Source organism: Salmo salar, chromosome ssa09, assembly GCF_905237065.1.
Source record: "Salmo salar chromosome ssa09, Ssal_v3.1, whole genome shotgun sequence".
Classification (NCBI taxonomy): Eukaryota; Metazoa; Chordata; class Actinopteri; order Salmoniformes; family Salmonidae; genus Salmo; species Salmo salar.
In genome coordinates, this window is record NC_059450.1 from 82,766,628 (window position 1) to 82,909,290 (window position 142,663).

The following is a 142,663-nucleotide window of genomic DNA, read 5'->3' on the forward strand; positions in this document are numbered from 1 at the left end:
TGTAGTAACCAAAATTGATTGTGTATGTGTACCATTCAGAGGGTGAATGGGCCAGAAAATAATATTTAAGAAACTTTGAACGGGGTATGGTAGTAGGCACCAGGCGCACTGGTTTGTGTCACAAACTGCAATTCTGCTGGGTTTTTCACGTTCAACAGTTTCCTGTGTGTATCAAAAAGGGTCCAGCACCCAAAGGACATCCAGCCAACTCACACAACTGTTGGAAGCATTGGAGTCAACATGGGCCAGCATCCCTGTGGAATGCTTGTAGAGTTCATGCCCCAACAAATTTAGGCTGTTCAAATGAAAATCAAATTTTATTGGTCACATACACATATTTAGCAGATGTTATGAGTGAAAGATAACATATATTGAGATGAATGAAAGATAACATATATTGAGATGAATAAAATATAACATATTCAGATGACTGAAAGATAACATATATTCAGATGACTGAAAGATAACATATATTCAGATGACTGAAAGATAACATATATTCAGATGACTGAAAGATAACATATATTCAGATGACTGAAAGATAACATATATTCAGATGACTGAAAGATAACATATATTCAGATGACTGAAAGATAACATATATTCAGATGACTGAAAGATAACATATATTCAGATGACTGAAAGATAACATATATTCAGATGACTGAAAGATACTATTACATATATTCAGATGACTGAAAGATAACATATATTCAGATGACTGAAAGATAACATATATTCAGATGACTGAAAGATAACATATATTCAGATGACTGAAAGATTACATATATTCAGATGACTGAAAGATAACATATTGAGATGAATAAAATATAACATATATTCAGATGACTGAAAGATAACATATATTCAGATGACTGAAAGATAACATATATTCAGATGACTGAAAGATAACATATTTTCAGATAAATTAAATATAACATATATATTTAAATGACTGTCAAGACAACTTGTTTTGTCGATTAAATTGTTGAAATTACTCATACAATGCAAGAGCCCTTGTCAGTATCCACACAATTTAAGAGCCATCATGGATATCCTGGAGTGAAATGTTTAGGCCTAATTTATTTAGAAAATATGTATATTTTTGGCAACTGAGATCCAATGTATTTTAATAATTTTAATATTCTTACAAATAAAATACAAATGTAAAATCATCTCAGTCTTGTTTATTTGCATCTGTGTTTTGATTCATAATTTGTTTTACTTTCCTGATTTGAAAACATGTTTTAACTGCAAAAAAGGACGGTAGCACACAGAAACGTTTTTAACCTGCATAATAAAGTTAAGCAATATGTGTCTTGCTGGAGAAGTGGAAGTGTTCATAAACATTAACTGGACTAAGATTGAGAACTTTGATTCACCATGGAGTCACTTCCCACCGGGTAAACACTGGTTGAATCAACGTCGCTTCCACGTCATTTCAAGCAAAAATAAATATAAATGTGCTGACGTTGAAACAACGTGGAAAACTGATTGGATTTGAAAAAGGAAATCAATGTAAGGGAATTTAGTCTTTTTTTTCACCCATTTTTCTTCCTAAATCCAATGACAAAACGAGACGTTGAACTGACATTTTTGCCCAGTGGGTTCATTCACATTTGAACCTCTTGAAATGAGTAGCCTAAACTATGTGTAATTCGATGCTTGGTGTGGTATAGTTTCACCTTGATTTTCCTTTCCCATGGGAATCTCTAAAGAGGGAGTTACATTTGCACTTGTAAAAGGGACATCGTTCTTATTTTCTCGACTGGCAGTTTGACAGTCTCTTTGCTGCAAGTAAGTGCGAATGTTAACCAAGGCGCGTATCGTGCAGGTTTGCCTGATTTACCGCCATAGGAAAATAAGGACCACAATGGAAATAAGCTGTTAAACTTTATTGTGTTATAGTTGATGATTTTCTTAAATTGTATGTGGAGGTGTCACCAGCTGGAGCGCCCTTATCTATGGATTTTACAAATTGTCAAATAAATTCAATCAATTCAATCAATCAAAGTGAACCAAACCGAGGGATCTTGCACGATAATGATTTTCTATGCTGCTGCGGTGCCACGGATGCAGAGATATGATTAGTCAGTGAGGATTGGTAGACCTATAGGTTTATCTCGTCCGCAGGCTGGATTGAGAGAAAGTGTCTGGTGAACGAGATCCTTATAGGCTGTCATGTGGGCTGTCATATGATAATGATTCACCATTTTCTACAATAATGACTTAAACTGGTGTGTAAAGTGTACATTAATTGAAATGATTTACATTCATGTTTTAGCCTAACGTTTAATGTAGCGTACGCCTTCACTTTATTCCATGCTATGAATAGCTACTTTATTCATTTACTGTGCCAGTCTTAAATTGAGGCATTTCAGAGGGTGAGGTTTGGTGGAGGAATATTGGTTTGCAGACCAACGCGCCGTTTTCAGGCCCATTATTCATGCTGGTTAAATCCTCTTCAGGAGGGCAATGAAGGGGGAATGGTCTTTCTCCGCTGGATATTAATTGCTGGGGACTGTGCACAATGCGGTCTCCGCTGTGCTCTATCCACTTTTCATTGAAATAGAAATGGAGACCGGAGCTGCGGGGGGTGCACGCTTTATGTGGGCGGGGACACACCCCTTTGCTCAAGCGCAATGCTACCAGTGCGGTTTGAATGAGATTCTTCCGGTTAACATCTGGTCGCATGGTCCGCTTGCCTGCCTCTGTAATTAGAGCAAATGTCTCGCTCCAGCAAACGACTCCCCACCCTGTTAATTCAAGTCGTGGCAAGAGCACCACGGGGTTCCTAAACACCTTTCAACGGGAGCAAGGCTAAATGTGTATCTTTAAACCAATGTGGGGTAAAAACTTGGAAAAGTATGTTATGGGAGAAATGACTTCAAAAATGATGTTTGGGATGATATTATCAGAATGTAACTTGCCTAGCCCGGAATCCTCGGAAAGTAAGCTGGCGTGTGTTGTGCATAGCCCATATTTGAATGACGCGTTACCTGGCTTAAAGTTCATTTATCATTTACTTTATGATCTGATTAAATAACATTTACCTATAATTTGCAACACAAACAACTGTCAGGGACCTGGCTCAATAGCTGTTAAGCCAACATTGGGTTTATCATTGTAGCAACTTTGAAGCTGAGGATGTTAGGGAGTCAATGGGATCAGTAGCGCTATCGTGTGGTACAAAGTAGTGGTGTAGAACGCCAAAAAAGACAGACTTCCATTACATGGGCCTACATTATTTAGTGTCTCAACAGGCTGGGAAAACAATCTGTAAATATATGTTGTATAAGACTTATTCAGTGAATTTGCATCATTCACCATTAGTTTGACTTCTTTAGTCCCGAACTTCTAGACTAGCCATATTAAATAATTCATGGAATTTTAATAAGAGTTGCTGTGGCCTGTGGTAAGATTTTAGCCTGGTTGACACCAGACCACGTGGCAGAACTCGAGTTGTGTAATCACTGTTGTCTGGAATCATCCAGAGTCTGTCACTTTAGCCAGGAAAGTAACATTCTAGGCTTATGAATAAAATTCAACGAAAACATAACACATCCCCCATGGCCCTGATAGCAATACATATTTCACTCACTCATCCCAGTCACACTGGCTGGCTCATGGGGCACCAACAAAGTCATCACTTCTGTCGTTCTGTGGCCATCATATATGTTTCAAATATTGTCTAGAACATGCACTGTATTTCACTAGTGACCAGGAAAAAGATGGACAACAAAGCATTTAATCACAAAAAGAAAAACTATGTATTTATTATAATAACAGCTACAGAAGTCACACTAACAAGCAGCTGCATACAATAAGTACAAAGGACAATAGGTCATTGGATTTATGGCGTCATTGTTGGGTGAGTAGCAAAGCTCTGCGGCTGGATTCAGTGCTTTTCTTTCTCCCTGTGTGTGCGTGTGCGTCCATGCCATCTGCTGGTCAGACCTTGCCCACAGCCAGGCCCTGAGCCCTCTGGTACTCTTGCTGCAGACTAGACAGGACCTCACGGTGCTGATCAGACTTCTTCTCCATGTCCTTTAGGAGAGTCTCGTATCTTTGACTACAGCCCAAAACAGACAGAAAAATGAGTTACGCTTCTGGATGAAATACTTTATACTTTAGGCAATAAGCGGTTGTTATTTCGGACACCTTGTGTAGTTATTAAAATGAATAAACATTATCTTTCAGGCTCACATCTCCCCATTTATGTATTCTAGCCTCTTTGCCACTGTGGCTTTGGCTTCCTCCAAGTCTTGCTTCACCAGAACTGGACCTATAAGCTTGTAAACTGTGTTCTGGGTGTCCAACAAGTCCAACTCCTGAAAGACGGAAAGGAAGTTTATTAGCAGCGGAATATATACTGGGATTCATTCATACTTACTCAACATCCATTGTGAAATCTCAACGCCACTGTAGAAGGATAGAGACGTGTACTTACCTCTTTGACTATATTATTCTCTGTCACCTGAGCCTCCAGTTTCTGCCTGGCTGACATGCTCTTACTAACATCTAAAGGGAATAAAAGCAACGTTAGCAAATCAGTGTGGGTCTTGACATGTAAACAATGACAACTTTGGGTACACGAGGACCAGTGATACTGAGTGATGTAAATGGAACATAGCTAATATCCATGTCTATGGTAATATTATGCAATATAGGGTGTGCTGTATAGGGTGTAACCAACTGTACAAACTATTGATCTTACGACGACCTATTATTGGGATGGAAGATCAGAGGGGTATACTACATAGCAGGTTCAAGGTGTTTACCAGCTAACTTGCCTGAATATTCTGAAGCAACCTTTTTTTTGTATAAAGATACGCTTTAAATGGGTATGGAAGATCAGGTAGCAAAGGGCAGTTGTCTAACGTTAGATTTCATGAATAATGCACATTTTCTAAGTTACTTGTTACTTGACCTAATAGCTAGCTGTTACAGTATAACCAGACAGATGTCAATTTCTAGCTAGCTGCTGAGGTAACAATAAATGACCATGCCAGCAGAGATGTACCATGCATGTAACATAGCTATAGCTAACATTAGCTAGTTAGCGAGCTAACGTTAGCTACATACCTTTTTGCATCTGCTGGTATTTTTCTAGCTCCGATTGTAATTTCTTCTGAATCGCCTCTGCCATATCTACGGTGTTTCTGATCAAGCCTTTGTTTATTATAAACTGAAACGAAATCAGTTCCTATACCTAGCAGCAACAGAATATCGTGCGTGGCTAGCTCGGGAACAACCCTTCTTCTTCGATGAGATTTAGCGGCGATTGGCATCCAATAAATGTTGCATTACCGCCACCTACTAGACAGGAGTATAACTCCTTTATACTTGCTTGAAAATAAAAATAAATAAAGAAATACCTTACCATCTAACAGTACACTCACTAAAAACTCACCACCCTACTCCACTATTTACATCTATCTAGTCCTGCCTCAGGCCAAAAGCCGGAAAGGACGGGACACCACCACTCTTCTGAAGTCAAGTCTCATACACCCAAATACCTCTCTGCAGCTGCCACCACAACCTCAATTTTCTGCGACTTACGTACCATCCCTGCAGTACAGTAACCATTGCTATAAATGCTAAAAATCCAATATTTCTGAAGCATATATCACTATCCTTCTGTACTGGTACAGGTCTACTACTCACACCAGTCCTCTCCGGATCCCTCCCCTTGACCCATCTTCCTCTACTTTCTTCACTGCCTCAGCATAAGACAACTTCTGCACTACTCTAACCCTGGAAACCTCAACCTGCCGCTCTCACAGGTTGATCCCCAGCTCCATGGGCACCCCTACAACTAACATATACCACTACGTTCCCCATGCTACACATTCCTTTGTCTTCTGCACACTTCTCACACCTAGGAACCTCCCTCCTACACACTGCTGCCACATGCACATATGCTTGACACCTGTAACAATGTAATGTATTCGGCAAAAAAGCTTGTACAGGATAATTTATATATCCATCCTAACATCACTTTTTGGGCAAGCATCCCTTCTTCTTATTCTTCTTCTTCTTCTTTGTGATTGGGTTAGCGGTGGAACAACCCATTTTTGGAGAATTAAAGATTAAAGTAACTACTTCCAGGTAAAAATGCTTAAAGAAACTTTAGAATAGAAGTCCTTGTTTGAAAACTGTAAAGGAAGCAAAGCTGATATGAAGTGAGGGTAGCATAATTCGATCCTAAATCAAACTTATATTCAATGTGTGCTCTGTAATGGACTAAAATGGCTTTTAGTTTCATAATCCATGAGATCAGAGAGGAAGAGGCGAAGCATAAAGGTTTTACTCAGCCCAAAATCTTTCCACAAAAATAAACCCACGAAGTGAAGGATTTTTGAATGGAGGTCAATGAGAAAGTGTCGAATTTGGTCAACAAAAACCGGAATTGCTTATTTTCTATGTTGTTACGAATGCACTGATATAAGTAAACGCACGTGGCATTTCGGGTAAATAAAAAAACCGACTTTATATCTGAGTTGTGCCTGTTGTTAGAGAAAGATAGAGGACTCATTTTAGCATGGACATTGCCATTGAAGGCTTCCACCATTTTAAAGTAGTCAACTGGGTGGGGATTCCTATGAGTTGGGAGAAATCAGCCAATGAAGAAGAAGGCATTTGACTACTTTGGGGAAATTATCAGGGGATGTAGTATTTAATTATGGATTTCATTTCCTTAGTGAGATTAGAATATTGAGAACATTGGGTAGGTTTAGACCTTCCGTCTCTGGTCTACACTCCAGTCCAGTTGGTTGCGGTAAAGCACCTTAAAGTTGGTTGCCATCCGACATAAAAGAAAATCCCCAGAAGAAAAAGAAGAGATCAATATCCCACTTCCGGGTTCATCTTCATAGCTTACGACATTTTGTAGCGACACTGTTCATTTCCTTTCTTCCCTCATGAAGATGGCTTCGTCTTTTTGGAAAGGTGTTGTATGTGTTGGTCTATTTGCCTTGGCACATGCAGCTTTCTCAGCGGCGCAACGTAAGTGCGATATCAAAAAAGAAGATAAACATATCTGGGTTTTTATTTTTCTGTTTAGATCAAAATCCATATAGATATCAGCCATGCAGTGAACTGCGGCCTGTCAACTAGCGCGAGCTAGCTAGCTAATTTTCATTCCACATCAGCCAAAACAGTTTAGCAAGCAATGAAAATTAGTTAATAGGCCAGACATGTCTAACTACTAGCTAGCTATTTAGTTAGCTACTTAGCATATCATATTATTGTCACTGCAAGCAGCTACAGTAGCTAACAATGGGCTTTTTCGACATTGCAGCCGACAGTGCAGGCGACTGCTGACTGATCTACAAATCACCTTGTATCATAAATAAATAGTCATTGTTTATAGATCAGTCAATGTCTGCTTGCCAACGCGATATGTTAGTACAATGTTAGCATAAAATGTGTATATATATTTTTCTTTACTAACTAAGCCTTCGTTAAAATGAAAACAAGGAAGCTATGCTCCCAAAGCCCAAGTACTATCTAACAGTTATGCAAATTAGATTGCAACATCTGGGGTGTAATCATTAGTCCAAACAGTTCCGTTTTGCAAATAAAACTATTTGACAAATTCAGATAGGGGTCTCCCCGTTTCGTTTGCATCCGTTTAAGAAACGTTTAGCCACAAACGGCGGAGTGAATATACCCCTGTTATGGATGGAACTAGGCTACCAACTTGTTTTGGTCTCAACTGTAGCCACATTGCTTCCAGTGTGATAAATGTTATTCTCTTCTACCACCAGATCGATCCTACATGCGTCTGACAGAAAAAGAAAACGAAACCCTACCAGTAGATGTAAGTTATTTAATACTGTTGTAGCTAGTTACATTATATTCTTTGATGTTTATCTATTGTATTCATTGTTCCGTTTGATATATTGTTTTCATTTTTGTTTTGCAGATTGTCTTACAGACTTTGTTAGCGTTTGTTCTGACCATTTATGGCATAGTCCACATCGCAGGAGAGTTCAAAGAAATGGATGCCTCCTCAGAGCTGAAAAACAAGTAAGCCACCATTTCATATTAGTCATGGACTTCCTATATGGATAGCCCTATGTTGTTATTGACCCATCTCACTGAAAACATAATGAGTATAGTTTAAACTTGACTCAATGACCTCTTCCTGTTTTTCAGGACATTTGACACGTTGAGGAACCACCCATCTTTCTACATGTTCAATCATCGGGGTAGGGTGCTCTTCCGCTCCCCTGACCAAGAGGCTTCTGCTGTCCCGAACCCACAGGCCCTGCCCAACCCCCTGCGGCTTCGCAAGCTGGAGCATTTGCACTGAGACTGGCCTTCTCTGCCCACATGTCTTTATTTCTGTGCAGATGAGCTTATTGGTTAGATGGAGGGAAAAGTAATTTCTCCCACTTTTAATTTGTCTTTGTACATATATTAATATGCTGTACAAATTTGCATCTTTCCATAAATGTGGTTACCATATTTAACTCCTGACTGTGCCAACCAACCCCTCAGTTTTTCAGGCATATTTGTTTGTATATAATTGTTATTGCTTAGGAGTTGTAAGGATTTGACACCTCATCCCCTACCCCTTCCTAACAGCATGGGGGAAATGTTCCCCTTTGTTGGACAAGGGGCATAATAGAATGTTTCGTTTGCCACACATATGTCTATCATGAGCAGCTGTCTGGAACTATTTATTTCATATTTTATCTGCAGATATGAGATTTGTGTTATGGAGTAAAAAGCCTTCACTTCAGTTAAAGAATTCATGACCATTCATTATGCCGATCTGTTGCAAAACGTTTCTTAAATGGAAGCAAATGAAGCGAGGAGGGACTAATCTGAATTTGTCCAATTGAAACACTCTTGTTTAAATGATTACACCCCTGATCTCCTGGAGTTTGAAATTAGGCTTTTAAGCTTATTCTGTATGCAATAAAGAGTTATTACAGTGGGAGTCACAAACGTCAAGCCTGAAGGGTGCAGCATGGAAAGCAGAGTAAGGCAGTGTTCCAGAAATGCTAATGATACTATGAACACTAAGTAGAGTTTTCATCATTTTACATTTTGGTTAAGATTAACTCCCTGTTTTTAACTTAATAAAATCATACTGAGATTTTATCAATGTCAGGTTGCATGTTCTTTTGATGCATTTTATTTCTGCATTTATTGGTCAAAGGTAACTAAATGTATGTAATGTCTTGCACATACACTACAGTTTATATATACAAAGTATTATTTAATCTTTATTTAACTAGGCAAGTCAGTTTAGAACAAATTCTTATTTACAATGACGGCCTACCGAGGAACAGTGGGTTAATTGCCTTGTTCAGGAGCACAACAGATTATTTACCTTGTCAGCTCAGGGATTCGATCCAGCAACCTTCCTGTTACTGGTCCAATGCTGTAACCACTAGGATACCTGCCGTCCGACCATACAGTGAAATGCTTACTTTACAAGCCCTTCACCAACAATGCAGTTTTAATAAAAAATCATAATTAAAGAGCAGCAGTAAATAACAAGCGGGGCTATATACAGGTGGTACTGGTACAGAGTCAATGTGCGGTGGCACCGGTGTCGAGGTAATTGAGGTAATATGTACATGTAGGTAGAGTTATTAAAGTGACTATGCATAGATAATAACAGAGAGTAGCCGCAGCGGGTGGAGCCGGTGTAGTACGGTTCGATCTTAGTCCTGTATTGACACTTTGCCTGTTTTATGGTTCGTCGGAGGGCATAGTGGGATTTCTTATAAGCTTCCTGGTTAGAGTCCCACTCCTTGAAAGTGGCAGCTCTACGCTTTGTGAAGTGGAAATGTCTAGGAGCAACAACGGCTCAGCCACAAAGTGGTAGGCCACACGAGCTGACAGAACGGGACTGTCGAACAGGACCGAATGTAGCGCGTCAAAATCTTCTGTTGCGCTACCAAGTTCCAAACTGCCTCTGGAAGCAGTATCAGCACAATAACTGTTTATCGGGAGCTTCACAAAATCGGATTACATGGCTGAGCAGCCGCACACAAGCCTAAGCCATGCTCAAAGCCAAGCGTCGGCTGGAGCTGTGTAAAGCTCACTGCCATTGGACTCTGGAGCAGTGGAAGCACGATCACTGGAGTGTTGAATCACACTTCACCATCTGGAAGTCCAACGGACAAATCTAGGTTTGGCGGATGCTAGAAGAACGCTACCTGACCAAATGCATAGTGCCAACCAACTGTAAAGCTTGGTGGAGGAGGAATAATGGTCTGGGGCTGTTTTTCATGGTTCGGGCAAGGCCCCTTAGTTACAGTGAAGAGAAATCCTAACGCTACAGCATACAATGACACTCTAGACGATTCTGTGCTTCCAACTTTGTGGCAACAGTTTGGGGAAGGCCCTTTCCTGTTTCAGCATGACAATGCCACCGTGCACAAAGCGAGGTCCATACAGAAATGGTTTGTCGAGATCGGTGTGTGGAAGAACTTGACTGGCCTGCACAGTGCCCTGACCTCAACTCCACCAAACACTTTTGGGATGAATTGGAACGCCGACAGCGAGCCAGGCTTAATCGGCCAACATCAGTGCCTGACCTCACTAATGCTCTTGTGGCTGAATGGAAGCAAGTTCCCACAGTAATGTTCCAACATCTAGTGGAAAACCTTCCCAGAACAATGGAGGCTGTTCTAGCAGGAAAGGGGGACCAACTCCATATGATTATGGAATGAGATGTTTGACGAGCAGGTGTCCACATACATTTGGTCAAGTAGTGTATATCTGTGGGTCAGGATGCTGTAGTTAGGTTACAGATTGATACTTCAGGGCTCTCAGTCAAGGCTGTAATACAGTGGGGGAAAAAAGTTTTTGATCCCCTGCTGATTTTGTACGTTTGCCCACTGATAAAGAAAGGATCAGTCTATAATTTTAATGGTAGGCTTATTTGAACAGTGAGAGACAGAATAACAAAAAAAGTATCCATAAAAACGCATTTCAAAAATGTTATAAATTGATTTGCATTTGAATGAAGAAAATAAGTATTTGACCCCCTCTCAATCAGAAAGATTTCTGGCTCCCAGGTGTCTTTTATACAGGTAACGAGCTGAGGTTAGGAGCACACTCTTAAAGGGAGTGCTCCTAATCTCAGCTTGTTACCTGTATAAAAGACACCTGTCCACAGAAGCAATCAATCAATCAGATTCCAAACTGTCCACCATGGCCAAGACCAAAGAGCTCTCCAAGGATGTCAGGGACAAGATTGTAGACCTACACAAGGCTGGAATGGGCTACAAGACCATCGCCAAGCAGCTTGGTGAGAAGGTGACAACATTTGGTGCGATTATTCGCAAATGGAAGAAACACAAAAGAACTGCCAATGTCCCTCGGCCTGGGGCTCCATGCAAGATCTCACCTCGTGGGGTTACAATGATCATGAGAACGGTGAGGAATCAGCCCAGAACTACACGGGAGGATCTTGTCAATGATCTCAAGGCAGCTGGGACCATAGTTACCAAGAAAACAATTGGTAACACACTACGCCGTGAAGGACTGAAATCCTGCAGTGCCCGCAAGGTCCCCCTGCTCAAGAATACATATACATGCCCGTCTGAAGTTTGCCAATGAACATCTGAATGATTCAGAGGACAACTGGTGAAAGTGTTGTGGTCAGATGAGACCAAAATGGAGCTCTTTGGCATCAACTCAACTCGCTGTGTTTGGAGGAGGAGGAATGCTGCCTATGACCCCAAGAACACCATCTCCCCCGTCAAACATGGAGGTGGAAACATTATGCTTTGGGGGTGTTTTTCTGCTAAGGGGACAGGACAACTTCACTGCATCAAAGGGATGATGGATGGGGCCATGTACCATCCAATCTTGGGTGAGAACATCCTTCCCTCAGCCAGGGCATTGAAAATGGGTCGTGGATGGGTATTCCAGCATGACAATGACCCAAAACACATGGCCAAGGCAACAAAGGAGTGGCTCAAGAAGAAGCACATTAAGGTCCTGGAGTGGCCTAGCCAGTCTCCAGACCGTAATCCCATAGAAAATCTATGGAGGGAGTTGAAGGTTCGAGTTGCCAAACGTCAGCCTCGAAACCTTAATGACTTGGAGAAGATCTGCAAAGAGGAGTGGGACAAAATCCCTCCTGAGATGTGTGCAAACCTAGTGGCCAACTACAAGAAACATCTGACCTCTGTGATTGCCAACAAGGGTTTTGCCACCAAGTACTAAGTCATGTTTTGCAGAGGGTTCAAATACTTATTTCCCTCATTAAAATGCAAATCATTTTATAACATTTTTGACATGCGTTTTTCAGGATTTTTTTGTTGTTATTCTGTATCTCACTGTTCAAATAAACCTACCATTAAAATTATAGACTGATAATTTCTTTGTAAGTGGTCAAACGTACAAAATCAGCAGGGGATCAAATACTTTTTTCCCCCACTGTACATGTACGTCCCAAATGGCACCATTTTCCCTATATAGTGCAATACTTTAGACCAGAGCCGTATGGTCCCTTGACAAAAAGGGTGCCATTTTGGACGTAGACATGATTAGATGTATAAGTTTAAAATCAGAAACTTTCCCGACTGAAAGCTCAACGATAACCCAGATGACCAAGCTTGTATATACTTCTAGTATATTCCACTAAAAGCTAAAAGTGGGCTACAGTTAAGACCGTTATCTCATTTTACATTTTCAACAAGCAATTGGACATGACACAATTCCACTTACTAAGTGCACAACATATTTAATAATACACTTTATAGTACATTTTGTAATTTGTTTCTTTTATTTTTTGTTTATTTAAAAAAGAATTGTACATTTTCAATTTTATATATAACAGTTAACAAAATGGCCTTTATACAACTTTTACTCTCAAAATATTCTCTTTTTTTATGTTCTGGTATGAACACCATCCAAAAATAGTTTAGATTTATGAACAATAAAATACAATCTTTCATTTTAAAAAGAAACTTTGGGGGGGAAGACAAAAGAGAAATGGGTAGCTTGTGTTAGTTCTCTGAAATACAGAAGGTTGGTTGTTCCCCAGCTGTGCTAGTCCAGAAAAAGGTGACCGACGAACGGGGAGCAGAGATTTTGGTTGACCACACAGTTCTTCCAGGGGAGAATCAATGGGGAGACTGTGACACTCGGTGCGCTTCCAAAATGGCACCCTATTCCGTATATAGTGCACTAGAGTGCCGAGAAGAAGGCAGGGAGAGAGAGAGCGGAGACAGCAGGCCAGGCTCCAGTCCAGACCCTCAAGATGGACCCCAACAGCTGGCGTCCTCTCAGTGACTGCACCAATGTTTTACTGAACCAAGTCCACACGTTACTGAACATAACCTACATGAAGTGTGCTATTGCTTTGAGGACAGCTCCCATGCTGGGACAGTTGATCCATGGAGGGCATCTTAGGTCAGTATGTGATTTGACATGGTATTATTGTCCTGCAGGCCCATGCAACACAAAATACCCACAGCACTCCAACACCTAGAAGACTTGAGGTAGATCAGATTTCTCATGTGAGCCACAACGCCTATGTAGTCAGTACACAGTGTGTTTCTTACATCAAATGTATATTTTTAGGCCAAACATAAATAGGCTAATGTTAAACCTTCTGATCAGTTGGCAGATATTCTTATTGCTCTAAACTGTAATGTGAGTACAGTTGTCCTACAGCTGTATTGTCAATAGTCATTACCAGTATTACTAGTAATTACACTACATGTAAAATTGCTGTAATAAGAGTTCCATTATTACATGCCTCACATGAAAAATCCTTCCTGTCCTATAATGACTAATCAGAACTGTACTACAGTATGTGCAAGACCTGATTCAAAAGTGTGTGTGTGTGTGTGTGTGTGTGTGTGTGTGTGTGTGTGTGTGTGTGTGTGTGTCATAGAGATAGATAGAGAACTAGTTCCCAAAAGCCAGTTTGAGCATGGGCAGCGCCATTAAGGACTTTCACCATTTTGAAGTAGTCAACTGGGTGGGACTTCCTATGGGTTAAGGAAGGATCACCTGAAGGGACAAGCCAAATAATTACACTTGTGAGCAAAACCTTGGCTTTATACCTGTTCAAACAACACACTCTAGAGGACAGTATGCGCCCTTTCAGTTTATTTACCAACTCATAGAAGTAGTAGAATAAGAAAATGGGCTACTTCAAAATGGAGATGGCCTCAATGGCACTGCCCATGCTCTCACAGACGGCATAAAGAGACAGATACAATGATGCGATGTCTATCTAAGTCTATGGTGTGTGTGTGTGTGTGTGTGTGTGTGTGTGTGTGTGTGTGTGTGTGTGTGTGTGTGTGTGTGTGTGTGTGTGTGTGTGAATGAATCAATGTCTGTGGAGAAACTGAATTAGCCATATGGTCAGCAATGGCATCAGTCACTAATGGAGTGGATTACATCCAGAGTCTCTTAACTTATCCCCACATTGGTCTGGCTCTGGCCCTACCCTCCTCCTCCCTCCTGAATTATAACCCCTGACCCTTCCATCTCCATGTGTGAGTGCTGTTGAGGCACAATGTCACAACACATAGATAGGGAGGGACCTCAGCCCTCTGTCGTCTCCTCTATTGCCTCCTTCTTTCTCTCCATTCAACACCCAACTTTACATCCTATGGGGTGTTGTTGGACCATGTGTAAGTCATGTCTTGTGAAGGAGAGTACCCTGTTCCTGTACATATCTTTGTGTTTCTGAGCAGGGGCCCCTGCAGGCCACTTCTTCACTATCTACCATGGTCGTTGTTGAGGCGGACAGCAGGGAGCTGCAGCTCCTTCTCCTCAATCAACTCCAGAGCTGTCTCCAGCTGCTGGATCAGCACCCGCTTCTTAAACCTGGGAGGAGAGGAAAGAGAGAGAGAGAAAGAGAGAAAGAGATGGGGGGAAAAAGGGATGGAAAGAAATAAGAACAGACGAAAAATGGAAGGAAACAGAGGCCATGAGGTTTGCAACTGCATTGCAGTGGAGGTGTTGTACGGCCGGATGCAACGACTGCTTTGAGGAAGCAGAATAATGACTGCAATGTACTTATGGCCCACAATTTATGTCTGCAGTGTGCAGTGTACTGACAGCACTAAACCTGGGGAGGAATCACAGTTAGAGCTCTAAATGGGTAACAGCAGTGAAGTAAGTAGGTTACTATACTTTCAAATAATTTTGAGCATACTTTCAAATTAAGAATTACTATGCTTTTAAATTAAGAATTACTATATTGTAAATTAAGAATTACTATGCTTTTAAATTAAGAATTACTAGGCTTTCAAATTAAGAATTACTACGCTTTTAAATTAAGAACAGTGTCCTTATCTTAAGTTGGACACTAGCATTTTTTATTTCCAAATGTCACACAGACCGATGTAACCACACTTGCTGAAAATGTATATAATGAATGAATGATGAAAGCAAGATTGCAGCAATATTCTCCTACACAGTGGAGCTTAGTTACACTGTGTTGTTTTCATTGTTCTCAGTCTGTACTGTGGGTAGTCTGGTGTAGACAGACAGACGGTGGGTCAGTCTGTACTGTGGGTAGTCTGGTGTAGACAGACAGACGGTGGGTCAGTCTGTACTGTGGGTAGTCTGGTGTAGACAGACAGACGGTGGGTCAGTCTGTACTGTGGGTAGTCTGGTGTAGAGACAGACGGTGGGTCAGTCTGTACTGTGGGTAGTCTGGTGTGAAAGAGACAGACGGAGGGACAGACAGTACAGACAGGGTAGACAGAGAGTGAACAGACAGACAGACAGACAGACAGACAGACAGACAGTGGGTCTCACCTGGCAGCCTCCTTGATCGCGTGATGGATGAAGTACCTCTGGACCGTCACAGACCCCTTCACCTCCTCCAGCAGCCTGAATATGGTCTCATAGTCTGGGAACAAGGACAGGCGCAGTCAGGGGTCAGTGGAGGTGGTCCAGCAGATGGAAGATAAGGGACTTCTCTAGTTTTGTCCAGAGCCCTACACTATAAAGGGAATCGGGTGCCGTTTGGGACACGGCTCAGCACTCTTCTAAGTAGTAGGTGTATCACTACTCAGTACTCTTCTAAGTAGTATGTGTATCACTACTCAGTACAATTCTAAGTAGTATGTGTACCACTACTCAGTACTCTTCTAAGTAGTATGTGTATCACTACTCAGTACAATTCTAAGTAGTATGTGTACCACTACTCAGTACTCTTCTAAGTAGTATGTGTATCACTACTCAGTACTCTTCTAAGTAGTATGTGTATCACTACTCAGTACAATTCTAAGTAGTATGTGTATCACTACTCAGTACAATTCTAAGTAGTATGTGTATCACTACTCAGTACTCTTCTAAGTAGTATGTGTATCACTACTCAGTACTCTTCTAAGTAGTATGTGTATCACTACTCAGTACTCTTCTAAGTAGTATGTGTATCACTACTCAGTACTCTTCTAAGTAGTATGTGTATCACTACTCAGTACTCTTCTAAGTAGTATGTGTATCTCGACTCAGTACTCTTCTAAGTAGTATGTGTATCACTACTCAGTACTCTTCTAAGTAGTATGTGTATCACTACTCAGTACTCTTCTAAGTAGTATGTGTATCACTACTCAGTACTCTTCTAAGTAGTATGTGTATCACTACTCAGTACTCTTCTAAGTAGTATGTGTATCACTACTCAGTACTCTTCTAAGTAGTATGTGTATCACTACTCAGTACTCTTCTAAGTGTGATCTGGACAGAAATGCACTGCACACGACAGCGTTGGGACAGTAGTATGTGTATTACTACTCACTGCGGCCAGGTTTGCGGACCTCCTTGATGACCCGTGTGCGCAGCTCAGCATTGCTGCCATCTAGTGGGGCTATGGTGACCGCCTCAGGCTCAGCTTGGTCTGCTCCATTTTCATCTCCCTCCAGCTCTCCCTCCTGGTCCCCCTCACAGCTTTGCTGCTGTCTCTCTGAGGGGGGCCGCTCATCCAGGCCACCCTCCCCTAACCTGTCCTCCTCCACGCCACAGTCCTCCCCACTGTCCCCCGCACACATCCCAGGCCTCTCACTCTCTCTCTCCTCCAGGATGAGTGCATTTGTGCCCCCTCCTACACCGTCCACCACCACTCCAGGCCAGCCGTCCCCTGATTCAGGCTCCACACCCCCCTCCCCGTTACTCTCTGTGCCGAGCACGCTGTTCCCCTCTGCTCCTGTGGGGGGCAGAAGAGCACATTTCATGACATTATCAAGATGATGATGTTGTTTTAGATGAAGATCAATTTTATATTGAGGCTAAAGTTTGATGTCTGCATGTCATTTACTGACCACTAACTAACACTTTCAGTAGACTGAGATCTGCCATTTCCATACTGTATGTCCAGTTCTATTACACTCATATAGCAATCAATACAAACTGAAATCCATGAGCATACAACATATCATTAAAAACATTATTTAGACAAAAACAAATGTTTAAGTGTCAGTCAGGATGGAAGGGAATTTCTCTGGGAGTTGACGCAGTTCAGATGGTATCGAGAGAAGAGTAAGGGTTGATGGGCTCGGAGGGATCCAGTCAGTCGGCGTCAGAGAGACAGTCAGGTCCGAAGCCTCTGCAACTCACACCTACCTTTGTGCAGTGGGATGGGCTTGATGATGCCAGGCTGGGCCCCGTTCCCATTGGATCCCTTCCCCACTACATGGTTGGTGATGATTGGTGGAGTCTGGGGCCGACGCAATAAAGGGGACATACTCCGCCTTCTCTTCAGAGCAGCCCCCGAGTTGGGGTCCCCCGTAACACCTCTCTTCTTGCTTTGGGGACCCGTTACAAACTCATCTGCCTCATCAATCATCATCCCCTGGGATCAAGAATAAAGAAACCAAGAGGTTGTAGCTTAAAGACTTGCAAACAATAATGATGATGTCATACTATTATCACTGTTGTTTTTGCTGATCTCTGCCGTGTGTGTGGGTATGTTTGTACCTTCTTGTCCTGTTTGAATGGGTTGCCGAAGGTGTGCAGGCGTTTGGGTTGGTCAGGGTCGATCTCTCTCAGAGGAGACGGCATCATCTTTAGATACTCCTGATAGTTGCCCATCTGAACCATGGGTATACTGTGAAGGTAGTCTAACAACCAGCACATAGTCAATGTCAAAACAAATTCATTTCATTTCAATCAGCATAAAAGCCCACTGTTGTATTCATTAATTTACCATATACATTTACTCATTCATTTACCAAATACATTCTTAGTATGGCTAGTGTCAACAGTTCATGTGACATTTTTCCACTTTTTACATAATCTTTTCATACTGTAGTCAATAGACTGACCAGAATAATCTAACTGATGATTCATTCTTTAGATTCTAAGCTGTTGGGGGAGGGGGCACTAAGCTGACATATGGAATTTTACTATGGATCATTTAGCTGTTTGATTTTGAATTATAGGACCTCTTTAGATATAAATAATAATATAAAACAATGTTTTGATAAAATATAGATGTTGGCCTTTACTACTATAGCCCATAGAAACACATTGAATAACACATTCATTCATTTCAAAAAGACAGTCACAAAATAAATCATAAGAAACAAGGTTTTGAAGTGTCTGTCCTAAATCTAGGAGATATATATTTTTTATCAGGAGATATATATATTTTTTACACATATTTAACCCCTAATTTTGGGTAGGAACAAAACTACCTTCATACTTCCATTTCTTTTTTTTAAACGGTACCGGTTAATTTCAGACAAGTCCCATGACACTTGTGGGGGTCGTAGAGCAAAAACGAAGAACACCATCATGTTCATGAGAATCTCCCCTTTCCACAATGGGGTTTGTAGCCCAAATGATTCGGACGCTACAAAACAGAAGGTGGCACATCGTCGGTACCGACAAGTCTCGTGACACTTGGTGGGGGCCGTAGAGTAAAAGTTTGTAGGTCAAACCATTCGGACGCTACAGACGTTTACATGAGAAGACTGATTTTCGGGATGTCTCATGGTCTGACAAACACCGCTCTAGCTCTGTCACCTTTCACCACAGATGCAGAAGTGCGACACTGGCGGGCAGATGCGGTGGATTGAGAAGCATCCAATACAAAAAAACGGATATCTCTAGCTTAAACTGACGGATTTTGATGGGGATTTTTTTGTTATGTAACTTAGATTGACGCACCAGTGCATCAACCGACTCTAGGGGGTTAAGCAGCTTTCAAGCCTGCCTACCTTCATCTTGTCCTCTGATAAGTTTCTGAGTAGTCCTCAGAAGGTTGGAGCGCATCCGTGTCAGCTGATCCAGAAGGTTCCGCCTTGGGATGTCATAGGCGTTCCGATACGCCTGAGGCTTTAGATCCTGAGGAGATCGGAAGTAATGAGATACAGAAACCCTGTCTGCCACTTCAATCTAGGAACATCGTCTACGTCCCAAATGGAACCCTATTCACTGGGCTCTGGTCAAAAGTTGTGCACTATATATGGCATAGGGTGCCATTTGGGATACAGTTATCCTCTCAGGCATCTCAGAGTTTCACCCTGCCGGTTCTGTACCTTGTTGAGAAGTGCAATCTGAAAGCCGGCAAACTCCTTGAAGTTGATGTCTGCAAGGCGGAGGGACATCTCTCCGGTGATACCCTGCAGCAGCTGCTTGAAGTCTTTGCGGTGGGCTAGGGACAGGGTGTTGGAGTGGTTCTTCACCTTTATCCCAGTCTCTTGGGGAGCCTTCTTCCCTACAGACACGATCAGGCGATCCGACTCCATCTTTGCCTGCAGACAGAGAAAGAGACAAAGACAGGTTCTTTATCCACTAATTCACACCAGCTGGGTGTACTCCTAAAGTGTATTCAGACCTACATAAGTGACCCTTGTTAGTTAAACACGTATCACGTTTTACAAACTTTGAAAGCTATAGATATATACTAAGTATAGTAGTGCGTCCCAAATAGCACCCTATTCCCTATATAGTGTACTACTTTGAGCCCTGGTCAAAGTAGTGCACTACATAGAGAATAGGGTGCCATTTGGGATGCTGCCCAGGTGACGAGAAGCCCCACCTGCTGGCTAAGCTTCTTTAGGTAGGAGATGACACTGTAGCTGAGGCCACAGTCCATGTTGTCGGAGATGAGGTTGGGCGCTCCCATCATTCTCAGTGCCTTCTTCAATGGCTGTATGGAAACACAGAGAGAGCCCATAGAGAAAGTGCATCACCATCAAACAAACATGAAATACATATAGCACATATGGATACAAATATATATTTACATATATGACACTGATCAAGAACAGTACATTACCAAGAGAAAGTAAGGAGGCATGGTCTTCAGGTAGATCTCAAAGGCCTGCCGCCACTTTAGGTTTGGCTTCAGTTTGTGCACTTTAAACAGGTCATCTGTGAAGACAGCAGGGTTGGGGGTTGGGAAGAGGAAAAAGACCTGAGACAAGCATAATCATCCAAGAACACCCAGAGATGGGCAATCAGAAAGTATCTTGTTACAAAATACCCTAAAGACCAATGTATCAAAAATAATCTACACAAAACTCAATATTTTTTATTTATTTAATTGAAATACATACATTTGCACGTATCAGCCTTAAATAAGTCATAAAACAACCTGTGACCTTCGGCTTACACGCTATGAACAATACCAATAGCCCAGTTCATATATTGTTAGTCTTCAGAGCTTTGTGGCCCCTATTACTCAACATACACTGCATTGGTGTCAGAAATTAGATTCCATGCCTTACCATGAGTATCACGTAATCAGAGGTGCAGATGGAGGCATAAAGGGGTTTGACATAAAGTTGAGGTACAGGACTCACTTCCCAAATGACAGAGAGTGTAGTGATAGTATGGCAATAACAAAAAACAAGAGTTCACTTCCACTTTTGGGACCATACTCACGGCATTATCCTCACTCCTCCACCAACACCTCTCAGGGCAACACGATAGTGACCTAACATTTCTTAAACCAATGCAGCAAATTTGGGGTGATATGGGGCATCAAAATTTTGAAGCATTATAATATATTTTGAAAATACAAAATATCATTCTCCGAAGTATGTTCTTACAAATACATTGTGATTTTAGTCAGGTTCTCAGGCCTTCCAAATACATTGTGATTTTGGTCAGGTACTCAGGCCTTCCAAATACATGGTGATTTTGGTCAGGTACTCAGACCTTCCAAATACATGGGGATTTTATTTAGGTTCTCAGGCCTTCCAAATACATGGGGATTTTATTCAGGTACTGAGGCCTTCCAAATACATGGGGATTTTAGTCAGGTACTCAGGCCTTCCAAATACATGGTGATTTTAGTCAGGTTCTCAGGCCTTCCAAATACATGGGGATTTTAGTCAGGTACTCAGGCCTTCCAAATACATGGGGATTTTATTTAGGTACTGAGGCCTTCCAAATACATGGTGATTTTAGTCAGGTTCTCAGGCCTTCCAAATACATGGGGATTTTAGTCAGGTACTCAGGCCTTCCAAATATATGGTGATTTTAGTCAGGTACTCAGGCCTTCCAAATACATGGTGATTTTAGTCAGGTTCTCAGGCCTTCCAAATACATGGGGATTTTAGTCAGGTACTCAGGCCTTCCAAATACATGGTGATTTTAGTCAGGTACTCAGGCCTTCCAAACACAAATGACAAAATACTCAAAAGTAATTTAAATACTTATTTCAAATACATGTAACAGAAACACCCCACAAATGTCACTAATGTATGGCTGTATACTGTTAAAGCCTCAGCATAGACGACATCCACAATCTCACTTACCAAGGAGTGGCAAAACAACTGGGTAGTTGTAAGGCATGACGAAGAGGTTGACACAGGAGAGAGTGGTGCTGGCCTTCAGGTAGCCAAAGGGCTGGGCTAGGTCACTGTGCTTTCCACTACTGTTCACAAAGACCTGCAGGGAAAGAGACAGAGAGCGAGAGAATGGGGGGAGACAGCAAGAGAGTGAGAGAGAGACAGAGAGAGAGGGGGGAGACAGCGAGAGGGGAGAAACAGAGGAAGAAAGAGAGCGTGAGAGACAGAGAGAGAGAGGGGGGACAGTGAGGAGGGTATAGAAAGAGAGAGAGAAAGACAGAGAGAGAGACAGAGAGAGAGAGAGGGGAGCGAGAGACAGAGAGAAACAGAGAGAGACAGAGAGAGAAAGAGAGCATGAGAGAGAGAGGGGGGAGCGAGAGACAGAGAAACAGAGAGAGACAGAGAGAGAAAGAGAGAGCATGAGAGAGAGAGGGGGGAGCGAGAGACAGAGAAACAGAGAGAGACAGAGAGAGAAAGAGAGAGCATGAGAGAGAGAGGGGGAGCGAGAGACAGAGAGAAACAGAAGGAGAGAGAGAGAGAGAGAGAGAGAGAGAGAGAGAGAGAGAGAGAGAGAGAGAGACAGAGAGAGACAGAGAGACAGAGAGAGAGAGGGAGCGAGAGACAGAGAGAAACAGAGAGAGACAGAGAGAGAAAGAGAGAGCATGAGAGAGAGAGGGGGGAGCGAGAGACAGAGAAACAGAGAGAGACAGAGAGAGAAAGAGAGAGCATGAGAGAGAGAGGGGGGAGCAAGAGACAGAGAAACAGAGGGACGAGAGAGAGCGTGGAGAGAGAGAGAGAGAGAGAGAGAGAGACACAGAGAGAGAGGGGAGCGAGAGACAGAGAGAAACAGAGAGAGACAGAGAGAGAAAGAGAGAGCATGAGAGAGAGAGGGGGGAGCGAGAGACAGAGAAACAGAGGGACAGAGAGAAAGAGAGCGTGAGAGAGAGAGAGAGAGAGAGAGAGAGAGAGAGAGAGAGAGAGAGAGAGAGAGAGAGAGACACAGAGAGAGAGGGGAGCGAGAGACAGAGAGAAACAGAGAGAGACAGAGAGAGAAAGAGAGAGCATGAGAGAGAGAGGGGGGAGCGAGAGACAGAGAAACAGAGGGACAGAGAGAAAGAGAGCGTGAGAGAGAGAGAGAGAGAGAGAGAGAGAGAGAGAGAGAGAGAGAGAGAGAGAGAGAGAGAGAGAGAAAGGGGGAGCGAGAGACAGAGAGAAACAGAGAAAGAAAGAGAGAGGCAGAGAGAGAGAAAGCGAGAGAGAGAAAGAGAGAGAGGGCTCAGCAGAAACAACATCCCACAGCATAACTAGAAATACAAACACCATAACTCCTTGAGGTTGTGTGTGGGAGCATTTCTCCTACCTGCCAGCACATGTGTGGAGACTTCCTCTCCAGGATGTACTGGGTAAGTGGCGAGGGCTCCAGTTCGTACTTGTCAAAGGGCAGCTTGTCAATCACCATGGGCTCACAGTCCACACAGGTGAAACGCACCATGGGGTGGGCAGAGCGAGGAGGCTAGTGGTGGGCAATGGGAGAGAATGACAGAGAACATTTAGAGCATTTCATACAATGTTGTCCTTGTTGAGGAGAAATAAACATCCTGAAACTATACCAATGCCATGCCGACACCACAGGAACTACTGTGTGTGTGTGTGTGTGTGGGGGGGGGGGTGAAAAAGAGAGTAGAGACAGAACATTAAACAGTAGGATGGAGCTGGCAGACTCTAGTCAGTCACCATCCACCCTGACCCTCTGTCCTTGGCACTGCCCCAGTAACACTACAGATAGTCAATATACAGAGAGAAAGAAAAACAGAGAGAGAGTCCTAAGCAAACTTCACCCCCAGTTCTTGGCAATAAAGACACAGTGAGGAGCAATCAGTCACAGGATGGGCCAGGACAACTACAGGTCTCAGAGGCCAGGACTACAGATCTCAAAGGCCAGGACTACAGGTCCCAGAGGGCCAGGACAACTACAGGTCCCAGAGGGCCAGGACAACTACAGGTCTCAGAGGCCAGGACTACAGATCTCAAAGGCCAGGACTACAGCTCTCAGAGGCCTGGACTACAGGTCCCAGAGGGCCAGGACAACTACAGGTCCCAGAGGGCCAGGACAACTACAGGTCCCAGAGGGCCAGGACAACTACAGGTCCCAGAGGGCCAGGACAACTACAGGTCCCAGAGGGCCAGGACAACTACAGGTCCCAGAGGGCCAGGACAACTACAGGTCCCAGAGGGACAGGACAACTACAGGTCCCAGAGGGCCAGGACAACTACAGGTCCCAGAGGGCCAGGACAACTATAGGTCCCATCGGGCCAGGACAACTACAGGTCCCAGAGGGCCAGGACAACTACGGGTCCCAGAGGGCCAGGACAACTATAGGTCCCAGAGGGCCAGGACAACTACAGGTCCCAGAGGGCCAGGACAACTACAGGTCCCAGAGGGCCAGGACAACTACAGGTCCCAGAGGCCAGGACAACTACAGGTCCCAGGGGGCAACAGTGCAGAGCCACATTTAACACCAAGTACTGGATTTAAGAGGAGCATAATGCTTAACTCTCATCCTCTTTCACTTGACCCATTAACTGACTGCTTAATAATCACACAAACAATATCTTAGTATTTCAAAATGGAGGGACTAATGAGCTTGCGTTAGTGTTACTGCATCAGTAACTGTGGGGTTAATGGCATCCTCTCACCAGAGCGGGGGAGTTCTGGTCCGGCCAGAAGGACTCGGGGATAGGCCAGTGGCCTACAGGCACCCCTGTCTTGGGGTTGGGTCGCACGTAGATGAGCTTGTGGCAGCTGTGCCAGGGCTGTGGGCTGAAGGACAACACGGGGCGGCTCGGGTCAACCATACCATCTGTAGAACCAAACAACAACAACATGAGGTGTCCATTTCTCAACCGAACACAAACAGAAGAACAGCCACAGGTCCGAAGCAGCTGTTCGGAACACATCAGTCAAGCGCTGTCAGAGAGAGTCACCTTGAGACCATCAGAGGACACTTCATCAGTGACACGCATAGTCATACACAACAAGTTAGAGCGCATTCCTGTTAGGACATACCTTCGCCTACCAGAGGCGGATCTGGCCCTGTCTTTTCAAAGTTAATGACGACACCACTTAGAACCTTCTGGACCAGAGAGTCCAGACACTGGTTCAGCATCCTCTGAGTCCGTACACAGTATGACCGTCCTGGAGGAAGAAGGAGTGGGAGGGATGAAGAACAAAGACAGAGTGATGGAGAAGACCTGTTATTAAGGGCTATAATGATACCAGTATTGCAATATCTTTTCCATGACAAAAATTTAAACAAGAAGCAGTTATTTTGTCCTTTAAAAACCAGCTGTATGTAAATTATTGTGTGACTCTAGATGACAACATAATGATGTTTGTTTCCAACATTAGGGCTGTTTTCCTAAAGAGGTTAAATCCGCTTTGTGTTTTGTTTCCTTGCTATGATACTAAGGATTATGGGGATACTGGTATCGTCCCGGCATTAGTGTTATTCTGCATGTACACTCTCAGTCAAAAGTTTGGACACCTAGTCATTCAAGGGAGTTTCTTTATTTTTACTATTTTCTACATTGTAGAATAATATTGAAGACATCAAAACTATGAAATAACACATATGGAATCATGTAGTAACCAAAAAAGTGCTTAACAAATCAAAGTATATTTTAGATTTTAGATTCTTCAAAGTAGACACCCTTTGCCTTGATGACAGCTTTGCACAGTCTTGGCATTCTCTCAACCAGCTTCACCTGGAATACTTTTCCAACAGTCTTGAAGGAGTTCCCATATATGCTGAGCACTTGTTGGCTGCTTTTTCTTCACTCTGCGGTCCAACTCATCCCAAACCATCTCAATTGGGTTGAGGTCGTGTGATTGTGGAGGCCAGGTCATCTGATGCAGCACTCCATCATTCTCCTTCTTGGTCAAATAGCCCTTACACAGCCTGGAGGTGTGTTGGGTCATTGTCCTGTTGAAAAACAAATGATAGTCCCACTAAGCCCAAACCAGCTGGGATGGTGTATCGCTGCAGAATGCTGTGGTAGCCATGCTGGTTAAGTGTGCCTTGAATTCTAAATAAATCACAGACAGTGTTATCAGCAAAGCACCCCCATGCCATCACACCTCCTCCATGCTTCACGGTGGGAACCACACATGCAGAGATCATCCGTTCACCGACTCTTGAGTCTCACAAAGACATGGCGGTCGGAACCAAAAATCTAAAATTTGGACGCATCAGACCAAATGACAGATTTCCACCGGTCTAATGTCCATTGCTCGTGTTTCTTGGCCCAAGCAAATCTCTTCTTCTTATTGGTGTCCTTTAGTAGTGGTTTCTTTGCAGCAATTTGACCATGAAGGCCTGATTCACGCAGTCTCCTCTGAATAGTTGATGTTGAGATGTGTCTCTTACTTGAACTCTGTGAAGCATTTATTTGGGCTGTAATTTCTGAGGCTGGCAACTCTAATGAACTTATCCTCTGCAGCAGAGGTAACTCTGGGTCTTCCTTTCCTGTAGCGGTCATCATGAGAGCCAGGTTCATCATAGTGCTTGATGGTTTTTGCGACTGCACTTAAAGAAACTTTCAAAGTTCTTTACATTTTCCGGATTGACTAACCTTCATGTCTTAAAGTAATGATGGACTGTTGTTTCTCTTTGCTTATTTGAGCTGTTCTTGCCATAATATGGACATGGTCTTTTACATGGTCTTTTATTCTGTATACCAACCCTACCTTGTCACAACACAACTGATTGGCGCAAATGCATTAAGAATGAAAGAAATTCCACAAATTAACTTTTAACAAGGCACACCTGTTAATTGAAATACATTCCAGGTGACTACCTCATGAAGCTGGTTGAGAGAATTCCAAGGGTGTGCAAAGCTATCATCAAAGCAAAGGGTGGCTACTTTGAAGAATCTCAAATATAAAATATATTTTGATTTGTTTAACACTTTTTGGTTACTACATGATTCCATGTGTGTTATTTCATAGTTCTGATGTCTTCACTATTATTCTACAAAGTACAACATAGTTAAAATAAAGAAAAACCCTGGAATGAGTAGGTGTGTCCAAACTTTTGACTGGTACTCTATATCTTCCAGAAAGTATTGACAATACCTAGATAGTTGCAGATTTAATTTCCAGTCTCTGGAAACATTGCAAATGTTAAATGATACATAGCCTGGACCCTGAAGAAGGTACTGTGTGCCCAAATGTTGGTTGACCCATTAAATTGTTGAGAGCATATATAGACTGTGACCTTGTGTCTGTGTTTTTATACATTCTACATTTTGACATCACAACAGACATCACCCCAGAGCCAGTTAGAATGAGTAGAAAGGGCGTCTCCATTGAAGTCAATGATGCCATAATGGGTGAACTGGCAGACATTTCTAGGTGTACCCATAGGACTAGGGCAGGAAGTAAAAGCAGGACGTTAACTATTTCTATGGGGGGCATCCTACCTCCAGTGACCTCACACATCTGGGTGATGGCAGACTCGTCGTTGGGGACGCTGCCCAGCTGCTCGCTGTCGGGCGTGGCTGCCCCAGGGAGACGCAGCACCAGGGCGAAGAGACGCTGGTCCCACCGGAATGGCTCCTTGGTCAGCTCACTGCCTGGCAGTGGAGAGGTCAGGGGCAGGTGGAGCTGGAGACATGGAGAGAGGGGCACAAAGGAGGGAGAAGAGTGTGGTAGAGGTGGCAGCAATTAGCCTAGCAGTTATGAGCATTGGGCCAGTAACAGTAACAGAAAGGACTACAGTAGGCAACAACAAAAAATCTGACAATGTGCCCTTGAGCAAGGCACTTAACCCTAATTGCTCCTGTAAGTCGCTCTGGATAAGAGCGTCTGCTAAATGACTAACATGTAAAATGTAGAGGTGGGGAAGATGTAAAATTTGGATCAGTATTTAATTTGTCTTGTTACTGGACTCTGGTTGGACATCTTAATTGGGCCCAGGTGAGATGTATTCTTCTTATATAGTGTAATAACGATTTAGACAATGTGAGTCATCTGAATAACATGCAGCTCATGAAGAATCATATGTCCTGGTATTCTCTGCCTGCTTCAAATGTGGGCTCTCTTTAACAGCCTCACTTACTAGCCAGGACCATAGTAGAACTCTACTGGCTGGAGAGTGAAACTGTTCCTTCTTCATTAGACCTAGCCAGGACCATAGTAGAACTCTACTGGCTGGAGAGTGAAACTGTTCCTTCTTCATTAGACCTAGCCAGGACCATAGTAGAACTCTACTGGCTGGAGAGTGAAACTGTTCCTTCTTCATTAGACCTAGCCAGGACCATAGTAGAACTCTACTGGCTGGAGAGTGAAACTGTTCCTTCTTCATTAGACCTAGCCAGGACCATAGTAGAACTCTACTGGCTGTTGAGTGAAACTGTTCCTTCTTCATTAGACCTAGCCAGGACCATAGTAGAACTCTACTGGCTGGAGAGTGAAACTGTTCCTTCTTCATTAGACCTAGCCAGGACCAATGTCCACTGCTTTTAAACCTGGGGCCATATATATCAAGCTTCTCAGAGTAGAAGTGCTAACTTAGGATCAGTTTTTCCCTTAATAAGATTACATGGACAGGGGGACCTGATCCTAGATCAGCAGTTTTACTTTGAGACGCTATGAACACGGCCTCTGACTTCTAGTTAACCAGTCAGAGGAACGGCCAGTGTCCTCGCTCACCTCATCCGGCACCCCAGAGGTGTGAGTCAGCTTGTTCCCATCCGTGATGGTGATGATCACCGACGGCTCCAGAAAGAACGGGTTACGGCCCTGAGGGTAGACAGGGAAGTTCATGGGTTAAAAAACTGTTTGCTGTTGGTCAGGCTGAGAGATGATTGTCGTTGTGGTACTCTGTGAGGACAGAGGCTCCTTCCCTGGACTATATACACAACAGTGGAGGCTGCTGAGGGGAGGACAGCTCATACTAATGGCTGGAATGGAGCCAATGGAATGGCATCAAACACATGAAAACTATGCGTTTGATGTATTTGATACCATTCCATGAATTCCGCTCCAGCCATTACCACAAACCCGTCCTCCCCAATTAAGGTGCCATCAACCTCCTGTGATATACAATACAACTTTATTGACCAGATGTTCCAGAGAACCACTAAATATTGTCTTGTGTTGTGTTCTCAGCCCCCCACCATCAGACACCAAACAGACAGTTGAGACGAGTACAGGGTTGTTAAGGGCCTTGCTCAAAGGCCCAACAGTAGGGGAATGTCTTGAGGGTGTGAACCCAGAGTAGCCCTCAAGTTCCCAGATTAATTCCGCCCTTTTTCTAGCGCTCGGCCCGGGAATCGAACCGGACACCTTTCGGCAACAGGTCCAACTCCTTAGCTGCTGGGCTTCCTACCGCCAGCGTTCTCTTATTTACACACAAACACACACACTAACGGAGATTTATTTTTTATATATATTTTTTTTATTTATTTAACCTTTATTTAACTAGGCAAGTCAGTTAAGAACAAATTCTTATTTACAATGACGGACTACCGGGGAACAGTGGGTTAACTGCCTTGTTCAGGGGCAGAATGACAGATTTTTACCTTGTCAGCTCAAGGATTCGATCCAGCAAACTTTCGGTTACTGGCCCAACGCTCTAACCACTATGCTACCTGCCGAGAAAGACTAAGAAGATTTACATACTCCCGATGTTCACCGCTAGCCTAGCCTAGGCTAGCCTAGCCTAGCCCTAATGGTCTAATACTGCTCATATTGGCTGATTGGCTGATATACACAAATACATACACAAACTGAATATTCCTGAAATCTATATGCACTGTATTGCATGCTATTGTACAAAATGCTTGTGCATAATAATACGTTTAAAAAAGTTAACTATTGCCTGATATTCCATAGGATTTTTTGGGGGCAAAACATGCTATTTCTATGACCTGGGTGACGTACTTTATACTAAAGTATGTTATATTTAAAGGTGTAGAGGGGTGAGTGTCAGGAATACCTGTCCATAGTTGTCGATGCCAGAGACAAGGCGGTTTAGGTTGAGTAGGTCAAAGGCCGCGCGGAGAGCGTGACCCAGAGTGGTCAATCCAGACGCCTGCAGGTTCTTCAGTTCACTCATAAACGTGGCATGGTTCTCCTTCCAGCCCGCCTGAAATACACACAGGGATAGTGTGTCACACACACACCACATGAAGGGAATGCAATACATTGCATACTCAGGCAGACAGAGGGAGTCTTGCGTCATCACAATACACTGCATGATCAACCCACATAAACACCAGTCATGAAAGTGGACACAACACACACACGCTCACTCTTACTCACACATACACAGACAGTATTACATTACATTGACCCCAGAGCACAGAGGCATGTTTGCACGCACAAACAAACACACTGACTCATATTAAACATATTAGTGCTGGGTTAAAGACAACCACACACTGACTTATATTAAACATATTACTGCTGGGTTAAAGACAACCACACACTGACTCATATTAAACATATTACTGCTGGGTTAAAGACAACCACACACTGACTCATATTAAACATATTACTGCTGGGTTAAAGACAACCACACACTGACTCATATTAAACATATTACTGCTGGGTTAAAGACAACCACACACTGACTCATATCAAACATATTACTGCTGGGTTAAAGACAACCACACACTGACTCATATTAAACATATTAGTGCTGGGTTAAAGACAACCACACACTGACTCATATTAAACATATTACTGCTGGGTTAAAGACAACCACACACTGACTCATATTAAACATATTACTGCTGGGTTAAAGACAACCACACACTGACTCATATTAAACATATTACTGCTGGGTTAAAGACAACCACACACTGACTCATATTAACATATTACTGCTGGGTTAAAGACAACCACACACTGACTCATATTAAACATATTAGTGCTGGGTTAAAGACAACCACACACTGACTCATATTAAACATATTAGTGCTGGGTTAAAGACAACCACACACTGACTCATATTAAACATATTACTGCTGGGTTAAAGACAACCACACACTGACTCATATTAAACATATTACTCCTGGGTTAAAGACAACCACACACTGACTCATATTAAACATATTACTGCTGGGTTAAAGACATACAGTAAAAGCTCCATACTGATATAGGCTAAAGAAAATATGTATTATCACAACAGATGAAAGATATTTATCATACATTAAGCTCTATATTAAAGGTTTAGTTCACCCAAATGACAAAATACTAATTGGTTTCCTTACCCTGGAAGCATGCTTTGGTTTAGTTTCGCTGGCACAGTTTCCACATGCTCACGTTTAAGCATTTGTGGCACAAATCCCATTCAAGTCATGGGACCAAAATTAGCATTTTTCACGGATCATGTAAAAATCATCTATAAGTGACTTTGCTGAGCCTCACAATCAATTTTAGATACTTTAAGCAAATTTGGATATGATGCGCAAAAAATGCTAATATCAGTCCCTTGACGTGAATGGGATTTGCTAAAACGTTAGCATGTGGAAACAGTGCCAGGGAAACTAAACCAAAGCATGGATTGCTGTCATACCTTGTCCATAGAATGCTTACACGGTAAAGAAACCAATGTGTAATTTTGTAATTTAAGTAAACTATCCCTTTAAATAATATGTTTATGATACTATGAAGCTACGAGATGACATCTTCCTTAGGTTATGCCTTTAGAGTGCTTGGTTTGAAAATGGTAGGTCTATTTGTAATGTAGAAAATATCTCAGAAAACACAAAGTAATGACCGACTACTATTGGCTCTTGCTGAAGCACTTCCTGAAGCTGCTCATCCCATGAGACCAGGGCTTTCCTATGAGACCAGGGCTTTCCTATGAGACCAGGGCTTTCCCACGAGACCGGGGGTTTCCCACGAGACCAGGGCTTTCCCACAAGACCAGGGCTTTCCCACGAGACCGGGGCTTTCCCGTAGGAGAGCAGCATAGTAGGGGAGTGTGAGTGAGTGGCTGCTTTCACTCTTTCCTCTACTGAGGTCAAGTACCTTACTGTTACAGCATTATGCTTAATCTACAGATGACCTGCAGGCTTACCAGCCCCAACGTAAGCGGTACCATGCTTCCTAAAGAGAGAGAGGAGGAGAAGGAGGAAGAGAGAAATAGAGGGTGGGAGTTTGGAGGTGACATGGACACTGAGCAGGAAATACAACAGGACAGAGTTGGCTTAACTTTTAAGTGTTTGTAGTCCTTGGATACAAGGCATGGGTTATTATATCTAACCTCTAGAATGTGTTTACTCCAATGTATTTATGAAGTACTGAAAAATAGCATAAAACAATGCTAAAGCAATTGTATATGTGAAGTAGCATGTTGCATTCCTTCACTGTAGAAGAAATGCAATTGGCCCAGCATCCTCCAGGTTTGGCCACTGTAGGCCGTCATTGTAAATAAGAATTTGTTCTTAACAGACTTGCCTAGTTAAATAAAGGTTAACCTGTTAGGGCTAGGGGGCAGTATTGACACGGCCGGATAAAAAACGTACCCGATTTAATCTGGTTACTACTCCTGCCCAGTAACTAGAATATGCATATAATTATTGGCTTTGGATAGAAAACACCCTAAAGTTTCTAAAACTGTTTGAATGGTGTCTGTGAGTATAACAGAACTCAAATGGCAGGCCAAAACCTGAGAAGATTCCATGCAGGAAGTGGCCTGTCTCGCAAGTTGTGTTTCATCTTGGCTCTTTGTATTGAAGACTGAGGATCTTTGCTCTAACGTGACACTTCCTACGGCTCCCATAGGCTCTCAGAGCCCGGGAAAAAGCTGAACGATATCGAGGCAGCCTCTGGCTGAAACACATTATCGCTTTTGGCAAGTGGCCGATCAGAGTACTATGGGCTTAGGCGCGTGCCCGAGTCGACCGAATGCTTTATTTTCTTTCGTCTGTTTACCTAAACGCAGATTCCCGGTCGGAATATTATCGCTTTTTTATGAGAAAAATGGCATAAAAATTGATTTTAAATAGCGGTTGACATGCTTCGAAGTACGGTAATGGAATATTTAGATTTTTTTTGGTCACGAATTGCGCCATGCTCGTCACCCTTATTTACCCTTTCGGATAGTGTCTTGAACGCACAAACAAAACGCCGCTGTTTGGATATAACTATGGATTATTTTGAACCAAACCAACATTTGTTATTGAAGTAGAAGTCCTGGGAGTGCATTCTGACGAAGACAGCAAAGGTAATAACATTTTTCTTATAGTAAATCTGACTTTGGTGAGTGCTAAACTTGCTGGGTGTCTAAATAGCTAGCCCTGTGATGCCGGGCTATCTACTGAGAATATTGCAAAATGTGCTTTCACCGGGATTACACTGGCTGTTACGTAGGTGGGACGATTTGGTGCCACCTACCCTAGAGAGGTTAAACAAAAATAAATAACTAAAGAAGGGTGTAGAAGTTAAGACAAAATCATACTGGCAGGCTGTAGAACTGAAGAAAAGAAAACTACTGGCAGGCTGTAGAACTGAAGACAAAGCCCTACTGGCAGGCTGTAGAACTGAAGAAAAGAAAACTACTGGCAGGCTGTAGAACTGAAGTCAAAGCCCTACTGGCAGGCTGTAGAACTGAAGACAAAGCCCTACTGGCAGGCTGAAGAACTGAAAACAAAGCCCTACTGGCAGGCTGTAGAACTGAAGACAAAGCCCTACTGGCAGACTGTAGAACTGAAGACAAAGCCCTACTGGCAGGCTGAAGAACTGAAGACAAAGCCCTACTGGCAGACTGTAGAACTGAAGACAAAGCCCTACTGGCAGGCTGAAGAACTGAAAACAAAGCCCTACTGGCAGGCTGTAGAACTGAAGACAAAGCCCTACTGGCAGACTGTAGAACTGAAGACAAAGCCCTACTGGCAGGCTGTAGAACTGAAGTCAAAGCCCTACTGGCAGGCTGTAGAACTGAAGACAAAGCCCTACTGGCAGGCTGTAGAACTCTTAACTCACACTCAATAATTCAAACGAAAGAGTAATTCAATTTTACCCGCCCAACCTTCTTTTCCTCCCTCCAAATCAACAATTAATTATAGGCTGTATAAGTGTGCAACCAGAGTCCCTTGTTTTACCACAACCTTGTCTGGTGGGTGGGGTGGGAAAGGGAGGGGAAACAGGTGGAGGGAGACATGAAAAAGAGTGAAAGAGGGTCAAGGATGTATGCATTAGAAAACAATGTGCTCCACTATGCTGATGTTGTGACATTTGGGGAAGGGTTAGGATATTGAGACTGGATTGTCAACATTATATTGTGGTAGGCTATTTATTTGTGGGCTGTGCTTCATGCCATGTGGTGAAACAGGAATACAACATGACACAAGCCATAGAGCTAGCCTACATCCTGAATGTAGCACTGACATCATCGTCTTCAAATGCCTCTCGGCAACCCAGACACCGAGTTAGAGTGCCAAGAAAAAGACAACATCAAATTCACAATGAAAAAAGTGATTACGTCATCATGAATGATTTATTATTTAAAAAAAAGTATATGTACTTGTGTCTGTATATAGCTAAGCCCCCCCACCCCCAATTTAACAGTGGTAGTCTATGAGCCAGGGTATAGCAGCTGAATATAGCTAGGTCCCCCCACCCCCGATAGAACAGTGGCAGTCTATGAGCCAGGATACAGCAGCTGGGGTCTAGGCTAAGTCATGCTGGGTTCCTGCACACACTGACTGCAGGACAGGAGACCACTTTCCATAAACAGACAGATAACAACTTGTTCCACGCAAAAGCCTCAGTTATGAGAAAGCAGACTCCTATAAATAAAAAACATTAAGTTCCCATGATCCTTTAGTTAAGGAGCAGAACCAAAATGTGCCAGGTTGAAGGCATGTGATGAGGTCTTGGCTCATGGAACTTGAGCAGACAAGACAGCACCACCAGAAAGCACCAACACCCATTCAGTAGAATGGAAAAAGAAAGCATCATGTCATTGTGCATTTCTGACTCAGAAGGGTGGTGATGAACTAACTGGTCATGAGACCAGGAGATGAGAGCAGCGTGAGCATGGTAGAAATCAGAGCTATCACTGCAGTGAAAGCCAGGCTGCTTAACAAGCCCAAAGAGCTGTGATCATATGGAAGGCAAAGGGAAGGGGTCACAGACTCACAGCCAGTGAAGCGGAGTAGGTTTCAGACCCAGCTACAGACCCAGCTACAGACCTCGCTACAGGCCCCGCTACAGGCCACGCTACAGACCCAGCTACAGGCCCCGCTACAGACCCCGCTACAGGCCCAGCTACAGACCTCGCTACAGGCCCCGCTACAGACCCAGCTACAGGCCCCGCTACAGACCCAGCTACAGGCCCCGCTACAGGCCCCGCTACAGGCCCAGCTACAGACCCCGCTACAGACCCCGCTACAGACCTCGCTACAGACCTCGCTACAGGCCCCGCTACAGACCCCGCAACAGGCCCCGCTACAGGCCCCGCTACAGACCACGCTACAGACCCCGCTACAGACCTCGCTACAGACCTCGCTACAGGCCCCGCTACAGACCTCGCTACAGACCCCGCTACAGACCCCGCTACAGGCCCCGCTACAGACCCCGCTACAGACCCGCCACAGACCCCAGTGGGAGTCAAGTCCTTAGTAGACAGGGTCAAGGAATGACTATTAGGATGTGTGGCCCTAAACCAGAATCCCATAAGAAGAGGGCAGAAGTCTTCCTTACATGCACATTGCATACATTGTATTACTGAATGACTGCCCTGGATGTACTGGTCAGGCAAGTGAATGACAGCCATGGATGTACTGGTCAGGCATGTGAATGACAGCCCTGGATGTACCGGTCAGGCATGTGAATGACAGCCCTGGATGTACCGGTCAGGGATGTGAATGACAGCCCTGGATGTACCGGTCAGACATGTGAATGACAGCCCTGGATGTACCGGTCAGGGATGTGAATGACAGCCCTGGATGTACCGGTCAGGGATGTGAATGACAGCCCTGGATGTACCGGTCAGGGATGTGAATGACAGCCCTGGATGTACCGGTCAGGCATGTGAATGACAGCCCTGGATGTACCGGTCAGACATGTGAATGACAGCCCTGGATGTACCGGTCAGGCATGTGAATGACAGCCCTGGATGTACCGGTCAGACATGTGAATGACAGCCCTGGATGTACCGGTCAGGCAAGTGAATGACAGCCATGGATGTACTGGTCAGGCATGTGAATGACAGCCCTGGATGTACCGGTCAGGCATGTGAATGACAGCCCTGGATGTACCGGTCAGGGATGTGAATGACAGCCCTGGATGTACCGGTCAGACATGTGAATGACAGCCCTGGATGTACCGGTCAGGCATGTGAATGACAGCCCTGGATGTACCGGTCAGACATGTGTAAACACAAGCCTGAATGATTATAACACAATGTCCAATTTGTAAGTCGCTCTGGATAAGAGCGTCTGCTAAATGACTTAAATGTAAATGTTAAACATTTGGAGTCATTCCACGAAAAGACTGCCTTTTGCATCCCTTTTAAGTAGAAATTGTGCAACAATATTTAATTTTAAAAGCCTGTTATATTAAATGAAGTGCCCTGTAATATAGACCACATGGATAATTCAATTAATCAGATTTTTTTATATGAATAACGACTTGCTAAAATGCCAAAATTCAGCATGTTGACATGTCCCCCATAGCACCATCTGTGACTTCCAGGAAAATTGTAACCCACTTAACCCCAACATTTCCAAAAGTTTTCACTATCATTATAAAGCCCTAGTTATCTTGTTGCTTTGACAAAGTCTTTCCTGAACATTATTATCTATTTCATGTGATTAGTGATTAATTTGCGTCTGTCCTATTACATTAAGTGAACTCTCGTTTTAATGTGGTAAAATGATTCCTTTTACAAAATGTATTTTCAAAAGAAACATTGAACATCTAATAGTCAAATCATAGTGTAAAAGCAGGTACTCTTTTTGGCCATTTTGTGGTGGAAAACTGAATGAGTTGAGCATAACACGTCAACCCTGTTACCCATAGATAGACAGGCTAGAAATGTTTTAGCAATGCACTCAATTGCCACTCCTTGTTGAACACAACAAGACTCCATTCCTCCTGTAACAAGGAGATTTATAGCTGATTAAAGATGAAATTGTCAACCCTGTCACGTTTTTTTTATGAAGTTGAACATGTGCTCTTTATGACAGAACGTGGATGAACTGCTTCAGCAAACATAGCGTACACACAGTACACATCTTCGGCCTAATAACATGTCATGCTAGAGAGGAAAGGAGTGTGAAAGAGAAAAACAAAATCCAAGTGAGAAAAAAAGGGAAGAGAAGAATGACGTTCCTCTCGATGGTCCAGAAACGGGACAACAAGTGAACTCAGAGTGAGGAGGAAAAGACAGCATTGTCTTTATCCAGCAGCGTCTCCATGGAACTCCTCTCTTATTGGCGGCTGAATAGCTTATGAATAATAAAACAGGGTTAAAAAGCCACACTGCTCAGTAGAGGTGCAGAAGTTCAGTAGTCAGATTCCATCTCTCACCAGGCAAGGTAGGCAAGACATTACAGGCTGGGTTATTGTTGGGCAAACTCTGCTCGTCTGGTTGTCAAAACCTAACACAGGGAGGAGCTTTCTCTCCAAAGTGCCTAGAACAAACAAGGGACATTTCAGTAGCCATGCAGTTAGCTAGTTATTTCCCAGAACGCTTAACACTTCTGCTTTTGAATAGTTTCATCAAACGTCCCTTGATAATAATCCATGAATATGCAACAAATCAGGAAAAATGCCCTCAAGGAAAATTCTGAAGACAAGAAAGCTTTATAGGCCTATCTGATAATTGAATACAGAAACAGAAACTGAACAAACTCTGACACCAAGAATGTAAAATGGAATAGCTAATGAACCACCACCTATCCTTGGATGGAGAGGAAGAAGACCTGGAGAAGGAGGAGGGGATATGTGTATGCATTGGAGGGAGGGGGTGTAGAAAAGCCCTGGGAGGATGTCTGGCCACCTGCCAGAGAGACAAAGCTAATGAAGTGCCCGGGAATAAGCCACTCTACAGTACTGTCACTGTCAAACCACACAACTACAGCAGCATACACTGATGCAGGCACACCTTCCGCACCCCGGCAACGTTGCACATGAAAGAAGCAACAATGCAGTTTCATACACTTGGCCTTTACACATTCATTATAACATAGGCTACATGCAATGCACTTCAGCACTACTCATTTCACTATTATACAAAATATGTGCCCATCCCCAACAAGAGTGCATGAATAGACATGTGACAGGGAATTCATACAGGATTAATACATGGTTATCTTAAGATGAATGCACTAACTGTAAGTCACTCTGGATAAGAGCATCTGGTAAAAGACTAAAATGAAAAAATGCTGTCAGATACTTGACAGCAAGTTAGCCCCAGCTGCTTATTCATGTTCCTAAGTCTGGTGTAATGTTACACTGACATCCCAGTGATAAAGCTAGCTGCTGCAGTGACTGCAGGATTCATATGGGTTCATTCCAACAGTCACATCTAATTGTTTTGTAAACTGAGATAACTTGTCATTGAAATATTATTTCCATGTTTGAGAGCTTTGGTGTTAGCTGCCTCTCACATACTCTAAAACGGAGAACATATTTCACTCCATCTTTTCCTGCTTTGGGGCAGAGTTGAATGGGATATCAAAACAAATCAAATTGTATTTGTCACATGCCTTATAAATAACATGTGTAAACTAACAGTGAAATGCTAATTTACGGGCCCTTCTCAAATTGCAGCGCCAAGACGATGTGCAGGGGTACGGGGTAATTGAGGTAGATATGTACATATAGGTAGGGATAAAGTAACTAGGCAACAAAATAGATAACAAACAGTAGTAACAGCAGCATACGTGATGAGTCAAAAAGAGTTAGTGCAAAAAGGGTCAATGCAGATAGTCCGGGTAGCTATTGGTCAACTATTTTTACTAACTATTTAGCAGTCTTATGGGGGTAGAAGCTGTTCAGGGTCCTTTTGGTTCCAGACTTGGTGCACCGGTACTGCTTGCACGGTGGTGGCAGAAAGAACAGTCTATAACTACCCATAAGGCGTCTAATGTGCTTATGTGCCTATGCCACATTATTACATGAAATTTGATTTGATAAAATTCGATTTGATTTGATTATGTAAACATTACATCCTGCTGCCTCTGCTAGTTGCTTAATTATTGGCATGGGTTAGGATGTTTTATTCCATTTGAGAAGGCCCTGTTTATAGTACGAAAAGGGACCCTGTTTATACTACGAGTGCAAGGCTGAGGGTGGGGGCATTGGGAAATGGTCATCTCTATCCTGATCCTTGAGACCTCCCTATCCTAACCTTTAACCTTTACATTAACCATTTTAATGATGATGGTGTGTATACAGACTGGGGGAGGTTATGATGTTGACACTTTATAAGGGCATTTGATCATTATGAAGTTATGATAGTGTAAACTACAGAATGGGCACCTTAAGGTGTAAACTCGGATTTAGATGACAATATTGAGTGTCGTGTGAACATTATCATGTTCTATGATAAAGGGGGTTTTATCAAATAAGTTTGAGTCGCCCAGTCCACATTGGCCAATGCGAGTGCATAGAGTTCAGCCACAGAACGAATGCAACAGGAGGACTCGTGAAGAGGTGCAGGCCAGTTGACCAATCCAGGATGAGTTAGCCCACAGAAATAGAGACGTCACGATAGATAATATATCTCTCCGCCTCCATCTCAGCGCCCGAGAGCTCTCCCAACACAAAAGCAAAATGTCCGCCATGTTCAGAGGCAGCGCTGCACCGGTCTGCGGGTATTTTTTACAAAAATGTGCCGTTTTCGCCACCGGGAGGCCGCCCAACCCGCAGCTACAAACCAGAGGGACAGTAAAGTCTCACTGTCAGCAAAATATCCGCGCCTTAATCACATATAAAACAATTTAACAGTATTTATTTACCTTAACTCCGTATGGTGGATCATCGAATGTAACTAGCATGTACCTGTCGCCTCTACTAGCCGGGTCTCGGGCACGCAGCTGTTAAAGAAAACGAAACAATACATGTTAATTTCGACTGAATATGTCAAAGGGACCCTCAACACTATCAAGGCAAATAGTAAGCTGAAAAAAATTGGGGTAAAATTATTCTTTACCTTCATAAAGATCTCAACCGCGCCTTTAGCAATGTCCAGATACGTCGTACCCAAATAAGTGCGCTGATTCATAGAAGCGGACGTGTCTATCAGGAAAAGTAAAATAGGCATCTTAAATGTATAGATATATAGCTATATGCTTTCTAAAATACCTATTATCGTCATATGACCTATCTTGCGGCCGGGGCATGCATATATGTGTGTATATTTTTTTGTAATAATCAGACCCCCCCCAAAAGAGGGTCGTACAGCCACCCCTTGCCGCTGCCTGACTCTATCTGTCTTTCCTAAGCACTGCTGGGTTAGCGCTGTTAGAGAAGTTATCTTCCGAACAGAGTGAAACGCCTTCCTTTCACTGCTGCGATCGTATTGGTTGAGCCTGCCCACAGTGGCCACTCCCTGCCGTGCATAAATATGTAATAATGAGGTCGAGATGATTTCTCGCTTCTGTTCTGCTAAACAGAGGATCATTCAGAGAGGGGATCCATGTACTGTTGCAAGAAGATACATTAATACAAATATTGATGATATGGCCATTCTATTCTGCATAGTATAACGTTGTAATGACTTCACATACATACAACATATACTCAAAAAGCAATATGACCTCATAATTTGCGAGTATGAATTAGTGGTATGGGATAGTTGAACATAAAGGACGACGACCTCCCATCCTTCGTTCCCGTTTTGCTGTCTTGGTGGGGGAGGGTGCGAGAGAGTCGCATCACCGTACGATTTTGATAATAATCGTGCCTTCCTGCACCTTCCCCTCCATGTTAATCTCCTCTGTGCAAGCAGCACCTCGAAGCGCCATATTGCAAAATGCAAAAGCTCCAGTGCGAATGCTTGCTTGCACGAAGGTGAATGTTCTGCTGCTGCCTCATCATGGCTCCTCATCTTATGTTTCTGCTACTTGGGAATCGTTGTGTAATTTCTGGAGAACACGTTTTAAAGACAGTAGCAGCACACTGTTTACCAAAACGTTTTAGTTTTTTTGGTCAGGGACATATGCAGCGACCGCCCCTCTGCCTGTTTGGGGTCGTCACTAGTTAACACAGCCACAAAGTCGTAATTATGGCTAAACCCCGCCCATTTCTACCATTTATCTTCTTACAATTCGATTTACCTAACCTCACCACGCTGCTAATAAGCTTATTTTGTCGTTGCCAATTTTGACTTTGTGGCTGTCTTAACTAGAGACTAGCGTACTTGGCTGAATATGACGGAGAGGGAGGGTTGTCGACTTGCTGTCCTTAACCTAAACGTAGCAGGCGGTACAAGAAACTGCTGTGATAGCTGCCAGTACATTTACATGCAGATTTACGGTAGATCCTTTTATCGGTTACAGGAAGTGAGCAATCTTGCATAATAATCACTGATGACACGACACACAAACATAGCTTTATGGGCTACAGAGTTTATGAACAGTTTATGCATTATGCAAGCCTGACGTTTCAATAAGTCTCAATTAATAAAAATGTTGACATTTGTTGACTCTATATTGTTGAACACAAATGTTGAATGTTTTCAACCCTAGCCTATAAAACGTGTATAATACAGTAGAGCAGAACATGTTAAAGGTGGTATTACCAGGCTACCACTAGCCTACTATTTATTATTTTACCTATTATTTTTTCAACATTTACATATCAATGCAGGCACATTGACAGGTGCATGGATCTGTCAAGTGTTCAGAATCATTTGTGCAATGCACAAGTGTTCTAGAGTGTAATAACCAATATATATATATATATATATATATATAAAGGTTGTTATTAAAGCAAATAATATGTGACTTTAAGATACCATTATTAGTAGTATTAGTATTATAATTGCACCAGTACTGAGTAATCTTTCAGACTTTGTCAAGAGTTAACTGAATATAGGCCTGCTCTGAGGCTCTTTGTGGACACATGACATCATGAAACAAAATAATGCAATGAACTAACTCAATCAAGAAAAATAGTGCTTGACAAGGAATCAAGTCTTGCCCAGTTGACACATTTTATTTAAAGTGGCTTTAACAGCAGGTAAGTACAGTGTGTCCATACTCCATATTATAATGTCATGGTAGGAACACTGATGACGTAATTAATCTACTCTGGCGGAATTCCTTCTCCCTCCGATATCCCAGAATTCACAGCGTGACCTGCAGTATTGACAAAGAAAAGAACGACAGAAAACAGGGTGGGCTCTGCAAAACAATACCCCCACAAATTGACGACAATAAGGTAAAACACTTCTATTTGCAACATTTTCTATGAATTATTCAGATACAGATGCCATTTTTGGAATGACATTGCTTGTGTCAGCTAGCCTGTCACCAAAATAGCTACGGTTGCCAGTGAGGTTCGCTTGCTAGCTAACGTTAATGCGTCTTTGTTTTGATGGCTAACGACGTTATTTGGCAGATCATGGTGAACGTAACGTTAGCTATATAAACATCTGGTGTACAGTCAAGTTGGAAAGCGTTCATCCCCCAATCACTCAGCTAGTTACCTAACTACTTTGTTATGTTGATAGCTAACTAGCTTGTTATTGTTATGAAATCTGTGTAGCTAGTTAGCAAGCCAAACATAATTTGGCATTAATCAGCAACACGTCACTAGCATGGATTGACTGGAGTGCAATATATTTAGTCTCAGCTATTTAGCTAGATCGTATAATGTCGTATGTAACGTTACCTTTGGATTTGTAAAGTAACTAGTGAACTAGCTAAGATTACTGTTTAAAATGTTGCTATTCAGCTAACATATTTTGGAACAAAAAGTGCCTAGCTACAGTAAAGTTTTCAGTGTTAATAATTTAATTAATCACTTAGTCGATATTTTGTCCTCTGGTGCGTTATTCAAAGTTCACAAAACTATTGCGAAACAATTTCACACAGGGCTGGGTTTCGTCCAGTTCTGAAATTCTCCAAGTAAACAAAACATGTTCACGTGATTAGCCATGTTGAGGCAGAATTTAACTAGCTATGTTATTGAAAGAGAGAATCCACATAGGCCTACTGCAGATTTTAAGCTACTGTAACACCCCCAACAATAGGCTATTATTAAGATACTATTTACATACAGCCTGACTAATATTTACAGATTCTTGCCATTTCAAATCAAATGAAAATACGTTTGTGACCACACCACAAATGCTTTAATCTTGATGTTTGCCCGTTGTATTGTACACAGGTCCTGGCATTGGTACAATGGAATAACCTCCAACTCTAAATTAATACAGTCTCCCTTATCATATTACATGAAAAGTTCATGAAGGGATGAAATATGGATTATAAATATTTACCATCATCATATACAGTACCAGTCAACAGTTTGCACACACCTACTTATTCCAGGGTTTTTCTGTATTTTTACTATTTTCTAAATTGTTGAATAATAGTGAAGACATCAAAACTATGAAATAACACATGTGGAATCATGTAGTAACCAAAAAAGTGTTAAACAAATCAAAATATATTTTATATTTGAGATTCTTCAAAGTAGCCACCCTTTGCCTTGATGACAGCTTTGCAAACTCTTGGCATTCCTTCAGCCAGCTTCATGAGGTAGTCACCAATGCATGCATTTCAATTAACAGGTGTGACTTGTTAAAAGTTCATTTGTGGAATTTCTTACCTTCTTAATACATTTGAGCCAATCAGTTGTGTTGTGATAAGGGTATTTTTGTATTTTTTTAAATTTATTTCACCTTTATTTAACCAAGTAGGCCAGTTGAGAACAAGTTCTCATTTACAACTGCGACCTGGCCAAGATAAAGCAAAGCAGTGTGACACAAACAACACAGAGTTACACATGGGATAAACAAACGTACAGTCAATAACACAATATAAATGTCTATATACAGTGTGTGCAAATGTAGTAAGATTAGGGAGGTAAGGCAATAAATAGGCCATAGTGGCGAAATAATAGGGGTGGTATACAGAAGATAGCGCTATTTGGTAAAAGACCAAGTCCATATTATGGCAAGAACATCTCAAATAAGCAAAGAGAAACAACAGTCCATCATTACTTTAAGACATGAAGGTCAGTCAATGTGGAACATTTCAAGAACTTTGAAAGTTTCAAGTGCAGCCTCAAAAACCATGAAGCTCTATGATGAAACTGGCTCTTATGAGGTCCGCCACAGGAAAGGAAGACCCAGAGATACCTCTGCTGCAGAGGATAAGTTCATTAGACTTACTAGCCTCAGATTGCAGCCCAAATAAATACTTCACAGAGTTCAAGTAAGAGACACATCTCAGCATCAACTATTCAGAGGAGACTGTGAATCAGGCCTTTATGGTCGAATTGCTGCAAAGAAACCACTACTAAAGGACACCAATAAGAAGAGGAGACTTGCTTGGGCCAAGAAACACGAGCAATGGACATTACACCGGTCCTTTGCTGGTGACACTGTCTGTGATTTATTTAGAATTCGAGGCACACTTAACCAGGATGGCTACCACAGCATTCTGCAGCTATATGCCATCCCATCTGGTTTGCGCTTAGTGGAACTATCATTTTGTTTTTCAACAGGACAATGACCCAACACACCTCCAGGCTGTGTAAGGGCTATTTGACCAAGGAGAGTGATGGAGTGGTGCATCAGATGACCTGGCCTCCACAATCACCCTACCTCAACCCAGTTGAGATGGTTTGAGATGACTTGGACCGCAGAGTGAAGGAAAAGCAGCCAACAAGTGCTCAGTATATGTGGGAACTCCTTTAAGACTGTTGGAAAAGCATTCCACGTGAAGCTGGTTGATAGAATGCCAAGAGTGTGCAAAGCTGTCATCAAGGCAAAGGGTGTCTACTTTGAAGAGTCTCAAATATAAAATATATTTTGATTCTTTTTTTTTGGTTACTACATGATTCCATATGTGTTATTTCATAGTTTTGATGTCTTCACTATTCTACAATGTAGAAAATAGTAAAAATAAAGAAAACCCCTAGAATGAGTAGGTGTGTCCAAACTTTTGACTGCTACTTTATAACTGTATACACAATTAGTAATTAATCTGTGGTGTACTTGATTGGAATGAAGTCTCACCACTGAGACTGTTGTTGTTTACCAGGGTGCAGCACTACATTATGCTGCTAAGGAGCTGAGGGTGAGTGGGAAGGGCCATCTGCACGTGAGGGGAGGTTACAAACCTGCAGAGCTTCCAGAGAGAGGGCCCTGCCAGACACATCTGCAGAGCTTCCAGAGAGAGGGCCCTGCCAGACACATCTGCAGAGCTTCCAGAGAGAGGGCCCTGCCAGACACATCTTCAGAGCTTCCAGAGAGAGGGCCCTGCCAGACACATCTGCAGAGCTTCCAGAGAGAGGGCCCTGCCAGACACATCTTCAGAGCTTCCAGAGAGAGGGCCCTGCCAGACACATCTGCAGAGCTTCCAGAGAGAGGGCCCTGCCAGACACATCTTCAGAGCTTCCAGAGAGAGGGCCCTGCCAGACACATCTGCAGAGCTTCCAGAGAGAGGGCCCTGCCAGACACATCTTCAGAGCTTCCAGAGAGAGGGCCCTGCCAGACACATAGGACGAGAGAAAGGGACTGGGGAGTGAGCTCAGCTGGAGCCAATGCAGCAGCAGAGTGGACAGCCTGAGCTAGTGGAAGGAAGCCTTCCCGTGTTCGTGTTCCCCACAGAGCTTGTCTTCTACGCGGACGAGCAGACCTCCCACAAGCAGGTTCTCACCCTCTACAACCCCTATGAGTTCGCCCTCAAGTTCAAAGGTAAATAAAACATTGGGTTTCAATATAACAAGGTATTGATATAAGAACCATTTTAGGCATCAATTAAGAATTCAAGAGAACCACATTGATACTATAGAGTATACACTACTCATTCACGGTTTATTTTCTCGGTCAGTGCTATGCACAGCGCCCAACAAGTATACCGTGGTGGATGCCACCGGAGCTGTCAAACCACAGTGCTGTGTTGACATGTGAGTAATAAGCTTACTATTACATGTCATAACTAGGACCATCAGTTACCCTCCTTTAAGGCATATTAATGAAGGACATGATATTCATGATGTGCCCTTGCAAGCCTGAGTGCAACTTATGAAATAGCAAGCAATGGTAGGGAATTATTTAATTGGAAGCAAGCTTCTGCTTAGAAAATGCAGTCATTCCAGTCAAATATTCTTATCGTTCCCTTGTATTTTCCTCTGTGTGTCTGTCTGTGTTCTCAGAGTGATTCGACACAAAGATGTGCGGGCCTGTCACTATGGGGTGTCTGATAAGTTCCGGCTTCAGGTGTCTGAGCAGAGCCAGAGGAAGGCCCTGGGCCGGAAGGAAGTGACGGCCACTCTGAGGCCCTCGGCTGCCCAGGAGCCCCCCAGCCCCCGGCCCCAAGAGGAGGAGCGACAGATGAGGGAACAGCTAGCAGATAGCGTCTTCTTTGAGCAGACCACCTTCCAGACAGGTAGGAGTATGACTCGCCGTTGAAAAGGGATATCTCGCCCAAACTTAGCTATCAATACCTATTAAGTGTGTTATGTACCCTGAGACCAAAAATATATCATTAAACATTATGCAGGCTACATTTGTTGTTTAGGTGAACTAACTGAAATGGAGGCACTGCATGTCATTATATTGTCCTGACACTAGGTGGTGCCAGACACCAATAAAATACAGGAGTGATCAAGTGAGAGCAGTGGATTGTGATGGTGTGTGGGTGTGTGTTGTACAGAGAGCCGCTCTCAGTCTGGGGGCCCAAGCCTGCTGACGGTGCTGTTGGGGTTGGTGTGTATGGCTGCCCTCATGCTGCCCACCCTTGGGGAGCAAGAATCCACTGTGCCTGTCTACCTCCACTTAAGTGTTACCAAGAAACTTGTAGCTGCTTACGTTCTAGGTGAGCCAGGGGGAGAGAGCAAACCCTTGATGAACAATTGCATGCTCGCTATGTTTCATTCTATCACCAATTTCAATGGATATGAATTGATAATACTTCATGGGAGTCACTCAGCCCACACACGTTGTAATCAGCGTCCCAAATGGCACCCTATTCCCTATATAGTGCACTACTTTTGACCAGAGGCCGATAAGCCATGGTCAAAAGCAGTACACTAAACTAGACTATGGGGTTTGCTTTGATTACTCTTGTTCTATCCATTCTGTGTGCGATACTGCTGGAGCCTAATCCTGCTGAGAATTGATTGTTTATCTATGTTACAGGTCTTCTTACAATGGTTATCCTGCGTACATGAAGTGCTATGGGGGCTGGAAAGAGAGAACAAGGAGAAGAGGATTCAAAAGAGAAGGGAACATTCACTCACCCAAGGCAACTACATGCTTGAAAGGGTAGTGTTGAGGGGGAGGGGGTATCCAGTCAATTCCCCATTCCTCTGTCCCGAAAACATACATTTAATTGTTTTGAAATAAAAACATAATACTGACTGATACAAAGCAAGAGACCTCTGATGCAGCGGGCACAGAAATAACATTCTGGAAGGAGGGCATTGTGTGGGTCTGTGGCCGTGGGAGGAAGGGCTTGTATAAAAACATGGGTCATTAAATTGTGTTTGACTTCATATCCTGTGTCTGTGTGGAGTTCCATGGCCATTACGTAACAGACAAAAGTTAAGTTGGCGATTTGAAGTTGTGATTTCATGTACATAAAGGTGCAATATGTAGAAATTGCTCTGCCATTTCCTGGTTGCTGAAATTCAAATAGTCTGCCTAATTTGTTTGTGACAAAACAAGCCATGTTTAGTGTAGAGAATCATTGTTCCATCGAAACAGCTGTGATATATATTTTCAGTAACCCAAAATATTGTTTCAGCTGTTTGAAGCTGTTTGAAGCTTTTATGGTCTAAATTAAGACAAACTTACCGGGAAGCATAGAAATAGTGCACATAGAACAGATATACCGCTTCAGACCTTTTTCAGTGAGTGACAGCTATAACTCACATTTCAATGTGAATTTGGTCAGGTCACCTAAAAAGTTACATATTGCAGCTTTGTCATTAAAAAGCTTTTATGGTCTTCACCTGTAACCACATCTTAATATTGTCTGCTTAGAATAAAACAATGTACTCTTTTGTAGCTAGTATTGACTGAATCTGACTAAATGCAGTTACATGCACGTGTGGATACTTTTCTGAATGGAAGTGTTACTTTTCCAGACGCAATATACAAAACAAAAAGGTTTCAAATGTGACCAAAGGAAATGTCCTCTTCCTATGAAAGACATCAGTTTACTTGCTGTACAATGTCAATGTTGTTCCATCAAATGCCTAATAAAAAGTCTTGAATCAGCACAAGGCGATCTCTTTATACTAGTCTGATCAGTTCAGCACTTGTGAGCCAGTGATGAGGGATCCACAAGTGACTGGAAGCTTGGGACATGGCTACAAGGCCAAACACATTATGAAGAAATGGGCAGCAATAACTCCCTCCTGCATAGACTTCCACCGTACCTTACTTCATTGTTAACTTGCAGATACGGGGTTTTTTTTTGCACCTTACTCTGAAATTTGATGAGTCGGTGCCTCTAGGGCAGGGAGCATCAACTTGATTCAGCCACGGGCCAATTTTTTTCTTGAGCAGATGGCCAGAATATATATTGCAGATTGACCGCAAGAAGCCCAAACAGATGTTTGACTTAAACAATAATTTCAAACCTTGCTTACATTTGTATAAGATCACATTTATCAGATTTTCTTTTTGCTCAACTTAGACCAAATAAAGCCTTTTTACTGAATGTTTTTCTATGATTGCGTTGCTTTGTGTACACAGGGCTCATCTGCAAAAGAGACTTTGGTCTCAGCAGGACTCCAGTAAAAAAGGTTCAATTGGAGAGAAAAAAAATAAAATAAAGTGTAAATTCAAAGCATTATGAAGAGGCCAAAAGGAAATGAGCAAGACATTTAAACATTGCCAACAACCAAGTCATTGAATGGAAATATAATTTATTTACCCTCGTGGTCAAATTAAAAGGCGCAGGGGGGGGGGGGGGAACCTTTGGCAAGCAGTCTAACAAGTCTACCACCCGCCCATATACACTTAATTTATCTTATGCCCTAGACATTCAGACTAATTGAAAAATGAACAGGATATAATCAAAAATGTAAAAAAATTACACAAATTACATTGACAGCAGTGCACGCACACCTGATCAACCAGCTTGCAGTTTCTTAAAGACATTCAGTATTCATAAACGCCGTTTAATTTACATATGTCGAAGATTTATAATCACTCTTGTACATGAAGTCTCCCACTCCCTTCGTAAAGACGCCATACCCTGAACGAGGGGAAAATATCAAATTTGAGAGTTGAACTGAAATTACTTACCCCAAACGTTTTACAGCGGCCTTAAAATGAATTTGTGAATCACTGAAGTTTGCCTTCTCAGTTCCCCTGATAACTATTTGGTATTGCAAATGTTATTCATAACCAACCAATCCAGTGACACATCCTACACTAAAAGCTTTTAGGACAAATGTTGACCACAGTAGACAGACATAAGCCCACTCACTGAATCCCTTTTGAAATGGCACCATGTTCTGTCCTCTACCTCAGTGTGCTCATCCTAAACCAATCTATTGTTTTAATTTCAGAGTATTGAGAATACGGTGAGCTATTCTGTTCAATATAAAAACGCAATAATGTAGCCTAAAAAATAAAATAAAAAGTCTGTTACATTTACAAAGTGACTTCAAACAAGAACACAAATTATTTTCCTAAAAGCGTCAGAAGTAAAAAGTAAATTTAGTTGCACATCCTGCAGGTCTCCAGATACATCCAGGCAGTAGGATTCAGAGACCCCAGTCTGTAGTGTTCAAATCAAGACTGTGAACCCCCCACCCGCCCCCACTAAAATGATAGCCCCACATCTTGGTGACTACTGAGGATATAAACTGAAAACTGTTCTTTCAGTGTAAGGACAAGTAGTAACATTTCCAATCCCCTCGAGAGAATTGTCAGTTCACTGTTGAAGCCCTGTGTCCGCATTCATCACTCAGCCAATCACAAACATAAAACAAATGACACATTGACATGAAAAATTATATACAGACTTACAAACAAGAACAACAATAAGTTATATCCTTTCATTCATACAAGCCCTGCGGACAGTTTGATCACACCAAAAACACCTGGAGAATTAGTTTTCTATAGAGAAAACAGGAAAACTGACTTAGTGAGTGACTTTCTCCATCCAGTGCTTAGTCCCACCAGTGTGAAGATGGAAAAGAAAGTAGGGGATGGGGCTGGAAGCTGACAGTGAATGTGATGCAGGGTAGACAACTTGGCTGTTCTGGTCACTGTGGGGCTAAGCAGCACCATGTAAAGGATCCATATCTAGCTACTGTTCTCATAGCGTCGCACTAGTCTACTACAGCATGGTGTGTCCACAGCTCACATCCAGGGCTTTGGTTTCCTTTCAATGCAAACACACCAAGACTCTCCTCCCCTAGCAAACAGCATGGGAAGGGATTCCCACATTAGCTAAAGCAAAGTGATTGGGGGGGGGGTGTCGTACAGTTGAGGTGGCTTTCGTGCCTTCACTCTTGTTTAGTCTCTCATGTTCCCTTGTTCATTTTGGGGAGTGGTCCTGGAGGGGGTTGAAGGGAGAGTTACTGGAGGAAGGAGACTCAGAGATGCCCTCCATCTTAGATGGCGAGCCAGTGGAAGAACCCACACTGCTGAGGCTGCCGTCCAGCACGTCTGGCAGAGAGAGACTGGTGAGAGGAAAATACCCATTTCAACAAGCAAACTGTTAGATATTCAATGACAATGTGATAATGTTCATCATATGGAGGTGCAAGGTTTAGCCTAATGGCAGAGAGGGAACTGAAACTGTTCAACTTGTGAAACAAATAGTCTTGTCAAGAGACCATTGGCAGCCAATGCTAAACAGTTGTAAAATGTGTTTGCAGGGGTAGCTTTGATCAAATCTGAGGAACACTCACCAGGAGGTGAATTCTGGCAGTTGGACTTGGGGCGCAAGTACATCAGAGGACAGAATTGTGGTGGTCCCCTGGAAGAGCCTCTTTGGCTGGCTCTCAGTCTCCATCATCTCCCCTACAGAAGACAAAGACAGGTCATCAATAGAGAACCAACATCCATAGGACATAACACCAAGTCACAAAATGCCCTCTCACCCTAAGCTCCAAACTTCCAACAGTTAAAGGGGCTGATGTATGCATGTACAGTGCATTCGGAAAAGTATTCAGACCTTGACCTTTTCCACATTTTGTTAAGTTACAGCCTTATTCTACAATTGGGGCGGGACATTTTAATCAATCTACATACAATACCCCATAATGACAAAGCAAAAACAGGTTTCAGAAATGTGATCACATAAGTATTGAGACCCTTTACTCAGTACTTTGTTGAAGCGCCTTTGGCAGCAATTAAAGCCTCATCTTTTTCGGTGTGACGCTTCAAGCTTGGCAGGCCTGTATTTTTGGACTTTCTCCCATTCGTCTATGCAGATCCTCTCAAGCTCGGTCAGGCTGGATGGGGAGCGTCGCTGCACAGCTATTTTCAGGTCTCTCCAGAGATGTTCGAACAGGTTCAAGCCCGGGCTCTGGCTGGACCACTCAAGGACATTCAAAGACCAGTCCCAAAGCCACTCCCGCGTTGTCTTGGCTGTGTGCTTACTATCGTTGTCATGTTGGAAGATGAACCGTTGCCCAAGTCTTAGGTCCTGAGCATGTTTTCGTCAAGGATCTCTGTACTTTGCTCCATTCATCTTCCCTCGATCCTGACTAGTCTCCCAGTTCCTGCTGCTGAAAAACATCCACAGCATGATGCTGCTACCGCCATAGGGATGCTGCCAGGTTTCCTCCAGACTTGACGCTTGGCATTCAGGCCAAAGAGTTCAATCTTTGTTTCGATCAGACCAGAGAACCTTGTTTGGGAGGTTCTCAGCTCTAGGTAGATTCTCGGTGGTTCCAAACTTCTTCCATTTAAGAATGATGGAGGCCATTGTGTTCTTCGGGAACTTCAATGCTACAGAATTATTTTGGTACCCTTCCTCAGATCTGTGCCTCGACACAATCCTGTCTCAGCGATCTAGGGACAGTTCCTTCAACCTCATGGCTTGGTTTTTGCATTGACATGCACCATCAACTGTGGGACCTTATACAGACAGGTGTGTGCCTTTCCAAATCATGTCCAATCAATAGAATTTACCACAGGTGGACTCCAATCAAGTTGTAGAAACATCTCAAGGATAATCAATGGAAACAGGATGCACCTGAGCTCAATTTTGAGTCTCATAGCAAAGGGTCTGAATATTATATATTTTTTATATATTTCCAAAAAAGTTCTAAACTTGTTTTCAGTTTGTCATTATGGGGTATTGTGCGTAGATTGAAGAAAAAATATTTTTTCTTCAATTTTAGAAGGCAGTAACATCACAATAGGTGGAAAAGGAATATTCTCTGAATGCACTGTATGCCTGCATGAGACATACCAAGTATACAAAACATTAAGAAAACCTACCTAATACTGAGTTGGGTGCAATTCCATTGATCGAAGCCACAATGTACAATATTAAAGCTAGAAAAGGAGCAGGTGGTCTTAATGTTTTGTACACCCCATGTGGCATTAACAATGCCTTTTGACCTGTGAAAGAATACAGAAGGGTCGGCCCACCTTTACGTTTGATGGGCCCCAGGATGCTGGGCCTGATGCAGTGAATGGGGCTTTGGCTCCGCCGGCTAGAGACAAGAGAAGACCGCCAACGAGGCAACATTTATAGCAGTGACTCACTAATTAAACTGATGAATAGTGTAATGACAATGTGGTGTATGACTATGAATGGCAGTTGTCAGTGATAAGAGCTAGCCCTAGTCAGAGCACTCACCTGAAGCGTCGCGTTGGGCTAGGGATAGGGCTGGGGGATAGACCGTGGCTGCTCACCAGGATTTGCAATGAAGGGGAGAAGCACTGCTGCTCATTGGAGAGGAAAATATTATGATTAGCCAGGACTCTGCCAGAGATACCTTTCTGGTTCCATCTGCCAGGCATCAGTACTAGAGTTGCAGTGGATGCACATACCTTTTTCCCTATCCCTCTAGTAGGGGATGGGGCAGGGGACACGGGCATAAAGTCAATCCGCTTTGGAGACGACGATGCAGATTTCTCAAAGTCATTGTCGCTCTGTGGGGGGGTTGCACAAGGAAGATTGTAATCTGCATAAATGTAACAATTCATTCTACTACACAGTGGTTGGAGGAGTATTATACTCCCAACTGATTCTGTTCTTCAGAGAACATTGGCTGTAGCATGTTATTGGTCACACTCCCTACAAAGAGAGGAGCTCTCACTGGCCCAGGGCAACAATGGGGAGGTAGCCCATCAAACCAAATGCACAAACTGAAAGTCACCATCACAAACAGTACTATTCTTAATTTAGTGCACTACTTTAGTTGACCAAGGCCCAAAGGGTTCTGGTCAAAAGTAGTTAACTATGTAGGGAATAGGATGCCATTTGGGATGAAGCCCAATTTATCTTACATGCTAGTGTTCTGCCTAAATACATGAATGCTGAAGTGGTGAGAGCCTCAAATGGTGGAGTGCATATGCCTACTGTTTGTGGAAGAGGAAATCTCCTTGTTACCATGGGAGCGTTATCATTTCTCACCAGGCTCAGACTCTCCTCCCAGGACTGGCTCATCTGCATAGCTGCTTGAACCTCCCTATGGTAGACACGAAATGCATCTAAACAAACCACAACCTTTTTTCCTTAAAGGGTTGAGCCAATGACAATCAACCACAGTTATTGACAAAGTACACAATATCATATGACAGAGTGGTACATAAATAGCTTACTGTCTTGAAGGCCAATAAACTGAATTCCATCACCAACTGGCTATCCTCAATGCATGAGTCTTACCGTTCATGGGCAGTCTCTCTGTTCATCAAATCTACACCTTCCTCCTGTAAGAAGCATAGACAGGAGGTTGGTGAGTGACATTATGGTGTCTTACCTACGGCTCAAACAGTCTGACAGAAGTCCAGTCAACAGTTGTTGGAGAATATTACAAAGTCAGACCGCTCTGAGACCATGAGTTCTGAAATAGTGCACTATGTAGGGAATAGTGTGCCATTTAGACATTGAAATGACAAACCAAATCTAAACTATAGAGATGTATTTATAGTCTCTTCACTCTGTACAGCTTGCTAACAGTCATTAAAAGCATCAAATTCCAAAAACAATCGATAGAAGACCTTTTTGCACATTTTGACAGCAAGGAAATAATACATTTTAAGTGCAGTCCTTGCCTGCATGTTTTGCAGTCACACACTCCCTATGGATAAGGGGGTGACATGCAAAGCAGCTAAAATAATAGCTTGGGCTAATGAGCGTGAAATGCAGTCGTACTTACCTGTTTGAGCTGATGAAGCCTAGTGCTGGGGACGCGAATGGGCGATGAAGGGACCTGCGAGATGGACTTCAATGAATCACCCAGTCTATAAGATATTACTTAGTAAGAGTACAAGCATATTATTTTGATTATACTCTTCATTTCCATACTATATTAGGGCGGTTGACAACAGTGGTGCTGTTTCTCCTGCTGCATAGAATCTCACTCTGGAACACCTGGGAATGTTCACTAGAAAAGGACAGACACGTTAACACCGCCACGTTGGTGTCCTAAATGGCACCCTATATAGTGCACTACTTTTGACCAAAGTAGTGCAATGTAAGGAATAGGGTGCCATAGGGCTCTGGTCAAAAGTTGAGCACTATATAGGAAATAGGATGCCATTTGGGACATATACATTGACTACAATGCGCCAAGTGTCAGAGTACTATACTACCAACTCAGCCTGATCTCGAGAGACTGGTGGCCTTGTTAACTCTGCTGGTTTTCTGTTGCATGACTGAATTGTCCACACGCCTCACAGCAGAGAAGGTAGTTGAATGATGACTAGATCGCAAGTCTGAAGGTATGTGAAGTGCAGAGTGATACAAGTGAGAAGACATTTTCTAAAAACCTTAGGCCATTTATCATTGGGGCACTGTTGGAACGTCTCAGTTGTCCGTCACTCTGAACTAGTGAAGATGGGATTTCGAGGTCCAATTCCATCTTCTCTTGATTACTCATCCTGGTGTCCTCTTTTAGCTGATTCAAGATGTCTTCAGAAACGCCTGCGACGTTCCAGGCCACCCATGCGAAGCTACATGGTGATGCAAAGCAACGTTCTATGTAGGCAACTACACCAATGTTGATTGATGGATCTGAAAAACACCGACATGAATTGAGCAAACATAGCCCACCTGTGGAGTTAACCAGCAACAAGTCATGTTTGTTTAGGCTCGTGCAATTTTCTATTGGTTTAAGTTCCAGCAAGTGACACCCGTGAATATTCTTCCGGTTATCTTTGGCTAAGGCAACTTCTAGTATTTGTTGCTGCTAGCTAGCAAGCGAATCAGAGCTCACACAGAACCCTGGCCTGTGCTAGTTAGCTTAGCTATCTACAGACAATGCCAAGTTGCTTGCTAGCTCTGGTACTTGCTAATTAAACTAGCTAGTGAGTTAACTTTAGATAGGGCAGGGTTTCCCAAACATGGTTTTCCCCCGACAGAGTTAGGGAAACCCTCTTCACCGCACTTCGATACAAAGCGATTTTCGTAGCAGGTTAGGAGAGCATTTTCGCTAGATAACCCTTTACCTAGTCGTAATCTCAGTCTCATAACCTGTTAGGAGAGGAGGGGGGGAGGCACTATTTCGATATCAAAGTGCGTGAAAATAGTGGTTCCCAGTTAACGTTAGTTTGTCTCGAGGAGCAAGCAAATGATATGTAGCCAACTGTTTAGAAAGACAGGTTAACGTTAACCAAATGAATCCATGTCGACAATTGAAACGATACAAACTACATAGTTCTTTTGGATTGTATAACGACGTCTCGTTATCAGCTTGTATATAGAACGGCAAAAGCTATTTAACGTGAGTTAGCTCGAAGATAATGGGATATCAAACCAACTGGCTAACGTTAGTTAACGGTAACGTCGTTAGCTAAATCAAATGGTGATGTGATGATGAAGCTATGCTAGTTTGAAAATTACATTACCATGTTCAGAGGTTCATCAACCTACATAACTTGTATAGTTCTCCCTCAGCCATATATCGTGCATTTCCCTTCACAATACTCTGAAAAAGTGTCGCTAGCTGCTATAATCGATGAACAATTTTGTTAATCAATCTGCTACTGGAACAGCCGAAAACGCTCCACCAGTACCAAATTTCCCGCCCCTTTTGGTGCTTTCAGGCTGACCGACAGCAGAAGGATCCAATAAAAAGTATTTCATGTGCCCGTTTGAAAGGCAGACAATTGACCAATGGCTGCAGCGACTGTGTTATTTCCTGGAGACGTCATACATCCCAATTTTCTACTTATCTGAATTTACGGTGTTGATCAATTGTTATGACGGGTCACCCCTCCAGACACTTGATCCATGTAATGTGTGCAACATGTCAACTTCAAACGTTTGTTACATATTGTTGACGATAGAAGGGCAGCCATGGCCTTACTGCATAGTCTTCTGGAAGAGAAGGCTTGGGCCTATGTAATAAATATACAGTGGATAAAATTGTACGTAAATGTTCATCAATCAATTACATTCTAGAATTATGTAATAACTACTACTTGTGAAATGAAAAATCATTCTGACAATCTTTATGGAACATAATGCACCCCCCAAATCCTATTGTGTGAAATCATTTTGATAAAATGCTGGGAAATAAAATAAACTCTAATACACTCTTGTGGTGTGTCAGTGTGTGTCTCTAGTAGTCTGTAACATCCTTCTGAACACTTCCCTCTGCAACTAGATCCTGGACTTCCTGATGGGCCACCCCCAGGTGGTAAGGTAGGCAACAATGTATCCACAACGCTGACCCTCAAAATGGGGACCCCTCAGGGGTGAGTGATTAGACCCCTAGGGTACTCCCTGTTTCACCCATGACTGCGTGGCCACGCACGACTACAACAGCATAATTAAGTTTGCCGACGACACAGCGGTGGAAGGCCTGATCACCGACGACAATGAGACAGCCTATAGGAAGGAAGTCAGATACCTGGCAGTGTGGTGCCAGGACAACAAACTCTCTCTCAACGTGAGCAAGACAAAGGAGCTGATCGTGGACTACAGGAAAAGGAGGGCCGAGCACGCCCGAATTCACATTGAAGGGTTGTAGTGCAGAAAGCTGAGAGCTTCAATCAAGTTCCTTGGTGTCCACATCACTAAGGACATATCATGGTTCAAACACAATGCCTCTTCCCCCTCAGGAGGCTGAAAAGATTTGGCATTGGCCCTCAGATCCTCAAAAAGTTATACAGCTGCACCACAGGAAGCTGCTGAGGGGAAGACGGCTCATAATAATGGCTGGAATGGAGTGAATGGAATGGTATCAAACACATGGTCTCCATGTGTTTAATACCATTCCATATAGTCCGTTCCAGACATTACTATGAGCCCGTCCTCCCCAATTAAGGTGCCACCTGGCTGGTTGCATCACCGCTTGGTATGGCCATTGCTCGGCATCCGACCGCAAGGGGCTACAGAAGGTAGTGCGTACAGCCCAGAACATCACTGGGGCTGAGCTCCCTGCCATCCAGGACATCTATACCAGGCAGTGTCAGAGGAAGGCCCTCATTTTTTCTCCAAAAACTCCAGCCACCCAAGTCTTTGCTACAGCACGGCAAGCTGTACCGGGACCAAAAAGCTCCTTAACAGCTTCCACCCCCACCCAGACTATTTGCATTGACCCCCTTATTCATTATTATTTTTTGCACTGACTCTCTTGCAAAGGCTCGATGTACACTCACTGGACTCTAACCACACACTCACACATGCTACGCTGACACTCCAACACACACACACACACGGGGACACACACACACACACACATGCATATTGACGACACACACACACATTCACATTCCTTCACCCTCTTCCCATACGCTGCTGCTACTCTTTGTTTATTATCTATGCATGGTCACTTTACACCTACCTACATGAACATATTACCTACAGTGCCTTGCGAAAGTATTCAGCCCCCTTAAGTTAATACTTTGTAGCACCACCTTTTGCTGCGATTACAGCTGTAAGTCGCTTGGGGTATGTCTCTATCAGTTTTGCACATCGAGAGACTGACATTCTTGCAAAACAGCTCGAGCTCAGTGAGGTTGGATTGGAGAGCGTTTGTGAACAGCAGTTTTCAGTTATTTCCACAGATTCTCGATTGGATTCAGGTCTGGACTTTGACTTGGCCATTCTAACACCTGGATATGTTTATTTGTGAACCATTCCATTGTAGATTTTGCTTTATGTTTTGGATCATTGTCTTGTTGGAAGACAAATCTCCGTCCCAGTCTCAGGTCTTTTGCAGACTCCATCAGGTTTTCTTCCAGAATGGTCCTGTATTTGGCTCCATCCATTTTCCCATCAATTTTAACCATCTTCCCTGCCCCCGCTGAAGAAAAGCAGGCCCAAACCATGATGCTGCCACCACCATGTTTGACAGTGGGGATGGTGTGTTCAGGGTGATGAGCTGTGTTGCTTTTACGCCAAACATAACGTTTTGCATTGTTGCCAAAAAGTTCGATTTTGGTTTCATCTGACCAGAGCACCTTCTTCCACATGTTTGGTGTGTCTCCCAGGTGGCAAACTTTAAACGACACCTTTTATGGATATCTTTAAGAAATGGCTTTCTTCTTGCCACTCTTCCATAAAGGCCAGATTTGTGCAGTATACGACTGATTGTTGTCCTATGGACAGAGTCTCCCACCTCAGCTGTAGATCTCTGCAGTTCATCCAGAGTGATCATGGGCCTCTTGGCTGCATCTCTGATCAGTCTTCTCCTTCCATTTCAATATTATCGCTTGCACAGTGCTCCTTGGGATGTTTAAAGCTTGGGAAATCTTTTTGTATCCAAATCCGGCTTTAAACTTCTCCATAACAGTATCTCGGACCTGCCTGGTGTGTTCCTTGTTCTTCATGATGCTCTCTGCGCTTTAAACGGACCTCTGAGACTATCACAGAGCAGGTGCATTTATACGGAGACTTGATTACACACAGGTGGATTCTATTTATCATCATTAGTCATTTAGGTCAACATTGGATCATTCAGAGATCCTCACTGAACTTCTGGAGAGAGTTTGCTGCACTGAAAGTAAAGGGGCTGAATAATTTTGCACGCCCAATTTTTCAGTTTTTTATTTGTTAAAATAGTTTGAAATATCCAATAAATTTCATTCCACTTCATGATTGTGTCCCACTTGTTGTTGATTCTTCACAAAAAATTACAGTTTTATATCTTTATGTTTGAAGCCTGAAATGTGGCAAAAGGTCGAAAAGTTCAAGGGGGCCGAATACTTTCGCAAGGCACTGTAAATTACCTCGACTACCGTGTACCCCTGCACATTGACTCGGTACCTGTACCCCCTGTATACAGCCTTGTTATTGTTATGTTAATTGTGTTACTATTTTTCCTTTAGTTTATTTAGCACATTTGTCTCACTTACTTTCTAAAAACTCTGCAAGGTCAACACCTGTTGTATTCGGCACATATGACTAAAACTATTTGATTTGATTCTGAATAGGCGCTGCTCTCAACCATCCATGACCCCTTTCTCAAACCTCATAGCTTCACATAGTTGAGCTCTCTCTACCGAGACCAGACCATGTTATGTCCCAAATGGCACCAATTCCATATGTAGTGCACTACCCATGGGGCTCTGATCAAAACTAGTGCACTATAGCATATATGGTTAGGGTACTATTTGGGACACACTTAGCCCAGGAATATGCTTCCGCAGGGTCACATGTTCACTACAGCTCTTTCTTGGCTTTCTGTCTTGCAGTGAAATCAAATCATATTTGTCACATGCGCCGAATACAACAGGTGTAGACCTTACAGTGAAATGATTACTTACAAGCCCTTAACCAACAACGTAGTTTTAAGAAAAATACTCCCCAAAAAGTAAGAAATAAAAGTAACAAATAATTAAAGAGCAGCAGCAAAATAACAATAGCGAGGCTATATACAGTGGGTACTGGTACAGAGTCAATGTGCGGGGGCACCGGTTAGTCGAGGTAATATGTACATGTACAGTTTAAGTCGGAAGTTTACATACACTTAGATTGAAGTCATTAAAACTAATTTTTCAACCACTCCACAAATTTCTTGTTAACAAACTATAGTTTTGGCAAGTCTGTTACGACATTTACTTTGTGCATGACAAGTAATTTTTCCAACAATTGTTTACAGACAGATTATTTCACTTATAAATGATTGAATCACAATTCCAGTGGGTCAGAAGTTTACATACACTAAGTTGACTGTGCATTTAAACAGCTTGGAAACTTGCAGAAAATTATGACATGGCTTTGAAGCTTCTGTAAGGCTAATTGACATCATTTGAGTCAATTGGAGGTGTACCTGTGGATGTATTTCGAAGGCTTACATTTCGAACTCAATGCCTCTTTGCTTGACATCATGGGAAAATCAAAAGAAATCAGCCAAGACCTCAGAAAAAAATGATAGACCTCCGCAAGTCTGGTTCATCCTTGGGAGCAATTTCCAAATGCCTGAAGGTACTACGTTCATCTGTATAAACAATAATACGCAAGAATAAACACCATGGGACCACTCAGCCGTCATACCGCTCAGGAAGGAAACACGTTCTGTCTCCTAGAGATTAACGTACTTTGAACGCAAATCAATCCCAGAAAAACAGCAAAGGACCTTGTGAAGATGCTGGAGGAAACAGGTACAAAAGTATCTATATCCACAGTAAAACGAGTCCTATATCGACATAACCTGAAAGGCCGCTCAGCAAAGAAGAAGCCACTGCTCCAAAATCGCCATAAAAAAGCCAGACTACGGTTTGCAACTACATATGGGGACAAAGATCATACTTTTTGGAGAAATATCCTCTGGTCTGATAAAACAAAAATAGAACTGTTTAGCCATAATGACCATCGTTATGTTTGGAGGAAAAAGGGGGAGGCTTGCAAGCCGAAGAACACCTTCCCAACCGTGAAGCACGGGGGTGGCAGCATCATGTTGTGGGGGTGCTTTGCTGCAGGAAGGACTGGTGCACTTCACAAAATAGATGGCATCACGAGGAAGGAAAATGATATGGATATATTGAAGCAACATCTCAAGACATCAGTCAGGAAGTTAAAGCTTGGTCGCAACTGGGTCTTCCAAATGGACAATGACCCCAAGCATACTTCCAAAGTTGTGGCAAAATGGCTTAAGGACAACAAAGTCAAGGGTATTGGATTGGCCATCACAAAGCCCTGACCTCAATCCTATAGAAAATTTGTGGGCAGAACTGAAAAAGTGTGTGCGAGCATTGGAGGCCTACAAACCTGACTCAGTTACATCTGCTCTGTCAGGAGGAATGGGCCAACTTTTAACCAACTTATTGTGGGAAGCTTGTGGAAGGCTACCCAAAACATTTGACCCAAGTTAAACAATATAAAGGCAATGCTACCAAATACTAATTGAGTGTATGCAAACTTCTGACCCACTGGGAATGTGATGAAAGAAATAAAAGCTGAAATAAATCATTCTCTCTACTATTATTCTGACATTTCACATTCGTAAAATAAAGTAGTGATCCTAACTGATCTAAGACAGGGAATTGTTACTAGAATTAAATGTCAGGAATTGTGAAAAACTGAGTTTAAATGTATTTGGCTAAGGTGTATGTAAACTTCCATCTTCAAATGTAGGTAGAGTTATTAAAGTGACTATGCATAGATAATAACAGAGAGTAGCAGCAGCATAAAAGAGGGGGGCAATGCAAATAGTCTGGGTAGCCATTTGATTAGCTCTTCAGAAGTCTTATGGCTTGGGGTTAGAAGCTGTATAGAAACCTCTTGGACCTAGACTCGGCACTCCGGTACCGCTTGCCGTGCGGGAGCAGAGAGAACAGTCTATGACTAGGGTGGCTGGAGTCTTTGACAATTTCTAGGGCCTTCCTCTGACACCGCCTCGTATAGAGGTCCTGGATGGCAGGAAGCTTGACCCCGTTGATGTACTGGGCCATACGCACTACCCTCTGTAGTGCCTTGCGGTCAGAGTCCGAGCAGTTGCCATACCAGGCAGTAATGCAACCAGTCAGGATGCTCTCGATGGTGCAGCTTTAGAACCTTTTGAGGATCTGAGGACCCATGCCAAATCTTTTCAGTCTCCTGAGGGGGAATAGGTTTTGTCGTGCCCTCCTCACGACTGTCTTGGTGTGCTTGGACCATATTAGTTTGTTGATGATGTGGACGCCAAGGAACTTGAAGCTCTTAACCTGCTCCAATGCAGCCCCGTCTTCTTAATAACAGACACAAGCTGTTGGGCCAAGAGACTAGGAGGTCATTAGCTGTTAGGCCAGGAGTCAAGAAGGCCATTACTAGGGTCAGGTGATACCAACAAAAAAAAGTGCTAAAATCTGAGGGAGTCTGAGTAGGCTAGACATGGGTAGTCCTTTACAAATATTTTTCATGGTTCAAAATATCATTCCATGAATTGGAAAAACCTCTGCTTTGTGTTTTGTACTTGAATATCCACATACTCCATATAAAAAAACAAACATTTATACAACAGATAAATCAAATCAAACCTTTTGTCACTTGTGCCTTACCGTGAAATGCTTACTTAAAAGCCCTTAACCAACAATGCAGTTCAAGAAAGAGTCATGAAAATATTTACCAAATAAACTAAAGTAAAAAATAATAAAAAGTAACATAATAAAATAACAATAACGAAAGGTGGTCAATGGTGCGGTAGGTAGCCTAGCGGTTAGAGCGTTAGACTAGTAACCGGAAGGTTGCGAGATCGAATCCCTGAGCTGACAAGGTGAAAATCGATCGTTCTGCCCCTGAACAAGGCACTGTTCAGGTTGCCATTGAAAATAAGAATTTGTTCTTAACTGACTTGCCTAATGAAATTTTAGAAATAAAATTGACAATTTCTTGATGAAAGCAAACACATATTTTGTATGAGAATGAAAGTGGTGTTTTGTTGATCCACTAATTCTAATGTTTGAAAACTAGGCCTACATAAGGCTGGTGGTAGGGGGAGTAAATCGTTTCTGAAGGTAGGTGTGGCTCTATATTTGTCTGTACTTCATTCATTCATAAAGAAATAATAGCTTTTTATTTCAGGGAATTGATATAGCGTTCCATGACTCTTATACATTTTTCCTGCAAAGTAAAATTATTTGATATCATGAACATTATTCTTGAACATTATTCTTCGTAAAAAAAAAACAGTGCCACGACAGACTGAAATGCTCTCCTCCCCCGACTACGCCATGGGGGATGCTGTAGCCGTCACTGCAGCCTTGCTGGAGAGCATACAATGAAATGTAGGACTTTTTTTCACGTTTCGGCGCCATTTTCGATTGTGTTGGAGGTAAGTTTGGATATTTTGGGGGATTATTTTTCGTGTATTTTTCTCATATTCACATCTGTTCAACCCATTCAGTAATTTAGTAAATTCGGAGGTTTAATTACTATAAACTTAATTGATTCAAATATACTTTTCGAGTTTGTAATATACGACTTTCTCCATTTTGCGCAATGTCTTATTATTGCCGCTGACTTTATAATAAGGTAGAGTTTTTTGCTGAATATGCGTTATTTCACACATGACATAAGTCAGTGGCTCTGCATCGATTGGTTTATGATGAACACGGCATTGTTTAATTACACGTAGGGCGCAAAAGGTTAGGCTACTTTGTTGCGAATAACAAACTTTAGCTGAAAAGATACAATTGGCTACATCGATGCACGTAAAGTGAGCATGCTATTCATGCAACAAAATTATGAATATAACCGCATTTCAAAATGTGTTTTCAAAAGATGGGGAAACATTCTCTGAACAGGCTGATAGACTATTAGTACAACACATAACATTATATATAGTAGCCTACCATAACAATAATAGCATTTTGTTGAAATGATGTGCCTTTTTAAGGATAGGATATTTTGTACACATGTTGAACTGCTTTAAACCATACAAATGTAGTCTAGTAAGCAGAACCACATTGAGTAAAAAAGCTATATTATTATTATTATTACCATTTTATGTGATGATCAATCAGTATTAGTACAAGTGGATGACTGTGACACAGGCCACTGCTTTTGACAGGAAAGGGTGATAAGAATGGACATGTTGCAAAGGGTGTGCTAAGTCATGTTCTAGGCTGCTGCCGTGCGTCATCAATTGTTGCTCATGCTCAATTCACTATTCATTCAAATTTGAAAAAGCAACTATTTTCAGATTATACACATTTTATAAACAATTATTTAAAAGTTTGGCACAATATTGGCCTGCATTTTAACATCGTCATATATGGGTAGCCTAACTGTTCTTTTTTTATAAGGCAGGAATTGTCACTAACCCAACCTAATCTATTCAAAGAGTCCTGTATGTGCCCTGGAGGTTTAGAGTTTAAGAAACGTAAGCAACAGGCATTTACAGGCTTTTACTGGAGGTAAGGAGCCCTTGACAAATGGACTTCAAATAATTCTTTAATAATGTATACTTGCCTTCCTTACTTTCTCAAAATGGCCACATTATTAGATCAATCGATGAAAACATTTTATTTTTTAACCATACCTTATGGAGGCAGAAGGAAAGGGGGCTGGGCCTCTGCTGTTGCTCTAATTTGTTACCCAATGTTTTTACCGCCATTAATTTATATCAGGAAATGTACTGTTCTTACCAGAGATGTATACATTTATTTTGCATAAAAAATATCTAGTCTTACAGGCTTTTCAAAACATACTACTAAATATTATTGTACTTCTTTGAGTACTCTTGGCCTAGTAGGGCCTACGTTAAGTCATCCCCTGTGAAATAGCCTACTGGAGATCACATTAATCTCTTTCCATATCTTTTGCATAACAGTTGATCCTCAATGGTATCCCAACCAAATTCCCATTTAATGCAACACATTTTACTATGTACACTTAATCTTTTTTAAGTTACCTTTGAACCAGTGAGCACGTATTTCAGGCAGCTGTCGTAGCAGCACGTCATGGTTTGTAGTGATAGTAAAGATGCAGACCATGAAGAGCTGCTGCTACAGCACTGTGACACTGTCCATCCTCTCGTCTCACAATGAAGTCAGTGGTTCAGTGGCCCTCAGTCAGGGTTGGCTCATATTTGATTCCCGCAGGGGCTACCCATACAAAAATACATGCACGCTCTACTGTAAGTCGCTTTGGATAAAAACATCAGTTAAGTGGCATTAATTACATTAAGGGTCTGAATAATTAATTATCTTGAGTGTATTGGAGCATAGCGTCTTGGCTGAGTTGTTTGAACTACAGTACAGAGCACACTGTTGAGGATTGAAGACTTGATCCAACACCTCCCCAATGCAGTAAAGGACTGGACTGCTGGCTGGGCTGTAGCAGCACGTAAATACTGGAGTTAGCCTTATTCCGGTATCCAGTGTTACTGTTCTGCTGTAGTCAGGCCTGCCTACTACAACAGCCTGCTTTGTGTTTCACACTATAATGAACAACTGCTTTATTCAATACTGTATCAACAACATTTTAACTAACTCATGATTAGTTACCCATTTTAACTAACCCATGATACTTATTACATGTTTTCTTAAAATTCAACTGTGGAACTGTCTGTATTTATTTATAAGAACATTTTCATTGCCAGTGTGAAAGCATGTTTAGATGACATTCAGTGGTAAGTACTTAAGTAAAAAACTATTTAAAGTACTACTTAAGTCGTTTCTTTGTGTATCTGTACTTAACTATTTATATTTTTGACAGCTTTTACTTCACTACATTCCTTAAGAAAATAATGTACATTTTAATTCATACATTTTCTCTGACACCCAAAAGTACGCATTACATTTTGAATGCTTAGCAGGACAGAAAATGGTCCAATTCACACACTTATCAAGAAAACATCCCTGGTCATCTGTACTGCCTGATCCGGCAGACTCACTAAACACAAATGCTTTGTTTGTTTGTGAGTGTGCCCCTGGCTGTCCGTAAATTAAAAAAACAAGAAAATTGTTCTCTGGTTTGCTTAATATAAGGAATTTGAAATGTTTCATACTTTTGATACTTAAGTATATTTAAAACCAAATATTTTGACTTTTACTCAAGTAGTATTTTACTGGGTAACTTTCAAATTTCTATGAAGGCATCTTGACTCCCGTATGACAGTTGGGGACTTTTTCCACCACTGCACATATTGCTCTTGTAGGTTTAGATTTTGCTGACACAACTCCACAGAAGAAGACAGTTGATTTCCAGTGTCAACGTTGGGGAGAACGCATCTATGACAGCGGTGACGGCAGTATCACAACCGGCTGTGATTGGGAGTCCTATAGGGCGGCGCACTATTAGCCCAGTGTCGTCCGGGTTTGGCCAGTGTAGTAGGTCATTGTAAATAAGAATTTGTTAACTGACTTGCCTAGTTAAATATAAATTATACCACTTTATTTTATTTAACTATTATTTGGTACCACAAGTAAACCTTTTGCGGGGAAATCAGGAGTCATCTGAGGGGAAGGAGCAGAGTTTAATGGTTGGGAGGGTAAAGAGAAAAACATTGTGATTGCATGAATCATTGTCATACAGTAGATGGAAGCTTAAAATACATATTTATAAAAGCAGATATGCATAAATTATCATAATATTGAACCACATTCAACACTCGCAGTTTATATTACAGTACTGTACTAATGATGGAACACTTTCATTTTGGGGGGAAAACTATGCAAACATGTTTTAAAAAAAAAGAATATGTAATGTATTAGGATACCTGCTCCTTCCTTTGTACATACCACTGAAACTTATGTATAAGTAGAGGAATTTGGTCTTCAAGTGACAAACTTTCAAATCAATGTCAAGCTAAAATCAAGCTTTGTGAACTGGAAAATAATTTAAATCTTAAGTAATTTTGACAATATGATGACTAAAATGTTTGTTCTACTTCCTGCTACCGTAGCAGAATTTTTGTCAATAAATTACTAATCTACAAAGAAAGAAACTCTGGGTATTGATCATTATAACAGGACAAGCAAATGTTCTATTTATTGAAAGCGATGACAGCATGCACATGAACTCACACATACCAATATGTCCAAGGCAATGTCACGCCTCAGAAATGTTCAATCTTGACATTTTAAAGTGTGTGTGTGGTTTCTAGAGTGCAGCACAGCATGTGGAGGTTGAGAGAGGGGCTTTGCAAATCTGAGGGGCAATGTCAGTATGTGTATACACCTCCTCAGGGACCCTGAGCAGAACATGTACGTGTGTGTGTGTGTGTGAGCAAGAGTTTCAAGTGAGCTACACCCTTGATTTGATTTTCCTGACCAAAAATATATATAAATCGGATATAAAATGAAAGCAACATAAAAAAGAATGATAGACAACTAGAGGAAGGGCTGTCCTCTTCAGGCCTTGTATTTTTCCTTCCCCGTTTCACTAATGACACAGATGTGCTGGAAAACAAACAGAAAGGAACCAATGAGACCGTTTTACTCAACATCGTTTATCTAGCTGAGAAAATCTGTTCAAAAAGTACTTACATTTAAATCTCTGAAGTACTCGTTGTAGTCTAGCGCATATCCCACCACAAATTTGTCTGGAACCTCAAACCCTATGACTGAAAAATAAACAAATTAAGTAAGTGTGACAGGGTGGAACCATAGTTTTCGGTCCATGTTTCTCAGGGGACCCTAATTGGTGTTGAACATGTGAAAGGTATAAAAAGCACCCTGTAGTCTTTTTCAGTAAAGAGCATAGAGTTGTATAGTAATCGCAATGTTGTTTCTGTCCCATTATGGTGTCTGAGTGCACAGGCTTCCAAGTAGTTCTACTTCTCTGAGTTGGTAAACAAACTGAAAGGGTGCATTCTGCCACCTGGAGTATGTCGTTTGACCTTAAACCCTACTCCTTTAATAAACTTGGCATGTTGTTTTTTTTATTTTTTATTTTTATTTTTTTACATATGTCTCGGACTATTTCCCTTAAATGGGCCTAGAACCTCTATTTAAATCAGATGGCTAGATACAGTGCATTCGGAAAGTATTCAAACTCCTTGACTTTTTCTACATTTTATGTTACAGACATTCTAAAATTGATTAAATTGTTTTTACCCTCAAATCTACACACAATACCATAATGACAAAGCAAAAACAGGTTTTTAGTAATTTTATTTTAAAAAATAAACAGAAATATCACATTTACTTAGTACTTTGTTGAAGCACCTTTGGCAGTGATTACAGCCTCGAGACTTGGGTATGACGCTACAAGCTTGGCACACCTGTATTTGGGGAGTTTCTCCCATTCTTCTCTGCAGATCCTCTCAAGCTCTGTCAGGTTGGATCGGGAGCGTCGCACAGCTATTTTCAGGTCACTCCAGAGATGTTCGATCGGGTTCAAGTCCGGGCTCTGGCTGGCCACTCAAGGACTTGTCCTTAAGCCACTCCTGCGTTGTATTGGCTGTGTACTTAGGCTCGTTGTCCTGTTGGAAGGTAAATCTTCGGCCCCAGTCTGAGGTCCTGAGCAGGTTTTCATCAAGGATCTCTGTACTTTGCTCTGTTCATATTTCCCTCGATCCTGACTAGTCTCCCATTCCCTGCCACCGAAAAACATCCCCACAGCATGATACTGCCACCACTAATGCTTCACCGTAGGGATGGTGCCAGGTTTCCTCCAGATGTGACGTTTGGCAATCAGGCCAAATAGTTCAATCTTGGTTTCATCAGACCAGAGCATTTTGTTTCTCATGGTCTGAGAGTCCTTTAGGTGCCTTTTGGCAAACTCCTTTGGCTGGCCCCTCTACCAAAAAGGCCTGATTGGTGAAGTGCTGCAGAGATGGTTGTCCTTCTGGAAGGTTCTCTGATGTCCACAGAGGAACTCTGGAGCTCTGTCAGAGTGACCATCGGGCTCTTGGTCACCTCCCTGACCAAGGTGCTTCTCCCCCGATTGTTCAGTTTGGCCGGGCGACCAGCTCTAGGAAGAGTCTTGGTGGTTCCAAACTTCTTCCATTTAAGAATGATGGAGGCCACTGTGTTCTTGGGGACCTTCAATGCAGCAGAAATGTTGGTACCCTTCCTCAGATCTGTGCCCCGACACAATCCTGTCTCAGAGCTCTTCAGCCAATTCCTTCGACCTCATGGCTTGGTTTTTGCTGACATGCACTGTCAACTGTGGGACCTTAGACAGCTGTGTACCTTTCCAAATCATGTCCAATCAATTGAATTTACCACAGGTGGACTCCAATCAAGTAGTAGAAACATCTCAAGGATGATCAATGGAAACAGGGTGCACCTGAGCTCAATTTATAGTCTCATAGGAAAGGGTCATTTCTAAAAACCTGTTTTCACTTTGTCATTAAGGGGTATTGTGTGTAGATTGAGGATTTTTTTTTATTTAATCATTTTTAACACAAGGCTGTAAAGTAACAAAATGTGAAAAAAGGGGTCTGAATACTTTTTTGATGCCCTGTATCGGTCTTCATTATAGTTAATGTATGTGTGACAGCACAATGATTAAGATGATTCACTGAAAGCCATTTAGCAGTGTTGAAGTGAACTCACAGTCTGGTATGTAGCCAACACTCCTTGGTGTCCTCTTCACCAACAAACTGAAAGCACAAACCAGGAAGTTGGTCATGTGACTGATGGTGTTAGAGAATTAAAATACAAAGGAAAACATGACAGTTGGAGGTTTCCATATAACTTCTCTGTAAGCAGAAGTAAGTTGCACTGCACGGTGCCTTTGCTTGATTCTACATTTACATCAAAGATGTATGGACAAATATTAAACTTTTTATAACACTGGAATGTAAGATAGAGACTTGGGGATTACTTTACCTTGCAACCTTTACCATTTTTGGGTTGTACTGTTTGAGAAGTTGCAGCAAGGTCTTCATGGTCTTTCCTGTGTCAATAATGTCCTAAAAATAGGACAAAAACGTGAGTGTCGCTGCCAAATGTCTATAATGCTGACATAGCAAAAGGTTTAACTTAACAATGAGGAAGTAGTCATAACATACCTCCACAATCAGGACATTCTGTGTAAAAACACAACATTTAAAAATAAGAGGCAGAGATGACAGAGTAACTGTTAGCCTATATCAAATCTAAAAGTTACTCCAGAACCCATTTAGAAATGTGACCTTGGATGCATCCTGGTGAACCCTGCAGACATTATAGTTATGACCTCTTGTACTTTAGACTGCATGAGAACCCCTTCAAAACTTTTATGTCAAAGTACGTGGCCTTATTTTTTACTTTCTATGCTTATAATTGATCCTCCAAAGTTTGTATTTTTGTTTCGTTAGAGAAAATTGGCAAACACATTTTGCTGAGTCATGGGATTCTGATGTAATATGAGTTGTTTTGGAGCATTTCTGACATGCTTTAGACCGATTTTCATAATGCATTGTAGTCAATGGCAACTAATGAAACAAAATAACCCCCCCCCCCAAAAAAAAAAAAACTGTTTGGGGGAGCGACTACAAGCACAGGAAGAGTGAAAATAAGGCCACATGTAAAAATGGGTGAACTTTCCCTTTAAGAAGATTACACATTTGTCTGACTGCAAACAGTAGAGGAATGACCCAATGTTTGACAAACATATCTATAGAAAAGGTCAGTTGAAAAGATTTCTTTACCTTCCCTGTCAGTGTAGACAGGTCATCTCCTCCAATGACTTTGATTTCACCTGTAGATTGGTCATTCTGTGTAGACATGTAATAAACAGGTGAAGAGGGATAGGGGACTTTGTCCGGACAGGTCTGCTGTTATTGACATCTCTAATATCTAGTTGTAAGAATCCATAAACAAAGAGCTGCTTCTTAATGTATTATATCAAGCAGCTGAGTGTCTGTGATGGGGGGGTACAAATACAGATGGAAATAATGGAAATGTAGTACTAATAGCAGCCAGTCTTAGTATTTACCAAGTTAGCAATTATTGTGGATATAAGCCTAGGTGATTGTCAGTCAAAACAAGTTAAGGTAGTGCATGTTGACATTTGGCTCAAAGGTCAAATGAAAGCTTAGGTGCAACTGTGAAACCAATGGACTGAATAAAATATTATATTCTTTCCATTATCACGTTTTTGGCGATGCCTGTAATAAATAAATTAAATAACAAACACTAAATACTTCTAACATCTATAATAAAAATAGTAATAACTCCAAATGGCTCCTATTCCCTTTATTGTGCACTACTTGTGACTACTTTTGACCAGGGCCCCTGCAGGGCGTGCACTTAAAAGGGAATATGGTGTCATTTGGGACACAAATTTGAAGAACAGAGCGAAGAGTGAGCCTTACACAGTAGCTCTTGAGGCGGATGAAGTCCACTGTCATAGGAATGGAGCGGTCGCTGTTACGGTTTAGGGCCTTGATGTAGTCCAACAGGTCTGCAAAGAACTTGTAACCCCCCTTGAGCACGCAGAGAGCCACGATATGGTGCCCCCCCATGTCCTTCATAATCTCCCTGGCTAGCCTCTCTGTCCTGTAGACAGAGAGAGAGGGTGGTCAGTCAGCACTGGTTCCCGTTTCCTATGTCTGTTTGAATAAGGGGCTACACTCTTAGAAAAAAAAGGTGCCATCTAGAACCTATAAGGGTTCTTCGACTGTCTCAATGGAAGAACCCTTTTAGGTTCCAGGTAGAACCCTTTACACAGAGGGTTCTACATGAAACCTAGAAGAGTTCTGCCTGGAACCAAAAAGAGTTATCCTATGAGAACAGCCGAAGAACCCTTTCGCAACTAAACTGAACTGCCAGCCTCACGTGGATGTGATCAGTTAATTGATTTGATTATAAAAGAGTTTGTGGCTATCCAGTGACAAGTTCAGTAAAGGAAGAGAACATGCTCAACTCTAAATCCTTATGTAAACAAGTAACATGGGCTGAATGAGTAAAATAACTAACATAGTAGTAAAATAACTAACATAGTAGTAAAATAACTAACATAGTAGTAAAATAACTAACATAGTAGTAAAATAACTAACATAGTAGTAAAATAACTAACATAGGCAAAAATCAAAAATAATAAATAAAGGGCCAGCTTGAATATGTATTGCAATTGAAGCTTAGTTGACATGTTATTTCATAGCAACATCTATGGATCTGCCCCCTTTTTTTCAATTTTCGACTAAAATGACATACCCAAATCTAATGGCCTGTAGCTCAGGATCTGAAGCAAGGATATGCATATTCTTGATACCATTTCAAAAGAAACATTTTGAAGTTTGTGGAAATGTGAAATGAATGTAGGAGAATATAACACATTTGATCTGGTAAAAGATAATACAAAGAAACAAACATGCGTGTTTTAGTATTTTTTTTTGTACCATGTTGGAATCGGCTAAACTTTGATCATTGAGATAGTAAATGAATGATAGGAAATGAAAGAGACTGGGTTTTATGTCTCTGAGGAAAGACAGATGGACATCTGTGTATTAGATGAAAGAGGGGTTGAGGTCAGGAGGTGAGGACAGATTCTCTTAAGAGAGTAATAAATGTTAGGAATCCTGTTACCCTCTTTATTAGCTTCCTGTAGAACCATAACATGTAAGGATAGGAGAGAAAGGGGAGTGTCTTAAGTGGGATGTATATAACTGTGATGTGAGAAATGTTTTGTGGTCTGATTACAGCTGTACAGAACCTTTGGGATAGAATTAAACTTGGTTAAAGCTTCTCTAGTGTCCGTGGGTTATTTACTCTGAAAGATAAGAACCTAACAGATGGCGCTGCGAGCAGGGTTCACCACGATTTGTAGTCAAATCAAAGAGTCCAGATCAGTGGAACAGGAGCCGGCACAACAAACAAACAAAGGTAGGCTAGTTCCTATATCTGTTTCCACTCATTTTGATATCTTGGGGAGATGACAATCATTGGCCGAACTAATTATGGGATACGGACCTGGAGAGCCTGAGTTTAATTATATAAAACCATTGTGTAATGACCGTTCGTAGCTTTATAGTAAATGGTAAGGCCCGGAAGGTAAACTCATACAGGCTGGTACCTGTAGGGTAAGTCCTAGGGGGTAACTCCCTAGTTGGTTGGTTCCTGCTAGTACTATAAAGTCAGTAGCAAATCCCAGTGGATTAATACCTGTGATTACTATTAATATAGGGTGAGTCCTGGAAGGTAAACCCGCGCAGGCTGGAACCTGTAAAGGGTGAGTCCTAGGGGGTAAATACCAGCGGGGTTGGTTCCCTGCATAGCTATAACGGGGTGAGAGCCTAGTTGTATTGGCCATAAAAGTGTGAATGGAAGGTTGTGTGCCCTGTTGGGGTGGGGAACCATGGCAGATTATGTGGAAATAGGAAGACAAGTGTGAATAATTTGTGTGGGTTATCAATAATAGTGATATTTGAGGAAGTACTGGAATAGGACATAAGGTCCTGTCCGTATTCTCCAGTAATAAATTCAAAGACGCTATGGTATTGGTACCAATAGAAGGTATTAGGTGCCGTGATCAATTAATTATTATTCAGGGAAGGGTGTAGTAATATATTAGAAAATAGTTAATAGAAGGTGTGTATTATTGACGGGATTGAAGAAATCTAAAATACCGTGAACACCGACGGGAGTGTTTAGGAATAATAACTATTGATAGGGTGACAAACGGACCCGTTTCTCCCTGTAATATAGAGATAGTGGAATTTAATAAAGCCATGGAGGTGCTAAAAGAAGCGCACAAGCATTCTACCAATTCGGCTGGAATATGGAAAAAATATAGAAAATTAAAAAAAAAAAGAGAATTCAAACGGAGAATTTAAATCAAATAAAGAATTCAGGGAGGCAATTATGAATTGGCACAAGGACACGAAACCAGAATCAAAAGCTCATACCAGCGTTTTGATGTCAGCATTCTATCAATAGAAAATGCATAATGATAAACCCAGAAAGTGTAACACCATTACTTTACTACAGAAGGCCTGGGAACGGGAGTGTATTGATAAAATTTGCGCTTCTGCTTTGATGACGGGGTTGAACCCTGTGATCAAAACGGTAATTGCGGGGGTAGTAGATTTAATTCAAGACGATGTTTTGAGAGTGGAATATGGCTCCGCTCACCTCGCAGACGTGCGAGGGGTTAATATGGTCATAGAGAATCACTAACTATGGTTTCAATGACCAGGATAAAACTAAGAACCGTAGCGAAAACACATCAAAGCGTAACGAGATAGTCCCACATCTAAAACAGGGAGCAATCGGGCATTGGAAGAATAAGTGTAAGGTGAGACTGGAACATAGTGCATTAGCAGGAAATGCAGCTATACAAGAGTTTGCATCTTTTTCAAAAGAGCAACAACTACTCGTTTTGAGGTTAGCAAGAATGGAACTGTCACCTAGCGGTGTATAGTCTCTGTTCGATCAATAAGAGGTTCATAGAGATTACAGTTTCTATGTGATGGAAGACGTATTAGATCACGTTTTACCTAACTTTAAGTAGAGTACCGATGGGATTTACAAAATAGTCCCACTTGGTATCATTTTACATTGAAACAATCGTTAAAAGGGTGTCAATTATAAGTTCTGTGTTGGTACAATATGTGGAGGAATTGTTATTAGCGTCAAAAGGCGAAGAAACTCATATGCGAAACCGCACCACATTGGTAGACAATTTAGTGGAACAAGGTCATAAAGCATGTATGACAAAGCACAACAGGTTACTAGTGCAAGATGAACAAGATGGGAGTTCACGTTAAATGGGGAAAATCGACAATTTCATAAGATTGGTGCTTTGAATCCTGCGTTGTTAATGCCGTTGCATGGGGAGGGTGAATCGCATACATATGACCCAGATCAGATTACTCCAAAACCTAGGCCTGATTTGCAAGAGACAGCATTGGAATCAGGAAAAGTATAGTATACAGATGGCTCTAGTTACATGAACACAGAAGGGAATAGAGTAAAGGAGTACGCTGTGTGTGGTAAGCATTTGGAGTAATTCATGATTTCTGGTACATTGTGGTCACCACAGGGCATGTTAGCAGCGACAGGAACACCAATAAAAATGGTCTGGAGGTAGATGTATTATTAGAATAATGTCAGTTAACCAGTAAATTAGCAGTGGTGAAATGTGAAGCTCATACTCACCAAGATGGCGTAGCAGTCAGACGTCTTTGTCCTGTCCCTTGTATATATATCTTTTTACAATAATTTACTAAACCTCAACTTCTAAATACTCTCCTGCAACCCGCCTCACCCAATGTGGCGTGGATCTGTTTATTTATTTTTTTCTAAAGTATTTCTATTTACTTCGGATCTGGAATCCCTCAACTGAAGCTAGCCAGCTAACTACCTACCAGCTCAGTCAGCAAACCATTGCTAGCGGTCATCAGCTAACCTTTAGCTTGGAAAGCTCTCGCCAGTTCGAACAACGTGACTCAAACCAGAGCATAACAGACCTATTATTATTTTATATTTTCCCCCCCCCCATATCCCCGGATTCCTACCGCAAACTCTGAACATTTTCATCTGGATCTTCGCAACTAGCTAACCGCAATCCCAGGTGACTACTCCTGGCTAGCGTTTCCATCCCGGAGCAAGCACCAATTAGCCTGAAGCTAGCTCGGCCAGGGCTCCTGTGTTACCACCGAAGCCCATTCCTGGGCTACAATATCCGGACCCCTTCTACTGCCGGTACGGGGCACGGAACCCCGCCGATCCTCTACGACTGGAATACCGACATAATCTGCCCGAGGATTCCAACAGGCCCCTCAGGCGTGACGTCCGCTGAAGGCCCATTCTGCTAACCGGCCTGCTAGCTACCTAGAGCTACTTGAACCCTACTAATTCCACGACTGGTTTATCGACGTCACCGCACGAAGAGGCAAAAACAGACTTATCCCCATCGCGACTTCACCCAAAGGCTAACTTGCTAGCCCCGGTCTGCTAACTGCTAGCTTGCCTGCCCCGGTCTGCTAATTGCTAGCTTGTTTAGCCCCGGTCTGCTAATTGCTAGCTTGTTTAGCCCCGGCCTACTAACTGTCTGAATCGCCGTGTCCCCAGTCAGCCCAACCAATCACTGGACCCATATGTTCACCTGGCTACGCATGCCTCTCTCTAATATCAATATGCCTCGTCCATTACTGTCCTGGTTAGTGATTACTGTCTTATTTCACTGTAGAGCCTCTAGCCCTGCTCAATATGCCTTAACCAACCATGTTGTTCCACCTACATATGCGATGACATCACCTGGTTTAAACGTCTCTAGAGACTATATCTCTCTCATCATTACTCAATGCCTAGGTTTACCTCCAATGTACTCACATCCTACCTTACCTTTGTCTGTACACTATGCCTTGAATCTATGCTATCATGCCCAGAAACCTGCTCCTTTTACTCTCTGTTCCAAACGTGCTAGACGGCCAGTTCGTATAGCCTTTAGCCGTACCCTTATCCTACTTCTCCTCTGTTCCTCTGGTGATGTGGAGGTTAATCCAGGTCCTGCAGTGCCTAGCTCCACTCCCACTCCCCAGGTGCTCTCATTTGTTGACTTCTGTAACCGTAAAAGCCTTGGTTTCATGCATGTTAACTAGAGGTCGACCGATTAATTAGGGCCGATTTCAAGTTTTCATAACAATCGAAAATCGGTATTTTTGGACGCCGATTTGGCCGTTTTTAATTTTTATTTATTTATTCATTTTTAGACCTTTTATTTAACTAGGCAAGTCAGTTAAGAACACGTTCTTAGTTTCAATGACGGCCTAGGAATGGTGGGTTAACTGCCTTGTTCAGGGGCAGAACGACAGATTTTTACCTTGTCAGCTTGGGGATTCAATCTTGCAACCTTACGGTTAACTAGTCCAACGCTCTAACCACCTGCTTTACATTGCACTCCACGAGGTTACTCGAATGCAGTAAGAAGCTAAGGTAAGTTGCTAGCTAGCATTCAACTTATCTTATAAAAAACAATCAGTCAATCAATCATAATCACTAGTTAACCTACACATGGTTGATGATATTACTAGTTTATCTAGCCTGTCCTGCGTTGCATATAATCGCTTAGGTACACGTTGCTCCAACCATAAACATCAATGCCTTTCTTAAAATCAATACACATTTTACATTTACATTTTAGTCATTTAGCAGTCGCTCTTATCCAGAGCGACTTACAGTAGAGTGCATACATTTAAATACATTTTTAAACACAAGTGTATATATTTTTAAACCTGCATATTTAGTTAATATTGCCTGCTAACATGAATTTCTTTTAACTTGGGAAAATGTGTCACCTCTCTTGCAAACAGAGTCAGGGTATATGCAGCAGTTTGGGCCGCCTGGCTCATTGCGAACTGTGTGAATACTATTTCTTCCTAAACAAAGACAGCCGACTTCGCCAAACCGGGGATAATTTAACAAAAGCGCATTTGCGAAAAAAGCACAATCGTTGCACGACTGTACCTAACCATAAACATCAATGCCTTTCTTAAAATCAATACACAGAAGTATATATTTTTAAACCTGCATATTTAGCTAAAAGAAATCCAAGTTAGCAGGCAATATTAACCAGGTGAAATTGTGTCATTTTGCGTTCATTGAACGCAGAGTCAGGGTATATGCAACAGTTTAGGCCGCCTGGCTCGTTGCGAACTAATTTGCATATACTTATTATATATGGATAGAAAACACTCTAAAGTTTCTAAAACTGTTTGAATGGTGTCTGTGAGTATAACAGAACTCATTTGGCAGGCAAAACCCTGAGACATTTTCTGACAGGAAGTGGATACCTGATGTGTTGTATTACCTTTAAACCTATCCCATTGAAAAACACAGGGGCTGAGGAATATTTTGGCACTTCCTATTGCTTCCACTAGATGTCACCAGCCTTTACAAAGTGTTTTGAGTCTTCTGGAGGGAGATCTGACCGAACAAGAGCCATGGAACGATGATGTCCCATTAGACACCTGGCGCGCGAGTTCATGTTGGGTACCCTCGTTCCAATACGTTATAAAAGAGTATGCATTCGTCCACCTTGAATATTATTCATGTTCTGGTTAAAAAAGGCCCTAATGATTTATGCTATACAACGTTTGACATGTTTGAACGAATGTAAATATATTTTTTCCCCTCGTTCATGACGAGAAGTCCGGCTGGCTTAGATCATGTGCTAACAAGACGGAGATTTTTGGACATAAATGATGAGCTTTTTTGAACAAAACTACATTCGTTATGGACCTGTGATACCTGGAAGTGACATCTGATGAAGAGAATCAAAGGTAATGGATTATTTACATAGTATTTTCGATTTCAGATCTCCCCAACATGACGTCTAGTCTGTATCGCAACGCGTATCTTTCTGGGCGCAGTGCTCAGATTATTGCAAAGTGTGATTTCCCAGTAAGGTTATTTTTAAATCTGGCAAGTTGATTGCGTTCAAGAGATGTAAATCTATAATTCTTTAAATGACAATATAATATTTTACCAATGTTTTCTAATTTTAATTATTTAATTTGTGACGCTGACTTGACTGCCGGTTATTGGAGGGAAACGATTTCCTCAACATCAATGCCATAGTAAAACGCTGTTTTTGGATATAAATATGAACTTGATAGAACTAAAAATGCATGCATTGTCTAACATAATGTCCTAGGAGTGTCATCTGATGGAGATTGTAAAAGGTTAGTGCATCATTTTAGCTGGTTTTATGGTTTTGGTGACCCGGTCTTTGAATTGACAAAACATTACACACAACTCTTGTAAATGTACTGTCCTAACATACTCTAAATTTATGCTTTCGCCGTAAAACCTTTTTGAAATCGTAAAACGTGGTTAGATTAAGGAGATGTTTATCTTTCAAAGGGTGTAAAATAGTTGTATGTTTGAAAAATTTGAATTTTGACATTTATTTGGATTCAAATTTGCCGCTCTTGAAATGCACCTGCTGTTGATGGAGTGCACCACGGGTGGCACGCTAGCGTCCCACCTAGCCCATAGAGGTTAATGACCTAAGGTTCGTATTTCTGTGTGTTATTATGTTATAATTAAGTCTATGATTTGATAGAGCAGTCTGACTGAGCGGTGGTAGGCACCAGTAGGCTCATAAGCATTCATTCATACAGCACTTTCGTGCGTTTGCGCTGTTTATGGCTTCAAGCCTGTCAACTCCCAAGATTAGGCTGGTGTAACCGATGTGAAATGGCTAGTTAGTTAGCCGGGTGCACGCTAATAGCGTTTCAAACGTCACTTGCTCTGAGACTTGGAGTAGTTGTTTCCCTTGCTCTGCATGGGTAACGCTGCTTCGAGGGTGGCTGTTGTCGATGTGTTCCTGGTTCGAGCCCAGGTAGGAGCGAGGAGAGGGACGGAAGCTATACTGTTACACTAGCAATACTAAAGTGCCAATAAGAACATCCAATAGTCAAAAGTATATGAAATACAAATCGTACAGAGAGAAATAGTCCTATAATAACTACAACCTAAAACTTCTTACCTGGGAATATTGAAGTCTCATGTTAAAAGGAACCACCAGCTTTCATATGTTCTCATGTTCTGAGCAAGGAACTTAAACATTAGCTTTTTTACATGGCACATATTGCACTTTTACTTTCTTCTCCAACACTTTGTTTTTGCATTATTTAAACCAAATTGAACATGTTTCATTATTTATTTGAGGCTAAATTGATTTTATTGATGTATGACATTAAGTTAAAATAAGTGTAATTGTCATTATTACAAATAAATAAAAATATTTATTTTAAAAAAGAACCGGCCGATTAATCGGTATCGGATTTTTTTGGTGGGTCCTCCAATAATCGGTATCGGCGTTAAATCTTAATTCGGTCGACCTCTAATGTTAACATTAGAAGCCTACTCCCTAAGTTTGTTTTACTCACTGCTTTAGCACACTCTGCCAACCCGGATGTCTTAGCCGTGTCTGAATCCTGGCTTAGGAAACCACCAAAAACCCTGAAATCTCCATTGCTAACTATAACATTTTACGCCAAGATAGAACTGCCAAAGGGGGCGGTGTTGCAATCTACTGCAAAGATAGCCTGCAGAGTTCTGTATTACTATCCAAGTCTGTACCCAAACAATTCGAGCTTCTACTTCTAAAAATTCACCTTTCCAGAAACAAGTCTCTCACTGTTGCCCTCTGCCCCCAGCTGTGCCCTCGATACCATATGTGAATTGATTGCCCCCCCATCTATCTTCTGAGCTCGTGCTACTAGGTGACCTAAACTGGGACATGCTTAACACCCCGGACATCCTACAATCTAAGCTTGATGCACTCAATCTCACACAAATGATCAATGAAGCTACCAGATACAACCTAAAATCCGTAAACACGGGCACCCTCATAGATGTCATCCTAACTAAGTAACTCTTTAAAATTATCTGCCGAAATTGTTGCAACCCCTATTACTAGCCTGTTCAACCTCTCATATCGTCTGAGATTCCCAAAGATTGGAAAGCTGCCGCGGTCATCCCCCTCTTCAAAGGGGGTGACACTCTAGACCCAAACTGCTACAGACCTATATCTATCCTACCCTGTCTTTCTAAGGTCTTCGAAAGCCAAGTTAACAAACAGATTACCGACCATTTCGAATCCCACCGTACCTTCTCCGCTATGCAATCTGGTTTCAGAGCTGGTCATGGCTGCACCTCAGCCACGCTCAAGGTCCTAAACGACATCATAACCGCCATCGATAAGAGACATTACTGTGCAGCCGTCTTCATCGATCTGGCCAAGGCTTTCAACTCTGTCAATCACCACATTCTTATCGGCAGACTCGACAGCCTTGGTTTCTCAAATGATTGCCTCGCCTGGTTTACCAACTACTTCTCTGATAGAGTTCAGGGTGTCAAATCGGAGGGCCTGTTGTCCAGACCTCTGGCAGTCTCTGGGGGTGCCACAGGGTTCAATTCTCGGGCCGACTCTTTTCTCTGTATATATATCAATGATGTTGCTCTTGCGGCTGGTGATTCTCTGATCCACCTCTACGCAGATGACAACATTCTGTATACTTCTGGCCCCTCTTTGGACACTGTGTTAACTAACCTCCAGATGAGCTTCAATGCCATACAACTCTCCTTCCGTGGCCTCCAACTGCTCTTAAACGCAGGTAAAACTAAATGCATGCTATTCAATCGATCACTGCCCGCACCTGCTCGCCCGTCCAGTATCACTACTCTGGACGGCTCCGACTTAGAATACGTGGACAATTACAAATACCTGGGTGTCTGGTTAGACTGTAAACTCTCCTTCCAGGCTCACATTAAGCATCTCCAATCCAAAATGAAATCTAGAATTGGCTTCCTATATCGCAACAAAGCATCCTTCACTCATGCTGCCAAACATACCCTCGTAAAACTGACCATCCTACCGATCCTCGACTTCGGTGATGTCATCTATAAAATAGCCTCCAACACTCTACTCAACAAACTGGATGCAGTCTATCACAGTGCCATCCGTTTTGTCACCAAAGCCCCATACACTACCCACCATTGCGACCTGTACACTCTCGTTGGCTGGCCTTCGCTTCATAATCATCGCCAAACCCACTGGCTCCAGGTCATCTACAAGACCCTGCTAGGTAAAGTCCCCCCTTATCTCCGCTCACTGGTCACCATAGCAGCACCCACCCGTAGCACACGCTCCTGCAGGTATATCTCACTGGTCACCCCCAAAGCCAATTCCTCCTTTGGTTGTCTTTCCTTCCAGTTCTCTGCTGCCAATGACTGGAACGAACTGCAAAAATCTCTGAAGCTGGAGACTCATATCTCCCTCACTAGCTTTAAGCACCAGCTGTCAGCGCAGCTCACATATCACTGCACCTGTACATAGCCAATCTGTAAACAGCCCATCTATCTACCTACCTCATCCCCATACTGTATTTATTTATCTTGCTCCTTTGCACCCCAGTATATCTACTTGCACATTCATCTTCTGCACATCTACCATTCCAGTGTTTAATTGCTAAAATTGTAATTACTTCGCCACCATGGCCTATTTATTGTCTTAACTTACCTCATTTACACTCACTGTATATAGACTTTTTGTTTTCTTTTGTTCTACTGTATTATTGACTGTATGTTTTGTTTATTCCATGTGTAACTGTGTTGTTGTGTGTGTCGAATTGCTACGCTTTATCTTGGCCAGGTCGCAGTTGCAAATGAGAACTTGTTCAAATAGCCTACCTGGTTAAATAAAGGTGAAATAAAAAAAATACACGTCGTACAGATAAAAATCGCCATAGGTAATCGTAAAGCAGCCGAAATGGCTAAGGCGGCTGCCTTGGTGAGAGAAAGTGTTATGGAACCACACACACACACACACACACACATATATATATATATATATATATATAGCGGATTCCTTGCTACAGGAAAACTAATTTTGGGTTGAAGAGACTAGGCGAAATGCCAAGGGAATGGATTCTAAAGGTAACACATTTAAATTATATGACCGAACACTGATTGCAAATGCAGAAGGCCTTAGAATTTGTCTAAATCATGTGGTTTTATTTTTAAATACATTTACGTTTGATGTCGTCTTATTCTGGAATGGGATTCTAGAATGGACGAAAGGGTGGAAGGGTCACGCTGAGGTAGCATAGGGGTACCAACCCTAAAATTAACTTTAAATTTTTTGATATGGTATGATGGTTATGGAGAATCACGGGGAAAAGGAGGCCAGTGAATCGTTAGACTCGGTGGAGAGATACTATCGCCGTGTTGTGGGATTTATTGGAAGGAGTCTTTTCAATTCAGTTAAAATGAGTATGCAGGAGGATGAAATGTTTGGAAGAGGTATTTAGTTTCTGAAGGACAGGGAAAGTTAACATTTTAATGGTGACGAAAGCCCTGAATATAAAAAATTCCCAATGAAGAATGATCAACTTCATTAGGAATTAAATAGACGGGGGGGGGGGAGGGGGTTTATTATAAAATTCATGAGAAACACCATTTCCTATCCAAATTGTACCATTACTTTAGGAGATTATTATTTCTGTAGGGAGTTATAATTCTAAATTGTTTATTTTTGATTTAACATGTATTTTTTAATCATGTGTTTGAAAGGGGTAAATGACCAGTTCCCTGAGGTCCTGGTCTTTGGGGAACTTATACAGTGGTACTGTGTTCAGGCTGCATATAGAAAGGAAAATATATGTTAATAAGGGATGACAGTAACTTCAAATGGACTGTGATATGTATTGCTATCTTCATGATCTGGTAACTCTTCCTAGAGGTCGCCAGTAGAAATAAGGGAGTATGGACTAATTTCGAAAATGTTTTTTTTTTCAGCAGTAACATTATGTTATGCTTTTTGACATTTGTTGTAGAGATGTTATTAAGAAAAGGTTAATGTCATAATTTGTCAGAGAGTCAATGTCCGTCTAGTTTCCTGAAACACAAATGTAATGAACTTAACTGTTGTTATGATCTGTGTTTTTTTGAGTTTATCATGGAAGGTGACGTCAGATCGTGTTTCAATGCATGGTAGAAATAATTGGACCATAGACGGTGTGTGTGAACCTCAAAACCCTCCCTAACCGGCTGAAAAAAAGAGTGACGAAGGCGTGCTATGAGAGACAGTGACTTTTACCACTCCTAGCTGAGTCCAAGCCATAAACCAGGGCTGGGGTGCTAAGAGCGCGTGTGAAGTGAGCGTGGCGAGAGAGAACAAGCTCAGGTGGGAGAAACGGAAGTATCTACTGGGATATTACAATCTGGACATTATCAATGGCCATAAAACGTGACAGGCAAAAGTTACATGTGCCGTTGGGAAAATGAACTGTAAGAAAACACGCTAGAATGACAAGTGCCAGGTGGGGGTGGGGGGGGGGGGGGGGGGTACACCCTGTTAACTATTTCAACTGAAAATGCATTTGAGATACTGATCTTTCTTTACCAGGCCACTCATGACAGGAAAACAGGGAAAGGGGGGGGCTGTAATGAGAAGAGTCATGACCGGCAATAAAAGGTTGTTTAGAAATGTGTGTTTTAACAGGGATGATCTGTGCTAAGTTGGCAAACTGGAATTTGAGCCCTAGACTCAAAGTAAGAACTGAGGTCAGTCATTCTAAATTCGGTTTGGATCATTTATAAAATGTTTTTCGTTGTCATTGGGATACTGCGAGAGAGAATTTCTGAAGCACGATGAGGGGTGGATGCGCTGCTAACATTTATGTGGCCAAGAGAGTCTCCAGAAACTTATCGCTAAGTGTCATCCTGGGGGGAGGCGGTTTGTTTGGGAGACTCACTGGATGACAGCTTGGGACGAACATGAACGTTTTTTTTGGGTTTTACCCTGTATTAAGAGTTTTTATGTTACATCGCATCAATGAGTGGTGCTGAGTTATTAAACATGTACTTTGTTTCTCTTTTCTTTTCAAGTCAATATGTTTTTAGGTTTCGTGGAACATGAGGGTGTTCATTGTTCCAGAGGAGGGAATGATGTGTATTGACTAACTTGACTAACTGACTTGAGAATGTGTTAGTATGTTTGTAAATGTAGAAAATGCATTAGGAGTATAGTGTGTTATGGGTTAGATGTAATGATAGAGTATGGCGTGTATAGAGTATAGTGTGTTATGGGTTAGATGTTATGATAGAGTATAGTGTGTTATGGGTTAGATGTTATGATAGAGTATAGTGTGTTATGGGTTAGATGTAATGATAGAAGAGTATCATTCCCAGAGACTGAATATTGTTACAGGAGATAGCTCATAGAAGGAGAGCAGCTAACTGTACACAATATGGGGATTTAATTGAACGTTACACATACCCAGATAATGGTGAAAGTAGCAGAGATAGTGTTGTCATTTCAGACACTATTGTCAACTTTCAGTAATGAGTTTGTGACAGAAGGCATAACACTTGAAAGAATAGCAAATGATCCCTGTATACAGGAGGCCACATTGCCAGAAGGGAAGTTTGCTGTGATAATAGCATCACATCGCCTGCAGAGTGTGATTAAGAGACATGTGACTCAGAGTTTTTGTACGGTTGGATACTCTTCCAACGCCACTAATCTCTCCCCCATTTCTGACAGCTAGTAAACATTTGACATACCTCCCAGTAGATTGGGACCAAACCACAGTAAATGGTAAGTGTCAGAAGGTGGCTGCTTATCAACCGTTGGGGCCCAAAGGCTACACGGTAACAAAGGTGTTTACAAACGTGTGGGGGGTAGATCGGCCTTGGGATGAGGGATGTGTACCTAACTTGAGCACAGGGATGTATTGTCCGCAGGTACCAACTGTAGCAGAATACAGGAGGTCAGTGGAGACGTTGGTGGCTAGAGACCAAGGGATAAACTGGGAAACAGGTAGGGGGTATCTGAAAGGTTCAGTCCTAGACTTATCAGTAAAACACGAAGACAATAGGAGAGCAGGAGACAAATTCTGAGCAATAGCTATTCTCATAGCAGTCCCTGTAGGGACAGTAACAGAAGGAGCAGTACTAGTAGCGTAGAATGCTATATTAATAGCATGAAAATGGACTACTGCGCAAATGAGGGGTATTGTGAGACTATAGTCATGGGCCATGTAGGAAGTAGCAATGGTTACTTTTGTAGCATTGTTGGGATATCAGTTTGACAATGACTCATGTCACATGGATTGGTTACTGGTAACTGGGGGACCGATGGGAGGACAGGGGATGCGGTTATTCAAATATCACAAAGTATGTTGTCAGGAAATGACGCATGTTTTGCAGTGTGTATATCCTCAGGTGGAAGCAGAGATATAACCAAGGGCACGGGCTGAATTCTGGAGATTGAGTACATCAAGAGACACTAGGCGGGGTGTTGGAACAGCACTACTCTGTACAGTACCTGCAGTGGTTAAGATCGTCATGTCTCTTCGTGGGGGGTGCATAGTTCTCACGTGAAGTGAGGTCCAACTGCATACTGGGTGAGTGAACACACCATGACAGAGGAAGCGGAGCGAGAGACTAGAGTCCACTGTAAGACATACAGATGGTTGGGTCTGGGAACTACTATAAACATCATAGTTGGTTTTAGCTGCTTTATGGGTTAATGCATCATATGATAGAGGATAGAGGGGTAATTGTACAGTGAACAAAATGTTAAAGCAGATACAGTGCTGAGTTACCTCAAGAGGATGGAACGTGGTTTAGGGATACACACTTGCATATCAGGTGTTCGTGCCTATCAGGTGAAATGGAGGAGATGGGGAACAAAGTGAAAATGACATTATTTGGGAACACCTCTGGGAACCTGGGGCCTAAAGAGGAAGACTGGGTGAAAGCATGAGGAAGATTTTTAGAGCTTTCATTTCTGTGGAACCCAGCAGGAAAGTATCCCGGAGGCATAGAGTCAGGTGAAGAGAGAGTGGGAGTTGTCATGGTTTCAGACTTTGGTTTTCATGCATATATAAATATGCATAGCTTATCACATTGTTAATACTGTTATGTTTTATGTTTTTTTGTTGCTTTCCAAGTCTTGTGCTATTACTCTCTTAGGAACAGAAGGGGAAAGTTGAGAAACTAAAAGCTGCTCCATCTGCCATTGAAGGAGACAGCAGATTCAGCTGGAACTGCATTTTGTTGTATGATCATAGTTCGGAGGCCATAAGTCTCTGAATTTGTACACCTTGCGGTGAATGTTTGTTCATTTGTTTGTTTGTTTAATTCATGTTTTATAATCATTTGTTCGTTTTTTCTATTCATGTTTTATTGTTTATCCATTTAAGTAATTTCCAAGTTTATGTAAAGTGACATTAGGACGCTATTGTTCAAGAGAAAGGACTGCTGGAATCGGCTGAACTTTGATCATTGAGATAGGAAATGAAAGAGACTGGGTTTTATGTCTCTGAGGAAAGACAGATGGACATCTGTGTATTAGATGAAAGAGGGGTTGAGGTCAGGAGGTGAGGACAGATTCTCTTAAGAGAGTAATAAATGTTAGGAATCCTGTTACCCTCTTTATTAGCTTCCTGTAGAACCATAACATGTAAGGATAGGAGAGAAAGGGGAGTGTCTTAAGTGGGATGTATATAACTGTGATGTGAGAAATGTTTTGTGGTCTGATTACAGCTGTACAGAACCTTTTAGGCTCGAATTAAACTTGGTTAAAGCTTCTCTAGTGTCCGTGGGTTATTTACTGTGAAAGATAAGAACCTAACAACCATCATCTTTGAAATGCAAGATTAAGGCCATAATGTATTATTCCAGCCCAGGCACAATTTTGATTTGGGCCACTAGATGGCAGCAGTGTATGTGCAAAGGTTTAGACTGATCCAATGAACCATTGCATTTGTTCAAAATTTTGTATCAAGACTGCCCAAATCTGCCTAATTGGTTTATTAATATATTTTCAAGTTTATAACTGTGCACTCTCCTCAAACAATAGCATGGCATTCTTTCAATGTAATAGCTACTGTAAATTGGACAATGCAGTTAGATTAACAAGAATGTAAGCTTTCTGCCAATATCAGATATGTCAATGTCCTGGGAAATGTTCTTGTAACTTACAACCTCATGCTAATCACATTAGCCTATGTTAGCTCAACCGTCCCGCAGGGGGGACACCGATCCTGTAGAGGATTTATTAAGACCACACTGCCAGTAACAACTGACCTGTCAAGGATGAGTCCATGTGGGATGTAGACCCGGTCCAGGTCATCAGCGTAGTGCTTTGGGATGCAGAAGAGGTCCAGGTCATATCCCTGCTCATCATCGCTGATCTGGAACACAGATCACATGCTGACAATCTACCTGATCAATGCCGTGCCTGTGATGTGGAACTGCTATGACGCAGCAGGGAAAGGGTTAAAGAAATCGCAGGGGCATGATCTAAACGGGAGGCAGAGGAAGTAGGGCAGTGGGAATAGAGGTGAAGACACTAAAGGTTGTTCACTTTACAACTATCACAACGCACCCTCCCCTCTGGCTGGTATCACTGGTGCAACTGACTTCTGGCAGAGCAAATCACACCCACACTCGCTGCCGCAGCTGCAGACTCCACTCTCCACTCAATACTGACCGAGGCAGGTGAGAACAAAACGCACATTGCCAGCCCCAATTCTAGGAAAGAGGAATCAGTCCACTCATGCAGTCATCTAACGCACCCCTCCAGCTTCTATTAAAGACTCCACTGTTCGTCCCTGGCATCGACTTTGAACTAATACAAGATTACTCTGCGAAGAAGTCTCTCAATTTATATAAACACTGCCTCTTTTCAGAGATGCCATACTAATTATGGAAGCGATATACCCCATATGTTTTCAAATCTAATTTCCTACTGAGGGGTCAACAGCCCTGCACTTGAATCCAGAGAGCGGGATGTCTGTCCCAAATGGCACCCTATTCCCTATATAGTGCACTACTTTTATATGGAATAGGGTGCCATTTGGGATGCACTGAGAGCTTCATCAGAGTCATGTGACAGCAGAGTGGCCACCAGACCAGGCCCAGAGGTGCACAGGGATTGGGGTGTGATCACGGGTCTCGCGCCTGCCCTTGCTGACATTTACACACTCTGTAAGACCACATAAAAGGGTTACTAATTATAACAATACATGTAGGCCTAAACTACATGCACTGTGGATAATCCTATGAGACACGTCCTCACATTTTCTGACCTGGGACAACTGTGTGTTCTCCTTCCCATGCCAGTCCAACTGAAATATATTCCTATGTACTCATGTGATTTTGCTCAGAACAGATAAAGTTCACGTGCAGAGAAATAAGGACTGATTGTGAGCCATGCAGGTACTAGGCAGTTGTCTGGGGACTACAGATCCTACAGCAGTCTTCCTCCCACCTGCTGTCTACTACAGGTGCTGCTGTACTGGGCTCAGCGGGTGGGAGAACGGGAACAGTTCCCTCAAACCATCTTATAGCTCCACCAACAGCACGTCACATCACGTCTTACTATGTAGCACTACAGTCACAAATGTGCAATCGAGTTATTATTTAACCAAAAAGAGCCCTCCAAAGGACGACATAACAACCAAGCTATGAATCATTAGTTGACCTGAATGTAAGCTTGTACTAGTGTAGAGAAATGTACTACCGTTGTGAAAGCAATGTGTGTTGTTATGATACAATAATTCCTATCTAAAGATGGAGTGAGGCATTCCTTCCGGCAGTGGCCCGCTCTTAACTATCTCTTTTAAACAAGGGTCCACTGATCAGCAGTAGGGGTGAATGTAACACTGTAGTTTCTCAAGTCCCTACAGACTGACTGACTCTCCAAGCCATGTCAGCAAAATCTGCTGCATTCAGTGTCGTCACCGCGGGCTCGAACCAGGGACCCTTGCACACATCAACAACTGACACCCCACGAAGCATCGTTACCCATCGCGCCACAAAAGCCGCGGCCCTTGCAACTCAAGGGGAAAAACCCTACTTCAAGTCTCAGAGCGAGTGTCGTCACTGATTGAAATGTTATTAGCGCGCACCACCGCTAACTAACTAGCCATTTCACATCGGTTACATCAGCATGTGACTGCCAGACTACAGACAGGGCAAGTTTGATAGCAAATATAAATGCTATACTGACATAGGCAATGTGTTATTCTGTTGGAGATGGCTAAAAAAGCTAAATGTGTTCTTCTGCAGTTTACATCTTCTTGTACTTCTGTAAATATATGGTGAAATGTATGGAGAAATATAATGGTAAAATGCATACCAGTGAAATGAGGACATCATGCTGGTTGCAGTACAGCAGTAATCCCCAAAAGCCTGTAGGCTGTGGTTTTCCAAAAATAAACTACTCTGGGTGACAGGACTGAACCAAAAAAATGGATTGGTTGGAGACAAGCAATAACCCGCCCCATATGGCATGCATATATATTCGTTTCGAAGTTGGATGATATAACTTCCATTTTGTTCGTAGTTTAGAGAAAACTACTCTAGCGCTATTATTGGTCAATTGAATATGTATCCGTATATTGGTCCTACTGTATGAATCAAGATTAGTGGTATGGTAAGTATAACATGTGCCATGCGTGTTAGCACGCGTGCGATGGCCGCGCTTAGTTATGTAGCTAGACAGCTATTTCTGTTGTCGAGGTGAACATGAGTGGTTTTTAAGGTGAGTGTGCGATGACAAGTTTGAAGCATTACAAAGGAACACATAAAAGGACATCGTAATAATTCGGAAAAAGTACATTTACAATGGCGAATGGCGCGTATTTCCGTAAAAGAAAACTAGTTACGACCCATTCCTCTTTGACTCGAAATAGCGGTCATGTTGAGTTCGCACTATGAACACCCGTTTGAATCAGCATTGCAGGACTTACCACAACACAGGGGCTGCTTGACGCCATGTCCGTATCGTCGTTTAGATCACGACCCGCTTTTTCTACGACAAAATTGTGTTTGCGAGTCTCTGTCACCTAAAATGAGTTTCACCTCTTTAACAGCAGACCACCTAGCAACCTACGTACAGTAGATGTTCCGCAAAACCTCTGCAGGACGTGCGGAGCTGGTAGGGCTGAATAACGAATCAAATGAGGGGAAATCCTGATGTACCGCCCCTTTTGGGTAGAATCTGTCATCGCAGTAACATCATGTGGACTAAACGCAACGTAAAATCATGTGGTCTAAACGCAACGTAAAATCATGTGGACTAAACGCAATGCGGGGCCCTGCATGATATTCCCACCAATATGAACATGGAAAACGGCAACGTCAATTACCAAGCAGTTTCTTGGAACCATGCACCTGTAATGTAGCATTCTAGCTACCCAATTGATCAACATGCCCATTCTAAATCAACAGTACCGTTTTAAATTGAAATGCTCCAAAACAATGATACATGTTAAACCTGCTTTTCTGTGCAGCGGACTGTATTCCGTTTTTATTGCCAACAATAAACTTTCTTCAAACGATATATAGCCTGGATAGGGATCAAGGTTTAACTAAACACAGACTACCATTTAGACAACTAGCCGGTTGAACCCAGAAGACGTTGTTGTTGACTGGGGTACTGCTGAAGGGCCTTCTTGCTCTGGTCAACATCCAGGTATCTGTGACATTCCTCACCCTATTATCTGACCATAACAAAACTCCTCCAATCCCAAAGCGTCCATCAACAACCACTATTTGTGAGGCATCTTATATTGATCTGGCAGTTTAAAAGTAAAAATGAAAAAAAAATCATATTTGGAAGCTTTCGAAATAACATGCCTGGTAAAATATTAAAATCATAAAATGAAAAGGAATACTGCCACCTGCTGGACAACATCAAAATGTTTTTTTCTTGGTTTCTTATGTTGGACAAAAACATTTCAGCAGTATAATAAGTGTAATACAAAATGTATATTGTAGCCTGTAATTGTAACCCTTCACAAATACAATAGTGGATGCTGAGAAAATGAGAATAGCACAAAAACTTAAGTCAATATTTTTTCCTTATAAAGAAGTCTGCATGGGCATGTTGGAGCAATACAGAACATGAATAAACAATCTAAAGTGCTGCATGCTAGCAGATTAACTTTAATCCTGACTGACTATAAAGAAAGCCACAAATATTCAATAGTATTCATGATTATGATATAGTTGTCAAACAATACACTTTTTTTTTTAGAGAAGTAAAAAAGGAATTTCTTGAGAGAGATTACAGCTACAACAAAGTAAATCAAATTCCATAATTAGGAAGAGACTGGGGGAAAAAATCTACAATATTACAAGGCAGCCTCCTTGAAGAAGAGCTAGAGGAAGAATAATATTGTTTGTATAGGACTAGAATGCTGTGGGGCACATGGGAAGCAAGATACAATGAATGTCGATAACTTTGTCGAGTCATGTCTTCTTTAAGAGCAATACAACATGTATTACAGGGAGACCACAACTCTCATGCTTCGTCTTTTACCCAGCAGCAGTGTTTTGCTCTTAGTACTCCAGTCCGGCCGTGCCATTTCTCATCCATGAAACTTAACAATACGAAAGAGGTTTGTGAAGAAGCCAGGGGCTGACATGTTCACATCTGGCAGGGGTGTGTGTGTCTGATGTTTGAAGAAACTGAAATGGTGAATGAGGGGGCTGGCAGTGGCCCCCTACTTCGGGAGAAGAACGCAATAGAAAAATATCTTTGCTCCATCTTGGATATCCCCTCTTCTTATCCTGCAATCCTTAACCATCACCTGTGAAGGGAGTACATTGACATCAGCCGTATACCAGATACTTGATAGCTGCTGGCCTATTGGTACTTATTCATCACCATTTGATCCAGGCAGGTGTGACAGTGCCATACCTAGTTGCCATTGATTTGTGGCGGAGGCAGCGTTCCCCCGTGATCAATTGCCGCCCTCTCTCTGTTGCGACTCTCCCTCTCTTCATCCTCCTCATCCCGCTCCTCATTCCCACTGTGATTCTTACAGTACAGCCTGGAGAAGAGAAAATAGGGTAATGTCAACTTAGATTTTTACGACAGTTACATATCATTACAGACAGGAATATTAACTTGAGGATTATAATTGAGGTCTGTCAGGAGCAAATAAATTATACTTTATCTAAGTAGTTGCAATGTAATTAATCACCAACAGCAAACTAAGTGTTTATTTTATGAACCAGAAGAAAACTATCCATAGGTGAGGACTTGACACCTGAAAATGAGAAAGCAGAGGGGTCTCACTTGTAGATGCCACGAGCCATGTTCTCTATGTACTTGGCCTTGTCCTGCAGGCCGCAGTGATAATGATAGGTCTTCACACAGGCTTTGATCTCACAGCCAATAGTGGCTCCCAACTGGGTACACAGGGTACATTTCTGGAAGAGACCATCAATACACATTTACATTTTTGTAATTTAGCAGACGCTCTTATCGAGAGCAACTTAGTCAGTGCATTCAACTAAGGAAGGTACATCCATAGAACTATAATACTAATTTAATAGGATCTCTATGGGTACATCAATCTGATTGGTAATACAACAGCAGGTCTCTGATATAGCATTGGCGACTTTCAAGGATCTTCCCCCATATTCTGTAGAAATGCATTAAAATTCTCTGCAAATAAAATATTATTAGTTGCTAGTGCTAGTAAGCTACTTGTCCCACTGAGCAACCTTTGCATCTTCACATTACCATACTACAGTGCTACCTGCAAGGTTCTCACCATTCTCTTCCCCCTCTTGATTTCCTGGATGACCGTTTTGATGTCAAAGTTCCCAAATTCAGCCCGTGAGGAGGTAGTGAGTTGGACGGTTCCCGATGAGAACAGCTGCCAGGTAGGAGTGACAGACAGGGCAAATCAGAGTATAGCAGCAAATGGATTGTGGATTTTCCAATCCATACATCTTCCCGAAAGTAATGCTTGGACAAGCAATAGTATATAGACCATCTTCAGCAGAACATTTCTTTTTTTCTGTTGAACAATGATTGTTACAGCTTAGTACAGACTGACAAGTGATGAGATAATTCTTACCATGCACTTGTAATGTGCAGCAACCTTTTTTGCGTTATCTGCATGGAGCACGCCCCGCATCTCGTTCTCCTCCTCTCCGGAGTGGCAGAAGCCACAGCGCTGGCCACCGTCCCCAGAGCCCCTCAGAGGGGACCTGTCCCTCTGAAAGACAGACACACAGCTCAGGATACATGTTCAGGGCAAATGTTTTGTATGTGGGTGTGTGTGTGTGTGTGTGTGGTCTTACATGCGAGGAGCTCTCATCATCTACACCTTGAGAGGAGGTCGAGCGTGTGTCCTCTGATTGGCCACGGGATCCAACTTTGATTCGCTCTTTCTCTAATCTCCCACGCCCCCTACTCCGTGGAGGGGAGGAGTCTGAGTCATTGGCAACACTTCCTTGTTCCTGTTCATCTGAAAAATATAAAATTGGATACATCAATACACCGGCAATTCACCCTCAACAACAGTATAGACTTATCCCCGTGTTCTACTTTAAAAGTGTCTAAAGAAAAGCCATCCCTTGTGTGCTGAGCATCATATAGAAGAGAAGTTAGATACCTTCACTGGCATCCTGGGAGGCATCCCGGTGCTTGCGACAATACACACTACATCCAAAGACAGAAATATTAGGATCATTTTTAACAGAAATGTCAAGCTAAATGTTTTAATAAGGTTATGTACACAGGGCACTTACAGGTAGCTCCCTTGTGAGGGATTCTCTTTGACCTGGGCTTTGTCCCATACTGCGCAGTAGTAGTGATATGTCCGCCGGCATGTCTTCACATCACAGCCAACAGTGGCACCAGGCCGATGGCAGGACCAACACATCTGAAGGGGAGGAGAAGAACCAGACCTCCCATCTCACTAGCTGAACCTGGCAACTCACCGTGGTATGAGTCCTAAAAGGCACACCATTCCCTATATCGTGCACTAGTTGACCAGACTTGCCGTAGTGCACTAATAGGTATTAGGGTGCCATCTAGAAACACATTCCAAATGTGAGGACATGTGGGAATATCTTGCTATGGAGACTCACAAGTTTATTCCCTCTCTTGATCTCCTTTCTCACGTCCTGGACAGAAAACCCCCCGATGTTCTCGTTGCAGTCTGAGTGAGATGTAACCAGGGCGGAGGAGAAAAGCTGCACAGGGCAATGACAAAATCATTCAACAGAATACATGGACAACACAAGCAATAACTATGTTCTACTTCTCAGAGAGCAGAATTAGGGCTGGCACTACTACCATGTAACTGACAGTTATAGATGAAGACTTTAGAAAATAAAATAAGTCAGAACCATTTTTAAATAGTTTTGTAACAGCTGACTGAAGACGGGATGGCTGGGCATTCATGCAGTCGAGTCCGTTTCAGTGGTGACACGGACTCTTAATGTGATGAAACTTTTTTGCTCCTTGCTGAAACAAGCAAGTTGTAGTTGAAAATGAGTCTTCGGTTGCCTAGGCAACACCACCCTCCCTGCAGCAGCAGCACACATAGAAATATCATTAATAGAACAGGCTTGGAACCTCTAACCCTGGCAATTTGACTGGTAAACTCATGGGTACACTCGCAAAGGCTGCCTGTTATTTATATATAAATTCCATAGTAATGTAATATGTTCATTCAAATTATGTTAACTGATGTGGCTCAGCGGACAGATTATTTTATTTTTTATGCCAGTTTTGTAATCACAGCACTTACTGATTGGTACTTCCTGTTTTGCTCCTCGCAATAACCACCAGTCCACCCATTATGCAATCATTGACTTGAATGGGGATGCCTGTTCTATTCATTCTATTTCTATGGCAGCACATGCAGTTAGGAGTGGTGAGGAGAAAATGTGAGTCTTTTTTTCGGGGGGGTTATTATGGTGGCCGCGGACTGGCCAATTACCATCAACCAAAATTCCATGACCGTCAAAGCCCTAAGAAGAATAAGGTTTCACAACTGAGACACAATGCTAATCGGAATAATATGCTACAATATAGAAACATATGATTGTAGGGCCAGGATGATACCAGTATTGCAATAACTATTCTATGGCAAAAATTAAAACACAAATCAGACCATACTGTTTCGTCCTGATAAAAACCTGCTGTATGCAAAATAGTGTGTGCTGTAGCTAGGAAATAAATACATGTAACTCTGGATGACAACAATGTTTGTTTCCAACATTAGGGTGGTTTTCCTAAAGAAGTTCAATCCGCTTCGAGTTTAGTTTCCTTGCCACGATAATAATGAGTATCGTGATACTGGTATCATCCCGGCCCTATATGATTGCTTTTGTAACAGTGTTGCTTACATCCCTCTCCTTGCCCCATCCTGGGCTCAAACCAGGGACCCTCTGAACACAATGACAACTGACACCCACGAAGCATCGTAACCAGTCACTCCACAAAAGCTGAGCAAGGGAAACAACTACATAAAGGTCTCAGAGCGAGTGACGTCACTGATAACAAGCAAGCCATTTCACATCGGCTACACCTACAGTGTCTCAAAACTCAGTGGTTCACAATGATCTGTTTTTTAACCTATAACATGGATATCAATACTGTCATATTGTGGAGTGACACTTAAATATGGTTTTATATGATAGTTAAATTGGTTGGCATTGAGAAACCCTTATGGATGGCCAAAACATACAGTAGTCAGTGCTATACCACCGACTGGGGGTTCTTCTCACCATGCACTTATGGTGGGCTGCCACCTTCTGGTTGTCCGACACTAGCAGCTGTCCACACTCCTTGTCCCGGTTCGTCCTGCAGAAGGCACATTTTCGCAGCTTTGCTGCCGCTCCCTTCCTCTGTGCCGACATGGTCGGTCTCTCTCACAAACTCTAGTCGTCTCCTGTATCGTCTCTGTGACAGTCAGTGAGCTCTTCTGTTCGTAAGAGGGACAGAAAGAACAAGAGGTAATCATTTGATAGCAGCATCAAGTTGACCTTGTTAGTAAACCCCAATAGATACTATAGATTACACTAGACAGGGAAGGTACAGGTTGATTGCTGTCAGTGAATATTTCTTTTTACATTTTATTAAAATGTAACCTTTTTTACTAGGCAAGACAGTTAAGAACACATTTTTATTTGCAATGATGGCCTACTGGGGAACAGTGGGTTAACTGCCTTGTTCATGGGCAGAACAACCTTGTCAGCTCGAAGATTCAATCCAGCAACCTTTCGGTTACTGGCCCACTGCTCTAACCACTAGGCTACCTGCCAGATAATGATATCTGAAGGTATTATTAAAGAAAACTGTTAAGGCCCTCCAAGTTCCTAAAATCTAGGCCTACATATGAAACCATACCGTTGTTGGTTGCTGGAGGTGCCGTACTGTGTTTCATGGACACATTTCTAACATGTTGTGTAATCATCAGTGAAACAAAAGGTGAATTTGGAGACTTGGATACTAATAAAGTAGGGGTGGGCCTGTGGAACATTTCTCCTGTTTTTTTGGATGATAAGCCCCTTGGCTACTGCCAATTCCATTGTTGGTGTAGGTGTGGTGTATCTGTGTGTACATGCATGTGTTGGAAGAAAAGAAAAACAGAAAAAAAGTCAAGTAAATTGTTGAAAGACTGTAGAATACATTTTATGATCTAGAAGTGTAGAGGGCAAAATCTGCAATTTACCCCAGGAACAGCTATATTGTCATAAATCAACAATAATCTATTAAAAAATAAATTACAATAACTCGTAGAATTCATTAGGTTAAGATATAATATTTTAATAGGAAATGGAGACATTACATACAAACACTGAAAAGTGAGAGGTCCTGATCACAAAAATCTGAAATACACCAGAAAAATTAAAGGTAAAAGTTGTATTTCCCAGTAACATTCAATCTCTATAACCTCATGTTCTCCTAATAACGTAACTGGGTGTTTTTAATCACAATGGCATGCACCGCAACGCCTTGGTTTTAAACACAGCTGCCATGATAGCTCAGGAAGAGGATCTCAGCGACGGGCGGCAACAACGCAGCACAACGTGCATGCTCACCAGCCAAGTAAACAACGAAGGATATATAGCTACTAAACTATCAATGAAATCTTCAAGAATTACATACGAAACACAGTGACAGATAGTGCTACGAACAGTTTAGATTAATGATCGGGTTGGTCTGTGTTTTTTTAGGGGGGAACATCGCGTACACAATCTTGTCAAAATACTATTTATTTCAGTGTAAGTTTTGAAATAAAAAAAGGGGTGTGTGTGCCTCTTCCAAACTGTATAAGAACACTACTATTTGGGTACACTGCTCATCGAAAGACGGACACTGTAGGCCCTCGTCGTAGGACAGAAAGGCCCGAACCAGTAAAACAAAGATAGTCCTTTCATTTGTGATCAAAACTAACCTTTTAAACATACTTTATTCTAGTATATTTCTGTTCAGAGTGAAGAGGCGCGGGTAGGTTTTGAGTGCTTTCTACGCAGAGCGCCATACGTGATGTATTCACATTCAGCAGTGAACACGGAGGGACTTCAGCGAGCTTGTCCGTTGGCAATTCCCATCGACCTAAAACCTAACAATAGTTACCTGATAAAAAAAATACCGATCATTCCTTTAGTGCAGTGCCGAAAGATATTTAGATCTTACCAGTCTCTGTGGGATTTTGTCACGTTGCTGTGCTGGATAGAAGGGGTGAAAGTGTGTTCAAGAGTGTGTGTGTAGTTTCCCCCTTTTTTTAATCAGTGATCGCTTGTGTTCGGTTTCAGCACTGCGTAGCATTCGAGTGACGTTGCGCACTGCAACAAAAAAAACTTAAACACGCCCCCACGCTATGCACGCACATTTTCCCCCTGAAAATTATGTACCAAGCGCTGATGCCATTGAACAAATAAGGGAGTGGTCGAAATTTACACCATTGTTACACGGAGGAAAATGGAGGAGGGTCATGCTTTTTCAATTTCAGTCAGGGGGAACATCGTATACAGGGGGAGGGTTTAGTATTTTTTTATTTAGTCCAGGGGAGGGTCATGTAATTTGCAATTGATTAACAAACCTGCTTTGTGGTAATCTAAGCGCTGGCCATACCATTGTAGGTTTAGTGGTGTGTCTGAAATATTTTTGCTATTTCCACAATTAAAAATTATTTGCACAGTGCTGGCGGTGGCACGAAAGGGCTGGGTTTTGATGAATAAACCAGTTGTGGGTGTGTAGAGGCTTGGCCCCTCACTGGTTAATCAGAACGTGCTTCATGACTATAAATGTTGTTCCTTCAAGTCCGGATTCTCCAACATTTGGCCCCCCAAGGTCTCTTCGCTATTTTTTTTTTATAATTGTATTTTTTATTGGACATAATAGACTAAAAACACCAGGAAATCAGCTCCAAGTGATTTTAATTTGAGAAATCTGTTCCCAAGAATTCCCACGCATAATAGAGAGAAATGTGATCGTAATTATGTTCCAGCCCCCCGACCATCCACACAAGAAAAAAATCATCCCACAGCTGAATCTAGTTGACAATCCCTGCTTCAAGTTGTGTATTTATGGAATTTTATGTATTGCTTTGGAATCAACTCCAATTACAATGTTGGTCCGTTATAGTTTGTTAAAGAAACGAATAACAAAATGAAGACCCATCCCATCTTTTCTAAATACAGTACCAGTCAAAAGTTTGGACACACCCACTCATTCAAGGTTTTTTCTTTATTTTTACTATTTTATACATTGTAGAATAATCGTGAAGACATCAAAACTATGAAATAACACATATGGAATAAAGTAGTAACCCAAAAAGTGTTGAAAAAAAATCTAAACATATTTTATATTTGAGATTCTTCAAAGTAGCCACCATTTCCCTTGATGACAGCTTTGCACACTCTTGGCATTCTCTCAACCAGCTTCACCTGTAGTGCTTTTCCAACAGTCTTGAAGGAGTTCCCACATATGCTGAGCACTTGTTGGCTACATTTCATTCACTCTGCGGTCCAACTCATCCCAAACCATCTCAATTGGGTTGAAGTCAGGTGATTGTGGAGGCCAGGTCATCTGATGCAGCACTCCATCACTCTCCTTCTTGGTCATATAGCCCTTACACAGCCTGGAGTTTTTGGATCATTGTCCTGTTGAAAAACAAATGACAGTCCCACTAAGCCCAAACCAGATGGGATGGCGTATCACTGCAGAATGCTGTGGTAGCCATGCTGGTTAAGTGTAACTTGAATTCTAAACAAATCACAGACGGTGTCACCAGCAAAGCACCCCCACACCTTCACATCTCCTCCTCCATGCTTCAAGGTGGGAACCACACATTCGGAGATCATCTGTTCACCTACTTTGCGTCTCACAAAGACACGGCTATTGGACCATTTCCACTGGTCTAAGATCCATTGCTCATGTTTCTTGGCCCAAGCAAGTCTCCTCTTCTTATTGATGTCCTTTAGTAGTGGTTTCTTTGCAGCAATTTGACCATGAAGGCCTGATTCACACAGTCTCCTCTGAACAGTTGATGTTGAGATGTGTCTGTTACTTGAACTCTGTGAAGCATTTATTTGGGCTGCAATTTCTGAGGCTGGTAACTCTAATGAACTTATCCTCTGCAGCAGAGGTAACTCTGGGTCTTCTTTTCCTGTGGCGGTCCTCATGAGAGCCAGTTTCATCATAGCGCTTGATGGTTTTTGCGACTGCACTTGAAGAAACTTTCAAAGTTCTTTAAATTTTCCGCATTGACCTTCATGTCTTAAAAGTTAATTTGTGAAATTTCTTTCCTTCTTAATGCGTTTGAGCCAATCAATGGTGTTGTGACAAGGTAGGAGTGGTATACAGAAGATAGCCCTATTTGGTAAAAGACCAAGTCAATATTATGGCAAGAACAGCTCAAATAAGCAAAGAAAAACTACAGTCCATCATTCATTTAATACAGGATCGGTGTGTCCCCCGCGGGAAGGTTGAGCTAACGTAGGCTAATGTGATTAGCATGAGGTTGTAAGTAACATGAACATTTCCCAGGACATAGACATATCTGATATGGGCAGAAAGCTTAAATTCTTGTTGATCTAACTGCACTGTCCGATTTACAGTAGCTATTACAGTGAAAGAATACCATGCTATTGTTTGAGGAGAGTGCACAGTTAAGAACTTGAAAATATATTAATAAACCAATTGGGCACATTTGGGCAGTCTTGATACAACATTTTGAACAGAAATGCAATGGTTCATTGAATCAGTCTAAAACGTTGCTCATACACTGCTGCCATCTAGTGGCCAAAATCTAAATTGCACCTGGGCTGGAATAATACATTATGGCCTTTCTCTTGCATTTCAAAGGTGATGAAAAAAACAAAAAAAGCGCATGTTTTTTTATTTGTATTATCTTTAACCAGATCTAATGTGCTATATTATCCTACATTAATTTTACATTTCCACAAACTTCAAAGTTTTTCCTTTCAAATGGTATCAAGAATATGCATATCCTTGCTTCAGATCCAGAGCTACAGGCCGTTAGATTTGGGTAGATTTGGGTCATTTTAGGTGAAAGTTGAAAAAAAGTGTCCGATCCTTATTAACAAGGCACACCTGTTAATTTTAATGCATTCCAGGTGACTACCTCATGAAGCTGGTTGAGAGAATGCCAAGAGTGTGCAAAGCCATCATCAAGGCAAAGGGTGGCTACTTTGAAGAATCAAATTCATCAATCAAATGTATTTATAAAGCCCTTTTTACATCAGCTGATGTCACAAAGTGTTATACAGAAACCCAGCCTAAAACCCCAAACAGCAAGCAATGCAGATGTAGAAGCACTGTGGCTAGGAAAAACTGCCTAGAAAGGCAGAAACCTAGAGAGGAACCAGGCTCTGAGGGGTGGCCAGTCCTCTTCTGGCTGTGCCGGGTTGAGATTATAACAGTACATGGCCAAGATGTTCAAGCGTTCATAGATGACCAGCAGGGTCAATTAATAATAATAATCACAGTGGTTGTAGAGGGTGCAACAGGTCAGCAACTCAGGAGTAAATGTCATTTGGCTTTTCATAGCCAAGCATTCAGAGTTAGAGACAGCAGGTGCGGTATCGAGAGAGAGAGTCGAAAACAGCAGGTCTGGGACAAGGTAGCACGTCTGGTGAACAGGTCAGGGTTCCATAGCCGCAGGCAGAACAGTTGAAACTCGAGCAGCAGCACAACCAGGTGGACTGGTGACAGCAAGGAGTCATCAGGCCAGGTAGTCCTGAGGCATGGTCCCAGGGCTAAGGTCCTCCGGGAGGAGAGGGAGAGATAGAGAATTGGAGGGAGCATACTTACATTTACACATGACACCGGATAAGACAGGAGAAATACTCCAGACATAACAGACTGACCCTAGCCCCCGACACATAAACTATTGCATCATAAATACTGGAGGCTGAGACAGGAGGGGTCGGAAGACACTGTGGCCCCAACAATACCCCCCGGACAGGGCCAACCAGGCAGGATATAACCCCACCCACTTTGCCAACCCACCCACTTTTACCCCCCTTTGAAATGTAGAATTATGTTTATTGTGCTAGTGTTTCGAGAAGTGCAGCCAAAACCTTGTAAATGAAGATTACGAATACATAATGAGAAGCTTCTTGTTGAGAGTCCCTCTTGCAAGTAACACATAGGCTACTGGCACTGTTACATAAATCATTGTCGTTACTATAGGCTATATTATACTTAACAAAAATATAAACGCAACATGTAAAGTGTTGGTCCAATGTTTCATGAGCTGAAATGAAAGATCCCAGAAATGTTCCATATACACAAAAAGCTTATTTCTCTCAAATTTTGTGCACACATTTGTTTACATCCCTGTTAGTGAGCATTTCTCATTTGCCAAGATAATCCATGATCAGCATGATCATCACACAGGTGCACCTTGTGCTGGGCATTTAAAAGGCCACTCTAAAATGTGTAGTTTTGTCACACAACACAATGCCACAACACTGCAGGAACATCCAGAAGAGCTGTTGCCAGAGAATTGAATGCTCATTTCTCTACCATAAGCAGTACGTCCAACCGGCCTCACAACCGCAGGCCACGTGTAATCACGCCAGTCCAGGACCTCCACATCCATCTTCTTCACCTGCAGGATTGTCTGAGACTAGCCATCTGGACAGCTGATGAAACTGAGGAGTATTTCTGTCTGTAATAAAGGCCTTTTGTGGGGAAAAACTAATTCTGATTGGCTGGGCCTGGTTCCCCAGTGGGTGAGCCTATGCCCTCCCAAGCTCACCCATGACAGCACCCCTGCCCAATCATGTGAAATCCGTAGATTAGGGCCTAATTCATTTATTTCAATTGATTAATTTCCTTATATGAACTGTAACTCAGTCAAATCGTTAAAATTGTTGCATACTGCGTTTATATTTTTGTTCAGTATATTTCCAACCTTCCTCTTCCTATCTGGCCGCAAGCGAGCTGAGACAGGTAAATTGCCCATCCTTGCACAACAGTTTGAAAATAGCAGAGCACTGACTTTACAGGTTGAAATTGCAAACAAACTGGCGTTTGACACTAGTGCAACCTTAACGCCACCTGAAAATAGAGCCCTGAATGTCATATTGCTCAGTGTTTGAGAATTAGTTACTTATTAAATCTCGATGTGTGCCCAATGCTGCCCCTCATCCATGATTCTCTGCTGGGCATGCAATATCAAGTGAGCCTAGTGTGGTCTCAATCAAATGATCCATAGCCTATACTATTGGCTATAGGTCTAGGCTATACCAAGAGCATGCTCAGAAAAGCACAGAGCAAAGTTATATTTTTAAGAAAATGTACTTCCTTCCCTGAAATTTTGCGCTTCTGAGATGGTGTATATAAAACAAAGCTACGCTGCATTACACACTGCAGTGGATAGGCTATCAGAAATCATGAGCCCTGGCCAAAAAAGGCAATATCTGTGTGTGAGGACTATGCCTACCTGTTCAGTTTGAGAGGGAGAGCACGAAGATGAGAAGGAGGACCTGAGGTAAGCTTGCTACTGCTATAATTGATTTGAATAAAAACAATATGTTTCATTGCCCATAATGAAGCTATTTATATGACTCACAATGATCCATATTCAAGTAATTTGTGGCGATTTTTAGCATGTAAATCTTGCTGGGGCAAAAAATAAAAATAAAATAATGCATGCCAGCAAAGCCACTACACAACACAACACTAAACAAAACATTAATTGCACTATAACGGTGACAATCGGTGCCCACAAACTGTTAGGGCCTACATAAAGCTGTCCCAACAGCAAAGTCCCAACAGCAGTCCCAACACTTTACCACTGCTATACCTGGCTATCAGCAGAGCCTTGTCTGGCAAAAAAACAGTTAATTCAGCCTCATTTGCTACCTTTTTAAAAAACATCTGATATGGCTGACTTGTTTAAACAAATGTGGTTTCTACTGACAATTGAGATGTACAAATTATGGCATGAGGGAACGACGAGCGGGTAAGAGGCAATCCGTAATTTCAATTAAGACATTAATGAGTAGCTAAGACGGACGTTGTCAATATAACTATTTCTTCAGCACTTTTGAAATGTACAGCGACAGAATTCAGAACATGGGCCGTTCTGACAGTATTCTCCCTGTACACTAAGTCAGAACCATAAGATAAATAACGGGGCCATATAAGCCATATAAGCATTCGCGGACCATATGGCAAGTGTCTTCACTGACATTTTAAACCTATTCCTGACAGAGTCTGTAATACCGGCATGTTTCAAGCAGACCACCATAGTCCCTGTGCCCAAGGAAGCGGAGGTTACCTGCCTAAATGATTACCGCCCGTGGCACTCACGTCGGTAGCCATGAAGTGCATTGAAAGGCTGGTCATGGCTCACATCAACAGCATCCTCTCGGATACCCTAGACCAACTTCCAATTCACATACCACCCCAACAGATCCACAGATGACGCAATCTCAATCACACTCCACACTGCCCTTTCCCACCTGGACAAAAGGAACACCTATGTGAGAATGCTGTTAATTGACTACAGCTCAGCGTTCAACACCATAGGGCCCACGAAGCTCATCACTAAGCTAAGGACCCTGGGACTAAACACCTCCCTCTCCAACTGGATCTTGAACTTCCTGACGGGCCGCCCCCAGGTGGTAAGGGTAGGCAACAACACGTCCTCCACACTGATCCTCAACACTGGGGCCCCTCAGGGATGTGTACTTAGCCCCCTACTGTACTCCCTGTTCACCTACGACTGCGTGGCCAAACACAACTCCAACACCATCATTAAGTTTGCTGATGACACAACAGTGGTAGGCCTGATCACCGACAACAATGAGAGAACATATAGGAAGGAGGTCACAGACCTGGCAGTGTGGTGCCAGGACAACAACCTCTCCCTCAATGTGAGCAAGACAAAGGAGCTGATTGTGGACTACAGGAAAAGGCGGGCCGAACAGGCCCCCATTAACATCGATGGGGCTGTAGTGGAGCGAGTCGAGAGTTTCAAGTTCCTTCGTGTCCACACCAATGAACTACCATGGTCCAAACACACCAAGACAGTCGTGAACAGGGCACGACAACACCTTTTCCCCCCCAAGAGACTGAAAAATTTGGCATGGGTCCCCAGATCCTCAAAAAGTTCTACAGCTGCAGCATCGAGAGCATCATAACCGGTTGCATCACCGCTTGGTATCGCAACTGCTCGGCATCTGACCGTAAGGTGCTACAGAGGGTAGTGCGTATGGCCCAGTACATCACTGGGGCCAAGCTTCCTGCCATCCAGGACCTATATAATAGGCAGTGTCAGAGACTGGCCCAAACAATTGTTAGAGACTCCAGTCACCCAAGTCATAGACTGTTTTCTCTGCTACCACACGGCAAGTGGTACCGGAGTGCCAAGTCTAGGACCAAAAGGCTCCTTAACAGCTTCTACCCCCCAAGTCATAAGACTGCTGAACAATTAATCAAATGGCCACCAGACTATTTAGATTGACACCCCCCCCCTTTTTTTTTGTACACTGCTGCTACTCGCTGTTTATTATCTTTGCATAATCACTTCACCCCTACCTACATGTACCTCGACTAAACTGTACACCCGCACATTGACTCGGTACCGGTACCACCTGTATATAGCCTCGTTATTGTTATTTTATTGTGTTACTTTATATTCTTTTTTACTTTCGTTTATTTGTTAAATATTTTCTTAACTCTACTTGAACTGAGCTTGTAAGTAAGCATTTCACTGTAAGGTCTACACTAGTTGTATTCGGCACATGTGACAAATAAAGTTTGATTTAATTTGAAAGCTCTTACAATATTCGATGATTACATTTCTCTAAAACAGGTTATAGGCTACATGCGCGCGTGCACCACCAAGTCAGAACAGTAGGCGAAAGAGGGGAAAAGGGACAAAATGATTAGCGTGAGGCACATGGGCTACTAACTTCTTACTACACAACATACACTTACAGTTGAAGTCAGATGTTTACATACACTTAGGTTGGAGTCATTAAAATTTGTTTTTCAACCACTCCACAAATTTCTTGTTAACAAACTATAATTTTGGCAAGTCGGTTAGGACATCTACTTTGTGCATGACACAAGTAATTTTTTTCAACAATTGTTTACAGACAGATTATTTCACTTATAATTCACTGTATTACAATTCCAGTGGGTCAGAAGTTTACATACATTAAGTTGAAAGTGCCTTTAAACAGTTTGGAAAATTCCATACAATTATGACATGGCTTTAGAAGGTTCTGATAGGCTAATTGATATAATTTGAGTCAATTGGAGGTGTACCTGTGGATGTATTTCATGGCCTACCTTCAAACTCAGTGCCTCTTTGCTTGACATCATGGGAAAAATCAAATGAAATCAGCCAAGACCTCAGAAAAAAATGGTAGACCTCCATAAGTCTGGTTCATCCTTAGGAGCAATTTCTAAACGCCTGAAGGTACCACATTCATCTGTACAAACAATAGTACGCAAGTATAAACACCATGGGACCACTCAGCCGGCATACCGCTCAGGAAGGAAATGCGTTCTGTCTCCTAGAGATGAACGTACTTTGCTGTGAAAAGTGCAAATCAATTCCAGAACAACAGCAAAGGACCTTGTGAAGATGCCGGAGGAAACAGGTACAAAAGTATCTATATCCACAGTAAAACGAGTCCTATATCGACATAACCTGAAAGGCCGCTCAGCAAGGAAGAAGCCACTGCTCCAAAACCGCCATAAAAAAAGTGCACAAAGATCGTATTTTTTGGAGAAATGTCCTCTGGTCTAATGAAACAAAAATAGAACTGTTTGACCATAATGACCATCGTTATGTTTGGAGGAAAAAGGGGGAGGCTTGCAAGCCGAAGAACACCATCTCAACCGTGAAGCACGGGGGGTGGCAGCATCATGTTGTGGAGGTGCTTTGCTGCAGGAGGGACTGGTGCACTTCATAAAATAGATGGCATCATGAGGGAGGAAAATCATGTGCATATATTGAAGCAATATCTTAAGACATCAGTCAGGAAGTTAAAGCTTGGTCGCAAACGGGTCTTCCAAATGGAAAATGACCCCAAGCATACTTCCAAAGTTGTGGCAGGCTTAAGGACAACAAAGCCAAGGTATTGGAGTGGCCATCACAAAGCCCTGACCTCAATCCTATAGAGAATTTGTGGGCAGAACTGAAAAAGCGTGTGCGAGCAAGGAGGCCTACAAACCTGACTCAGTTACACCAGCTCTGTCAGGAGGAATGGGCCAAAATTCACCCAACTTATTGTGGGAATCTTGTGGAAGACTACCTGAAACGTTTGACCCAAGTTAAAGAATTTAAAGGCAATGCTACCAAATACTAACTGAGTGTATGTAAACTTCTGACCCACTGGGAATGTGATGAAAGAAATAACACCTGAAATAAATAATTCTCTCTACTATTATTCTGACATTTCACATTCTTAAAATAAAGTGGTGATCCTAACTGACTTAAGGCAGGGAATTCTTACTAGGATTAAATGTCAGGAATTGTGAAAAACTGAGTTTAAATATATTTAGCAAAGGTGTATGTAAACTTCCGACTTCAACTGTAGTGTTACTTTCTTAGCTACAGTATACATATCTCCCTGGCATATTACGTCATTTTTGCAGCAGCATACAATACATTTTTGGACTCACCTTGTGCTCACTTCCTTCCAAACCACTCATTGTTGAATTTGCGATTTCCAACTTGTTGTGTAATGTTTATGTCCAATGGCCGATGAGCACCGATACATTTTTATTTATAATTTCTAATCATTATTTATCTTCATATGACAAGGATTGAAAAGGATTTTGCTAGTAGATTGTCGACTTGATTCATGATGATAACTGCTAGCTAAGATTTTGAAAGTATGATGTTGACATGATCAGTCCAATCAAAGCTACTGTACATATAATGTGATTTGACATAATTTTACCTGTGGCCAATGACATTGAGACTTCTTGGATGGGCACTTCTAATGTATCTCTATGTCAATACCCAAAGGGCTCGAATTCTCAAGGGCTCCCCTTAGACTTCTCAAAACAGGTGGGGCCACTGCTTTGTTACTTTGAAGCAGCGGATGCGGAGATGGTTACTAACTACAAGAGGGCTTTGTGTTGGAGCCTATTTCTTCCTATTCAAGAAATAAGAGGTAGGCCTACCTGTTTGACAGACTAAATTATAGTTTAATATCCATAGATTTTGTCAGCAAATTTCTTCAGTCACCATGAACTCCTTAAATATCTCAGTGTCAGTGAGTGAGGGGCTTGCTTGGTGTGTTAAGTTAAAACTTCTTATGGATGGGTGGCAGTATTGAGTAGCTTGGATGAAGAAGGTGCCCAGAGTAAACTGCCTGCTTCTCAGGCCCAGAAGCTAAGATATGCATATTATTAGTAGATTTGGATAGAAAACACTCTGAAGTTTCTAAAACTGTTTGAATGATGTCTGTGAGTATAACAGAATTCATGTGGCAGGCAAAAACCTGAGAAAAATCCAACCAGGAAGTGTGGAAATCTGAGGCTTGTAGTTTTCAAGTGATTGCCTATCCAGTATACAGTGTCTGTGGGGTCATTTTGCACTTCCTAAGGCTTCCACTAGATGTCAACGGTCTTTAGAACGTTGTTTCATGCTTCTACTGTGAATGGGGAGAGAATAAGAGCCATTGGAATCAGATGACTGAGAAAATGACATGAGCGCAATCGCGCGCACTCCTGTGAGAGTTAGGCGTGTTCCTTTTCATTTCTGAAGACAAAGGAATCGTTCGGTTGGAATATTATGGAAGATTTATGATAAAAACATACTAAAGATTGATTCTATACATCATTTGACATGTTTCTACGAACTGTAATATAACTTTTTTTACTTTTCTTCTGAATTTACTGCGCGAGCACAGTGCATTTGGATTACTCGACTGAACGCGCAAACAAAAAGGAGGTATTTGGACATAAAGGATGGACTTTATCGAACAAAACAAACATTTTTGTGGAACTGGGATTCCTGGGAGTGCATTCTGATGAAGATCATCAAGGTAAGTGAATATTTATAATGGTATTTTTGACTTCTGTTGACTCCAAAATGGCGGGTATCTGTATGGATTGTTTTGATGTCTGAGTACCTGTACTCAGATTATTGCAAAGTTTGCTTTCGCCGTAAAGCTTTTTTGAAATCTGACACAGCGGTTGCATTAAGGAGAAGTGTATTTTTCATTCTGTGCATAACACTTGTATATTTTATCTAAGTTTATGATAAACATTTCTGTAAATTGATGTGGCTCTCTGCAAAGTCACCGGGGGTTTTGGAGGCAAAACATTACTGAACTTAACGCACCAATGTAAACTGAGATTTTTTTATATAAATATGAACTTTATCGAACAAAACATACATGTATTGTGTAACATGAAGTCCTATGAGTGCCATCTGATGAAGATCATCAAAGGTTAGTGATTAATTTTATCTCTATTTCTGCTTTTTGTGACTCCTCTCTTTGGCTGGAAAATGGCTGTATGTTTTTTTGTGACTAGGTGCTGACCTAACATAATTGTTTGGTGTGCTTTCGCTGTAAAGCCTTTTTGAAATCGGACACTGTGGTTGGATTAATTAGAATCTTATCTTTAAAATGGTGTATAATACTTGTGTGTTTGAGGAATTTTAATTATGAGATTTTTGCTGTTTTGAATTTGGCGCTCTGCACTTTCACTGGCTGTTGTCATATCGATCCCATTAACGGGATTTCAGCCGTAAGAACAGGGCTCGAATTGAGGGGGTGTGTGACAGTATTGTGGCTTTTGTAAAAGAAAATGGCTAAAAGCATAGGCTTACCCCTTGTTGGCTTCAGATTTAGAAAAAATGTAATGGACCTGATTATATAGAGAGATTTACAATGACACTTTAGTCCGCAATGCATTATGCTAGAAGAAACAAGCTGTAAAATGCCGGGGAAAGACGTAAGCAACATACTAATAAATTTTTTTTTAAAAACATTTTATTTTATTTTTCTTCACATTTTCAAACAGTCCATTTATATTTTCCAACAGGGCTATTTTCACGCCCTGACCTGAGAGAGCCTTTTTTATGTCTCTAATTAGATTTGGTCAGGGTGTGATTTGGGTGGGCATTCTATGTCCTTTTTTCTATGCTTTGTATTTCTTTGTTTTGGCCTGATATGACTCTCAATCAGGGACAGCTGTACATCGTTGTCGCTGATTGGGAGTCATACTTAGGCAGCCTGTTTTCCTTTGGGGTTTGTGGGTAGTTAATGTCTGTTTAGTGTGTTAGGATACCTGACAGGACTTTTTGGCTGTTGTTTGTTTTTCCTTTGTGAAGTGCCTTTTTCATCCAAAATAAAAGATGAACAAATTCCACGCTGCACCTTGGTCCTCTTCTTCCAAAGACAGCCGTTACAGAACTACCCACCTACAACGGACCAAGCAGCGTGGTAAGGAGGAGCAGAGGGTTCAGGACTCCTGGACTTGGGAAGAGATACTGGACGGAAAGGGACCCTGGAGACAGGCTGGAGAATACCGCCGCCCGCCGGAGGAGATAGAGGTAGTGAAGGCAGAATGGCATTTCTGGGAGGATCGGCTGGCACGGCAAGAGGAGGAGAGGCAGCCCCAAGATTGTTTTTGGGGGGGGCACACGGGACGGTCGGTGGTGCCGAGGATGGAACCAGTGTCAGTCGGGGTGAAGTTGGAGGTGAGCGAAGGGAGCGAAGCAGAGACAGTGAAGGAGTTGATGGGGAGATTGGAGGAGAGAGATATGAGAGAGCTGCTGTGTTGGTGCATGAGGCACGACATTCGCCCTACGGAGCGTGTCCTCGAATTGATGTCACCTGAGTCAGCTCTCCATACTCGTCCTGAGGTGCGTGCTAGCCGTCTGGTAAAGACTGTGCCAGCCCCACGCACCAGGCCTCCTGTGCGCCTCCCCAGCCCTGCACGTCCTGTGCCTGCACCCACAGCCAGGCCTCCTGCATGTCTCCCCAGCCTGGTGAGTCCTGTGCCTGCGCCCAGAGCCAGGCCTCCTGCAAGTCTCCCCAGCCTGGTCTGTCCTGTGCCTCCTCCACGGACCAGGCCTCCAGTGGGTATCCCCCGCCTGTCTTCCGGCGCAGCCAGAGTCGCCCGCCTGTCTTCCGGCGCAGCCAGAGTCGCCCGCCTGTCTTCCGGCGCAGCCAGAGTCGCCCGCCTGTCTTCCGGCGCAGCCAGAGTCGCCCGCCTGTCTTCCGGCGCAGCCAGAGTCGCCCGCCTGTCTTCCGGCGCAGCCAGAGTCGCCCGCCTGTCTTCCGGCGCAGCCAGAGTCGCCCGCCTGTCTTCCGGCGCAGCCAGAGTCGAGAGACCCCGCTCTAGAGGCGCCACCAAAGTGGGGTGAGCCAGTGGTGGAGTGGGGTCTGCGTCCTGCTCCAGAGCCGCCACAGCGGAGAAATGCCCACCCAGACCCTCCCCTATAGGTTCAGGTTTTGCGGCCGGAGTCCGCACCTTTGGGGGTTACTGTCACACCCTGACCTGGAGCCTTTTTATGTCTCTATTTAGGTTTGGTCAGGGTGTGATTTGGGTGGGCATTCTGTGTCCTTTTTTCTATGCTTTGTATTTCTTTGTTTTGGCCTGGTATGGCTCTCAATCAGGGACAGCTGTACATCGTTGTCGCTGATTGGGAGTCATACTTAGGCAGCCTGTTTTCCTTTGGGGTTTGTGGGTAGTTAATTTCTGTTTAGTGTGTTAGGATACCTGACAGGACTGTTTGGCTGTCGTTTGTTTTTCTTTGAAGTGCCTTTTTCATCCAAAATAAAAGATGAACAAATTCCACGCTGCACCTTGGTCCTCTTCTTCCAAAGACGGCCGTTACAGCTATACATTTGGGTGAGGTTTTTTCTCGCCTGAGTAGCCTCATTTCACTGCCAAAAATAAAATTAAACCATCTAGTGTTCAGCAAAATAACAACAATGTCAAATACAGGTAGCCTAGTCAAATAATTAACATCCAATCACATTATCCGTTACTCTCTCGCGGGAATTCCACTAATGGTCCATATGTAGCCAAACGTAGCTGCTGCACGTGTTGGTATCTGTACTGATGGAGCAAAAGCCATGACAGGGAGACATAGCGGAGTGGTAACGCACGTGCAAGCGGTTTCTCCCGACGCCACTTGGGTATACTGCAGCATCCACTGAGAGGTTCTTGCTGCCAAGGGAATGCCCGACAGCTTGAAAGACATTTTGGACACTACAGTGAAAATGGTTAACTTTGTTAAAGCAAGGCCCCTGAACTCTCGTGTATTTTCTGCACTAGGCAATGACATGGGCAGTGACCATGTAACGCTTGTACAACATACAGAAGTGCGCTAGTTATCAAGGGGGAAAGTATTGAGACAATTTAAAAAAAAAAAAATTGAGACGAGCTTAAAGTTTTCTTTACTGACCATAATTTTCACTTGTCTGACCGCTTGCATGATGAGTTTCTCACACGACTGGCCTATCTGGATAATGTTTTCTCTTGCCTGAATGATCTGAATCTATGATTAAAGGCACTCTCCACAACTATATTCAATGTGCGGGACAGAATTGAGGCTATGATTAAGAAGTTGGAGCTCTTCTCTGTCTGCATTAACAAGGACAACACACAGGTCTTTCAATCATTGTATGATTTTTTTGTGTGCAAATTAACTCAAGCTTACAGACAATGTCAAATGTGATATAGCGAAGCACCGAAGTGAGTTGGGTGCCGATCAAAGAGAAAAAAATGGATTTTTTGTAATTGAACAGAGGCTCGAAAACACAGGTGTAGAAGCCACGCCAGATTTCTGGATTGGGCTGCGCTCAGAGTATCCTGGCTTGGCAAATCGCGCTGTTAAGACACTGATGCCCTTTGCAACCACGTACCTATGTGAGAGTGGATTCTCGGCCCTCACTAGCATGAAAATGAAATACAGGCACAGACTGTGTGGAAAATGATTTAAGACTGAGACTCTCTCCAATACAACTCAACATTGCAGAGTTACACCTGCATTGCTTCTACACCTGCATTGCTTGCTGTTTGGGGTTTTAGGCTGGGTTTCTGTACAGCACTTTGAGATATCAGCTGATGTAAGAAGGGCTATATAAATACAATTGATTTGATTTGATGTGCATCCTTTCAAGCACACCCTTCTCATTAACCTGTTGTGAGTTATTCACAATTTCCGATGAACCAATAAGGTTTTATATGAAAGATGGTTGAATATTGATTATTATTATATTATTATTTGTGCCCTGGTCCTATAAGAGCTCTTTGTCACTTCGCACGAGCCGGGTTGTGACAAAAACTCACACTCATTCTTATGTTTAATAAATGTATCGTATAGTGTGTGTGTGGCAGGCTTACAATGATGGCAAAAAACAACATTTGAGAGTGCGCTGACCCTGGCACTAGAGGGGGTATGCAGCTGGAGGTTGAATGTTTGAAGGGGTACGGGACTATGAAAAGTTTGTGAACTACAGATTTAGGCAATATATTGTTATTATTTCAAGGCTATAGCCTGCCATTATCAGGTATCAAGGTAAGACCCAGATGCAAACCGTGTCAAAGTAACAATGTTCATTACGGCAAAGGTACAGGACGGCAGGCAGGCAGGCTCAGGGGCAGGCAGAGTGGTCAGGCAGATGGGTACAGGGTCAGGACAGGATGAGACGAGGAAAGAGAGACTGGGGAAAACCAGGGGCTGACAAAAACGCTGGTTGGCTTGACAAACAAGACGAACTGGCAACAGACAAACAGAGAACACAGGTATAAGTACACAGGGGATAATGGGGAAGATGGGCGACACCTAGAGGGGGATGGAGACAATCACAAAGACAGGTGAAACAGATCAGGGTGTGACAACCATTTAAGAAATAAATTGTGAAGCATTTGTGACACGCTACAGGCTTGCAGGAGCGCTCAGCATTTCAACGCACATCACCAACATCACTTCAACAACATGCCTATACATTTTTTATTTAGGATGTATAAAATGACATTTAAAAAAATAATTACTTCGAATTAAATAATAACTAAATGAAAAATGTATTTTTAGGCTACACCTTTGAATTCAATTTTAGAGACGTGAGTTTGGCCAGTGTTTGGTTTGAGGATCATGCAGTGAGATATGCATGCCTAGTTTGTTCATTTAGCCGAGCAGATGCTCTTATATCCCCATGCACTAATCAGTCAACATAAATCTATTTTGTTGCAACAATATCATGGAATAAAATAGTATAAATTAGAAAATGGTTGTTTCCCAAATGAAAAAAAGTTACGTGCATATAGGCCTACCCGATGATATGCGACTGCTGTGTTAAAATATGAATGACTTTTTCTCCAATTCATTGATGATCAGATACTTCAATTGTAACTGGTTCTGTTGCGCTCCATTTTTACAGTTGATAGACAACTTTATCACTGTTCCAAACTTAGACTATCCTCTTTTTTAACAATTGCCTGTATAGAAATCACAACCTCTCTGGTTCTGCAGCATGCGCTCATTTGTTGTCATGCATGCTCTTTTGTGGTATTAAAATATTTTACATGGCACCATTGATGTAGAATTATGTAGAATTGCATGAAATGCGTTCATAAAAGGCTTTTTTTTGGGGGGGGATCACAAGTAAGATGATGGATTCATACAGTGATTTTATTATAATGGAGATCTTTTCACCCCTACCCTTGTCTGCAGTGGAATGTGAATCCACAATCTTATGGCTACTTGCCATGTAATGCTTACAAAACGAGGAACATTTTCTAAAACTGCATATCTAAAGGCTCTGGTCGGTCCTAGGAGTTAGGGTAAAGTGTAGGCATGTTCTCTGCTATCCACTTTATGTTTTAATTATTAATTTGGGTATATGGAAGGGTCACTTGTTTTTTTTTCAAGCATTCATGGAGGGTAGGGTAAAAATGGAGGGCCATCCATTTTCATTTCAGAGAGGTCAAATAACTTACAGTCTAGGGTGCTGAAAAATATATATTTTTGCCCTCACTAGGGTGCTATATCGGTCCGCTAATACAGCACTATTAAATGAGCAGTGCACTACTTTTGCCCCCAATAAGTATTTGTAAGAATATGAGTTATTTAAACAGCATACATGTACAACTGGACAACCTGGTTTCTGCATATTACAAAATGTCAGTACCCTTAGATAGATGGATATGTTTTGCCAATACTGTTTTGTCATTATGTAGGCCTATAATAGGTGGAAAGACACTTTATTTTCAGGTGTGAATAAGTCTTTAGTACTTGATACCACTGACTTTAAGCTTTTCAAATAAGGTTCCAAGTGTATTGCAACTGGTACATAAATGCTTACTATGACTGGTTATGTCTAGTCTATGACACCGGGCTATGCTATAATGTATCCTCAAATAAATACATTTGTTACTGTAATTGGAAAAAATTATACTTTTTGATACGTTTAACCATATCAATGCAACTTTGTTGCATTTTTTGGGGGTTCGGGGGATTGGGGGCGTGTCATTCCATCGTTTCGGTTTGATTGGTTTAAATATCGTGTCATAACATACCCGCCCCTCTTCCCTAGATCTAGGAGATAGGGGAAGTTGTCTGACAATAATTATCCAGCAGAAATACTTTTTAGGTCACGAGAAATAAATATGAATTTCTTAAATAGGTGTGGTGTATAGGTTTAGTATAAGTTACCTTTAAATATCCTACACTTCCTACAGGATATTAAAAAAAGTCGCCTTCTAAGCTTGGTGAGTGTCAAAAAAATCTAGCGTGCTAATGTTTGCTTGTTTGCTAAACTCGCTAGGTAGCATTCCAGCTGCGAGTTTAATTGCTCGTTCCTTTAATTTGTGCATTAATCTATATTACACTGACAGCTAGCTGCCTAACGTTAGCTATCCTGACTGTTAACTTGCAAGAAAGTTGCTAGTTGTTAGCTAGTTGTTGCATTTGACTAATGTGTTATCGTGGTTATATCAATTTGATTCAGATTAATGTACCTAGCCGAATTTTCTAACTAGCCAAGATGAGAATCTGCCTTGTTAACCTTAGCCAGCTAGCTGTCAGTGTCGTATAGGTTAAGGCACAATGTCAGCAAACTAATCTATCCAGCCAAAAGAAGACTAGCTAGCTGTCCAACATCAGCACAAACGAATTCTCAACAAACCCATTGCCACGTTCTATTGAGTGACACACCGGATATTACTTTGGGAAAGCATTTATGACCCATTTAATAGTTTCCCTTTGGCTATGGGTGGGAACTAGCCCAGTATCGTTTCAGATAGACACCTGCATTCTAACTCAATACCTACCTGCATTCGATTTGACCCAGTTGATTGCTAGGATCTGATCATTCTGTTTTCTATTATCTGACCACGAGTTATGTAACTGACAATATGGCCTACAGGGATGCATAGTGTCATTGTCAGGATAGGAATTGATCTTTTAGTTACCATGGAGTGCTGTTAAGTGTAACAACATCACTTAAAATGTGAATCTTTCAGTGAAGGAAAAGGCCAAGATGCAGAGCTGTTGCTGTGATGATGATCTGTCAGACCTGTAGTTTCAAAATATGAAAGCAGTGTATTGATGTAATAGCTCATCATTTGTCTGTTGTCAATTTTATCCAAAGGGAAAGCGGTGCCTTCTACTCTACAACCAGACTCATCTCCTTGTCACCATGCCGTTCCCCTTCGGGAAGTCTCAGAAGAACCCTGCGGAGATTGTGAAGAGTCTGAAGGAGAACGTAGCTTACTTGGAAAAGCTGGATGTGGCAGAAAGCAAAAAATTTGAAAAGGTCAGGTGATACCTGTGGACTGCTGTTTTGAGAGCACAGTAGAAATTGTCTGTGGTCATTTGTTGGTTAAAGTTGGTCTTTCACATATGAGCATCCAGACTGCAACTTCATATAGCAATGTTGTGAGTCATTGGATGTGTCCAAAAAGGCACCCTAATCCCTGCATAATGTGCTACTTTTGACCAGAGACTTATATGGGTTCTGGTTAAAAGTAATTCACTATATTATAGGGCATAGGGTGCCCTTTCAGGCTTTATTAACTAAGTGTTGTTCCCTCATATTTTTTTGTCTCCAGGTTGCAGAAGACGTGTCTAAGAACCTATCATCTCTGAAAGAGGTGCTGTGTGGTTCAGGGGACAAGGAGCCCCAAACGGAGGCAGTGGCCCAACTGGCCCAGGAGCTGTACAACACCAACCTCCTCATTGCTCTCATCGCAAACCTGCAGAGGATTGATTTTGAGGTGGGGAAATGTTCTAGCCATTAGTTTTATACTGGGGGTGAAATTGATTCTTCATGCTAGAGTAGTGGATAGTTCAAATCAATACAGAAGAGGGAGGAGCATAAAGACAATGTGATCACCCATCACACACACCACTGTTTGATTGTGGTGTTTGAGAGGTCCACTCACAGAATATTTCTGCTCCACAGTGCTTTAGAGGGACTTGGGGAGCCACAGTATTCTGTGTGTGGGCCTCTTATACCTTTATCAGCTTTTTTGGGGGGGATGTGCATATCACCCTCCTTCATTGATTGTAATGTTTCTCATGTAATGTTTCTCATTGTTGTCCTCCAGGGAAAGAAGGATGTGGTGCATCTGTTCAGCAACATTGTGCGGCGCCAGATTGGCACCCGTACGCCCACGGTTGAGTATATCTCCTCGCACCCACAGATCCTTTTCATGCTGCTGAAAGGGTGAGTCTCAAAGCTGCTCATCTGCCATCTGTTAGATCAGCTAGATAAGCAAGAAGCATGGATTTATATTTTTTTTGTTAGGTATGTACCCATTAAGTGTGATTGTAGGCTCTTAACTCGCTTGTTTGTTCATTTACAGACCCCCATGCATACAGCCTCAACATATACTATATGAATCATTCTTAAAGAATCATTCTTAATCAAAACACACCCACATAGTAGTGTTGAGTTGTAGTGGCATGAATCCCAACTTTGCAGGTACGAGAGTGCGGAGGTGGCTCTGAACTGTGGGGTGATGTTACGGGAGAGCCTGCGTCATGAGCCCCTGGCCCGCACAATTCTCTTCTCGGAGGACTTCTACTGCTTCTTCCGCTATGTAGAGTTCTCCACCTTCGACATCGCCTCAGACGCTTTCGCTTCATTCAAGGTAAATGGCTGCTGTTCTCATGGCTTTATGTCCTGTGTGTTTAGCGCTTACTATAAAGTAAGCCTTGTCTGAGCCAGAATGGCCCATAGGGCAGGAGTGTATCTCCTGTTTCTGTAGTGTGAGGCAGCTTGATGTACTGTGTACATCTCCTGTGCTTAGCATGTTATGTAATATCCTGTTCTTTTCTCTCAAATATGTTGCTAGGATCTTCTCACGAGACACAAGATTATGTGTGCAGATTTTCTGGAGACCAACTATGACCGGGTGTTTACAGAATATGAGAAGCTACTGCATTCCGAGAATTATGTCACCAAACGGCAGTCCCTAAAGGTACTTTCTGTTATCACTGTCACCAAACCCAACATTTTAAGTTAGTTTAGACCTCTCACGTTGATACATTTCTTCTGTAACAGAAATACAGTGCATTTGGAAAGTATTCAGACCTCTTCACTTTTTTTCACATTTTGTAACAGCCTTAATTCTAAAATGGATTAAATCGTTTTTGCAGCCTCAATCTACCGTAATTTAGGGACTATAAGCCGCAACTTTTTTCCCACGCTTTGAAACTCGCGGCTTAAACAATGATGTGGCTAATATATGGATTTTTCCCGCTCTAAAAAAAAAAAAAACACATTCTGTGACGTGCTCAGTTTTTTTTTTGGCGGCATGAAGCTTTCATTAGACCAATGAAATTGCCGAACGGGTTAAGGTCAAACAACTTTTTTGTTTACTGTTTAGATTAAATCGAGCGCTCTCAAACTTCCCATCATTCTGATTACGGTAGTCATTTTGTCACCCTCATCATGGCAAAGACACGGAGAAATGCATATGATGCAGCTTTCAAGTTGAAGGCGATTGATCTGGCTGTTGGAAAAGGAAAAGGAGCTGCTGCACGGGAGCTTGGTCTTAATGAGTTGATGATAAGACGTTGGAAACAGCAGCGTGAGGAATTGACTCAGTGCAAAAAGACAACTAAAGCTTACTGCTAATTTTTATTTTTTTGTTACAAGCCGTGTTTCGTTAAAGCCTGTGTAAAGTTAATTTGTTTCAATGTACCGGTAGGCACCTGCGGCTTATTTATGTTCAAAATATATATATTTTTTAAATTCAGTGGGTGCGGCTTATATTCAGGTGCGCTCAATAGTCCGGAAATTACGGTACACACAAAACACCATAAAGACAAAAAAAGTTATGTTTGCAAATGAAAAGATAAATAAAAATGGCAATATTACATTTACGTAAGTATTCAGACCCTTTACTCAGTACTTTGTTGAAGCACCATTGGCAGCGATTACATAGTCAATTCTTACGTATTTACATTTACGTCATTTAGCAGACGCTCTTATCCAGAGCGACTTACACGCTACAAGCTTGGCACACCTGTATTTGGGGAGTTTCTCCCATTCTTCTATGCATATCCTCTCAAGCTCTGTTAGATTGGATGGCGAGCGTTGCTGCACAGCTATTTTCAGGTCTCTCCAGAGATGTTCGATCAGGTTTAAGTCCGGGCTCTGGCAGGGCCACTCAAGGACATTCGGAGACTTTTCCCGAAGCCACTCCTGCGTTGTTGGCTGTGTGCTTAGGGTTGTTGTCCTGTTGGAAGGTGAACCTTCGCCCCAGTCTGAGGTCCTGAGCACTCTGGAACAAGTTTTCATCAAGGATCTCCCTGTACTTTGCTCCGTTCAACTTTCCCTCGATCCTGATTAGTCTCCCAGTCCTTGCTGCTGAAAAAAACCTCCACAGCATAATGCTGCCACCACCATGCTTCACCGTAGCGATGGTGCCAGGTTTCCTCCAGATGTGACACTTGGCAGTCAGGCCATAGAGTTCAATCTTGGCTTCATCAAACCAGAGAATTTAGTTTTTCATGATCTGAGAGTCCTTTAGATGCCTTTTGGCAAACTCCAAGCAGGCTGTCATGTGCATTTTACTGAGGAGTGGCTTCCATCTGCCCCCTCTACCATAAAGGCATGATTGGTAAAGTGCTGCAGAGATGGTTGTCCTTCTGGAAGGTTCTCCCATCTCCACAGAGGAACTCTGGAGCTCTAGCAGAGTGAACATCAGGTTATTGGTCACCTCACTGACCAAGTCCTTTCTCCCCCGATTGCTCAGTTTGCCAGGCGGCCAGCTCTAGGAAGAGTCTTGGTGGTTCCAAACTTCTTCCATTTAAGAATGATGGAGGCCGCTATGTCCTTGGAGACCTTCAATGCTGCAGAAATGTTTTGTTACCCTTCCCCACACCTGTGCCTCGACACAATCCTGTCTCTCAGCTCTACGGACAATTCCTTCAACCTCATGGCTTGGTTTTTGCTCTGACATGCACTGTCAACTGTGGGACTTTATATAGACCGGTGTGTGCCTTTCAAAGTCATGTCCAATCAAGTTTAGAAATATCTCAAGGATGATCAATGGAAACAGGATGCACCTGAGATAAATTTCGAGTCTCATAGCAAAGGGTCTGAATAATAAGTTATTTCTGTTTTTTATTTTTAATACATTTGCAGAAATTCTAAAAACCTGTTCACTTTGTTGTTATGGGGTATTGTGTATAGATTGATGGAGATTGATAAAAAAAATTATAATAATCTTAGAATAAGGCTGTAACAAAATGTGGAAAAAGTGAAGGTCTGAATACTTTCCGAATGCACTGTATCTTCCGAACTTATCCTAAAAACAATGATGACCCTTTTTCTATTACTAAACAAAGTGTTTTGCAGCTCCTGGGAGAGCTTCTTCTGGACAGACACAACTTCACTGTGATGACCAAGTACATCAGCCGGGCTGAGAACTTGAAGCTGATGATGAACATGCTGAGAGACAACAGCCGCAACATCCAGTTTGAGGCCTTCCACGTCTTCAAGGTGTGTAGACGTGTTGTGTTCTCGGAGGGTGCAGGCTGAGGGTGCAGATTCTGAGCTCATTCTCTGCCTGTCCTATTTTCCACCGTTTTGGGTTACTTCATCTAAAATACATGTTAACATTTACATCCCCTAATCTACAATTCTGTCTTTATAGAGGATGCAGAAATATTCATGCCTTTAAAACTTAGTTATAACTTAATACGGTTGTAGTATTGTATTTTTTAAGAAATTAACCAATTAGCATATACGGAGTGTACAAAACATTAACAACACCTTCCTTGAGTTGCACCCCACATTTGCCCTCAGAACAGCCTCAATTCTTCAGGGCATGGACTCTACAAGGTGTTGCAACCGTTCCACAGGGATGCAGGACCAGGTTGACTCCAATGCTTCCCACAGTTGTCAAGTTGGCTGGATGTCCTTTGGGTGGTGGACCATTCTTGATACACACAGGAAACTGTTGAGCGTAGAAAAACCCAGCAGTGTTTCAGTTCTTGACACAAACCAGTGCGCCTGGCACCTACTACCATACCCCGTTCAAAGGCACTTAAATCTTTTGTCTTGCCCATTCACCCTCTGAACGGCACACATACACAATCCATGTCTTAATTGTCTAAAAATCCTTCTTTAACCAGCCTCCTCCACTTCATCTACACTGATTTGGAGTGGATTTATGAAGTGACATCAGTAAGGGATCATAGCTTTCACCTGGTCAGTCCATGTTATGGAAAGAGCATGTGTTCCTAATGTATTGTACACTCAGTGTATACTAAGGTACATTAACCAGGTAGTGTATACTAAGGTACATTAACCAGGTGACCAACTACAATAGATTGTCATGCTGTAGCGCTATTCAATTCAATAGATCTTTATTGTCCCTGAAGGGCAATTCTTGTGCAGCATAAAAATCATTATAGGTACCCCACTAACCCTGTTCTGTCTGGTCTTAGGTGTTTGTGGCCAACCCCAACAAGACCCAGCCGGTGCTGGACATCCTGCTGAAGAATCAGGCCAAGCTGGTGGACTTCCTGAGCCGCTTCCAGAGAGACCGCTCCGAGGACGAGCAGTTCTGCGACGAGAAGATTTACCTGATCAAGCAGATCCGCGACCTGAAGAGGCCCACAGCACCAGAGGAGGCATGAGGGAGACAGGCATGGGGACAGCACCAGAGGAGGCATGAGGGAGACAGGCATGGGGACAGCACCAGAGGGGACAGGCAGGGGACAGCGCCAAAGCACAGGTTGTGGTGATGCTAGTGATTTTGGTTGGGGCCTTGGAGTATTCAGAGAGAGAATGATAGTGAGAGAAGCATACTTAACTAGATTCCAGTACTCTGCCCTTCTCTTAACTTCAAACATAGGAACAATATACTGTACAAAGTCCCCCCCCCCCCCATTCTTTTACGTTTTCTAATGCTCATGTGGGAATGGAGGGGATTTTGAGGCACACGCAACAAGAGTGACCCGAGAACTGTTAGTTAAACCATAGATCTATTTCAGCCACTAGGTATGAAATCAATGCACTTTATCAGATAGTATATTGAACCTTAAACGCACCATTAGCCTATTTAATGAGAAGAGCAGCACACCTGAGCCATTTCCTGGGAAATCAGGATAAGTGGTCCACAAAACAGAATACACTCTCCCCGACACAGACTCCCCAAACCTTACAGGAACTTTGAAATGGATTTGTAAGTTTTTAAAGACAGATGTCCTATATGATATTTTAGGGATTAGAATATAAAAATAAAGATTATTTTGCTGGGGTTATTCAGTTAACATTTATTTTGTAGTGGTCTTGTTTCTGACACCATACTTAACTAATTCCATAATATGTTGGTTTATTGCTTAGCTTTGGATAGACTCTTGGGTCAGAGTAGGCCATTGTAATTTTTAGTTGATAACACGGTAATTATCTTCAGTCCATCTCCTAATGACAAACAGTGACAATGGAAGGCTCAAAGACGTGAGTCCGCAGCAACTGTTGTCCTAATAGGAGCCATCCATCAGAGATGACAGTAAAAAACACTATATGAAAACATGAATCAATGATATGATAGTAGGGCCCAGGCTAGTGGACTATAATGGATCTAAACATGGTTTTAGTAGGGGCCAGGCTAGTGGACTATAATAGAACCTAAAGGTGGTTTTAGTAGGGGCCAGGCTAGTGGACTATAATAGAACCTAAAGGTGGTTTTAGTAGGGGCCAGGCTAGTGGACTATAATAGAACCTAAACATGGTTTTAGTAGGGCCCAGGCTAGTGGACTATAATAGAACCTAAAGATGGTTTTAGTAGGGCCCAGGCTAGTGGACTATAATGGACCTACAGATGGTTTTAGTAGGGCCCAGGCTAGTGGACTATAATAGAACCTAAAGGTGGTTTTAGTAGGGGCCAGGCTAGTGGACTATAATAGAACCTAAAGGTGGTTTTAGTAGGGGCCAGGCTAGTGGACTATAATAGAACCTAAAGATGGTTTTAGTAGGGCCCAGGCTAGTGGACTATAATGGACCTACAGATGGTTTTAGTAGGGCCCAGGCTAGTGGACTATAATGGACCTACAGATGGTTTTAGTAGGGCCCAGGCTAGTGGACTATAATAGAACCTAAAGATGGTTTTAGTAGGGCCCAGGCTAATGGACTATAATAGAACCTAAAGATGGTTTTAGTAGGGCCCAGGCTAGTGGACTATAATAGAACCTAAAGATGGTTTTAGTAGGGCCCAGGCTAGTGGACTATAATGGATCTAAAGATGGTTTTAGTAGGGCCCAGGCTAGTGGACTATAATAGAACCTAAAGATGGTTTTAGTAGGGCCCAGGCTAGTGGACTATAATAGAACCTAAACATGGTTTTAGTAGGGCCCAGGCTAGTGGACTATAATAGAACCTAAAGATGGTTTTAGTAGGGCCCAGGCTAGGCTGCAGGGTGATCTTAGGCAGCCATCCATTCTTTAGTCTGATTGATCCCAATAATGGCACTCTTTTTTTTTTTTTCCCTCCTGGCACGGACGCTTGCTAGTTTTCATGTGCAGTTAGGAACTGGTGTAAGTTAGGAAGGTGTTTTTTCTTTTAGAAATGATCACTAAATAATATTAAGATGAGATGTACCCTCCAACAATATTACTAACACATAGTATCTATGGGACGAGTAATACAATACGAAAGTAACACTGTACTGATTAAGAGGTGCCGAATCCGCCCAGTCCTGATACTCTAGTAAACATGGGCTTTACTGTGAGCTGCATGCTGCTTCTCAGGGCTTCTCTCAGGCAGCCAGACGCACTGGTCAAGAATCCACAGAATGCACATAATGATCGGCACTGTCAAACTTAAATGTAGCTCAGTTGGTAGAGCATGGTGTTTGCAACGCCAGGGTTGTGGGTTCGATTCCCACAGGGGGGCCAGCACAGAAAAAAATGTATGGTATGAAATGTATGCATTCACTACTGTAAGTCGCTCTGGATAAGAGCGTCTGCTAAATGACTAAAATGTAAATGTAAAGTATGTTGTATCAATTGCACCTAATTGGCCACTCCTCAATTCTCTACTCAAGCTTAGGACCTATCAATACCTCAATCAATAATTACATTGTATGTTGTCCAGATGAACTACAAAATGGGTTTCTCATGAAATGACAGCATTTTGCCTTACCTAGTGTCACTTAAATTGCATAATAACAGATTACAAAAAAATATGGTGTCTGTCTGCACAATTTTCTAGTATATACCTCATGGGGTTTTGAGTTCATAAGGGCTGTTTTCTCTACTTTCCTTGGAAATATATTTTGGACAAAGAGCAGTGGTTTGTATTATACATGCTAAATATGTCAATGGTTTTGTATTAACTTCAACAGGGAGTGGGACCTGGTTTTCTTTAAGGAGAAAACCAGAATCTTCAACTAAATGTATGTTGGGTGCCTCAAATTTCAATTCATATTGAGTAAGAGGACACAAGTATGAATGTTGCCTTACTTTCAGAATTGCAATTTTATTGGGAAGACCATGTATGTGGAGGTATAGACCTCTCCAATCTTCTTAATCAAAGGTAGTATAAGGGGCAGTGCTTAACTTGACTGAGATGGGTGTCAGTACTCATTTTGGGTGCTGGTTCTGTTTACATGTAGATGCCGTAGTTCCTCAATACTTTTGAGCTAAAATTCTGTAAGAGGAACAGGAGCTCCAGCAGTAGAAAACTTGAGGTGCTGTTACTCGGCTCCGGTTAGCTCCTGCCCAAGTCGAGCACTGATTTTGGGGGGGAAATAATGTATTTCAAGTCCCAAACAACGCCAACTTCACAGGCCCAGATTAAATTATTAACGGCAAATGTGATTTATTGAATATAGATAAACCTTGAATGGAATACATATTAACTATTCCAGGACTTTTTACCAAAAGTGCAATTTAGTCCAGTAGTACTGTAGGCTTAATCCCGTTCATTGTAATCAGCCCACAGTCTGTTATTTATAGGAATTCCATAGCACCTGTTTTGTGGTAGACCAAGCATTAATCAATGTTTGATCAAAACTTTAAACTGAATAATTTCTTGGAGGAAATCAAATATAAAGCTAAACATTTCTGATAATTTTCAGACTTGTGGTTATTTCGCTACTATAATAACTCAATGACAACATACAAAAATGATCAAGTTTTGTCAAGGCTAAATTATTTTTGGGTGATTCAGAATTTGAACTGTAAAATGTATGTTGTGCCTTACCTTTTTCACGAAGCCTCGTGTTTGGATTTATTTTATTTACTGTGGGAGAGGATTAAATGTGTACATAGCTTTATTTTAAAAGGTTAAAGTGTGGAAGCATAAATAAAATGAAGACATCTTTGTTTGTTTTATTACAGTAAGGACAGTCCAGCATACAGTATTTCCACCAATATGTAATTGAGAGTGCTAGTTGGACTGAAGGCCTGCCTTACAAACAGCATTTCTGCAGTATGTTTTTGTGAGTTTGTTAAAAACGGGACAAAAAAAGTGTGCACGCTTGTCTGTCAGTGTATGTGTTGTGCCCTCTGATGGGTTATTGAAGTGCCTGCGCAGGAATCCCAAGGCAGCATAGCTACGTGTATGGCTCTCCTTCTTCAGCTGAGTCTTGGTCTCCTCTGTAGAGCTAGCTCATGGGCCAACCGAGAGATGACCTCCTGCCTCTGTACCTAAATTGTCGGGTGCTTTCCAAGCCTTTCGATATCCAAGGTCTCATTCTCCCTCCTGACTTCCTGCACTTCTTTCTACACTTTTTTCAGTTTCTCACAAAGTAAACTCTGCCTGCAGTGCGTCCATATGTAGGGTCCTCTGTGCAGCCTCCTGCCTGGCTAGGCTCAGCTGCTCCTCCCGCTCCTCCAGCAGGCCCTGCAGACACTTCCTCTCCTTCCCCTGCCTCTGGGCCTCTGCCACTGCTTCACTTAGCTTAGCCCTCAGCCTGCATCTGTCCTCCTCCACCTCACGGATAGCCCTCTGCAGGACCCCAATGTCCTGGATGTTCCAGATACACCTACTCTTCACCTCTCCTTCCCAGCCTCGGTCCTCCCCTGGATCCTTTGGCCGCCTCTCCTTCCAGTTCTCTGCTGCCAATGACTGGAACGAACTGCAAAAATCACTAAAGCTGGAGACTTTTACCTCCCTCACTAGCTTTAAGCACCAGCTGTCAGAGCAGCTCACAGATCACTGCACCTGTACATAGCTCATCTGTAAATAGCCCATCCAATCTACCTCATCCCCATACTGTATTTATTTATCTTGCTCCTTTGCACCCCAGTATCTCTACTTGCACATTAATCTTCTGCACATCTACCATTCCAGTGTTTAATTGCTATATTGTAATTACTTCACCACCATGGCCTATTTATTGCCTTACCTCTCTTATCCTACCTCATTTACACATGCTGTATATTACATTTACATTTACGTCATTTAGCAGACGCTCTTATCCAGAGCGACTTACAAATTGGTGCATTCACCTTATGATATCCAGTGGAACAACCACTTTACAATAGTACATCTATATATTTTTTGGGGGGAGGGTAGGGTTAGACTTAATCCTATCCCAGGTGTTCCTTAAAGAGGTGGGGTTTCATGTGTCTCCGGAAGGTGGTGATTGACTCCGCTGTCCTGGCGTCGTGAGGGAGCTTGTTCCACCATTGGGGTGCCAGAGCAGCGAACAGTTTTGACTGGGCTGAGCGGGAACTGTGCTTCCGCAGAGGTAGGGAGGCGAGCAGGCCAGAGGTGGATGAACGCAGTGCCCTTCTTTGGGTGTAGGGACTGATCAGAGCCTGAAGGTACGGAGGTGCCGTTCCCCTCACAGCTCCGTAGGCAAGCACCATGGTCTTGTAGCAGATGCGAGCTTCAACTGGAAGCCAGTGGAGTGTGCGGAGGAGCGGGGTGATGTGAGAGAACTTGGGAAGGTTGAACACCAGACGGGCTGTGGCGTTCTGGATGAGTTGTAGGGGTTTGATGGCACAGGCAGGGAGCCCCGCCAACAGCGAGTTGCAGTAATCCAGATGGGAGATGACAAGTGCCTGCACCGCTTCCTGTGTGAGGCAGGGTCGTACTCTGCGAATGTTGTAGAGCATGAACCTACAGGATCGGGTCACCGCCTTGATGTTAGCGGAGAACGACAGGGTGTTGTCCAGGGTCACGCCAAGGCTCTTAGCACTCTGGGAGGAGGACACAATGGAGTTGTCAACCGTGATGGCGAGATCATGGAACGGGCAGTCCTTCCCCGGGAGGAAGAGCAAATCCGTCTTGCCGAGGTTCAGCTTGAGGTGGTGATCCGTCATCCACACTGATATGTCTGCCAGACATGCAGAGATGCGATTTGCCACCTGGTTATCAGAAGGGGGAAAGGAGAAGATTAATTGTGTGTCGTCTGCGTAGCAATGATAGGAGAGACCATGTGAGGATATGACAGAGCCAAGTAACTTGGTGTATAGCGAGAATAGGAGAGGGCCTAGAACTGAGCCCTGGGGGACACCAGTGGTGAGAGCACGTGGTGCGGAGACGGATTCTCGCCATGCCACCTGGTAGGAGCGACCTGTCAGGTAGGACGCAATCCAAGAGTGAGCCGCGCCAGAGATGCCCAACTCGGAGAGGGTGGAGAGGAGGATCTGATGGTTCACAGTATCAAAGGCAGCAGATAGGTCTAGAAGGATGAGAGCAGAGGAGAGAGGGTTAGCTTTAGCAGTGCGGAGAGCCTCCGTGACACAGAAGAGCAGTCTCAGTTGAATGACCAGTCTTGAAACCTGACTGATTTGGATCAAGAAGGTAATTCTGAGAGAGATAGCAAGAGAGCTGGCAAAGGACGGCACGCTCAAGAGTTTTGGAGAGGAAAGAAAGAAGGGATACTGGTCTGTAGTTGTTGACATCGGAGGGATCGAGTGTAGGTTTTTTGAGAAGGGGGGCAACTCTCGCTCTCTTGAAGACGGAAGGGACGTAGCCAGCGGTCAAGGATGAGTTGATGAGCGAGGTGAGGTAAGGGAGAAGGTTTCCGGAAATGGTCTGGAGGGGATAGGGTCAAGCGGGCAGGTTGTTTGGCGGCCGGCCGTCACAAGTCGCAAGATTGCATCTGGAGAGAGAGGGGAGAAAGAGGTCAAAGCATAGGGTAGGGCAATGTGAGCAGGACCAGCGGTGTCGTTTGACTTAACAAACGATGATCGGATGTCGTCAACCTTCTTTTCAAAATGGTTGACAAAGTCGTCCGCAGAGAGGGAGGGGAGAGGGGGGGGGGGAGGATTCAGGAGGGAGGAGAAGGTGGCAAAGAGCTTCCTAGGGTTAGAGGCAGATGCTTGGAATTTAGAGTGGTAGAAAGTGGCTTCAGCAGCAGAAACAGAGGAAGAAAATGTGGAGAGGAGGGAGTGAAAAGATGCCAGGTCCGCAGGGAGGCTAGTTTTCCTCCATTTCCGCTCGGCTGCCCGGAGCCCTGTTCTGTGAGCTCGCAATGAGTCGTCGAGCCACGGAGCAGGAGGGGAGGACCGAGCCGGCCGGGAGGATAGGGGACATAGAGAGTCAAAGGATGCAGAAAGGGAGGAGAGGAGGGTTGAGGAGGCAGAATCAGGAGATTGGTTGGAGAAGGTTTGAGCAGAGGGAAGAGATGATAGGATGGAAGAGGAGAGTGTAGCAGGAGAGAGAGAGCGAAGGTTGCGACGGCGCACTACCATCTGAGTAGGGGCAGAGTGAGTAGTGTTGGAGGAGAGCGAGAGGGAAAAGGATACAAGGTAGTGGTCGGAGACTTGGAGGGGAGTTGCAGTGAGATTGGTAGAACAGCATCTAGTAAAGATGAGGTCAAGTGTATTGCCTGCCTTGTGAGTAGGGGGGGGGACGGTGAGAGGGTGAGGCCAAAAGAGGAGAGGAGTGGAAAGAAGGAGGCAGAGAGAAATGAGTCAAAGGTAGATGTAGGGAGGTTAAAGTCACCCAGAATTGTGAGGGGTGAGCCATCCTCAGGAAAGGAACTTATCAAGGCGTCAAGCTCATTGATGAACTCTCCAAGGGAACCTGGAGGGCGATAAATGATAAGGATGTTAAGCTTGAATGGGCTAGTGATTGTGACAGCATGGAATTCAAAGGAGGAGATGGACAGATGGGTCAGGGGAGTAAGAGAGAATGTCCACTTGGGAGAGATGAGGATTCCAGTCCCGCCACCCCGCTGACCAGATGCTCTCGGGGTATGCGAGAACACGTGGTCAGACGAGGAGAGCGCAGTAGGAGTAGCAGTGTTTTCTGTATATAGATTTTTCTACTGTATTATTGATTGTATGTTTGTTTATTCCATGTGTAACTCTTGTGTTGTATGTGTCGAACTGCTTTGCTTTATCTTGGACAGGTCACAGTTGCAAATGAGAACTTGTTCTCAACTAGCCTACCTGGTTAAATAAAGGTGAAATAAAAATTATTGTGGCCCTCATAATCAGATGGCTCTGTTACCTTGACGGCTCCAGCCTTCCTGGACCCACAGATATTGTTCTCCCCCACCAGAGTCAACAGGGAGAAGTGAAGAGGAAACAGTGTCTCCACCCACTGACGGTCCTCTGATTCACAATCAAGTTTCTGTGACTTGTCTCCCCTCTCTTTCTCAACCATGGTCTCTAATAACGGTTGAAAGATAAAATGTTATTATCATTGGTTAACTTTATATAACTTTTTCCTCTTGGGGACATTAAAGTTCATTCTATTATAAATGCTTTAAATGATTACAATCGTTTTAAATCCTTATAAATGTGTGATACTTAAAATGTTTATAAATGATTTAAGTAGATTTGAAATAGGCCTACTACTATAACAATAGGCTGTGTAGACATCGTTTACAAATCGTTTATTCATGCTTATTTATTCATGAAAAATGTAACATTGTTAATCGCACGTTTAATAGTGACATATATTATGGTTGTATATCTTCTTTCTTCTTGGATGAAATAGGAATAGCCTATTGGGTACTTTTAAAACCGCTGGCATTTTCTACACGGTTGGCTAAAAAGCCTACATGTTCATCTAAATTGACAAAGAACTAACTTAGCATACTTAGTTTTCATTGAAACGATTAAAAGCGCTAGTACCTCATGTATTGAAAGCTAGATGATTGCGTTAGTTTATTGCTTCACCAGTGTTGTGGCTGTAGATAGCTACTAGGCAACTTCCTTGACTACATTGTAACCAAAGGATCATGTTTCAGGAAGTAAAGCTGAGGGCGGGAGTATTCGAACTGAAGCCAGAAATACTGTATATAATGACGAGTTGGTCTGGTCCCCGCCCTGACAATGGGAGTCGGCCCAAAGGCGGGAAGGCAGGGGATTTTCTTATCGGTCTGCTTATTGCTATGTTCAGATTTATGACAGGAGTGGACCCTTTCGCTTCGCCTCTTCTCTGCAGAAGTTTCGCAAAGATCGCACCACCCACCACCGGTTTGATCAAAACGGGCGAAAAAAAAAAATCTCTAGTGAAGAAACTCTAATAATATTAATCATATTTAACCTATAGCCCATTTTAAGTTTCCTTTCATTTAATTGAATATCTAAAGGAAACGTATTTATGCTATTTCCTCTTTGTTTTAACCGGTCTAGTGAGTTTATTTGATAATTCATGTTACATTCTTTCGAAAAAAATAACTCAGTCTACTGATCTCAGTATCTTTTGATAATTAAGAATAGAAGTAATTGAGCTTTATATGTTGGATTGGACTTTAATAGCCTACCTGGGTTACATTAGCAACAACAACAAAAACATGTTAATGACTTATTTCGATCTACTCAAGGTGCTGAATGAGAATAGAAGCACACATCCAGGGAGCTGTTCAACTTCCTTTGACACACTGGTGAATGTGTGGTATTGACTAGGGCCATACAATAGACAAGGTATGCCATGCTCCTCCATCAGACGACACGTTTCAATCGTGCTTGCTTGAACCATGGACATGCTATATATAGTGCATCAGGAAGAGCTGATTCCAAAGATGTAATGATGTGCAGGCTGTAAGTCTCCACTGAATGATTTAGTTGTGAAAGCTTTTGCAAAATTTCACAATTTCCGCATCTTCGAAATATTTCAGTGCTTGTATTTTTCATTATTGGAGTAAAGGTAGCTTCAATGTGAATTCTTTTGTACACACCTTTGTTGTTATGTTTACATATTTTACCAACTGTTTTGCTGAACTAACCCAAACGTTTAGAGAGACTTTATAATACCCTATGTATATATACACACTGTCCATAATTCAAAATCAAACAAATCAAATCTTAATCTTACTTAGTAATAAGAACTAAACTGAAGTCTAATAACAGCGCAAACTACTAATTTATTGGAAAGAAACAATAGGAACCAATATGCAGAAACGTGCCAAAGTGATAAACTATTTCGCTAAAGGTATGTATTGTGGCTTCATTCATTTAACTCGAATATGGATATGTGATCAACAACTTATAATTTAAACATTCAAAGGACCAATAGGGGAATAAAAGCGACAGATAGACCTACAACCCTATAGAGAGCAAACAACTTACTGAGAAGAAAACATACTTGACAAATTCGTTTTGAATGACACAACCGTTTATGTATATTGTGATATAACATTCTTAAATGTTTTTGTTAAGTTAAATGCATTTATATTAGCCAATCTACTACATATATATTAACATGATCAAGCTACATTTTAAAAGTGTTTCTCCTCAAACAGCATAGGCCTCTACTAAATTAATACGAATGTGTTGAGTCTGGCTGGCTAGTCTTGCAAGTGGGTTAAAGTTCAATTGGACAGTACCGTCACAAATGAAATAAAACATTCGAGATGTTGGTCAATCAGTGAAACATTATCTTGAAGCATTTCCCGACAGATTTAAGAGATAATAGGTCAATAACCTGTAAGAAAAAAGTTGCACTTTAAACAATTAGCCCCTAACTCAAAGATTACACACAATAACACGCGGGAATGTTGAGTGAAGCATGTTCTTTGAGGCCGCTAATAATTGCGCTTCTTTAGAGCGGTTTGGTGTGGAGTCATGTGGGGGTAGGGTTTACAGGTCACACTCTTTGACCATAGGATTTAATGGAGGGCAGAGCGAGATGGACAATGAAACAAGTTTATTTAAAATTTGAGGTAAACATTTGATTTTCATTGTTTGTGTTTGAAAAGTTTCAAAAAGTAAGCAAAATGTCTGTGTATATTTAGGACATATAGGCGATAATGCATAGTCTGAACTCATTTCCCCACCCCCAGGCGGGGGAGAAAATAGATGCTCATAGAATTTCATGCATGGCAAACCTTTTTGTTGTCAGCCAGAATGGCTGAAGTTGAAAATACAACATCTGCGTGGCAAGGTAAACTATACTAATAAGAACACTCGCTTATGTTGAGAATAGTTGTTGCTTCTGTTTTCAAATGCGCCACCACAAATTACAGGGACAAATTAGGGGTGCGTCTTATCTTCCCTTATTTACTTGGTAAGTATACATTAAAGGACACATCATCTATATGAAAATGCATAGAAATAGTGTTTTAACCACATGTTTTATCATGCAAGTTATTAGTGTAATATTTGGCATATTCCTTATGTTGTCTATAGATATTTCATTGTCTATTTAGAAGTTTAATATTTTTTTGTCTATTTTTTTTCGTTTATAAATATTTTAGAAGGCTATTTCATGCTAGTCTAAAGCTTTTTCTTTAAAATATATACAATAACTTCAAATTAAAGTAATTATACAATAACTTAAATTAAAGTAATTAATCAAGATTAACACGTTCAATCTATTACAACATATTGTTTTAAACATTAAGTTATTTGTAAACACAGATCACTGCGCGCAACTTTGCTTTTGGAAAGAAAACCAAAAAGGTTGCTTTGGGATCAAATTGTAGGCTACTGTTATTTAAACCGCAATTAAGGCTTGAGTTAATTATGCAATTGTGACTAATAGCGGATGTGGTTCCCATGCTGGAAGGGTTTTGTTGGGGAGTGGGGACTCGAGAAATGCACATCACATCACATGACGATACGTTCGCGCCTCTTTCGTAAAACTCTCCGACCAGTAAAGATTCAAAACAACTTAAAGGTAATACGAACAATCAAGATTTTTTGTTTATGAACTAATTTAACAAATCAAAATGGCCGTTAGGCAATGTAGGGATAGTTTTATTCAATCTGTTGAATAAAAGTTTCAAACCTTTTTGCGCACGATGGTCATGCTTTTTGTGCTGGCAGACTAGTTTAGCTAACCACAAGTAGAGATTGTTCTATGTTCTACATGGTATATACATAGTATATATGAGTAATTTAAAAGCTTTTTTTTAAATCGTAGAATGTAAAAAAGTATAAAGCTGGTCAGTCAAACAAACACCCAATACTCTGCGCAATAACTCGCAAGTAGCCAAAACTGTAGCGTATAAAAGGTTAGCCACAGGTTGCTATGGCTAATTCGATAGTATGAGCATTTATGGCCACATTCCTGCACCAACAGATTAAATTATTTAACAAGCCACCCGTTGTATCATTCATTAATTTAAAGTAGAAACTAGCACATTGGTATTTCTATTTAGATTCCAAGTCACCGTTTGGAAAGGTTGTAGGCTAATGAAGCCCCTTACACAAGAAAAATGTTATGGCACCTTTAGGCTATATGGATATAACGTTACTGCTCTATACTTAGGTTAGGTAAAGGTACTAAGGAAATCAGTGAGTAAGGTAAAGGCAGGTAACGGGTATGTATCGAATTGATCATGCATTTCCCTCTATCGCACAAATGAGTAGGCTAGCCCAGAGTGCATTACAACCAAACCAAAAAAATCCCTGTTTGAATTTATCATGGCGCCTGCCCTCGCCTCCCTCTCCATGCGTTATCCTGATTGTAAAGAGCAAATCAGTTTTAGCTTTCTTTTGCCAAATCTTGTATTTGATTTAAATAGACGTGTTATTAAGTTCATAATACCCTAACTAAATAACATGTGTATTTGAAGAAATACATTTTTACTATTTTGTTGCATCTTTCACACTGTTTATGCTACAATTCTGTAAGAACACTTCAATTGTATTATGTTAAGTGTCTTTGCAATAGCCACACTTTTTGGTGATTTGTTAGATTTTTCTATTGAGACTTTTGTTCAAAAGTGGTTAATCTTTTACGTTGCTGCTACTCTCTGTTTATTAGATATGCGTAGTCACTTTAACTATACATTCATGTACATACTACCCCAATTAGCCCGACTAACGGTGCCCGTATATAGCCTCGCTACTGTATATAGCCTTGCTACTGTTATTTTTCACTGTCTTTTTGCTGTTGTTTTTATTTCTTTACTTATCTATTGTTCACCTAATACCTATTTTTTACTTAAAAAATTGCACTGTTGGTTAGGGCCAGTAAGTAAGCATTTCACTGTAAGGTCTACACCTGTTGTATTCGGCGCACGTGACAAATAAACTTAGATGTGATGGTTCTTAAAAAATGTGTTCTTCTGCTTCTCTTTATAGGTGACCTTCAAATACAATGCTTCTAAAATGGAAGGTCAACTCAGAATTACGCCATTCAATCCTCATCGAAAAAAGATTGACTGTTTTCCCAACCCTAATTATTCTGGTTCTGTACAGTATACATCTGTAATCCGCCAGATGTTGTGAGCAGCAGTAGTGTGCCGTTTATCCACTAATTATTCTGGTTCTCCAGCTAAGGTGCATCTAGTGTAGTTAGTGAAATAGTCTAGTATCTACTGCCCTAGTTGCTCCTTCTGGCTGGAGCACTTGTATCCCAACTCTGGACATTTGGTGACAGCAGTTTCATCTGTTTTCTGTCACTGTTCATTTCTGACCTATGAGCTAGCATATGTCACAATTTGGAATTAAGTGTTATATTTTGAAAACGTTTTAGTATAAAAAGTAAATACCACTACCTCACTGCATGTTCTTTCATATTTCTGGTATTACGTATTAGTCAAGTTATCAGCCTTTTTTTTGTAGTTTGTGTCAAGTTTTATTGGGGTATTCCAAGTTCTAGAATATTCTATGTTGTATTGTCCTGGCAGTTCCAAAGTGCTCACAGTGCAGGTAGTTTAAATGAACCTACTGCAGTGTGTGCACTTCAAGTATTGCCGGTCACCCTCCCTTTGAAGCTCACTACTGAGACCACCTTGAAGAGATCCATCCATGGCACATCATGGGTTTACTGTGAGTTTTGCAGGGTTGCTTTCAGCTTCTGAAAATTTCCGCTGTGCAAATCCATGCAAAACTCTCTGTACCTGAGAGACTCAACAAACAGAGAAACCTGTGAAGAGCTTCTGTTCCCCTGGGTCCCTTTGTATTGTTTTATATTGTTCAGAAAACTGCAATATCCTCATGTTCAAGTTTAACACTTTTGCTTTGGTTAAGTATGCAGCAGACAATCTGTCAACGCAGCTGTTATCGCGGGCTTGGTCTCGGGGATGGCAAGCATGGGGATGTGTTATGTCTGTGTGGGTTGGAAGAATGGATTTGCTTGGCAAGCAGTTTTTAGCTTGTTGTTTGTCTTGCTGTTTTTGGGTGGAAGACTTCGCAATGTTAATGATGGCCAAAATCGACCAAATGATGCACAGTATACATCTGTAATCCGCCAGATGTGAGCAGCAGCAGTGTGCCATTTATCCACTTTGTTCCTTCTCTAAATTGAAAACAATTAACACAACTGCTGAAATAAAAGAACGTTGAAGGGTTTTTTCTGTCATTGCTTTTCCTTTACAAATGCAACATCTGTAGAAGTTTGTATCCTTCATAGGACCAGGCTGTGGAAGCTGTGGCTATAGCCAGTACCCCACTAGATGGCAGTAGGTGCATATGGGGTGCTGCTGTACACTTGAACAAGAGAAAAGCAGAAAGCAAACTACAGTAGCACTCGGGATTTGACAGAGAATATTACCATGGTACACATTGTTACATAGTACTTGTACATGTTTTTGGTATGTGTAATTACACTTTGGAAGGCCTGTTGTTATATGCATAAGATTTATAAAGAAAGAAATGTGTTATGGCTAAAAGCTCATATCACCCTGAAATTATTGTTTTCAGAGTTAATTTAAAATGATGCATGCCACACATGGTTGCCAATAAAACTACCATGTCAATGGGTATTGGGGACACTGAAAGGACTCACTATAGAGTGTAATTATTCCAGCTGTTAATTAAGCTAAATCCATGTGCTGTAATCCTGCTGTCTTCAAATCTTATAGACAATTTAGGACTGTTTTCCTGAACACAGATTAAGCCGTAATGTTTGGAAATATGTAAATGTATGCTTGAATGATTGTCATTGTTTAACGGATACAATGCATCTGGAAATTGTAATAGAACAACATGGCACTTATTCAATTTTACTATTAGTATTTTTTCAGCATGTATAAACACTGGCACACAATTCAGTCAAATTGTAAAATAATTCTTATGCAGTGCAGTCTTGCATGGAGCACCATTTCTGCTTTAACCTTATTTTATAAGCCAATAAACAGTTGAGATCCTCAGATGCTCATCTCAGATAGGCTAAATTGTTTTACGATTATCAATTGAATATACAGTATGTGCTATGTGAGAATTCATAGGATAAAGCGAACGGTGCCGGTTTGTGGCGCGCGCTCCTAATTAAGAGCGATAACGCGTAGTCTTGATTCAGTGCTCATCCACCCTGGCGGAGCAAGTTGAGCGCAAGCAGTAAGGGGGATTTACAACTTTATCATCACCAATGTTCCGCTTTACCCGAACATTCTAAATAACAACAGCAGATATACCTACGAGTTTCTGGTAGAACTTGAATGAGACTGGAACTCTGAGGAGAACACCTTACATCAGCACCCCAGAAGGACATGCAGTTTCGCGGCGTCGGTGATCTTTTGATTGGAAGAGCGGAAGGATGCTTATCAAATAGGGGTCAGGAGCTGCGCTGCTACCTATCCAACGCAACATTAGAGTGCGCTGTTCAGTTAGTCAGTGGTCGTTAATCTTGCTGTAGATTAAGTACTGACTTGGCGCTCGACATTTTATGCAAGGAACTGCAGTGACGGACTAAGTTTACAAATCGGCTACATTTTGTGCGGGTGAGCCATGGACGGGTTTCCGCTGTCTGGCGTGCTCTTTCTGTGCGCCCTGTGCCTGCCGTCCACCCTACCGGGCGGACAGGTACCAGTGCCTCCCAGCTGCCACGAGGTGCGCGCGTCATTTCAGTCTCTGCACCCCGGGTCGAAATGGGCAATGGAGACCCCAGTTTCAGGTAACTATAGCAAACCTCTTTTTGGTACCCGGCTCATTACATTATGTTTTACGTATGATTAGATTGCGTTTGATTAGATTATGTGAAACCGTTTAATGCCTCAGTAGGCATATCTGAAGGTGCTAGATTTGAAATGAATTCTATCTGTTTTAGTTTGCAATTTCATGTTAGCAAATTCCATTGTGAACTCTTAACTACAGGTGTACTATGCCTCTTGGGGAGGACCGGACTATAGCTATTGTTTATGTGTGTATTCCACACTATGTAGAAACGGAGTATAATACTTGTATGGATGTCAACCCCAATACAGGTTCATGTCATCATCAACAATAAACTGCATTACAGTTCAAAACGACCACCGATTTCTCAATGCTAGCTATGCTTCCCCCTTATACGAACGGGAGTTAGCATTTAGCAGTCACTTCTAAGCCTGAAAAGGGACTACTTCTAAATGTTATGCAGCGAAAACGGTCAAATATATTCAAATCGGACTTTAGTAGCCACACAGTGGGCCCTTTTACAATGCATAAATCCTGATTGATTTTACGAATATTCACTTTGTTTGATCAGATTTGTTGAATGTGCACCAGTCTATCCCACGGTCTGCGTTCCATTAACCTCTACCTATTAACCTATTAATTCGCCACCCAGAGGGGTTATGTCATAAACCCTCAAAGTTCCAGAATGGGGTGAAAAAAGCAGTCATATTGGTCAGGGAGAAATACAAACCAGTCTAATTGGAATGAATGGCAGTAGAGGCAAAATCCTGATTTTACTCATGCAGGAAAATAAAAGTAAAGCATGTGATATATCAGAAGTTGTGTAATATATATATACATTTAAAGTTGAACCTTTATTTAACATGGCAAGTCAGTTAAGAACAAATTATTATTTACATATACGGCCTACCGGTGAACAGTAGGTTAACTGTTCAGGGGTAGAACGACAGATTTTTACCTTGTCAGCTCAGGGATTTGAGCCAGCAACCTTTTGGGTAGTGGCCTAACGCTCTAACCACTATGCTACCTGCCGCTACCTACTCCCTGACTAGGCTACCTACTCTCGGACAATATAATTATTGTCAACATAAAATATTGTCATATCATTATAAATACAGTTTATACTGGATTTATAAACATTTTCTATATAAATAGACTCTAAAATATATGTAAACAGATCATAAATGTCTCCATTTTTGTTTTCTTGTAAAGCTGTGAGTGCTATTATTTGATACAATATCAGTACTTGTTGCATTTACAACTTGTCTAAGTCATATCATCAACTGATTTCAGTCAGAGCATGGCTGTGGATTGACTGCATTGTTTGAATGGAATGTTGGCATATTGGTAGTCTGAGTACCAGTCTCTTTAGCTAACGTTCCACTCCTTGCCACTCCTTGTCATTGCCAACGGCTCTTTGGCACATAACATGGAGTAGATTAGCTAAAGAGACTGGTACCCAGGCTAGCATATTGGCAGTTCATTTGAAACGTTTATGGAATCATTCCTCTTAAACTTTCTGGCTAACAAACATACAGTGCAGATAAATTATTCAAATTCCTTATTTTACACAATATCTTATCATAGCACTGGCAAACCATGGTTGACCAACTCCCTGACCAAGATGGCTGACCTTTATCATATCATAAGAAGATTCATTTCCATTCATTTCCATAGGTTCTCCCTATGAATCTTTAAATTTAAATGTGGGCTGTAACTCAGGCTCCTCAACAGAAACTCAGATAATGCTGTTCATTCAACACAGAAACAAAGCAATGGTAAAACAGGGCAGTACTGCTCTGTTGAAGGATGACTGATCTAACATGATTCACCTGTAGGGCTTGCGTATCCATCACACCTAGTTTGAGCACACCACGTCCCCCTGCTGAGAAAGAAGAGGAGGGGAGCTGATTGACAGAACTGACAGAGGAGAGGAGAGCATCTCCTTTGGCTATATAGAGCGCTACTCCTCAGTGTTACAGGGGATTGCATAAATATGAACCAGACTGTCATGGCCCTCAGAACATAACATCTCCTGAAAAGCTGCCTAATGATGCCAAAAGAGGACTCTATAGGGCTCTGGTCAAAAGTAGTGTGCCATTTAGGATGGAGTCTTCACTCTTCTTTCTCCCCATTAGAAGCCCTTTTCAACAATACAAAAGCACATAGAGTTGACTCTTACAGCTAGCTACAGTATCACATGCATCAGCCCACACACTTTTTTACTTCAGCCCTCTGGCTCACATTCTCCAACTTTCTCAGCATCCCTCAACCATGTATTTGTGTCAGTGTAGGTCTTTGGTGGAAACATAGGAGCTTTATCTGTTGCCTCTAAATAACCATCTATCTGTTGCTTCTAACTAACCATCCAATTAAAATAATATAGTCAGACAGTGCCTTGAGCAGCAATATAATGCCACCTTTGTTGTAGCCACTAAGACCTTGAACATGTATCTCGAATTAGAAAACCTTTTCCATGGTTACACAGGTTTTGAGCTGTTACGTGCTCAAAGCATGTATGGATTAGACAACCCAAATAGAACCGTATTCTTTATAGTGCACCTATTATAGTGCATTAGCTTTAACCAGAGCCTTATGGTCTATGTGTAAGTATTGTACTATGTGGAATAGGGTGCCCCACATTAGAGGTCGACCGATTAATCGGAATGGCCGATTAATTAGGGCCGATTTCAAGTTTTCATAACAATTGGAAATCGGTATTTTTGGACGACCTTTATTTAACTAGGCAAGTGTCACGGTTGTCGTAGGGTAGAGACCAAGGCGCAGCGGGAAAATATATACTCATCTTCTTTTTATTTGGTGAAGAAGGAAAACACAATAAACGTATACAAAACACAAACGAACTGGACAGTCTTGTCAGGCACACAGCTAAACAAGCACAATCTCCCACAAAAACCCATGAAAAACAAACTCCTAATTATAGGACCCTCAATCAGAGGCAACAATAACCAGCTGCCTCCAATTGAAGGTCCAACCCCAATTAACTAAACATAGAAATACAATAGACTAGATAGAACATAGAAAAATACTAACATAGAACATAGACTAACAAACCCCAAACCACATAAACCAAACACCCCGCTACCTAAATACATAGCCCAAACCACATGAACAAACACCCCCTGCCACGTCCTGACCAAACTATAATAACAAATAACCCCTAATCTGGTCAGGACGTGACAGCAAGTCAGTTAAGAACACATTCTCATTTTCAATGACGGCCTAGGAACGGTGGGTTAACTGCCTTGTTCAGGGGCAGAAAGACAGATTTTTACCTTGTCAGCTCAGGGATTCAATCTTGCAACCTTACGGTTAACTAGTCCAACGCTCTAACCACCTGCTTTACATTGCACTCCACGAGGTTACTCGAATGCAGTAAGAAGCTAAGGTAAGTTGCTAGCTAGCATTCAACTTATCTTATAAAAAACAATCAGTCAATCAATCATAATCACTAGTTAACCTACACATGGTTGATGATATTACTAGTTTATCTAGCCTGTCCTGCGTTGCATATAATCGCTTAGGTACACGTTGCTCCAACCATAAACATCAATGCCTTTCTTAAAATCAATACACAAGTATATCTTTTTAAACCTGCATATTTAGTTAATATTGCCTGCTAACATGAATTTCTTTTAACTAGGGAAAATGTGTCACTTCTCTTGCAAACAGAGTCAGGGTATATGCAGCAGTTTGGGCCGCCTGGCTCGTTGCGAACTGTGTGAATACTATTTATTCCTAACAAAGACAGCCGACTTCGCCAAACGGGGGATGATTTAACAAAAGCGCATTTGCGAAAAAAGCACAATCGTTGCACGACTGTACCTAACCATAAACAGCAATGACTTTCTTAAAATCAATACACAGAAGTATATATTTTTAAACCTGCATATTTAGCTAAATGAAATCCAGGTTAGCAGGCAATATTAACCTCTTACATCTAGACGTTCCGCTAGCGGAACACCTGCTCCAATATCCAATGATGGGCGTGGCGCGAAATACAGACTCCTCTAAAATCCGAAAACTTCAATTTTTCAAACATATGACTATTTTATAGCATTTTAAAGACAAGACTCGTTAATCTAACCACGCTGTCCGATTTCAAAAAGGCTTTACAGCGAAAGCAAAACATTAGATTATGTCAGCAGAGTACCCAGCCAGAAATAATCAGACACCCATTTTTCAAGCTAGCATATAATGTCACAAAAAACAAAACCACAGCTAAATGCAGCACTAACCTTTGATGATCTTCATCAGATGACAACCCTAGGACATTATGTTATACAATGCATGCATGTTTTGTTCAATCAAGTTCATATTTATATCAAAAACCAGTTTTTTTACATTAGCATGTGACGTTCAGAACTAGCATACCCACCGCAAACATCCGGTGAATTTACTAAATTACTCACGATAAACGTTCACAAAAAACAGAACAATTATTTTAAGAATTATAGATACAGAACTCCTCTATGCACTCGATATGTCCGATTTTAAAATAGCTTTTCGGTGAAAGCACATTTTGCAATATTCTCAGTAGATAGCCCAGCCATAACTCAAAACCCGGAAATAATAAATCAAACGCCCTCCTAACTGACACACCACCCTGAACCACATAAAACAAATACCCTCTGCCACGTCCTGACCAAACTAAAATGACAATTAACCCTTATACTGGCCAGGACGTGACAGTACCCCCCTAAAGGTGCTAACCCCGGAAGCACCTTAAAAAAAAAAAACAACCCCAAACAACTACAAAACAAAAATTCCCCCCCTACTAAAGGGAAGGAAGGGAGGGTGGCTGCCGTCAACGACGGCACTGTGCTACACCCCCCCTCCCCAACCCACCTATATCTGGAGTTGGCTCCGGTTCTGGCCGTTCCAGGCAGTCGGGCCACTCTGGCATCGCCGGGGGGCAGTCGGGCCACTCTGGCATCGCCAGGGGGCAGTCGGGGCAGTCTGGCCGCTCGGGGCAGTCTGGCCGCTCTGGCAGCTCGGGGCAGTCTGGCAGCTCGGGGCAGTCTGGCAGCTCGGGGCAGTCTGGCAGCTCTGGCAGCTCGGGGCAGTCTGGCCACTCTGGCAGCTCGGGGCAGTCTGGCAGCTTGGGGCAGTCTGGCAGCTCGGGGCAGTCTGGCAGCTCGGGGCAGTCTGGCAGCTCGGGGCAGTCTGGCCACTCTGGCAGCTCGGGACAATCTGGCCACTCTGGCAGCTCGGGGCAGTCTGGCCACTCTGGCAGCTCGGGGCAGTCTGGCCACTCTGGCAGCTCGGGGCAGTCTGGCCACTCTGGCAGCTCGGGGCAGTCTGGCCACTCAGG

At 42.2% G+C, this 142,663-nt stretch overlaps 9 protein-coding genes and 1 long non-coding RNA gene across 21 annotated transcripts in view; 5 read left to right on the plus strand and 5 right to left on the minus strand.

Moving 5' to 3' along the window:
* Positions 1–3,746: 3,746 nt before the first annotated feature.
* pfdn6 (prefoldin subunit 6) lies at positions 3,747–5,307 on the minus strand. The gene is made up of 4 exons (XM_014212868.2): positions 5,086–5,307; positions 4,451–4,521; positions 4,207–4,331; positions 3,747–4,072 (listed from the first exon to the last, which is right to left on the minus strand). Exons 1-4 carry the CDS (start codon positions 5,147–5,149, stop codon positions 3,952–3,954), a joined length of 381 nt encoding a protein of 126 aa, XP_014068343.1. The 5' UTR covers positions 5,150–5,307; the 3' UTR covers positions 3,747–3,951.
* Positions 5,308–6,874: 1,567 nt separating this feature from the next.
* mmgt1 (membrane magnesium transporter 1) lies at positions 6,875–9,117 on the plus strand. The gene is made up of 4 exons (NM_001141502.2): positions 6,875–7,008; positions 7,773–7,825; positions 7,931–8,034; positions 8,164–9,117. The coding sequence occupies exons 1-4, from the start codon at positions 6,924–6,926 to the stop codon at positions 8,318–8,320; spliced, it is 399 nt and encodes a 132-aa protein (NP_001134974.1). The 5' UTR covers positions 6,875–6,923; the 3' UTR covers positions 8,321–9,117.
* A 3,626-nt stretch (positions 9,118–12,743) lies between these two features.
* Positions 12,744–40,468, minus strand: ints6l (integrator complex subunit 6 like). The gene is made up of 18 exons (XM_014212859.2): positions 39,932–40,468; positions 39,738–39,815; positions 29,753–29,902; positions 28,465–28,554; positions 27,234–27,417; positions 24,820–24,948; positions 24,450–24,613; positions 23,113–23,265; positions 21,720–21,852; positions 20,234–20,328; positions 19,994–20,104; positions 19,491–19,706; positions 19,170–19,296; positions 17,926–18,068; positions 17,572–17,800; positions 16,751–17,155; positions 15,766–15,859; positions 12,744–14,826 (listed from the first exon to the last, which is right to left on the minus strand). The coding sequence occupies exons 1-18, from the start codon at positions 40,040–40,042 to the stop codon at positions 14,718–14,720; spliced, it is 2,721 nt and encodes a 906-aa protein (XP_014068334.1). The 5' UTR covers positions 40,043–40,468; the 3' UTR covers positions 12,744–14,717.
* Positions 40,469–41,926: 1,458 nt separating this feature from the next.
* Positions 41,927–48,181, plus strand: mospd1 (motile sperm domain containing 1). Of its 5 annotated transcripts, XM_045724104.1 has the most exons (7): positions 41,927–42,162; positions 44,997–45,377; positions 45,454–45,652; positions 45,789–45,864; positions 46,114–46,346; positions 46,614–46,775; positions 47,099–48,181. In XM_045724104.1, the coding sequence occupies exons 3-7, from the start codon at positions 45,499–45,501 to the stop codon at positions 47,128–47,130; spliced, it is 657 nt and encodes a 218-aa protein (XP_045580060.1). In that variant the 5' UTR covers positions 41,927–42,162; positions 44,997–45,377; positions 45,454–45,498; the 3' UTR covers positions 47,131–48,181. The 5 variants fall into 5 exon arrangements, with proteins under 5 accessions (XP_045580060.1, XP_014068335.1, XP_014068339.1 ...); XM_014212860.2 differs by having other exon boundaries at positions 44,997–45,652; XM_014212864.2 differs by lacking the exon at positions 41,927–42,162 and adding an exon at positions 44,684–44,727 and having other exon boundaries at positions 44,997–45,652.
* A 633-nt stretch (positions 48,182–48,814) lies between these two features.
* pabir2 (PABIR family member 2) lies at positions 48,815–56,185 on the minus strand. 7 transcript variants are annotated; one of them, XM_045724103.1, is made up of 11 exons: positions 55,955–56,185; positions 54,878–55,121; positions 54,414–54,492; positions 54,265–54,318; positions 53,772–53,815; positions 53,466–53,574; positions 52,934–53,035; positions 52,740–52,825; positions 52,529–52,593; positions 50,836–50,947; positions 48,815–50,604 (listed from the first exon to the last, which is right to left on the minus strand). In XM_045724103.1, the coding sequence occupies exons 2-11, from the start codon at positions 54,985–54,987 to the stop codon at positions 50,460–50,462; spliced, it is 906 nt and encodes a 301-aa protein (XP_045580059.1). In that variant the 5' UTR covers positions 54,988–55,121; positions 55,955–56,185; the 3' UTR covers positions 48,815–50,459. The 7 variants fall into 7 exon arrangements, with proteins under 7 accessions (XP_045580059.1, XP_045580058.1, XP_045580055.1 ...); XM_045724102.1 differs by having other exon boundaries at positions 48,815–50,590; positions 55,980–56,152; XM_045724099.1 differs by having other exon boundaries at positions 53,496–53,574; positions 55,980–56,151.
* Positions 56,186–66,434: 10,249 nt separating this feature from the next.
* hprt1 (hypoxanthine phosphoribosyltransferase 1) lies at positions 66,435–90,433 on the minus strand. Of its 2 annotated transcripts, XM_014212854.2 has the most exons (9): positions 90,130–90,433; positions 87,461–87,567; positions 71,227–71,410; positions 70,561–70,626; positions 69,940–69,957; positions 69,758–69,840; positions 69,482–69,528; positions 67,466–67,542; positions 66,435–67,378 (listed from the first exon to the last, which is right to left on the minus strand). In XM_014212854.2, the coding sequence occupies exons 1-9, from the start codon at positions 90,154–90,156 to the stop codon at positions 67,331–67,333; spliced, it is 657 nt and encodes a 218-aa protein (XP_014068329.1). In that variant the 5' UTR covers positions 90,157–90,433; the 3' UTR covers positions 66,435–67,330. The 2 variants fall into 2 exon arrangements, with proteins under 2 accessions (XP_014068329.1, XP_014068330.1); XM_014212855.2 differs by lacking the exon at positions 69,940–69,957.
* Positions 90,434–90,646: 213 nt separating this feature from the next.
* Positions 90,647–97,996, minus strand: phf6 (PHD finger protein 6). The gene is made up of 11 exons (XM_014212852.2): positions 97,836–97,996; positions 95,921–96,117; positions 94,274–94,378; positions 93,932–94,065; positions 93,796–93,842; positions 93,482–93,648; positions 93,256–93,396; positions 92,947–93,051; positions 92,466–92,599; positions 92,085–92,217; positions 90,647–91,974 (listed from the first exon to the last, which is right to left on the minus strand). The coding sequence occupies exons 2-10, from the start codon at positions 96,050–96,052 to the stop codon at positions 92,085–92,087; spliced, it is 1,098 nt and encodes a 365-aa protein (XP_014068327.2). The 5' UTR covers positions 96,053–96,117; positions 97,836–97,996; the 3' UTR covers positions 90,647–91,974.
* A 17,188-nt stretch (positions 97,997–115,184) lies between these two features.
* On the plus strand, positions 115,185–125,471 carry cab39l1 (calcium binding protein 39, like 1). Its single transcript, XM_014212851.2, has 8 exons — positions 115,185–115,379; positions 116,261–116,425; positions 116,721–116,885; positions 117,219–117,337; positions 117,596–117,764; positions 117,969–118,094; positions 120,482–120,625; positions 121,576–125,471. Exons 2-8 carry the CDS (start codon positions 116,309–116,311, stop codon positions 121,765–121,767), a joined length of 1,032 nt encoding a protein of 343 aa, XP_014068326.1. The 5' UTR covers positions 115,185–115,379; positions 116,261–116,308; the 3' UTR covers positions 121,768–125,471.
* A 7,447-nt stretch (positions 125,472–132,918) lies between these two features.
* Positions 132,919–135,786, plus strand: LOC106612043 (uncharacterized). Its single transcript, XR_001330221.2, has 2 exons — positions 132,919–133,162; positions 134,575–135,786. It is a non-coding gene; the product is annotated as an uncharacterized lncRNA (long non-coding RNA).
* A 957-nt stretch (positions 135,787–136,743) lies between these two features.
* The window catches only part of gpc3 (glypican 3), a 495,734-nt gene continuing 489,814 nt past the window's right edge, over positions 136,744–142,663 (plus strand). Inside the window, exon 1 of the mRNA XM_045724105.1 lies at positions 136,744–137,329. Within this exon, the coding sequence (XP_045580061.1) occupies positions 137,164–137,329 (166 nt within the window). The 5' untranslated portion in view covers positions 136,744–137,163. The remainder of the gene's footprint in view (positions 137,330–142,663) is intronic.

Bases quoted from the DNA above. Each gene is read 5' to 3' on its own strand.
- mospd1 (XM_014212860.2), top strand. From the start codon at position 45,499: ATGCAGCAGCAGAGTGGACAGCCTGAGCTAGTGGAAGGAAGCCTTCCC. The intron at 46,347-46,613 runs GTAGGAGTATGA...TGTGTTGTACAG, and splicing joins GCAGACCACCTTCCAGACAG to AGAGCCGCTCTCAGTCTGGG. The intron at 46,776-47,098 runs GTGAGCCAGGGG...TCTATGTTACAG, and splicing joins TGTAGCTGCTTACGTTCTAG to GTCTTCTTACAATGGTTATC.
- pabir2 (XM_045724098.1), bottom strand. From the start codon at position 56,007: ATGGCTGAGGGAGAACTATACAAGTTAT. The intron at 54,493-54,877 runs GTTTTTAGAAAA...GTCCTTTTCTAG, and splicing joins CCAATGATAAATGGCCTAAG to TGAACATTCCCAGGTGTTCC. The intron at 54,319-54,413 runs GTATGGAAATGA...TCCATCTCGCAG, and splicing joins TTGTCAACCGCCCTAATATA to GTCCCTTCATCGCCCATTCG.
- mmgt1 (NM_001141502.2), top strand. From the start codon at position 6,924: ATGAAGATGGCTTCGTCTTTTTGGAAAGGTGTTGTATGTGTTGGTCTA. The intron at 7,009-7,772 runs GTAAGTGCGATA...TTCTACCACCAG, and splicing joins AGCTTTCTCAGCGGCGCAAC to ATCGATCCTACATGCGTCTG. The intron at 7,826-7,930 runs GTAAGTTATTTA...TTTGTTTTGCAG, and splicing joins ACGAAACCCTACCAGTAGAT to ATTGTCTTACAGACTTTGTT.
- hprt1 (XM_014212854.2), bottom strand. From the start codon at position 90,156: ATGGCGTCAAGCAGCCCCTGTGTTGTG. The intron at 70,627-71,226 runs GTAAGGCTCACT...ATGTCTACACAG, and splicing joins TCCGCCTCAAGAGCTACTGT to AATGACCAATCTACAGGTGA. The intron at 67,379-67,465 runs GTAAGTACTTTT...TTTGTTTTCCAG, and splicing joins AGTACTTCAGAGATTTAAAT to CACATCTGTGTCATTAGTGA.
- phf6 (XM_014212852.2), bottom strand. From the start codon at position 96,052: ATGTCGGCACAGAGGAAGGGAGCGGCAGCAAAGCTGCGAAAATGTGCC. The intron at 94,379-95,920 runs GTGAGAAGAACC...TGCCCTGTGCAG, and splicing joins CAGCCCACCATAAGTGCATG to CTTTTCTCCTCCGCCCTGGT. The intron at 92,218-92,465 runs GTGAGACCCCTC...TCTCTTCTCCAG, and splicing joins ATGGCTCGTGGCATCTACAA to GCTGTACTGTAAGAATCACA.
- ints6l (XM_014212859.2), bottom strand. From the start codon at position 40,042: ATGCCTATTTTACTTTTCCTGATAGACACGTCCGCTTCTATGAATCAG. The intron at 17,801-17,925 runs GTACAAACATAC...TCTTGATCCCAG, and splicing joins CATTCAAACAGGACAAGAAG to GGGATGATGATTGATGAGGC. The intron at 17,156-17,571 runs GTAGGTGTGAGT...TGCCCCCCACAG, and splicing joins GCCCATCCCACTGCACAAAG to GAGCAGAGGGGAACAGCGTG.
- pfdn6 (XM_014212868.2), bottom strand. From the start codon at position 5,149: ATGGCAGAGGCGATTCAGAAGAAATTACAATCGGAGCTAGAAAAATAC. The intron at 4,332-4,450 runs GTAAGTACACGT...TCCGTCTTTCAG, and splicing joins AGAATAATATAGTCAAAGAG to GAGTTGGACTTGTTGGACAC. The intron at 4,073-4,206 runs GTGAGCCTGAAA...TTTGGGCTGTAG, and splicing joins GAATACATAAATGGGGAGAT to TCAAAGATACGAGACTCTCC.
- cab39l1 (XM_014212851.2), top strand. From the start codon at position 116,309: ATGCCGTTCCCCTTCGGGAAGTCTCAGAAGAACCCTGCGGAGATTGTG. The intron at 116,426-116,720 runs GTCAGGTGATAC...TTTTGTCTCCAG, and splicing joins AAAGCAAAAAATTTGAAAAG to GTTGCAGAAGACGTGTCTAA. The intron at 120,626-121,575 runs GTGTGTAGACGT...GTCTGGTCTTAG, and splicing joins AGGCCTTCCACGTCTTCAAG to GTGTTTGTGGCCAACCCCAA.